General features: G+C 37.4%; 1 protein-coding gene across 1 annotated transcript; it reads right to left on the bottom strand.

The window, feature by feature from the left end:
- Positions 1 to 42,712: 42,712 nt before the first annotated feature.
- Positions 42,713 to 109,596, bottom strand: LOC129053245 (deleted in azoospermia protein 1-like). Its single transcript, XM_054545365.1, has 29 exons — positions 109,529 to 109,596; positions 105,351 to 106,006; positions 103,218 to 103,336; positions 99,217 to 99,363; positions 98,851 to 98,942; positions 98,241 to 98,292; positions 97,742 to 97,805; positions 97,513 to 97,652; positions 81,438 to 81,584; positions 81,074 to 81,165; positions 80,463 to 80,514; positions 79,969 to 80,032; positions 79,740 to 79,879; positions 70,834 to 70,980; positions 70,468 to 70,559; positions 69,856 to 69,907; positions 69,357 to 69,420; positions 69,128 to 69,267; positions 67,646 to 67,735; positions 65,229 to 65,300; positions 62,780 to 62,869; positions 60,386 to 60,457; positions 57,968 to 58,039; positions 55,556 to 55,627; positions 53,104 to 53,193; positions 50,705 to 50,776; positions 48,278 to 48,349; positions 47,488 to 47,522; positions 42,713 to 42,776 (listed from the first exon to the last, which is right to left on the bottom strand). The coding sequence occupies exons 1-29, from the start codon at positions 109,594 to 109,596 to the stop codon at positions 42,713 to 42,715; spliced, it is 3,129 nt and encodes a 1,042-aa protein (XP_054401340.1).
- Positions 109,597 to 144,179: the final 34,583 nt, after the last annotated feature.

Raw genomic sequence — 144,179 nt, 5'->3', positions numbered from 1 at the left:
CTCAGAATCAAACACAGAAGAAATACAAAATGGCCTAAGGACACGGAAGAAGACATGAAATGAAGGGAAACCTCACACATGTGAATGAGAAGTCTCAGGCCTGACAAGATATCAATTATTTCCCAGTCACCCTGTGAATTTAGTCAATCTTTGATTTTTTAACTTAGAAACTGATTTTTAAATTCTACTCAAAGAATACATTTGTAAAAGTAACTAAATTAATTTTTTTAAAGGAGTCAGGTGTGGTGGTGTGAGCCTATAGTCCCAGCTACTCTGGAGCCTGAGCTGAGATAGAAGGGTTGCTTGAGCCCAGAAGTTTAAGACCAGCCTGGACAACAGAGTGAGACCCCATTTAAAACATTAAAGGCGATAGCTCTTACTAGATAGTAAGACATATTTTTAAATTACTCTAATTTAGGAATTTGATACCAACATAGGAATGAGAAAATTGATTACTGAACCATAAATCAGAATTTATCATATACTGATTGGTATTTGCAATCGGCAGGAAAAGGAAAGATTAATTAAATAGTCTGGGAACAACTGCCTTGAAACTAATATACTAAAAGAAACTCCATGTGGATTAAATACAAAAATAAAACCACAATAGAACTCAAAGAAAATATAAGAAAATATTTTCCCGTTTACCAGAACTCATCCACATGGTTCAATTCAACTGCAGGGGAGGTTTGAAAACGTGTGTGGTTTTTTGGGAGGCACTCACTGTTATTGTCATAGATACATAACCTATTTCTAGGGATGAGGGAAAGGACAAAACAAAGGATTGAAACTGAAGGGCTGTCTGCCTATCCTTATGTTTATCAAAAAATTCCAATACCCAAAATACACCATCCCACAGTTATAATTGGTTGCATAGGCAAAGCTTCTCTTTCTTGTTTGATGATCCTAATATATCTCTATAAGGACCACATCTTAGCTGATACTCCAGCTGCATATTGGAATTTCATCTGTTCTCATTCTCATATTCATAATGAAGCTTGATTAATAAATTGCAAGGGCTAACTCTGGAGCTATTGGTTCAAAATTCCTTGCTAGTGAGGAAAACAAAAGAACAAATGTATTTTAAGAATAGATCCACCATAATAACATGCTGATGGTCAAAACTGATCAGGTGGTCTGGATGAAGCCTCACACCTTCCTACACTTTGCAAAAGAAGTAGCAGGTTAGGAAGGACTAGCCTGAGCTCCTGTTCAGCCCTGGGGAGGAAGCAGGTATGGTGGAGCTGGCAATGTGGTCATTCCTGCTGTGCTCAGCCATTTTGCTTGAACTTGAAACAGAAGTGCTAAACTCATGGTGTGCAAGTTCATCCATCCTCTGCTTTTGTCCTCCTTGGAGGCTTTCAGTGGCACACATTGGGGGAAAAGAAAGGCGCTTGTTCTCTTCTCAGTTGTACAGGGCAGCTGATCAGTGTCTGCAAGACTTCTTGAACAAAGAATATATTTCAGACCTTCTTATTGCTTGCTTACTTAATTTAACAGATGTCAGTTGTGACACACACATACGACTTTCCCCCTAGGCAATGGATTATGGCAAATTTCATTTTATGCCTGGCATGAAAGCCATGCAATATTGGGTATTGAAAGGGCTTTTTTTTGAGAGAGAGACAGAAAGAGGGGAAAAACCGTTCTGCCTTAAAATCCCTAATAACGCAAGAAAACCAATTTCCACAAAAGCATTGTCCTGGAAAGCTTTGTTGGTTTATGTTGCTACCTAATGGGAATGTGTCAGAGTACACAAGGGCTGTTGTGTCAGGTCACACACCCTGTCACAATGAACACACTGGTGGTGTGTGGGTGGGTGGGAATGCAATTTATGGGGATGCCTGTGCTGGATGAGATGTTATCTTCACATTCTGTGTCTACTTCTAGTTATTTAACCTTGGGCAAGTCTCTCAACACCTCTTAATTCAAGGATCCTCACCTAAAGGAGGGTTCTGGATGCCAGCTTTGTGAGATTGTTGACAGAACTAGGAAAAGGTGTAATTAACTGGGCTAGGTGGCTCATGCCTGCAATCCCAATGCTTTAGGAGGCTGAAGCAGGAGGATCACTTGGGGCCAGGAGTTAGAGACCAGCCTGGGCAAGATGGCAATATCTCATTTCTTCAAAATAAAAATTAAAAAATTAGCTGGGTGTGGTGGTGTGAGCATGTATTATATGCCATACCTGGATAACAGAGGGACTCTGTCAGGAAAGAAAAGAAAAGAAAAAAGAGAAGAGAGGAGGAGGAAGGAAGGAGAGAAAGGAAGGAAGGAAGGAAGGGAGGGAGGGAGGGAGGGAAGGGAAGGGAAGGGAAGAAGGAAGGAAAGAAGAAAGGAAGGAAGGAATATATTTTAAACTGAGGCATAGCCCAGGGCTTGTCAACTCAGGGTCCTGTGAGTCGATGTAATAAAATCATGAAGCTCTACATATTTTGTTTTTCTTCTTTTGGTATAAGCTTCGGTTTCAGAGGTATGTTTTTTGACACAAGTAAAACTTCCAGCATGGAAATAAACTGCAGTCAATGGCTCCCCGGAAAGTCGGAGAGGTGATAGGAAACTGCATTGAACTGGACTGCATTGAACTGGTTTGACTGGCTGCATTGATAGGCTGCATTGAACTGGACAACACTTATCTGATCTCAGGTGGATGACTGCTGTCAGCCCAGAATGGCCAGGATGTGTGGCAAGATTTTTCTGTTTATCAAAATCGACCAACCACTTGGGATATACTGCTTGTAAATGGTTTTTATCCTGCTTGTAAATTTTTTAAACAGTACAGGGGCTAAACAAATCATCCCTGGGGACCAAGTTCAGCTTGTGGATCTCAGCTTGCACTCTGCTGTTCATTGCTATAGTCTTGCAAGTAGGTGGGTGCTAGGTGTGGAGCCTACTCTATCTGGGGTACTCTATATGTGCGGAAGGGGGGCTCAATGATCCATGTCTGTGGGGAGGTTAGTGGGAATCTAGAGACAGAATCAGGATTGGGGACCTGAATTACTATGTTACTGGCCTGATGCCAGAGGCTCAGCCTGGTAGAGGTCTATGTAAGGCCTTCCCTGGTCATCAATCCTCCTTCCTCGCCACCATGTCTTTCTCTCCTCTTCCTTGGGACAGCTCTCCCTGAAGCCTCCAGGTGTCCCTTGTGAGATCCCCCCAAGAGCTAAACAGTTCCTGGAGACCACTGAGAAGACTGCCAGAATGAGAGTCAGACTTGTGGATACACACTTGCTGTTTGGCCTTGAGCAGGAACCTCCATCCCTCTGAGTCTTTGTTTCCTCATTTGTAAAGTGAGGAGGAAGAGAAAAGCCTTTCCCAGCTTCGTCAGGATGGCACCTGGGTAGAGATCATAGAGATGATGCATGAGGCATGCTTTGTGAACTTGAAAGTGCTGAGCAGTACTTGGTCATTTTAAAACAATGACGTCTTTGAATAATTCTTAAATCCTGGTACAGAATTAAGAAAGGATCATCTATTCAATTAGTCAACTATTTGTTCCAGAAATATGTACTGAGCCTTCATTATGTGCCAGGTACTTCTAAGCAATGACTAAGACAGACATGGATTGCCTGTCGTGAAATGTCAATTCTAGAGTAGGAGGCAGAGAATACGGAAGAAAGGAGGGAAGGAGGAAGAAAGGAAAGGGGGATGTGAGAAGGAAAGGAAGAAAAGGAGGGAAGGACAGAAGAAATGAGGGAGGGTGAAGGAAATGCAGGAAGGAGGGCAGAAGGGGAGGAGGGAGGGATGGAGTGAAGGAAAGAAGGCAGCATAAAATTGGCCATGATGAGTATTTATACTACTAACATTGAAAAACCCAGTTTCTTCAGGGCTGATGATAGGTTGTGTCATTCAACCCATTCTGCACTGACCACCATTTGACTTTGCTACTAATAAATAAGCAAAATATATTTCCCCACCCCTTGATGTGGGGTTTGGCCATATCAGTTGCTTTGGCTGAAAGACTGAGATGAATGGGAGTGACAGGGAACTCGTTATGAGATTTCTGTTTTAAGGGCTTTCCACATTTGCCATTGTCATCTGCCATTGTTTGCCACCAGAGGAGAATGAGAGACACACACTCCAGAGCCAGCCTAGCTAAGCCCTGCCTAGGTCAGCCAAAAAGCAGCTGACCTGCAGACATGTGAGCAATTATAAATGATCATTGCTTTATCCTGCGGAGTCTTGAGGAGGTGTTTGCACAGCAACAGCTGAATGATGCAGGGCCTTACTGTGTGTCCCACAGTGTAGTTTGGCTTTTCCTCATTTGGTGTAAGTAGGGACTTCAATTACTTCTAAATGCTTTCCAAATGGTTGATTACTATTTATTTTGGTAGTACTGAAAGTGCCTTTGCAAAAATTGTATCCGTGAGAAAAATTATAACAGTAAGCTGAGCTAACTAGTTACACGTAGTTAGAGAGGCATGACTGGGGCAAGAGAGAGATCTTCCCCCTCCTACTAGGAATGTTAGGTGATGGTTTGAGAGCTATCACACTGTTTCTGAAAAAAAGATACTTTGGGGGTCTAGGCACGGTGGTTCACACCTATAATCCCAACACTTTGGGAGGTGGAGACCAACAGAGAGCTTGACCCCAGGAATTCAAGGCCAGCCTAAGCAACAAGGCAAATCCTGTCTCTACAAAAAATACAGAAATTAGCCAGGTGTGGCAGCACACACCTGTAGTCCTGGCTACTCAGGAGGCTAAGGTGGGAGGATCAATTGAGCCCTGGAGGTTGAGGTTGCAGTGAACCATGATTGCCCCACTGCACGACATCTGGGGTGACTGAGTAAGACCTTGACTCAAAAGAAAAAAAAAAAAAAAAGCTTTTGTTACCATAGGTAGTTAGGCAGACATGAGCAGGGAAGGAGATGGCCCTCTTCAGCAGGAATGTCAGGCGACCATAAGGTGATAGTGAGGTGATTGTTAAACTGTCTCTAAAATAATAATTAGTTGCAGCTGGCACCAGGGAAAGTCAGTCTCCCAATAGATAGAAAACACCTGAAACTGATGATCAGCAGCTTCCTGATTAGAGCTCAGGAGTTGGGTGAGTGAACTCAAGCACGCACACTAAGAGGCAAAATGGTGGAATGAACTGGTATATGACCTTCCTTAGGGAATACTCAACCGGTAAGGGAAAAATGTTTCAAGGCAGCCTGCATACAACTTTAGTAAACACACTGCACATGTGGCCCCTACTAAGTGCTGGCAGGCCACTCAAAGGGAAGTATCAGGGGAGAAGGGCACAATCACCCCAGAAGCATAAAAACCCAAGTCAAAGGTCAAACCTTGCACTCGATCTCTCAAGTCACCCGCTTGCCCCTCTTCCAAGTCTACTTCACTTCCTTTCATTCTTGCTCTAAAACTTCTTAATAAACTTTCACTCCTTCCCTTAAACTTGCCTCAGTTTCTCCCTATGCCTTATTCCCTTTGGTTGAATTATTTCTTCTGAAGGAGGTAAGAATTGAGGTTGCTGCAGTCTTGTATGGATTCACCACTGCTAACAGTTAAAATGGTAAATTTTATGTTGTGTATATTTTATCACAATAAAAATTACCAAATAAGAGATAATTGGCTATTTAAACATAAATAATAACCATGTATTATTGTGGTTATGACTTATATAAATTGGAAAACAAACACAATAACATAAAGGCTGGTGGGGGAGAAATAGAAGTATACTCATCTAAGGATGTCATACCACATATGAAGAGGTATAATATCACTCAAAAGTATATTGTGATAAGAAAAGATGTATGCTACCACTAAAATAACAAAACAAAGAGTTATAGCTAATAAGTCTATAAAGGAGATAAAATAGATCATAAAAATACTCAACTAATTCAAATCAATCTAGTTAATCTAAATTAATCCAATTAATCTAAAATAAGACAGAGAGGGAGGAAAAAAGGAACAAAGAACAGGTGGAACAAATAAGAAACAAATGCCAATGTGATCGAGTGAAAGTTAGCCATTACAGATGAAAAGTTTAAATAAAAATAGTCCAAATAGCCCCATTAAAAGGCAGACTGTCAGACTGGATAAAAATGCAAGACAACTTTGTGCTGCCTGCAAGAGATGCACTTTAAAATATAAAGACACAAATGGGTTAAAAGTGAAAAAAAACATTTTTTTTCTTGAGGCCAGTCTGTTCTCAAACTCCTGCACTCAGGATCCACCTGACTCAGCCTCCCAAAGTACTGGGATTACAGGCATGAGCCACGGGACCTGGCCAAATAGTCTTATGTTTTGACAAGGGTATGCTATTGCTGACACTGGTCAAGAGGAAGCTGGAGTGGCTGAGCAGTTTTCTGAGAGACAAAACCCAACGCTGTGTGTGAGTTTTCAGCCATTACAAAGGCCTTATCACAGGGTTTGTTCCATGGGTGCTGCCCACCCAGCCTCAGTGCACAGAGCACACAGTATCCTAAGGGAGTTGTATCCAAGACTCAGTTCCCCCCGCACTTATGTTCTTACACATACCTGCATTCCCAGCCCAGATACTTCCTTGCAGAGGTCCCTGGATCAGGGGGGTCCTGGCAGAGGTCTTTCTTGGCTGCCTCTACTGGAGACCAACTTTTTGAGGGTAACCTGAACAACATACTTTTCTCTGTTCTTCTTGTTGTTGTTGTTCTTCTTGTTGTTGTTGTTCTTCTTCTTCTTCGTCTTCCTCTTCTCTTCTTCCCTCCCCCATGCCTCCCCCTCCCCCACCCCCCACTCCCCTCCCCTCCCCCTCCCATTCTTCCTCTTCCTCTTCTTCTTCTGGAGACTGAGTCTCATGCTGTCGCTTAGGATGGAGTGAAGTGGCGCGATCTCGGCTCACTGCAACAACCTCCACCTCCGTGGTTCTCAGTGTTAATTATCTTCCACTGCTAGCCGTCCCCAAACTCCCACCCTTCACCACAGGGTGCATAAATTCCCAGCAAGAACAAAATAGCAGGAGGCTCATGTTTGGCAGCCCCTCTCCCTAAGCCAGGAGATGATCACCCCCATACCCCAAACTCCCCTCCTCTGAGCTGCTCCATGGGGGAAAACATGGAACATTCTGGGAGCTGCCACTTATTCCTTTTTTGCTTCTTGCTTATACTACTGCACAAGTGAATAAAGTCTTGATGGTCTCTTTTTTTTTTTCTTTTTATTTTAAGTTTGGCCGTTTTCTTAACTGACCACGTTAAAACCTGGCAGCTCAGCTCTCTCTCCAGCTTAGCCCTTGACAGAGGCTATATTAATATAGTAAAAGAAGTAAATCTTAGAGTGAAAAATGTTACTGTAGTCATTTCATCATGACAAATTGGTCAGTTAATGAAAATGTGACAATTCTAAGTGTTTATGTACTTCATAACAATGCTTCAAAATTCATGAGGCAAAAACTAATAGACTGCAAGGAGAAATAAACACATCCATAATTGTAGTTGGGAATTTCAATAATCCTTTCTCGATAATTAATAGAACAAGTAGACAGAAAATCAGCAAGGGTATAATAGATTTGAACAATACTATCAAACAAATCCTAATTGACATTTTTACAACACTCCATCCAATGGAGGCAGAATACATATTATTTTCAAGTACACATGGGCCATTTACAAAGACCAACTACATTCTGAGCCATAAAACCATTCTCAATATACGTAAAAAGATTCAAGTCATACAAATATGTTCTTTGACTACAGTGAAATTAAATTAGAAATCAATAGAAGAGGGATAACTGAAAAATACCCAAATATCTGGAAACTAAATAACATGCTTCTAAATAACTCATAGTTCAAAGAAGAAATCAAAAGGGAAATTACACAATATTCTGAAGTGAATGAAAATGACAATACAGTATATCAGAATTCATAGGATGCCACTAATATTTGGCACCTAATACTAATACTAATACTAATGGAACTGTATAACACCAAATACCTATTTTACCAAAAAAAAAAAAAAATGATTCCAGACAATGACCTCAGGATCCATATCAAGAAATAAATAATAAAAACAAGAGTTCACATTAAACTCAAAGGAAGCAGACAGTAGGAAATAATAAAGATCAAAAGAGAAATCAATAAAATAGAAGACAAAAATAGAGAAAATCAACAAAAACAAAGTTGGTTTCTTGACAAGAAAAATAAAATGGAGCTGGGCACAGTGGCTCATGCCTGAAATCCCAACGCTTTGGAAGGCCAGGGCAGGTGGATCACCTGAGGTCAGGAGATCTAGATGAGCCTTACCAATATGGTGAAACACCATCTCTACTGAAAAATGCAAAAATTAGCTGGGCTTGGTGGTGCACACCTGTAATCCCAGCTACTCAGGATGTTGACGCAGGAGAATCGCCTGAACCCAGGAGGCAGAGGTTGCCCCATTGAGCCGAGATCGACCCATTGTACTGCAGCCTGGGCAACAAGACTGAATCTCCATCTCAGAAAGGAAAAACAAAAACAAAGCAAAAGAAAATGGATAAGTCTCAAGACAGACTGATTAGGGAAAAGGAGAGATCAAAATTTTTCATATTAGGAATGAGAGAATAGGTATCACTAGTTTCTAAGATATTAAAAAGTATAAAAAGGGAATATCACTTTTAAAATTTTATGCCCATAAATTTTACAATGGAAATGAAATTAACAAATTTCCTAAAACACATAAAATATCAAAGCTCAGTCACAAAGAAACAGATAATAGCCTTATATTAAAAAAAAATCAATATAGGGTGTGCACAGTGGCTCATGCCTGTAATCCCAACACACTGGGAGGCTGAGACAGGCGGATCATCTGAGGTCAGAAGTTCGAGACCAGCCTGAGTAACATGGCAAAACCCTGTCTCTACTAAAAATTCAAAAACAATTAGCTGGGCATGGTGGCACACACCTATAATCCCAGCTGCAAGGGAGACTGAGGCAGGATAATTGCTTGAACCCAGGAGACAGAGGTTGCAGTGAGCTGAGATCGCACCACTGGGCTCCAGCCTAGGTGACAGAGAGAGATTACACCTCAGAAAATAAATAAATGTATAAATAAAAATAAATTTAAAAATTTTCAATTTGTAGTTAGAAATCTTCCCACAAAGGAAATTCGAGACCCAGATAGCTTTGCCAGCGAATTCTCCCAAATATTTAACGAAGAAATAATATCAATTCTATACAAACTATCTCAGAGAATTTATGAGATGGGGAATACTTGTAAGAGACCAGAATTACCATGACACAAAAACCTTACTAAGATGTAACAAAAAAGCAAACTATAGGCCAAGATCCTTCATGAATATAGAAGAAAAAAATTAAAATTTTAGCAACCTGAATTCAAAATATGTAAAAAGGATACAATATCATGATAAATTGGGATTTTACTTCCCAGGAATTCAGAATGATTTTACACTGAAAATAAATCAATACAATTCTCCATGTTAGCAAAGAGATAAATCACATGATCATCTCAAAAGACACAGAAAAAGCAGGTGACGAAAATCTAACATGTATTATTAAATAAAAACTTTCAGCCAACTAAGCATAGAAAAGCACTTCCTCAAACTGATAAAGGGCATCTGTGATGGTTAATACTGAGTGTTAACTTGACTAGCTTGAAGGATGCAAAGTATTGTTCCTGGGTGTGTCTGTGAGAGTGTTGCCAAAGGAGGTTAACATTGGAGTCAGTAGACTGGGAGAGGCAGACCCACCCTCATTCTGGGTGGGCACAATCTAATCAGCGGCCAGCACAGCTAGTATAAAGCAGGCAGAAGAACATGGAAGAACTAGACTTGCTGAGCCTTCCGGCTTTCATCTTTCTCCTGTGCTGGATGCTTCCTGCCCTCAAGCATCGGAGTGCATGTTTTTCAGCTTTGGGGGTCTCAGGCTTAATGCCAGTGGTTTGCTAAGGGCTCTGAGGCCTTCGGCCACAGACTGAAGGTGGCACTGTTGGCTTCCCTACTTTTGAGGTTTTGGGGCTTGAACTGGCTTTCTTGCTCGTCAGCTTGTAGACGGCCTATCATGGGACTTCACCTTGTGATCAGGTGAGTCAGTACTCCTTAATAAACTCCCTTTCATACACACATCTCTCCTATTAGTTCTGCCCCTCTGGAGACTCTTGAATAATACAGCATCTATGAAAAATCTATAGCTAAAAACATACTTCATGATAAAAGACTGAATGCATTTCGTCTGTGATCAGGACTAAGACATGGATGTCTGCTCTCACCACTTGTATTCAACCTTGTGCTGGAGATACTGGAACATATAATCAGACATGAAAAAAATGCATCCAGAATGGAAGAAATAAAACTGTCTTTATATATAGCCAACATGACCATCTATGTAGAAAATCTAACAGAAACACAAAAAAAAGTTAGAAGTAACAATTGGTTTTAGCTAAGGTTTTAGGATAAAATATCAATAAAAAATCAATTGTATTTCTACAGACTAGCAAAGAACAATCACTTAAAAATACTTTGAATAACATAAAAATATGAAATACAGAGGGATAAATCTGACATAAAATGTGAAAGACCTGTACACTATAAATTATAATACATTGCCAAGAGAAATTAAAGACCTATATAAATGGATAGATAGACCATGTTTATGTATTAAAAGACTCATTATTATGAATATGCCAATTATCTCCAAATTATGGTTTCGATGGACTCACAATCAAAACCCTAGCAGACATTTTATAGAAATTGACAAGCTGACTCTATGATTTATGTGGAAACGAAAAGGACCTATACTAGACAAAAGAATAAACAATTTGGGAAAAGAAGAACTAAGCAGATTAACACTATCTCACTTCAAGACTTATTACTAAGCTATGGTAACCAAAATAGTGGGTATTGACATCACAATAGACAAGGGATATCATTAAAAAATATAGAGAGCCCAGAAAGAGACCTACATATATATGGAGTGTGTGTGTGTCTGTGTGTGCATGTGTGTGTGTGTGTTTACAAAGTGCAAATGTAATTAAGTGGAGAAAGGACAGTCTTTTCAACAAATGGTGCTAGAATAATTGGTTACCATATGCAAAGTCCATACTTCACACTATACCTAGAAATGAACTGAAAAATGGGTCACAGGCCTAAGTTAGAAACCAAAAACGATAACATTTCTAAAAGAAAATCTTTGTGACTTTGCATTGGGCAAAGATTTCTTAGCTATAACACCAAAAGCATGATCCATAAAAGAAGAAACTGATAAATTGGATTTCATCAAAATTTAAAACTTCTGTTCTTCAGATGATGCTATTAAGAGAACGAGAAAACAAGCCAAACTGGGAGAAAATATTTGCACAGACTATGTCTGATAACAGCCTTCATCCAGAATGTTTAAGTACTCTCAAAACTGAGTTAGAAAAACAGTAAAACAATGGGCAAAATACTTGAACAGACACTTCCACAAAGAAGATACAGGGATGCGAAATAAGCATATGAAAAGATGTTCAAAATCATTAGTAGTTAGGAAAATACAAATTAAAAGCACTATGTGCCTACTAGAATAGCTAAATTTAAAAAGATTGACAATACCAAATGTTGTCAAGGAGGTGGAGGAATTGGAACTGATATACTGTTGGAAACAAAAAATGGAAAACTGTTTGGCAGTTTCTTAAAAAGTCAGACGTATTCCTGCTACATGATCCAGCACTTGTACATCCAAGAGAACTAAAAGCGTATCATAAAATGACTCATATATAAATGTTTATAGCAGCTTTATTTGTAAAAGTCCCACACTGAAAACAACCCAAATGTCCATAACAGGTAACTAAGTAAAGAAACGTTGGTGTATTCATACAAACGTTGGTGTATTCATACAAAAAAAAGAAGGGTCTATGGATACATATAACAACATGAATGAATGTTAAAGTAATTATGCTGAATAAAAGAAGCCACACCAAAACAAACTACTTACTGTATTATTACATTTCCATATGCCTCTAGAAAATTAAAACCAATCTGTGTGACAGAAAGGAGATCAGTGGTTGCCTGAGAAGAGGGTACATAGAGAGAGACAGGAAGGAGAGATTACAAAGGAGCACAAAGATACCTTTTGGGGTGATGTTTATGTTCACTGTATTGATCGGCTTCATGGGTATATACATACGTCAAAATTTATCCAATTGTACACTAGATATATATGCTGCTTATTTTATGTCACTTATACTTCAAAATGCTGTTAAAACCGTCACCAAATTAGGTATGGAAGGAATGTTCCTCAACAGAAAAAACAGAATATTTGACAAGCCCACAGCCAACATCATACCCAATGGTAAAAAGCAGAAAGCTTTCCTTCTGTGATCAGGAACAAGGGTGCCCACACTCACCACTTCTATTGTGCATAGTACTACAAGTGCTACCTAGAGCAGTTAGGCAAGAAAAAGAAATAAAAAATGTCCAAATCAGAAAGGAAGAAGCAAAATTGTCTCTGTAGATGACATGACCTTGTATATAGAAACTCCACCAAAAAACTGTTAGACCTAAAAAAATAATTCAGTAAAGTTTCAGAATACCAAAATCAACATTAAAAATGAATTGCACTTCTTTTATTATTATTATTATTATTATTATTATTATTATTATTATTATACTTGAAGTTTTAGGGTACATGTGCACAACGTGCAGGTTTGTTACATATGTATGCATGTGCCATGTTGGTGTGCTGCACCCATTAACTCCAACAATGATAGACTGGATTAAGAAAATGTGGCACATATACACCATGGAATAGTATGCAGCCATAAAAAATGATGAGTTCATGTCCTTTGTAGAGACATGGATGAAGCTGGAAACCATCATTCTCAGCAAACTATCGCAAGGACAAAAACCCAAACACCACATCTGAAAAAGAAAGAAAGAAAACAATCCTACTTACAATAGCATCAAGCACAATAAAAATACTTAGGAATACATTTAATCAAGAAGTTTAAATATCAGTATATAAAACACTGAGAAAATAAAGTGAAGATGACACAAATAAAAAGAAAGATATCACATGTTCATGTATCAGAATTAATATTTTAAAATGTCCATACTACCCAAGGTGATCTATAGGTTCACTGCAAACACTATCAAAATTCCAATGGCAGCATTCTTTGCAGATAGAGAAAAAATAATTCTAAGATTCATACGGAACCACAAAAAAACCTGAACACAGCAATCTTGACAAAGAAGAGCAAAGCTGGAGGCATCATATTTCCTGATTTCAAACTACGTCACAAAGCTATATTAATCTAAAGATTATGGTACTGGCATAAAAACAAACACATAGACTATTAGAACATCATGTGTTTGAATGGTATAGGTCTACTTTATGTGAATTTTCTTCTGTTTCTGCCACATCTGAGACAGCAAGGCCAATCCTCCTCTTCCTTTTCTTCCTCAGTTCTGCCCAATAGGAAGACAAGGATCATGAAGACCTCTCTGCTTTGACTTAAGGAATAGTAAATATATTTTCTTTTCCTTATGATTTTCTTAATAAAACTGTCTTTTCTATAGTTTACTTTAGCATAAGAATACAGTATATAATACATATACAACATACATGTTAATCAACTGTTTATGTTATTGGTAAGGCTACCGGTCAATAGTAGACTATTAGTAGTTAAGTTTTTGGAGAATCAAGTTTTATGCAAGAACTGGTCAAAGTGGAACACGCCTGTAGTCCTAGCTACTCAGGAGCCTCAGGCAGAAGGATCCCTAAAACCCAGTAATTCAAGGCCAATCTGGGCAACATAGTGAGACCCCATGTCTTAAGAAAAAGTTACATGCTGATTTGTGACTATGCAGGGGTTAGTGCTCAAACTCCATGCTGTTCAAGGGTCAACAGTATATTATATGCAGAATATATGAGAGTTGAACTCATCAAAACATACAGTGCAATGGCAGTTGCCAGGGAATGGGGGTGGGGGAAATGGGTAGATTTTGACCAAAGGGCACAAACTTTCAGTTATAAGATGGGCAATTTCTGAGAATCTGATGTATAGCATGGGTGATAATGTATGTATTAATTAATTTGATTGTAGTAATTATACAATGTATTAGGTTGGTGCAACCTAATTGCATGTGCACAACTAATTGCACCAACCTAATTTAGGTATATCAAATAATTACACTGTACACCTTGAGTATATACAATCTTCATCCATTAAATAAATAAAAATAAAAATGGTCAGATGAGTTTAATAATTAAGGATCTGAAAGAGGAAAAAGTCAGTTAAAATTTTGCTTGTAGTTACAGAATAGAGCCAAATATGTGAAATTTCCTTGTTCAATTAAAAATCACTGAAAAACTAACACTAATATGAATGTATGCTAATTGTGCAATAGTTTTGTACAGTATGGTAATCTGCAAGTTCAAATGCTACACAAGTATTCAAAAAATTATTGTGAAAATGTTTATAGTCTAATGCTAAGTGAGTAAAGGAGACTGAAAAATTATGCCTGAACCTATGGGTGACAACTTTCCTTCTCACTATTAAAACTTGTTTCCAGCAATAATTTGTAATAAAATAGGAATGGAAACATTTTAAGGCTGTTAATTTTTAATCAATGACTTAAAGACAGTCACTTTTTTTTTCTAAATGATTCAAAACCTAAACAGGTGGTATGGAGGAAAGCCCTGCACTTTTTGAGGAGTTTGAATAATCAGGCAATTGACCACATCAAACAAATTAATCTCTAGGGAGAGGTTGAAAATCCCTTCTCCAAAATGCTTGAAACCAGAAGTGTTTTGGATTTGGCGGGTTTTTTTTGTTTGTTTGTTTTTGATTTTGATTTTGGTTTTGGAATATTTGCATATATATATAATGAGATATCTGGGAGTGAGACCCAAATCTAAACATGGAATTCATTTATGTTTCATATATACATTAGGCACACAGTCTGAAAGTAATTTTATACAGCACTTTAAATAATTTTGTGTATGAAACAATGTTTTTGTACACTGAACCATCTGAAAGCAAAGGTTTCACTATCTCATGTTAGCACTGAAAAACTTTCAGATTCAGGGGCATTTTTGGATTTGGGATTTTTGTATTAGGATGCATATCATGTACTGATTTTAAAAGAAGGCTTTCCTGGGAATGATGCAGCCCAATAGAAAAGGCAACTGCCATTAAAATCAAAAAGCTAGATTGAAATATTATCAGAATAAGTTGCCACATCACTGATTATTCACTAAAACACTTCTATTCAAAAGGCCCAATTTTTGTAGATTCCTGAAGTAGGACTTGACACCAGGTATCACAAATTTACAAACTTACCACTTCAGCGTTTTAAAACTTTCTTACCAGGATCCCTGGTCTTCCGGGTGCCATGGCAACTCCAACTAGAAAAAAAAAAAAAAAAAAAAAAAGAAATTCCCCTCAGCTGGAAACTCTGTTCATGTCATTCCTGAGCCCCCCTAGGTGTCTAATGTAGATTATATAAGCTACAGTTGACAAATGCACTTTGCATTTGTTCCACAAACCCTGCTGAACACCTGTTTTGTAGGAGGTTCCACATGCTGGGCAAAGAAGAATGAATATAACACAGTCTCTGCCCTGGAAGAATTTACAAAGAAATAGTGGTACTACAGGTGCTGTGGAACAGCAAAGAGTATGTAAGTGTTAGCTTAATGGTATCTTTCTAACATCAAACTTTTTTATGTCTTCTGTTTTCACACTCTCATTGCAAAAAACTCAAATAATTCAGAAAAGAATAAAGAAGAAAATTTAAGACTCTTTGAAATCCTACCATCAAGTAATAAACATTGCTAACATTTGATGAGTATCTTTCTTAAGCAGTCATGTATTAAAAAAATGAGAATTATACTCTAAATGCTATTTTTATAAACTCAGTGCTATTTTTCAACATTCCTTTTCCTAATCAGGAGCATGCAGTAGATCTCATGAGATGTTGCATCTTTTTTTTAACGTGATGTCAGCTATTATCATTTATATGCATTGGCCTGACATAAAATTCTGCAGAATCTAACTCAGGCCACCTATGTTCATTCACCTCTACCTTATCTTGTAGGTGCTGCCTCTTGTCCCAGTGTGGAAGGAACCGTGACCTTGCAATTGAAAGGCCTTTCTTCTGGTGCTGACCATGTTCTGACCCTCGGCCATCCCTTAAACCTCCCTAAGTTCCAATGTTCTCTTCCGTAAAATGAAGGTTGTAAATATTTGCCCTGCCTGCCTTCTTCCTACCGGCTATTCCCTCTACCAAAAACTGGGCTACTTGACCTCCAGGAATCTACAGGCCAGTGGGGGATACAGGTAAGAAAAAACAAAATTGCAAAACACTGTCAAGGGCTACCTCTACCCTAATACCCTAACAGTTTGTTCTCAACTCAGTATCTAGAGTGACTCCTTAAATACATAAATCAAATCTTGCCACTTGTATTAGTGTGTTCTCATGCTGCTAATAAAGACTGGATGATTTATAAAGAAACAGAGGTTTAATGGACTCACAGTTCCACCTGGCTGGGGAGGCCTCACAATCATGGTGGAAGGCAAAGGAGGAGCAAAGGCATTTCTTACATGGTGGCAGGCAAGACATTGTGTGCCGGGGAACTTCCCTTTATAAAACCATCATATCCCATGAGACTCATTCACTATCACGAGAACAGCATGGCAACCACCACCCAGCCCCGCCATGATTCAATTACCTCCCACCAGATCCCTCTCATGACATGTGGGGATTACAGAAGCTACATTTCAAGATGAGATTTAGGTGGAGACACAGCCAAACAATATCAATACTGCTCTATTCAAAAATATTTCAGTGGCTAAGAACTCATTCGGAGTTAAAAACAATGTCCTCACTATGTTCTCTGAGGGCCTTTGTGATCTGGCCACCCATTACCAATCTGTCCTCACTCCTGCCACTGTGTTCTTCCCTCACTCCACTTCAGCTACACCAAAAAATCAACAGACTTGCTGTTCCTTAAGATCACTAGGCATGCTTTTCCCTCAGACCCTATGCACTAGCTGTCCCCACTGTCTGCAATGCTCTTCCCCAAGATATCAGTATGATTTCCTACTTGACCTCTTTCAAGTATTTGCTCATTTGTAACTTTCTGAGTAAGGCCTGCTGCCACCATTCTATTTAAAATGGAAATCTCACTCTGCTGAAGCCATGTGGATCTCCCTTGCCACCTTGCTCTATTACTACTTGTTAACCTTGCATATGTGTCACTGCTTATTCTCCTTATCATCTTTCTCCTTCACTAGAACATACGCGCTACAAGGGCAAACATTTTTATATGCTTTGTTTCCTGATATTTCTGTCTAGAACAATGTCTAGTGTAGTAGATGCCAAACAAACGCTTGTTGAATTAACTGGATAGAGCTGAACAGAGAATGGGAGGTGGGAAGACTGCCTCATCACACAACTCTTGGGGCATCCTTCACATTGTAGTCCATGTGATGGCATCTCCTTGAATTGTGCAACTACACAGGCTTCACAGCTGTGCGGCAACCCCAACAACAACCATGGAAGTACTTTGTCAAAGAGTATGAATTATTAAATAAAAATATTTTTTCTAGTAATGAAAAAATGTGAAAACAAAAAAAGGAAAAAAAATCATCTCAAATTCTTCAACCTAGTGATAATATCTTCATTAATATTTGCTGAACATCCTTTTGACACTTCTGTACTGATATATATACGTACCAATCTTCATTTTGGCATAAGTGACATCGTACCATAAATGCTATACTGATATCTGCTTTTGTTTTTACCCAATAGTATGTTACAATCAGCTCTCTTTGTCAGTAAATACAAATCCATATCATATCATCTCTATAAACCAGGGGTCTGCAAATTAAGGCTCACAAGCCAATTCCACCTGTTTGTTTTTTTTTTCGTAAATAAACAAAGTTTTATCAGAACATGAATGTGCTGATTCCTTTATGTACTATCTATGGCCATTTCTGCTACAATAGCAGAATTGATTATTTCTGACAGAAACCACATGGCCCACAAATCTACAATACTTACTATCTATTCTTTTCCAGAAAAGTTTGCCAGCCCTGCTTCGTAGCTGAGTATTAAATGGTATGAAAATACTCTATTTGAATTATTCCTCTATTAGAACATATTTAGCTTCTTCCAATTTTTGTTGATGAATACGTCGTATACACATCTTTCAACTCATGTCTGGTATATCACCTTAAGATAACTTCCCAGAAGTGGATTGGCTGGGCCAGACATGAACTCTATAAAGGTTCTTGATACACATGATTAAAATGTCCATGGCATGGAACCCTCATCTATTTCTGTGCTTTTGTATTTTCTGTGCGTATTTCAGTTTTGTTTAGTTGGCTCAACTAAAATTAGTTCCTTTTGGAAACGTTCAGCTTGTATGAACTCAACTAAGGGTACCAGGAATTTCCATCCACAACCCAACCAGGAGTTTGCCAGAGGCCAGGAGAGCTCCTGTCCAGGCAGCTCCAAAGAGGCCCGGGGTCCAGTGAGGAATGGAGAAGAGCAAGACTGAAAACTTAGAAGACAGCAGCCAGGGACTGATGCCAGATCCTTTGACCCTGTCAAAAGATCTGAACTCTGGCCCACATTTGTCCTTTTGACCCCATCAAGTTAACCAAGAGTTTAGCCATCCATGCTCCACACAACTGTAGCTTTTCTTCTTCTTCTGAGCACCTATAACTCTGTCTCATTAGATTGCTCTGAATTTTGTTACTGATTATCTAGGAAATAAATACAAACAACTTTTTGCCTATTTCCCAATTGTTGCAGCTGGTAGAAATAATCAGCATAAAATAAAACTGACAACAGGTGATACCATACATGGCAACAGTGCTATTGATTAAAAATGGAAAGAAGGCTCGCATCCTTTTAATAAAATTCATTCAAATTTTATTTTTTGTTTTGTTTTTACTTTTTATTTTGATAGCTTTAGGGGTACACGTGGTTTTTTGTTACATGGATGAATTGTGTAGTGGCGAAATGTGAAATTTTAGTGCACCCATCACCTGAGTAGTGTATATCGTACCCAAAATGTAGTTTTTAGCCCTCATGCCTCACCACCTTCTCCCCCTTTTTGAGTCTCTGATGTCCATTGTAGAACTCTGAATGTCTTTGTGTCTTTATAGCTTAGCTCTCACTTGTAACTGAGAACACATGGTTTCTGGATCTCCATTGTTAAGTTACTTCATTTAGAATAATGGCCTCCAGTTACATCCAAGTTGCTGCAAAAGACATTTTCTTTACATTTAGACTTGCAACATTTGATGTCAGGGAGATTTGGATTTGGAAAACAAAAGCAAAAATTGCAGTGGTTGAAACTAAATAAGGAAAAATTAATGTGATACAGAAAACTGATCAATGAATCTAATTTGTGTAAAAACAATGGAAATAAGGAAAGAATTGCAGTGAAAAGAAAGTTCAACGAAATAAAAATAAACACAGCAAACATGGAAACTGGCTTTGCTGCACGGTACAGAATACAATCAAGGGATTAAATTGGCTTGAGATTGTGCTGGAAAATATTTTCTTGATGAAAAGCCACCTATGTTGGGGATGAAATTTCTTTAAACCAACAGCTAGACAAATAACTTTCTACTCATTATTGGACTTCTTTAGTCAATTTTTCACAAGAATGTTGGGGTCTCTGAAATCACTAAAGCCCCAGTAAAAAGGAAAATGGAATCTCCTATCAGTTGCTGTATGTAGAACCTCTTTTGTAAGCAAGTGGCAGCCAATGTTAACACTTCTCACACTGACCTTAACAGTTCTTAGAATATTAAAAAAATTCTGCACAGAAATTAAGTATTACGTACTTATTTCTAATAATTTCAAGGAGGTAAACATTATTGTACAATTTCAAAGTCTTTTTATAGTGCACATTTAATAGCAAATAAGAGAATATTTTACAGTTTGATTACATAATTTTACATGTGAGTTTTGTAGGGTTTATAGGCCATATTACTTCTTACCCATCTACTATACTTATTTAATAGGCTTCTGGAGAGGATTTTATAATGTTACACTAATTTGTCTTATTTTTATTAGAATACGCTTTTTATTGAAGATTTCCTATATCAAAGAAACAAAAGAGAAAAATAAAATACAAAAATTAGAAATCAGCCATAGCCTCTATGGAGTGCAGTCACCAATATGCCAATTCCAGAGGCAAAGTATTTTTGTTTTATTTATATTGTTATGGCTCATGTGGTGACTTCATTTAAAGACACTGTTCCCAAAGCTGAATTATGTATGAAAGCAAATACGGGAGACAGGAAGCAGGGAAGGGAAAGAGTAAAATCAAGAAAGCAACATCTCAAATACCATGAATGATCCCGTTACTTTTTCCCCCTCATCAGGACTGACTCAAGGCCAGGGCTGCAAAATACTGAGAAAGACCAATTAAAAACTAAACTGTCTGAAATGACTGTGGTCACACAGGTGAAATTTTTTCTTAAGAGAAAAGAGAAATTTGTCAGCTTCTTGAGGGCAGAAATATTGTTGTAGATCTCTATGTTGCCGACACTTAGTAAAGAGCTAGTATAGTTCTTTTTGAATAAATGAATGGGTAAGAAAAAAATGATGCACAAATGAAAATATGTCATTATTTAAATACCTGGGACTTGTCTGTCTAGTCTTGCTCAGTGGTTCTCGGTGGTTCTCAACATTGACTGCACATTACAATCGTTTAGAGAGTTACTTTTTCTTCACTTTTTACTATGTATTATATACAGAGAAGTACACATTTCTAGGGGAGCTTTTAGAAACCGCTAATGACCCCTATAATGGTTTAAATTTAAAATACTGACAATATTGATGTTGTGGCAAAAATGTAGGACAACTGAACACTCACACATCACTGGTGGATGTGCGAAACAGTACAACTACTTTGAAAAATGGTTTGGAGGTTAGGCACAGTGGCTCGTGGCTGTAATCCCAGCACTGTGGTAGGCCGGAGAGGGTAGATTATGAGGTTAGGAGTTGGAGACCAGCCTGGCCAACATGGTGAAACCAACGCCTCTACTAAAAACACAAACATTACCCGGGCATGGTGGCATGTGCCTGTAATCCCAGCTATTCAGAAGACTGAGGCAGGAGAATTGCTTGAACCTGGGAGGCCGAGGTTGCAGTGAACCGAGATCACGCCATTGCACTCTAGTCTGGGAGACAGAGCAAGACTCTGTCTTGGAAAAAAAGAAAAATGATTTGTAAGTTTCTTATAAAGTTAAACAGACACTTACCATAAGACCCAGCAATTCTACTCCTACACATTTACCCAAGAGAAATGAAAACATATCTCCACACAAAGACTTACATGAACGTACACAGCAGCTCTATTCATGACAGTCAACACGTGGAAACAGCCCAGATATCCATCAACGGGTGAATGGATAAACAAAATGTGGTACCTCCATACAATGAAATACAAATCAGTAGTGAAAAAGAATAAACTATGGACATATGTAACTATGTGATGACTCTGAGCCAGACTGTTAGATTCTGTGTATACAAAATTCTCAAATAATCACCATTAATCTATAGTAACAAGCCAGATCAGGGGTTGCCTGAGGTGAAATGTGGGGTATTTGAAGATGATGGAAATATTGTATACTTGATTAGAGTGGTGTTTATACGGAGGATATATACTTGTCAAAACTCATTGAACTGTACACTTAAATGCATTTTGTTGTATGTAAATCACTACCTTTGAAAGACTGATTTAAAAAAAAAAAAAAAAAACTATTGACACCCAGACTCCACCTCAGACCAATTAAATTAGAATCTCTAATGGAATCCAGACATTAGACCTTATTTAAAAGAGCTTCCTGAGTAGTCTGATGTGTAGGAAGAGTTGAGAACTAGTGGCCTTAACTTTAAGAGAATACTGGAGAGAAAATAAAACAACAAAATAATTTTTTAAAGAGTGACATGAAGGATCATGGATGATTTTTATTTTCTTCTTTAAGCTACTCTTTATTTTTGGATTTGTTTCCATCATGAATTACGTGCATAATTTTCAAAGACAGTGTTATTTTATTTATTTACCTATTCTACTCCTTTCATCCTCTCCAATTTTGCCCTCTCATTCATTTTGGTTCAGATAAGCCATTATCTGACATTCGTTCATCCAAAGCTGATTAGCCATCCTTTTATGCAAAGGACTGTTTTAGGAATTGAAGGTGCAAAAAAGAACAAATAAATCTACTCCAGGCAATCAAACGCATGGGCGACAAAGATGTACACATTTATTTTTAAAAGAACCTCCAAATATTACAGTAGCACAAAGATGACAAGAGATAAGATTATGTTAATTTATTCTTGTGTGTTTCCAGAAAACAGTGTGGAAATTTCTTTAAAAACTTAAAATGCACCTAACATAGAACCTTGCTGTTCAATTCCTGGGTGTTTGCCCAGAAGAAATAAAAGCATACCTCTACACAAAGACTTACACACTAATGTTAGCAGCAACTTTATTTGCAATAGCCCCAAACTTGAAATAGCCCAAATGCCCATCAGCATAAGAATGGAAGCACAAGTTGTGTAAAATCCTTATTATGAAATACTACTCAGCAATACAAATGAAGAAACTATTGATACATGCAACAACACAGACAAATCTAAAAATCATTATGAGAAATGAAAGAAGTCACAGATCAAAGGGTATATACTGTATGATTCCATTTATATAAACCTCTAGAAAGCTTGAAGTAATTCACAGTGACAGAAAACAGATTATTAGTTGAGGGTGGGTTGGAGAATGAATTACAATGAGATGATGGGAATGTTTCTTATCTTCACTGTTGTGATGGTTTCACAGTTGTATACATATGTCAAAACTCAGCAACGTGTACAATTTTAATATGTGCAGTTTATGTACTGCACATATTAAATAACAGCAATGAAGCTGTTAAAATTAAAAGGAGGAAGGAAGAAAAAGTGAAACCAACAAGGCTGTGAATGGGCCTGAATGAGACCCATGGCATCCAATTTGTATCCTTGCTAACAACAAAGAACCATTTCGTGGGTCTGGACTAGGGAGAAGAATCTGGTGACTTCCTAAACTTTAGAGTCTGTTACTAATAGGAGAAGCAGCCAGTGGAGAGGAGGACACTTGGGATGGGCCTTCTTTGAACCTTGAGAAGAACCTGCATGGATGACAGACATATCAAGAAAACATGCGGCAGAGTCCCAGCCCTTCCTTGTCTCATTGATTCTTTGGATTAAGCTAAAGTGATTTCAATCACTATTCAACAAACAAAAAGGTACCAAGACCTTTTAGTGGGGGAAAGAATTGTTTTTAATGATGCTGGGACCACTGAATATCCAAATGCAAAAGAAGAAAGACAAGACCCTACTTCATACTATATAAAACGTTAACTCAAGATGAATCAATAACCTAAATATAAAAGCTAAAACTATACCCCTTAGAAGAAACCATAGGTGTAAATCTTCTTGAAAGTGGATTTAGCAATAGATTATTACATATGACACCAAAAGCATGAAAAACAAAAAAAGATAAATTATATTTTGTCAAAATTTTAAAATTTTATGCATCAAAGCAAGGACATTACCAAGAAAGTAAAAATCCAGCCTACAAAATGGGTGAAAATAATTGCGAATCACATTTTTGATAAAGATCTGGTACTGAGAACATACATATAAACAACTTTTAACAACTCAACTACAAAAATACCTAACAATCCAATTTAAAAATGAGCAAAGGACTGAATAGGTATTTCTATAAAGAATATATACAAATGGCAAACAAACATGATTTACAAATGTTGAATATCATTAGTCATTAGGGAAATGCAAATAAAAGCCACAACAAAGTATCATTTCACAGCCTCTAGGATAGCCATACGTTTTTTAAACAGAAAATTAACAAGTGCTGGTGAGAAATTAGAACTTGTACATTGCTGGTTATAATGCAATATGGTTCGGCTGCTGTGGAAAACAGTTTGGCAATCTCTCAAAGGATTAAACACAGAATTACCATGTGACCCCCAAGTTCATTTCTGTGTATACCCCCAGGAGAATTAAAAATCGGAACTCAACAAAAAATAATAGATGCTAGTGAGGTTGCAGAGAAAAGGGAACCCTTATACACCATTGGTGGAGCGTAAATTCATTCAACCCTTATGAAAAGCGGTATGGCAATTCCTCAAACAGCTAAAAGCAGAACTACCATTCCACCCAACAATCCTATTACTGGGTATATACCCAGAGGAATACAAATCATTCTGCCTTAAAGACAAATGCACACAAATGTTCATTGCAGCACTATTCACAATAGCAAAAACAAAGAATCCACCTAAATGCCCATCAATGACAAATTGGATAAAGCAAATGTGGTACACATACACTATCAAATACTATGTAGCCATACAAAAAGAACAAGATCATGTCTTTTGCAGGAACGTGGATGGAGCTGGAAGCCATTATGCTCAGCAAACTAGTGCAGGAACAGAAAACCAAATACTGCATGTTCTCACTTATAAGTGGGAGCTAAATGATGAGGACTTATGAATACAGAGAAGGAAACAACAGGCACTGAGGGGCACTTGAGGCAGGAGGGTGGGAGGAGAGAGAGGAGCAGAAAAGGTAACTGTTGGGTACTGGGTTTAACTCCTGGGTGACGAAATAATCTGTACAACAAACACTCCCATGACACGAGTTTATCTATGTAACACACCTTCACATGTGCCCCCAAGCCTAAAATAAAAGTATTAAAAAAGAAGAAAATAGGGACTCATAAATAAGTACATGTGCACACATGTCTATAGCAGCACTATTTACAATAATCAAAAAGTAGAAACAGCCCAAAAGTCCAGCAGGGGGAATGGATAAACATAATGTGGTATATTCATGGAACGGAATATTATTCAACCATGAAAAGGAATGAAGTATTTGATACCTGCTACAATGTATGCTAAGTGAACAAAACATACTAAGTGAAAGCAGATAAAAGGTCACATACTGCATGATTCAATTTATACAACATATCCAGAAAAGGTAAGAGTGCACATTGGTGGTTTCCAATGATTGCAGTTGTAGTGGGATGGGGAAAAATTGCTTAAAGGTATTTTTACTTTGGCATGATGAAAACATTTTAGAACTAAGATAGAGGTGCTGTTTGTATGACATTATGAATCTACTTAGTGCTACTTTAAAATGGTTAATTTCATTATTTTAATTTCACCTCAACAAATTAATTTTTAAAAAGATTCTCCATATTCTAAACAAATCAGATCTGTTCTATGTAAACCACTGCCTTCTAAGAAAAGGGCATGGAGTGAGAAAGGATTGAAGTTTAAGTGACAGAGGAATTTAGGGTGGTAAACTGGGGGGCTCTGCAGTCAGACCCCTGACTCTGTAGCTAACTAACTCTGTGACATCAGCTAAGATATTTTATAGTATAAGTATTTGTGTTCTCACATACAAAAAATAAGAATAATATCTAACTTCACTAGGGTGTTGTAAGGATTAAATGAGGGGAGTTACTGAACGCAATTTTGTACAGAGCCTGCTGACACATGGTAAATTTTAGCTCAACCTATTCCAAGTAAATTTTTTTCTCCCTCAAATTTTAAGTTGTCCATTTCACATTATAGTCCTGGTTATAGCTTTTATAAAGCCCAGTCAAAAATATTTCTGTCTCTTGGATTAATTAAGAGCAAGGCTGACTAGAAGCCCCTAGAGCTTGTCTCCATCACAGATGCCAGAAAGACTAAAAAAGACGACATTTTAATGAGAGTAACTGAAGGAGAGTTCCAGAGAAACTCAGAGGAATAGCAGGAACCCTGATGAGCACAGAAACAGAACAGCTACAAAGAGAATGGAAGGAAATGCCAGGCCTTCACCACTCCATCCCCAAATTGAGGTAAGCTAGGAACAAAGAGGAACTTCTTCATACAGTGAGGAGGTAAGCAAGAGAACACCAGCAACCCCGATCAACATCTTGGACATCCACAGACCTCACCATGGCAGAGGTGCCCTACGGTCCTCACAGGCACTACCTAAGCCCACCTGAAGGAGCTGTCTAGAGTTCACAAAGCTGTGCTCCCTTCAGAGAAGTAGCTAAAACTATGTTCTCCTCTGTGGCCCACATGTCTACTGTGCTATATACCATCTTGCAGCTAGACCTACGGCTGGAGTGTGTTGTGCTCAGGGTTCAAGTAGGCACAGGGCCCCTTCACCCCTGAGGCTAAACTGCCACCACAACACCCCCAGCCTAGTGACTGAACATCCCCAAGGTGAGCTATAAGCAGCTGTTACACACTTCTCCTGGGGCCAAGTGGAGGTGGAGCTGATCCACCTACTCTTCCCCTGACTCCTCAGGCCAGATCTGAAACAGTACCCTGTCTCCAAGAAAACAATACCTTAGTCACTTTGAGCAGTCATGTCTCCCTGTGCCTAAGTTTTAGCAGTGCCCTGTGTCCCAGAAAATGGTGTCTGGGCCACCTGGGGAATCAGTGCCCTGGCCAAGCTGAACTAAACTGCTGCAGTACCTTGCATCCCAGAGAAGCAAAACCGTGGCTGAACTGAGACAGTCAGCCCTACAGGCCAGACAACTCTAGTATCCTAACTCCCTGGAGAGCTGGACTAGCCACCTAGAGCTGGAGCTGCTGAGACACCCCTCTCCCTGGAAAGTAAAATCATCACGGTGCTGTTTCCTGCCTAACACGGCCCAAAGGACAGCTGTTCTCCACTTGCTACTTGCCACTGCTACATCTGGCCTCAGGGTACTTGCTACTGCTACACCTGGCCTCAGAGAATCTGGAATACTGCTGACTCCACCATCACAATGTCTAGAGTCACTACTACTGCCACTACAACAACTACTACTACTACTACAACTACAACAACTACAACTACAACTACTACTACAACTACTTCTACGACAGCTACAACTACTACCACTACTACTACTACTACTACTACTACAATGGGACCCACATTGCCACTGATACCTATTGGCTTAGGTTCCCGAATTGCAGCACTACCCTGCCATCCCTAGGTCCAAACATCCAGAGCACCCCTTCTTCACCAGAGTTCGTCCAGTGCTGCTCCCTGGCCACTAGGGATAGAATCACAGCTGCAACCCAAATCCCTGTAAACAAGCTGCTAGGGGGTACCTCAGAGTCACACATCTTTGGGCAACCTGCATTCAACCTCACCACAGAGAATAAACAAGCACCCCAAGATCCAAGTGCCACAAACAGTTCATGAGACCTTGAGCCTAGGAACCTAGCACCATAGCCATTTGGAACACCTAAACCTGGAACCCAGCACTGCTATAGCTACTTATAGGCCATGTCAGACTTGAATCCAGAAAGGATACTCTAGTCTAAATCTACCCAGTGTGTGGAAAATGAGAATGAAGAAAACCCCCAAAGCCTTTGATACGGAGGATATTAACAACTTATGCCACCATGACTACCACAAATTTTTATGGTCTAGGCAACTGAGGTACCCACAGCTACTGCTGATATTGAATGAAGCCAAAGAAGCTGCATGAGGCCATACCATTTCACCTATCTTGAAAAAGAGTCACTACACCCTTCTCAACTGGCACACTAAAACTCAGATGCACATCAAAGTCTTTCTCTACAAAGGCAAGAGAAAAGCATCAAGTCACATTTAAGGGAATCTCCATTAGACTAGCAGTGGATTTCTCTGCAGAAATCTTACAGGCCAGGAGAAAATGAGATGATATAATTCAAAGTGCTAAAAAAAAAAAAAAATCAGTCAAGAATGCTATTCCCAGCAAAGCAATCCTTCATAAATGAGGGAGAAATAAAGTCTGCCTAAGGCAAGCAAAAACTGAGGGAGTCCATCACTGCTAGATTGGCCTTACAAGAAATGGTTAAGGAAGTCCTACATCTGGAAGTAAAAAGATGTGTCACTATTTTTTTTTCTGTTTTTTTTTTGTTTGTTTTGTTTATTATTATTATTATTATTATTATTATTATAGAGACATAGACAAGTGTAAAGATCATTGGTAAAGCAGATATACAAAAAAAGGAATAATCATCAAATCTTATCACTATGGAAATGACCAAACTGCAATGATAAACAATGAGACAGAAATAAATGAACAAAGGATATACAAAACAACCAGAAAATAATTAACAAAATGACAGGAGTAAGTCCTCACCTGTCAGTAATACCTTGAATGTAAGCAGATTAAATTCCTCACATAAAAGACTTAGGCTAGCAGAATGGACTGAGAAAAAAAAAAAATGACCCAACCGGATGCTGCCTACAAGTAACTGACTTCATCTGTAAAGACACTTGTGTGATTACATAGACTGAAAGTGAAGGAACAGAAAAAGATATTCCATGTGAACAAAAACCAAAAGTGAATTAGAGTAGCTATGCATATCAGATGAAACAGACTTAAAGTCAAAAACTGTAAAAAGAGACCAAAAAGGTCATTATGTAATGATAAAGGGTCCAATTGAACCAGAAGATATAACAATTGTGAATATATATTCACCCAACATCAGAGCACCCAGATATATAAAAACCAAATATTATTAAATCTAAAGGGTGAGACAGACTTCAATATAGTAATTGTTGGGGACTTCAACACTCACTCTCTGCATTAGACAGATATATATATATATATATACAGAAACCAACAAAGAAACGTTGAACAGGAAATGAATCTCAGACCAGACAGACCTAACAGACATTTCTAGAACATTTCATCCTATAGTTGCAGAATACACATTCTTTTCATCAGTAAATTCTGAACATGGAATGTTCTTGAGGAAAGACCACATGTTCATCCACAAAATGAAGTTTCAACAAATTTAAATAAACTGAAAACATGGTAAGTATCTTCTCTTACCACAATGGAATAAAACTAGAAATCGATAACAAGAGTAACTTTTGAAATTATACAAATACATGGAAATTAAACAGCATGCTCCTGAATGAGAAGTAAGTCAATGAAAAAATTAAAAAGATAATTTAAAAATTTCTGGAAACAGATGAAAATAGCAACATCTGAAAACCTATGCAATACAACAAAGCCATTTTAGGAGGGAAACTTACAGCAATAAATACCTATATCTGAAAAGTGGAAATAAAATTAAAAACCTAACAATGTATATCAAGGAACTGGAAAAGTAAGAGCAAACCATGACCAAAATTAGTAGAAGAAAAAAATAATGAAGATCAGAGCAGAAATAAAATGGGAGCTACAAAAATACAAAAGATCAACAAAAGAAAAAGTTGGTTTTGTGAAAAGATAAAATCTGCAAATGGTTAGCTACACAAACCAAGAATAAAAGAGACAAAGACCCAAATAAATAAAATCAGAAATGAAATAGGAGACTACCAGAGAAATATAAAGGATCATTAGAGACTATTCTGAACAACTATACACCAAAAAATTAGAAAACCTAGCAGAAAGAAATAGACAAATTCCTGGACACATAAAACCTACCAAGATTGAACCAGTAAGAAATAGAAAACCTGGGCCGGGCGCGGTGGCTCATGGCTGTAATCCCAGCACTTTGAGAGGCCGAGGTGGGCGGATAATGAGGTCACGAAATCGAGACCATCCTGGCTAACATGGTGAAACCGCATCTCTACTAAAAATACATAAAATTAGCTGGGCATCGTGACAGGTGCCTGTAGTCCCAGCTGCTCAGGAGGCTGAGGCAGGAGAATGGCATGAACCTGGGAGGAGGAGTTTGCAGTGAGCCAAGATCGCACCACTGCACTCCAGCCTGGGTGACAGAGAGAGACTCCGTCTCAAAGAAAGAAATAGAAAACCTGAACAGACCAATTATGAGTAACAAGATTGAATCTGTAATAAACAGCCTCTCATCAAATAACTGAGGAGCTGAGGGCTTCAATGCTGAATTACACCACAAATTTAAATAAATAATAGCAATCCTTCTCAAACCCTTCCAGAAAGTTGAAGAGGAGAGAATTCTTCAAAGTTCATTATTTCAGGTCAGCATTACTCTAATACCAAATCCAGAGAAGGACACAACAAAAAAAAACAAAACTATAGACCAGTATCTCTGATTAACATAAACGCAAAAAACCTCAACCAAATACTAAGAAACTGAAACCAAATACTAAGCACATTAAAAAGATCATTCCCCATGACCTCAAGTGGGATTTATCCCAGAGATGCAAGGGATTCATCCCAATAGAGCAGATATACAAGGGAGAAAGGAAAAAGAATCAAACTTTGTCACCACAGGAAAATACTAAACTGCAATGATAAACAATAAGAAAGAAATCAACAAACGTTATACAAAACAACCAGAAAATAATTAACAAAATGACAGGATATTTCAACATATGCAAGCCACCTTAAATATGATACATCACATTGACAGAGTGAAGAACAAAAACCATTTGATCATCTCAATAGATGCAGAAAATGCATTTGATAAAATTCAACAGGACTTCATGATAAAAACTCTCCACAGGTCAGAGGTAAAAGGAATATATCTGAACACAATAAAGGCCATATATAACAAACCCACAACCAACATCACACTGAACAGGGAAAAATTCAAAGGTTTTCCTCTAACATATGGAACAGACAAAAATATCCACTTTCACAACTTTTATTCAGCATAGTACCAGAAGTTCTAGCCACAGCAATTAGGCAAGGGAAAAAAAAAAAAAAAGAGCATCCAAATTGGAAAGGAAGAAGTCAAATTGTCCCTGTTTGCAGATGACATTATCTTATACACACAAAACCCTTAAAACTCTACCAAAAAACTTTCAGAGGTGATAAATGAATTCTGTAAATTTGCAGTACACAAAATTAATATACAAAACCAGTAGAATTTCTGTGTACCAACAACAAGCCAGCAGGAAAAAATAATCAAGGAAGCGATCCCATTTACAATAGGTACAAAAAATAAAATAAAGTATCTGGGAATAAATTTAACCAATGAGATAAAAACCTCTACAAGGAAAACTATTTAAAAAACTTATGAAATAAATTAAAGATTACACAAAAAAGTAGAAAGACACCCCAACCTCATGTTCACAGGTTGGAAGAATTAATATTGTTAAAATAACCAATTCTGCCAAAAGTGATCTACAGATTTCATGCAATCCCCGTGAAAATACCAAATACTTCTTCATAGAAATTAGAACAAAAAAAAACTCATAAAATTCTATGGAACCACAAAAGACTCCAAGCAGTGAAAGCGATCCTGAGTCAAAAGAATAAAGCTGAAGGCATCACACTAGCAAATTTCAAAATGTACTGCAAAACTGTAGGAGTAACCAAAACAGCATGGCGTGTTGAAGGGATCTCTGCACTCTCACGTTCATTGCAGTACTATTCACAATATCCAAGATTTGGAACCAACCTAAGTATCCATCAACAGATGAATGGATAAAGAAAATGTGGTACATCTACACAATGGAGTACTACTGAGCCATTAAAAAGGATGAGATCCTGTCATTTGCAGCAACATGGATGGAACCGAGGACATTATTTTAAGAGAAATAAACCAGGCACAGAAAGACAAATGTCGTTATTCTCACACATATGTGGGAGCCAAAATAATTGATCTCATGGAGGTAAAGTGTAGAACAGTAGTTAACAGAGCCTATAGAGAGGGAGTGTTGGGGTTGGGGGAGGGGAATTAAGAGAGGTTGTTTACTGGATACAAAAATACAGTTAGAAGGAATAAGTTCTAGTGTTTGACAGCACAGGAGGGTGACTATAGTTAACAATAATTTATTGTGTAGTTCCAAATAGGTAGAAAATGCTCCCCACACAAAGAAATGATAAATGTTTGAGGTGATGGATATCCCAATTACCCTGTTTTGATCACCACACATTGTATGGAAGTATGAAATTGTCAGAGATATCCCATAAATGTGTATAATTATTATGTATTAGTGAAAATATTTCTGTATTTTGATTTGGAGAGTCTGCTATCTATGAGATAGTATAAAAAGCAATGGCCCAGATGTAAAGTCTCAGTTTCTTATTTATCTGAATCCCAGGGTGTGTAAATTTAAGAAAATCACACCTAAAACCTAGACATGTCAAGCACTTCAAAGGAGTTGACGAAGACTGAACAAAATCATATATACGAAGCAGCTCTGAAAACCCTAAAATCCTATACAAATATCAGGGAGTATGCATGTGATAAGAAGAATGGGATATGAAATCCTGCCTGCCACCTCCAGCATTCCATGAAGGAAAAACAGAAATTGTGCTTAGGGAATGCTGGCCTATGTACCATTATTTCACTCATTTGTTAGTGTTCTACTCATTCAAGGCCCTCTCAGAAAAAGGGAACTATTCTAGAAAATATCCTGAAGAGCCTAGCATAATGAGCTCCTTCCTACCACCAAAGAAGATACACAAAAGACTACATTTCAGGACACAGTCATTCACCAAACCATGGCTGCTCTGTACATAGACCACTTGTGAAGTTCTAGTTACTGAAATGTAAAGGCTACAGAAAACTTAGGTGGGTTTGAGTGGGAGGCAGGTGGGTAGATTTGTGGATGGCAAGCTAACCACATTGATGCGTTGCCCAATATAATCTCATCGTAACACTATGAAGTAGATATTAGTATCGTTGTTTTAAAAAGGAGGAAACCAAGACTCAGTGAGAAGCTCATCCAAGCTTACTCAGGAAGTATTTGGGGCTGGGATTTAAAGTTCACTCTTTATTGTGACATTCAAGTACCTAAGTGATCAGAGGCATTTAACAATGTTCGTAGGAGCATAGTTTGTAACAGCAATCAACGAATCAACACAATTTACATTTAAAATTTTAAAATGAAGAATAAAATTCAATTGTCCCCCAGCAAGGGAAATAATAAGCCATAAAATATTCAACTGATACAACTAAAAAGCAGTGAAAATAAATACAACCTCCAAGTCAACACGGATGAGTCTAACAATGTGCCAAAAAAAAAAAAAAAAATTCAGTATATGTTCTCTTAAATTTCAAAATCTTGTGAAAAGAAACATTTTATTCAGTTGATGATTAAACCAAAATTCAATTTAGTGGTTTCTTCTTCTTGGGGAGGAAGAGGGTGTGATCAGGGAGGGCACTTTTTTTAATTAATGAAATTTTCTATTTCTCAAGCCAACTTGGGTATTTATTATTCTTTAAATAAATATTTTTATACTTTTGAGTGAATTAAATGTGAAATTTTAAAACACAAAGACACATACAAAAAGAATATGGGTATCAAATGCCTAAGGCTGTCTCTGGAACTTGATCTCAACATATTTTTTGATATTGATTTGTTATTATCATTCTTGCTTAAAGATGTAAAAGGTAGTAGTTAATTCCACAGCAGGAAAAGGAGCAATGTCAGGCCATACTTTTCTAAGAACCATGGGTAATACTATTTGTAAAGTTTGTCAAGTGAGTCAAAGGCATAGTTCTTCACTCCAGGAGGCAAACACAGTGTTTCTGTCCTCACGATATCCACTCTGCCCCCTCCCACTGGAGCCTAGTCCCTCACCCTTGGCTTGCCTGCTCTTGGCCTTGGAACCCAGCTTTGCCTCTGTAGTCACTCCCTCCTGTCACTGATTTCTGGCCACAAGTCTTGATTTTCAAACTTTTTGTTCCATCTATTTCAGCCCACTCATGAATTACTCTTGCCTGTGGACAGACGGCATTCCCAGGCACGGGCTTGGCAGGGAAAGATGAATTCGGTGAATTAAGCCAACGGAATCCTTTCTGAAAGTCATAATTGACCTGACAGGGCCGTTTCTATCCTAAATCCAGGGGTAGCTTGAGATGATATAATGAGAGCTCCACAACTGAGGCCATATTTCTCAAAGTATGTTACACTGGTCAGAATCACCTGGGGCACATGTTAAAAATGCAGATTACTGGGCCCATCCAGAGCATTAGCACAGGAGCATCTGAGAATGGGGCCCAGGACTTGGCCTCTGAAAAACACCCCTTATGATAGCTCTGATGCTCTTTGACTTCCCTGTAAAATTGGTATCTTGAGGAAACCTGCCCTATCAAATATTGAACTGATCTAAACATGGACACAACTTTGGATGGTGAGCATATGGGTTTGTGAAAAACACATCACCAACCAAAATGATGAGCAACAACCAAGTCATGTTCAGGGAAAAAAAAAATAAAAAGTGCAGGTCACACTTTTCTCAATATAGCCATTTTACTGCTTAAACACTGTTCAGATTTTACTCACAATGAAGCTGCTCCAACACTAGGTAGAGGATCAGCATAGGTAAAAACGAAGAGAAAATGTCTTCTGCCTTTTAAATTACCTCTCTCCATTCTTATTGGCCTAGTCAGATTTATGGAGGGTGTGAAGGAGGCGGGAAGAGTCATATCAAAATTTTTAAACAAATGTAGAAGGGCAGAGGGGACATGTCCACTTAAACAGCTGGCCTGGTTGTATCATTATCAACTGCCTTTCTTCTGAAGTTTCATCTAAGATTGAGCCAGAACGGAGTGTGTCTCTATCCATTTTATTTTGGGCAAAGATAATAGATGTGATTAGAACCTTAGTGTATTTTTGCTAGATTTTTCTATAAAAAGATCTGATTGAGGATTATGAAACCTCCAGTTTTCCAAAGTGCTTAAAATGTTATACTATTGCTTCAAATTTATAAGGAGTGTTCATGACCTGAATATCCCAGTCATGCAAGTATTTCTTCTATTGTTAAAGACCTAGTGAACTGGTTGGTATCTTGAAGTTTCATGTGGAAAAAGGCACATTCCTGGCATGCAGCATTAATGAAGGTGCACATAAGATACAAAGCCTTGTCTTGGGAAAACGAACTAGAGACTTTAACTAGAAAACTGTTTCAGATCAGTTAAAAATGTAAAATATAGCGACCATAGAGTTTAATTGTACAGTGGTAGTTTCAACTTCTGTACCAAGAGACAATTTTTTTTTTTGCATTTTCTTGGGATTGGCCCACAGCTACAGCCATATTGGACAGATGTTTTTAACTCTAAATGCAATGTTGAATTACCTATTATTTATTTGCTATGCAGACTGAATATTTTGCATGAGCATTCAAAAACATCTGTTCATAGTTTGAACTTATGTCTATTGTTTTCTACTACAAAATGTACTGTCTAAAGATGGAAAGTCCTGTCTTTGATGAGTGGTAAGGAATTGCTCACAACCACCAGTTACATACACAGACATACTACCCATGTTGGGAAGGGATAGATTACAGTTATCAAAATATGTACAGGAGCAATCCTTACCTAGGGACTCCAAATGATCATACTCAATAGCTGGCCCATTCGCAAGACGTGGTCAAGGGAAAATAATGCTACTTTTCTCTCCCTTATGTTTCCCCACTTTCTCTATTGGCATCTTTGTGAAAGCAAGGTGGCATGCTGCCTTATCGTTGCTGCTCCTTATTACCCTCAACTGACAGCAAGGGAAGTAGGCAAGGCGATTAAGCAATGTGGCAGCCCATGTTTATCAGTTTACCTTTTAAAAAAGCCAAGAAAAATTTCGTGAAGAAGGGCTAGAGGTGCTTTATAACGAGGGAAGTGCTGTGGAGTATTTATTTTTAAGAGTCAATGACTTCCCTGCAAGACAGGTACTATCAATTTTGAAGTTATTTTCCATTAAAGGTAATCTGATTTTACATGAAGAAAAAACCAACATGCAGAATACACTCTTGGAGGTGACCAACCTTTTTAGAGCTGATTTCGCCATAACTTGAACTTTTTACAAAAAAGTGCTCAACTGTTGTTTTTCAATTCCAAAGATTTTTGTGTTAATAATTTAATATGAAACTAGAAACAAGCTGGTGTAAAGCAACTATCTTAACGCATATGTAATCTAGTTTTGGGGTTTGAAAATACTGAAAACTTACTAGCTTCATCAGCTAGAACCAAATATTCTGGATAATCGGTAGTATGTATGTAACCACAGATACATGCAATCATAGATACATGCATATATAGACACATGTATACATATATACACATATGCACATAAAAGAATTACCAATTTTTAGCCTATTATTGGACACTAAACATCACAATTTAATCTTTGGTGACACACAAAGCACTGTTTGCTATCCTGCAGATCCTTGGAGTCAACTTTATGGTTATGAATCAGCAAGCTTACTAAGTAATGAAATACAAGAGTGTCTGAGGAGAGTTTCCTCTCCATTGGACTCAGCTTATAGAACTGAGTACCAACACTAGAGCTAGAAGAAGTGGTACTGATTTTTTTGATTGTATCCACATGAAGTACATGCAATATAAAAAATTTAAGCTCCATTAGGCAACTGCAATACCCCAAAATAAATGATCTAGAGACTAGGCCCAAAGTGTACAGTACACAAAATGCTTCATAGCATCCAAAATGTGAGGGACCTTAGCCGTGAGATAGCAGAGTTGGATGCGTTCATCAGCATTCCTATTCCGCACTGCTGTGGATGCACCTCTTAAATTTATCTTTGTACCTACATTTGATTTTATGGGCTAACTCAGACAGATTAGTAAATTGAACTTTATACTTCTGCATTTTGAGAATCTAAAGCTTGTTATACGAATTTACACCTTGTTACACAGTTCCCACACAACTCCCCACCATTTTAGATTATTACATCAGAAAGCCAGAAACACTTTTGAAGAAAAAAAGTTTATTTTTATTCATTTATGCAAAGACAGTATCAGCAACAGGTAGCAGAAACATTTTTCTAAGTTCAGAATTAATTTTCCATTTTGAAAGGTTTAGGACTTAATATCTCTTTTACCTTACGCTTTTAAATACTTCACTCCAACAAAGACAAAAATTTATTCCCTTACTTTTCCTTAAGGTCATATCGGAATAATCCGAATTAGCTCTTTAGAATATAGGTATCATTTATAGAAATCTGGAGATTTAATCACAGAATGATGTACATCAGAATGTTAAAGCACTAAAAAAACTATGGGTGATTTTTAATGGACAAATTCATGGTGCTTTTGATTTCTGAGGTGTAATAAAGCCCTCTTGAGAATTCTAAAGTTAAAATACTCTCTCCTTCAGATTCAGAATGAAAATGTTGAGAAATCATAGACCCCAGTGGGCATTACTAATATGGCCCATAGTAACTACATTAACTTAAGAGTCTCCATGTTTTAGGGAAGAAGCCATTGAAAGAAGGGCCAGAAAGCCACTTTAAACTCATGTCCATGGCAGATCAAATGATACTGATACAAATGTTTCCCTCAGAAAGGTATTATATCCCATTGCTACCATTCCACGGCTTGGCCCTTGAACTGCTCATACAGCTACTTCCATTCTTTACATCACCAGTCCTAAGAGCAAACCTCCTGAAAGACTAGTAAAAGAGGCTGGGAAAAAAAGACTGTGAGTATAGCAAAAGGGCTCCGGTGCTCTAGCTGTGTGGTCACAATATAAAATGAGGACACTACCTAATCTAGAAACAACGTTAACTTTAACTCTAGCAGATTCTTAAGATATACTTACTAAACAACTTTCGTGATTTAGAAATATCAAAACTACCTATTTTGTCTCCTCTGGACATATTTTATTTTACAAAATGAAATATAACAGGCTAAACAACAAAAATAAAAATCTATTTATAGCAAGTAACTAATACTTCAATGTTTTTATAAAAGCAATTCCTGATTAATCTTTGAGTGACATAAAAAAGTTGCAGCGTTCTTTAATACCAGTTATTTTGCAAATTTCACATACAGCCATTAAGTTTAGCATTTCAAGGAACAATTTTTTTTTAATAAAAACGAAGAATGGTAACTCATTGAGAAGGTTATATACCTAGTAAAGTTTAGTTTGCCTTGGATTCTTTAAAAAATTAGGCCCAGAATTTTAGTTACCTAATTACTATCCCAATCGAATTGGATATATATATATATATATATATATATATATATGTGTGGATTCTAGATAAAAGATAACATACTTTGAACAAACATTATGATTCACTGACTGGACTGTTTGCTTAGAATCTGTTTTACTGGGTTTGGATAAGAAGACTTCAATAAAGCTAATTATACATTGAGTTCCACTGATTACAAATGCAGTTTTAAAAATTCTGCTTTTCAGGTAAATTTCTAGATAAATCATAAATGCAAAGCTCAATACTGAAATACTGTACTGTTCACAGGTACTTCTTGGAGAAGTGAAATGCTTGTGTTCGGACTATCAAAATTCTTAGCTTTCAAATCAGGTTTTAAAAACTTGTTTTTGAAAATCAGTATTTGCTTTTAAACACTTAAAATGCAAATTTCATTTTTTTAAAAATCCTTGCAGATAAATCTTAACATTCTTTCAGTCTCAATTATTTTTTACTTTAAACTATATATTAAACACAGAACCAGGTTCTAAATAAACATCTAAGGAAGAACAGTTTCAATGTAAGATAAAACTAGAGAGTCTAATAATACAACTTATACAGAAAGTTTCAGTGTGATTTACCAAAATTCAGAATTTCTGGAACAGTGGAAAACTTTTAGCTTAATATTCAAAACCACCAACTTCCCACAGAACTAGACAGCTGAGAGGATCAAACAGATTTAAATACTGTCAAACTTCTTCTGAAGCGATGCACTCTTTTATCCTGGAAAAGACAGAAATAGTCCTTTTATTTTACCGAAAATTTCTGATGACTACTATGGGTCTGAAAGTCGTCAAAACTTAAACCGTTTGTTTTGAGTTTAAACATTACAAATAATAAGAAAAAAAGATGATTCTTTTCAGGAAGCATATTTGAACACTGGGATGATAAATGTACCAAGATGGCTAGTTTTATTAAACAGTTAAAAAAGAAATCAATAATTAAAGAAAACAAATTCCAGTAAACTCAGAAATAACAGGACTTAAACTCAGTATCATTTTATGTACTTCTTAGTTAATAATTTTGCAGTGATGTCCCAAAGACAGCTGGTAGAAAATGTAATTGTAAAAAATACTTTTTTTCACTAATTGAACTGCATTTAATAGCAACTACAGCTTGCGAACAGCTCTCCAATCTAAAAGTTCATGTTTTTAGATTAAAATATGTAAGTTTTGGCATTTAAAGACGTATCATTAACCTGTGAAGACATGCCATTCTTTAGAAAGGAAGATAAAACTTTAAAATACATGCAAAACTTTATTTTCACTCTATGTTGCCTACAGACATGCAAAGAGAAGTGAGAGGCCTTACAAGGAGGAATGGGAATGAGTAAATGAGTAATAACATTTCCTTTTCTACAAAGCTGTGCCCTTTTTTTAAGACTTCAGTTTCATTTTCAGCCTTCATTTTTAAGGCTTCAGTTTCATTTCAAGCCATAAAAGTGGCTTCTGGAAGTTACCTCATCTGTCAAAAGAGTGATAATCTATTTAGGTTAAAATCTAGAAAACTGGACACCAACATGTATCTTCAGAGGTCATGTAGGAAGCAAGATTGTGAAAGGGCTGGATAATTAAGACAATGAAGAGTGAAATCAGCTATGGAAATTGTAAATACATTCAAAAATATCTCAGGCATTCTAATTCAATATAACAACATGCAGTCAATCAAAATAGGTCTAGATGTTAGACAACTGCAGGATGCCAACTTCTGATTCCTCTCCCAAATAAGCAGAAAACTCTGCAAGTTTCAAAGGGAGTCTTTTGTCTAACACCAGACTTGAGTTCTCAAGTTTTAAACTTGAGAACTCAAGTTTAAAAAAATATTTTCTGGGCCGGACATGGTGGCACACGCCTGTAATCCCAGCACTTCGGGAGGCTGAGGCAGGAGGATCACTTGAGCCCAGGAGTTGGGCACGGTGGCTCACGCCTGTAATCCCAGCACTTTGGGAGGCCAAGGCAGGCATGTCACAAGGTCAGAAGATCGAGACCATCCTGGCTAACAGGATGGAACCCCATCTTTACTAAAAACACAAAAAATTAGTTGGGCGTGGTGGCAGGTCCTTGTAGTCCCAGCTACTCACGAGGCTGAGGCAGGAGAACGGCGTGAACCTGGGAGGGAGCAGAGCTTGCAGTGAGCGAAGATCGCACCACTGCACTCCAGCCTGGGTGACAGAGTGGGACTCTATCTCAAAAACAAAAACAAACAAACAAAAAAAACTTTTTAACTAGCTAAGTGTGGTGGTGCATGTCTGTAGTCCTAACTATTCGGGACGCTGAGGCAGAAGGATCCCTTGAGTGCAGGAGTTTGAGGTTGTAGTAAGCTGTGATTGCGACACTGCACTCCAGCCTGGATGACCAAATGAGGTCACCTCAAAAAAAAAAAAAAAAAAAAGAAAACAATCTTTTTAACCAGCTAAGTGTGGTGGTGCAAGTCTGCAGTCCTAACTATTTGGGACGCTGAGGCAGAAGGATCCCTTGAGTGCAGGAGTTTGAGGTTGTAGTAAGCTGTGATTGCGACACTGCACTCCAGCCTGGATGACCAAATGAGGTCAACTCAAAAAACAAAACAAAAAAAAACACACGAAAGACTGTCTTCTGCTTTGAACATCATTTAAGTACTACTGCAGACACCAATGTAATCAGAACTTTGGGCAAGGTAAGCTGATGTACAATTCCAGTTCTTTCTTTTCTAAATTATACTATCTATGTAGAATGAAGCAACAAGAGAACAAATGTCAAATTTAAATATGTTTACTCCCTGTTGCAAAGATGTTAAGAACTTAATTCTGCTATGTGCCTCTACTCTTCTACATTATACAGATGATCCATAATACAACCTTTTAAAAAGTCTTAAGCTTCATCCCATATCCATTCACAGATGAAAAAAAGCTGGTTGTGTTTTAAGACACAAAGCGATGGTTAAACATTTTCTTTCTAATGTAAAGTGTGTAGCCAGTTTTGACAAATCTGGCAGTTCCACTAAAGGTTGAATATGACTTAGCAATTCCATTCCCAAGTATATACGCAAGAGAAGCAAGCACGTATGTCCACACAATAACTTGTACGTGAATGTTCACAGCATTATTTATAACAGCTAAAAAATGGAAATAATCCAAATGTCTTTAACAGATGAACGCATAAACAGAATAAAGTAATATCTACAAATGAAAAGAAATGATGAAGTTCTGATAAGTGCTAGAATACTGACGAACCTTACAAACATTAAGCTGAGTGAAAACATCCAGTCACAAAATGCCACATCATTATGTGTGATTCCATATACAAGAAATGTCCGCCACAGGAAAATCCTTAGAGGAAGAAAGTAAATTAGTGGTTGCCTGGGGATACACAAGTTCTGGGAAAATAGCAGGTGACTGCTAAGGTAGTGGGGTGATTTTTGGGGTGATTTAAATATTCTAAAATTGATTGTGGACATGGTTGCACAACCTTGAATATACGAAAAAACAGTGAAGTGCACACTTTAAATACATAAATTGTATTACTGCTATTATTTCAATAAAATTGTTACTTAAAAAACACCTTCCCTTTATTAACCATAGTATTTTTCTCCCACTGGGCTGACCAGGTTAGTTCTTTTTCATATTTATAGACTTAAAACCACAAGAACCCAGAAACCTTTAGTCCTGTACCTTCTCATTCTAGACTTGTAAAAACTAGAACCTTAATAAAAGATTTATCTATCCAACATGGATAGAAAGTGGGAGCAGAAATCAGATCTTTCTGGAATTCAACTAGCCACATTCTCTTCCACTTCACCAACTCTGAATCAACCTTTCTTTCTTTCTACTGAACTTTTTACTGCTTCATTTTACCCCTTTTCTCCCTTCACACTGTTCAGGTGTATCATCTGAATAAACCATTTCTTTTCTTCTCTTTAGTCCAATACGCACGTGTTAAGTTCTACTTTTCTTTTCTTTTTTTTATTTTTTTTGAGAGAAAGGTCTCTCACTCTGTTGCCCAGGCTGGACTACAATGGCACGATCACGGCTCGGTGCAGCCTCAACTTTCCAGGCTCAAGCAATCCTCCTGCCTCAGACTCCTCCGGAGTAGTTGGGACTACAGGCATGTACTATCACAACTGGATGATTTTTGTATTTTTTTGTAGAGATGGTGTTTTGCCATGTTACCCAGGGTGGTCTCAAACTCCTGAGCTCAAGCAATCCACCCACCTCAGCCCCCAAGTGTTGGGATTACAGGCGTGAGCCACTGTACCCGGCCAAGATCTGCTTTCTGTATCTAAAATTTTCTTTTACTATTTGGTCATGGTAGTCAACTAACTCTCTTCTCTAGTAAACCCTTTCAATTACAGATTTCTGCCGCAGGGTTCTTCCCTAAATTCGACTACATATATATATCAAGGTTTGGCAGCAGAAAATATACTGCCAAGTAAAACCCACACTGGTTTACTGGGTTACAGTCAAATGCCAACAGTTCAATTAAATGCTCTAGGCCGAGCGCGGTGGCTCACGCCTGTAATCCCAGCACTTTGGGAGGCTGAGGCGGGCAGATCACGAGGTCAGGAGATAGAGAACATCCTGGCTAACACGGTGAAACCCCGTCTCTACTAAAAATAGAAAAAAATTAGCTGGGCGTGGTGGTGGGCGCCTGTAGCCCCAGCTACTTGGAAGGCTGAGGCAGGAGAATGGCATTAAGTAAACCCAGGAGGTTGAGCTTGCAGCTTGCAGTGAGCCTAGATGGTGCCACCGCACTCCAGCCTGGGTGACAGAACGAGACTCCGTCTCAAAAAAAAAAAAAAAAAAAAAAAAAAAATTCCTCTAAGAAATCTCAAAATACATGTACCACAAGGAAAACAGCTAACTTGAGAGGGAACAAGTGGGCTTTTTAATTATGCATACCATTCCTTTCATACCTTGAAGTAGTCATCTTGAGTAACAACAGAATTTATCAGTCTGCTCTCTGGATTAAACAGACAAGATACCACCATCTGTATGCTTCGGTCCACAGATTTCTGAAACACACAAGTTTTCAGTAATGTAAAGACAACTCGTTCTTTCACTCGCTCTTAATAAGGGTGTGTGTTTCTTTTATTTTGATGGTTTACTGAACATATTAGTTTATTTCTAAAGAAACGCAAAAAATGCTAAAAGAGGCTGGCAACAGTGGCTCACACCTGTAATGCCAGCATTTTGGGAGGCCGAGGCAGACAGATCACCTGACGTCAGGAGTTCAAGACCATCCTGGCCAACACGGCGAAACCCCTTCTCCACTACAAAATACAAAAATTAGCTGGGTGGCGGGCGCCTGTAATTCCACCTATTCAGGAGGCTGAGGTAGGGAGAATTACTGGAACCTAGGAGACGGAAGTTGCAGTGAGCCGAGATCACACCACTGCACTCCCAGCCTGGGTGACACCGGAAGACCCTGTCTCAAAAAAAAAAAAAAAAAAAAAAAAATTTCATAAAAATGTGACTTGTAATTCCTACCACATATCCTCAGTATGTAAGTTTTCTGACAAATCAAAGAATTATTTTAGAACCTTAGCGATACAATACTGGTTTAAAAAGCTCAGTTTGTTAAATCCCTAAGTGAACTCCAATGTTTCAAGAAAAAAAAAAAAACTCAGGACAAAACCTGCCAATTACACTGTAAGAGTATGTTTTAATATTTATTCACTATTTAAAATCCAATATCAAATCAAGGAATTTACACTCCAATGGGATTTCTTGGGTATTATACCTATTACCAGTACATCAACTACTTCCACACTCCCACCTATTTAACAGAACATATGTGATGCAAGAGTGACAGTATTGTTATTACAGAAATTTGCAGTAATGATAAAAAACAGAAACAACGCTGTCTACTTCAGTATTTGAATAATTACTCCTGACTTCACCACTGTTGGAAACTTCTGCCACATATAATGTTATGGATAGAATGCTTATTTAAATAATATTTTTCACTGCTTAAGATCAAAACTGTGGTAAAAGAAAAGGGACATGTAATTCATACGAATTCTTCTTTTGAGTAGAATTCTAGAGGAAACCCTCCCATAGCATTCTTCCAAATCATATTAATACAGTATTTATTAAAGAATGGCTTTTTAAAATTAGTGGAACTGAAATACAGGAAACGACTGCTGAATCAGAAACTTTATGTACATACTGAATATTTGGGGTATCTGAAATTTCAACAACCTTCACATTAACTTCTGAGTATCGGTCCATTATTTAAGCTCCGTGATTTATGGCTAACATCTTAAAATTTGGGCAAAACTGTTTGCTTCTCAAAAAAAGTTATTAAAACTAGAAAAAAACACAAAATACATATTTTAAAAAAATTCAAAGTTAGATGTTTGCCTTCCTTCTGTGGGCCATTTCCAGAGGGTGTGGTAGCTTCATGAATTGAGCATTCATTTGGCACAACATCACCTCCTGTTATCAACTTCTCCACAGTGATAGTTAAGAGCTGAATAAGGCCTATATTTAAAATAATGAAAGTGTAATTAAACAGATACACAGATACGTTTAAAAGCTACTTATTTATTCCTCAAAAAGGTGAGCTGGTATCAAAAGTTTCAACGTAGGTTGTGTTGAAATTCAATTGTGCTACTTCAGAAACCTTGTTTTAAACGAAAAGTCGAAATACATTAAGGCAGCCTTTGGTTTTAAAATCTCTTCCAGGCATCAACATAATCAGAGGTAGAAGGATTCTAAGAAACAAAGGTAGTACGGGAGTGTTTGAGAATTTTAACACTTATTATATCCTTCAAATATCCAGTCGTGATGTAAGACAGCAGCTCTGGTGTATTCGAGGTAATACTCTAATTCCTCTTTAAGAGGAATTAATAGCAAAACGTTTTATTCCGATTCCTCTTTAAGAGAAATTAATAGCAAAACATTTCGGTTTCTCTTCAACAAATTTTTTATGGCTAGTAAAGCCAGAGGCATATTCTAGGCAGATACATGCTAATTCTAAAGCCAAGTTAATACTACCATTCCTGGATTATATGGTCTATCAACAAGTAACTGAACACTTATCATTATGTGGACCAGCTACTGTTTCAGCACACAAAAACCTGAGAGACAAAAAGGCACTGTTGCTCCCATGGGAGTTTACAATTGGGTTAAAGTAACAAAACATAAAACATTAATATAAAGAACCATTTAAAAATATCTATAGGCATATATGGCATAGAAAAAAAAGTCAAGAAAGATGAGGAAGTCTATGTTTCATTAATTTCACTTTACTCCATAACCCCTTTAGCTCCCCAACAGGCCACTATGGTGGCATCTTTAAAAAAAAAAAAAAAAAAAAAAAAGGAAGGAAACCAAAACTATTAAAATATTCTTACACATTTTAAAACACTCATGAGATACACAATATTGAAGCACTTATCATGCTGGCTCCTTTGTTACTAAAATGAAAGAAACAGAGTAGAAAAAAGAAGTACTTATGTTTCTAACCCCTGACGTTCTTGTTACTTTTATATGTAAAACCTCGCCATTCTCCCAATTTTCTGGAGTTGGCATTGTGGAAATCTCAAGGATACGAGTTCTTTCAATTTATTACTTATCACCATAGATATGATTATGGGTCACAGATATAGTCACATCTATGAAAAGAGGCCCAGAGAACTACTATTATGAAGCAGCAAACTAAAATAGAAATATAATTGGAATTCTGTGCTCTAAGAATGGGATGATAATTTTATTTCACTCTATCTCCCTAAACAATTGATGAAAGTCAGTCTGGATGTTTCAGCTATTTGACAGTGAAGATGAAAAACTACATGCTGAAATACAGATGGGGACAATGAATCTCAGAAAACTGTTTTACAGAGAATCTCAGAAAACTGTTTTACAGAAAAGTTATCGCTAACTATATTCCTGTCACAATGTTAATCCATTACTTCTAAATAATACAGAGGGCTTCATTCTAGACCAATTGCAAGTGTTTTCCTAAATTTTAGGTACACTTCACTAGTTTAAAATGACACACTATTCAGGAAATTTGTATAAACAACTTAAAGGGCTCAACAGTATCTGAAAATAAATCATTTTACTCCCTCTTCAGTTACCTGATAATTATATACAGGCAACTGATACCCAGTGGTGACCTGACCTGGTGAATCTGGGTAAGATATGTCTGAAAGTAAGTTTACAGAAAGAATGAATACGGTAAAACATCTTTTTAAATTAGAAAGAAATATTATTCCCAAAATTTAAAAAAAAAAATGAAAAACTTTAAAATATTTGTTACTTTTCTAAATACAACAATGCGGAATTCTAAATGAATGAATCACTTTAGGAAGAAAGAAATATTCTCTATCAAGTGCTAAGCCCCTTTGGGTGGGGCAGGGGAACACACAAATGACAAAAGTAGTGACTATTTCACCAAGCAAAGTTTACCTAACTTACACTGTCTACTTACGCCCACCCAGAAGTTATTTCTTACACTGCTGATAAGGCTCCATTAAGACAGATGTCAATGTAAGTTAAGTTAATACATTTGCTATTTCTTTGTCAATATACTTCCAGATAGTTTTGTGTTTGACAATACTACACGGTAATATGTAGTTCTCCTACAGATGTTATGTTTTTTTCTGTACTTCATTTCGAAAAACTAAGGGCAGTATACAATCCAAAACTGGAGAAGGACAGTACAATGTCTTATATGTTTCAATAAATACTTATTGTTTGAAAACATATAGGAAGCAGCATACATGAATACACCCAGATTCAGTAACGGCTCACTGTAAATGTTAGAAACAAGTAGGGCTTTTTCTCTAGCCATTGTTCAGAGAAGAAAAAAGAAGAAGAGGTATAATCCTACACATTTCAAGTACATGCAGAATGTCAATAAATGAGAGACACTGAAGAACTATTTCACTACTATTTTGTTACTTTATTTTCCATCAAAGAAAATGTCTTTTCAACTAACACATAAAGAGAATGGACTAAGAAGAAAATAAACGTTATTTATCACCAATAAGTGATAGAGTATGTCAAATCCTACTTTAAATATCAAAGTAATCAGGATCAGAGAAATTACATGCCAGAAATTCACAGGATTTATAGGTATAGTAAATGACATCAGAAATCTATACATTCCAGAACCAGAATATACCCAGAAGTCAGCAGTTTATATGAGGTGGCATCTGGAAATCATTGCAAGTAAATAAGAGCTAGATTAATCGCTATCCTTAAAGAATAAACTAGGCAGAAACATCAGAACAGCTGCTTTCTAATATTTTCGGAACTAGGTATAAGGGGGGAAAGAAGCTCAGGTGTTTTAGAGGTAATACTCTTTTTTATTCCTACTCTTATTTAAGAGTAATTAACAGCAAAACATTTCTGTTTCTCTTCAACAAGTTTTTTGTGGCTGGTAAAGCCAGAGGCAGACCCTAGGCAGATACATGCTAATTCTAAAGTAACATTAATACTATCTTTCTTAGATTACACAGTCTATCAACAAGTAACTGAACACTTATTATGTGGACCAGCCACTGCTTAAGCACACAAAAACCTGAGACAGAAAAAGGCACTGTTGTGCCCATGGGAGACTGCAACTGGGTTAAAAAGAAAGTAACAAAATGTAACACATTAATATAAAGAACCATTTAAAAATACTTATAGGCATATATGATATGGAAAATAATCCAGAAAGAACAGGAAGTGCATGGTAGGCTAATTCACTTTACCCGAGGTACAACCTACCTCCTTTGCTCCGCAACAGGCCACTGCAGTGGCATCTTAAAAAAAAAAAAAAAAAAAAAAAAACAGGAAATCAAAATTACTCAAATATTCCTAAACATTTTCAAAAACACATGATATATATAATATTGAAGTACTTATACTGGCTCCTTTGTTATTATAATAAAAGAAACGGAATGGAAAAAAAGAAGTGCTTTATGGTTCTAATCCCTGATATTCTTGTTACTTCCACATATAAATATAAAACCTCACCTTTCCCCCAATTTTTTGGATTTGGCATTGTGGAAATCTCAAAGATGTTACTACTTTCAATTTATTATGACAGATATGATTATTGGACATAGATAGAGTCCTATCTACTATGAAAAGAGAACCAGACAACAACTGTGGTGAAGCAGCCTGCTAAAATGAAACTATAATTTGAATTACGTGCTCTAAGAATTGGGTAATAATTTTATTCACTCTATATCCCTAAAAAATTCATGAAAGTCATTCTGGATGTTCCATTCAGCTATTTGACAGCAAAGATGAAAACTATATCCTGAAATATAGAAGGGCCAAATCTCAGAAAACTCTTCTACAGAAAAGTTATTGCCAAGTATAGTCCTGTCAAAATATTATTCCATTACTTCTAAGTAATACATAGGTCTTCATTCTAGACTTATTCTAAGTGTTTTCTTAAATTTTACCTATACTTCACTAGTTTAAAATGACAAACTATTCAGGAAATTTGTATCAACAACTTTAAGGCCTCGATAATATCTGAAAGCAAACATTTTACTCCTTACATTACCTGATAATTATATACAGGCAACTGATATCCAGTGGTGACCTGAATTGGTGAATTTGGATAAGCAGGAAATGCCTGAAAATAAAGGTTACAGAAAAAAATGAATACGGTAAACCGTGTTTTAAAATTAGAAAGAAATACAATTACCAATATAACAAAAATATGAACAACTTTGAAACAGTAATTGTTTTTCTACGTACAGCAATGCAGATTTCTAAATGACTGACTTTATAAAGAAATAAAAATTCTCTTGTCAAGTGCTACCCTTTGGGTGGGGAGGGGGAAGAGACAAATGACAAAAGAAGTGACTATTTCACCAGCCGAAGTTTACCTTATATATATCGGGTACTTATGTTCACCCAGAAGTTATTTCTTACACTGGTGATAAGGCTCCATTAAGACAGATTGCAATGTAAGTTAAATTAACACATTTGCTATCTCCCTGTAAAAATATTTCTAGACTGTTTTGTATTAGACAATATTATAGGGTAACATGTAGTTCTATAGATGTTATGGCTTTTTCTGTACTTCATTCCGAAAAACTAAGTGCAGTCTATAATCCAATAGTGCAGAAGAGAAAGTATGTCTTGTATGTTTCAATAAATTCTTATTGTTTGAAAACATACAGGCAGCAGCATACATGAATACACCCAGATTCAGTAATGGCTCACAGTCAATGACACAAACAAGTAGGGCTTTTTTTCTAGCCACTGTTCAGAGAAGGAAAAAGAAGAGGTATACCATACATGTTTCAAGCACGTGGAAAATGTCAACAAATTAGAGACACTGCACAACTGGTTCACTATTATTTTGTTACTTTATTTTCCATCAAAGAATATGTCTTTTAAACTAACACATAAATAAAATAGACTAAGAAGAATACAAACGTTATTTATCAACAGTAAGTGATAGAGTATGTCAAATCCTACTTTAAATATCAATGTAAGCAGGATCAGAGAAATCAGATGCCAGAAGCTCACGCGATTTACATATATATATATCAAACCACATCGGAAATCTACCCATTCCAGAACCAGAATATATCCAGAAGTCAGCAATTTACATGAGGAGGCATCTGGAAATCATTTCAAATGAAGAGTAGCTAGATGAACTGCTAAACTTACAGAAGAATAAAGTGGGCAGACACGTAAGGAGAGCTGCTTTCATGCACTTTAGGAACTGGCGATAAGGGGGGAAAGCAGCTCAGGTGGTTTAGAGGTAATACTCTTGTTTATTCCTATTCTTATTTAAGAGTAATTAACAGCAAAGCATTTCTGTTTCTCTTCTACAAATGTTCTATTGCTGGTAATGCCAGAGGCAGATGCTACACAGATACATACTAATTCTAAAGCCATGTGAATACTACCTTTGATTATATAGTCTATCATTATGTGGACCTGCCATTGCTTAAGCACATAAAAACCTGAGAGCAAAAAAGGCACTGTTGCACCCATTGGAGTTTATAATCGGGTTAACAAGAAAGTAAAAAAACAAATAAATAAAACATTAATATAAAGAATCATTTAAACATATTTATAGGCACATATGACATGGAAAAAAATCAAGAATGAACAGGAAGTGTACGTTTGGCTAATTCACTTAACGTCAAGTACAACACAATCCCTTTGCTCTCCAACAGGCCACTATGGTGGCATCTTTAAAAAAACAAACAAACAAACAAAAAAAAACAAAAAAAAAACGGACACCAAAACTATTAAAATATTCCTACACATTTTCAAAAACACATGAGAAACACAATATTGAAGTACTTATCCTGCTGTCTCCTTTTTCACTATAATAAAAGTAACAGAATGGAAAACTTAAGTACTTTATGTTTTTAGTCCATGACATTCTTGTTACTTTTATATATGAAACTTCACCTTTCTCCAAATTTTCTGGAGTTGGCAATGTGGAAACCTCAAAGATAGTAGCTCTTTCAGTTTGTCACCATAGATACAATTATGGGTCACAGACATAGTCCTATCTATGAAAAGAGATCCAGAGAATTACTACCGTGAAACAGCCAGCTAAAATGAAAATATAATTGGAATTCTGTGCTCTAAAAAGTGGATCATAATTTTACTTCACTCTATCTCCCTAACAAAATTCAGCAAAGTCAACTTTGGATGTTTCATTCAGTTATTTGACAGCAAAGATGAAAACTACAATCCAGAAATGAAGAAGGGGACACCAAATCTCAGAAATCTGTTCTACAGAAAAGTTACTGCCAAGTATATTCCTGTCAAAATATTACTTCATTACTTCTTAATAAGACAGAGGTCTTCATTCTACACTAATTCTAAGTGTTGCCTTAAATTTTAGGTACACTTCACTAGTTTAAAATGACAAACTATTCAGGAAATTTGTATAAACAAGTTAAAGGCCTCTATAATATCGGAAAGCAAATCATTTTACTTCCTCTTACATTACCTGATAATTATATACAGGCGACTGATATCTAGTGATGACCTGAACTGGTGCATTTGGATAAGTACGATATGCCTGAAAATAAATTATACAGAAAGAATGAATTAATAAGGTAAAACTTTTTTTTTAATTAGAAAGAAATATTCCCAGTAGAACAAAAATATGAAAAACATTGAAATACTAATTATTTTTCTATACACAACAATGCAGAATTGTAAATGACTGACTGATTTATGAAGAATGTATTATTCTCGGTCAAGTCCTACGGTTGGGCGTGGAGGGGGAACAGACAAATGACAAAATAATTGGCTATTTCACCAGGCAAAGTTAACCTTACTTATATTGTGTACTTATGCCCACCCAGAAGTTATTTCTTTCACTGGTGATAAGGCTGCATGAAGACAGAGTTCAATGTAAGTTAAATTAATACATTTGCCATTTCGCTGTAAAAATGCTTCCGGACTGATTTGTGTTTGACAATACTATAAGGTAATATGTAGTTCTACAGAATTTACGGCGTTTTCTGTACTTTAAGTTGAAAAACTAAGTGCAGTATATAATCCAATACTGGAAAAGAGAAAGTATAAAGTCTCATATGTTTCAATAAATACTAATTGTTTGAACACATATAGGTACGCAGCAGGCATGAATACACCCAGATTCGGTAATGGCTCACAGTAAATGTTAGAAGTAGGGCTTTTATTCTACCCATTGATGAGGTATACCGTACGTGTTTCAAGCACAGGGAAAACGTCAACAAATGAGAAACACTGAATAACTATTTCACTACGATTCTGTTACTTTATTTTCCATCAAAGAAAATGTCTTTTCAACTAAGATATAAATAAAATGAACTAAGAAGGAAATAAGCGTTATTTATCACCAATAAGTGACAGAATATGTCAAATCTACTTTAAATAGCAAAGTAACAAGGATCAGAGACACTACATGCTAGAAACTGATGGGATTTACAGATATCTAAAACTATCAGAACTCTACCCATTCCAGAATCAGAATATATCCAGAAGTCAGCAATTTATATGCAGAGGCATCTGGAAATCATTTCAAATAAAGAATAGCTGGATTAATTGCTAAACTTAGAGAAGAATAAAGTAGGCAGACACATGAGAAGAACTGCTTTCAAATATTTTAGTTACATGGGGGAAAGCAGCTCAGGTGTTATAGAGGTAATGCTCTTTTTAATCCTACTCTTCTTTAAGAGTAATTAACAGAAAAACATTTCTGTTTCTCTTTATCAAATTTTTTATGCTTGGTAAATCCAGACGCAGATTCTAATCAGATACATGCTCTTCTAAAGCCAAATTAATACTACCGTTCTTAGGTAAAGCCACATTAGGACTACCTTTCTTACATTAAATAATCTACCAACAAGTAACTGAACACTTGTCATTACGTGGATAAGCCATTGCTTAAGTATACAAAACCTGAGAGAGAAAAAGGCACTGTTGCTGCCATGGGAGGTTAAAAAGAAAGTAACAAAACGTAACACATTAATATAAAGGATGATTTAAAATATTTATAGGCACATACGACACACAAAAAATCAAGAAAGAAGAGGAAGTATATGTTTCACTAATTCGCTTTACCAGAGGAACAACATAACTCCTTTGCGCCCCAACAGGCCAGTGCAGTGGAATCTTTTTAAAAAAAAAAAAAAAAAGTAACCAAAATTATGTAAATACTCCTACACATTTTCAAAAACCCGTGAGTTACATAATATTGAAGTATTTATCATGATGGCTCCTTTGTTATAATGAAAGAAACAGAATAGAAAAAAAGAAGTACTTTAGGTTTCTAATCCCTGAAGTTCTTGTTGTTACTTCTACATGGAAAACCTCAATCTTCCCAATTTTCTGGAAATAGAATTGTAGCATCCTCAAAGATATTAATTCTTTGAATTTGTTACCAGACATATGATTACGGGTCATAGATAAGACTTGTTATCGTTGAAAACAGACCCAGAGAACTACTACCATGAAGCAGCAAGCTAAAATAAAAATACAATTGGAATTCTGTGCTCTAAGAATTGGGTAAAGCTTTTATTTCACTTTATATCTCTGCAAGATTCATGGAAGTCAGCCTGGATGTTTCAGCTCTTTGACAGCAAAGATAACAAAATACATGCTGAAACAAAGACGGAAACACAAATCTCAGAAATTGTTCTACACAAAAGTTATTGCTGAGTACACTCCTGTCAAAATCTGATTTCATCACTTCTAAGTAACACAGAGGTCCTCATTACACGAATTCTAAGTGATTTCTTAAATTTTAGGTACATTTCACTACTTTAAAATGACAAACTATTCAAGCAATTTGTATAAACAAGTTGGAAGGCCTCAATAGTAGCTGAAAGTAAACCATTTTACTCCCTCTTCAATTACCTGATAATTATATACAGGCAACTGATATCCAGGGATGACGGAATTTATAGATGTAAATTGACCTGGTGAATCTGGATAAGTAGAATAAGCCTGAAAATAAAGTTGACAGAAAGAATGAATTAATACGGTAAAACGTTTTTTTAAATAGAAAGAAATACAATTCCCAATATAACAAAAATATGAAAAACCTTGAAACAGTAATTGTTTTTCTACGTACAGCAATGCAGATTTCTAAATGACTGACTTTATGAAGAAATAAAAATTCTCTTGTCAAGTGCTACCCTTTGGGTGGGGAGGGGGAAGAGACAAATGACAAAAGAAGTGACTATTTCACCAGCCAAAGCTTACCTTATATATACCGGGTACTTATGCCCACCCAGAAGTTATTTCTTACACTGGTGATAAGGCTCCACTTAGACAGATTGCAATGTAAGTTAAATTAACACATTTGCTATCTCCCTGTAAAAATATTTCTAGACTGTTTTGTATTAGACAATATTATAGGGTAACATGTAGTTCTATAGATGTTATGGCTTTTTCTGTACTTCATTCCGAAAAACTAAGTGCAGTCTATAATCCAATAGTGCAGAAGAGAAAGTATGTCTTGTATGTTTCTATAAATTCTTATTGTTTGAAAACATACAGGCAGCAGCATACATGAATACACCCAGATTCAGTAATGGCTCACAGTCAATGACACAAACAAGTAGGGCTTTTTTTCTAGCCACTGTTCAGAGAAGGAAAAAGAAGAGGTATACCATACATGTTTCAAGCACGTGGAAAATGTCAACAAATTAGAGACACTGCACAACTGGTTCACTATTATTTTGTTACTTTATTTTCCATCAAAGAATATGTCTTTTAAACTAACACATAAATAAAATAGACTAAGAAGAATACAAACGTTATTTATCAACAGTAAGTGATAGAGTATGTCAAATCCTACTTTAAATATCAATGTAAGCAGGATCAGAGAAATCAGATGCCAGAAGCTCACGCGATTTATATATATATATATATCAAACCACATCGGAAATCTACCCATTCCAGAACCAGAATATATCCAGAAGTCAGCAATTTACATGAGGAGGCATCTGGAAATCATTTCAAATGAAGAGTAGCTAGATGAACTGCTAAACTTACAGAAGAATAAAGTGGGCAGACACGTAAGGAGAGCTGCTTTCATGCACTTTAGGAACTGGCGATAAGGGGGGAAAGCAGCTCAGGTGGTTTAGAGGTAATACTCTTGTTTATTCCTATTCTTATTTAAGAGTAATTAACAGCAAAGCATTTCTGTTTCTCTTCTACAAATGTTCTATTGCTGGTAATGCCAGAGGCAGATGCTACGCAGATACATACTAATTCTAAAGCCATGTGAATACTACCTTTGATTATATAGTCCATCATTATGTGGACCTGCCATTGCTTAAGCACATAAAAACCTGAGAGCAAAAAAGGCACTGTTGCTCCCATTGGAGTTTATAATCGGGTTAACAAGAAAGTAAAAAAACAAATAAATAAAACATTAATATAAAGAATCATTTAAACATATTTATAGGCACATATGACATGGAAAAAAATCAAGAATGAACAGGAAGTGTACGTTTGGCTAATTCACTTAATGTCAAGTACAACACAATCCCTTTGCTCTCCAACAGGCCACTATGGTGGCATCTTTAAAAAAAAAAAAAAAAAACAAACAAAAAAAAACAAAAAAAAAACGGACACCAAAACTATTAAAATATTCCTACACATTTTCAAAAACACATGAGAAACACAATATTGAAGTACTTATCCTGCTGTCTCCTTTTTCATTATAATAAAAGTAACAGAATGGAAAACTTAAGTACTTTATGTTTTTAGTCCATGACATTCTTGTTACTTTTATATATGAAACTTCACCTTTCTCCAAATTTTCTGGAGTTGGCAATGTGGAAACCTCAAAGATAGTAGCTCTTTCAGTTTATCACCATAGATACAATTATGGGTCACAGACATAGTCCTATCTATGAAAAGAGATCCAGAGAATTACTACCGTGAAACAGCCAGCTAAAATGAAAATATAATTGGAATTCTGTGCTCTAAAAAGTGGATCATAATTTTACTTCACTCTATCTCCCTAACAAAATTCAGCAAAGTCAACTTTGGATGTTTCATTCAGTTATTTGACAGCAAAGATGAAAACTACAATCCAGAAATGAAGAAGGGGACACCAAATCTCAGAAATCTGTTCTACAGAAAAGTTACTGCCAAGTATATTCCTGTCAAAATATTACTTCATTACTTCTTAATAAGACAGAGGTCTTCATTCTACACTAATTCTAAGTGTTGCCTTAAATTTTAGGTACACTTCACTAGTTTAAAATGACAAACTATTCAGGAAATTTGTATAAACAAGTTAAAGGCCTCTATAATATCGGAAAGCAAATCATTTTACTTCCTCTTACATTACCTGATAATTATATACAGGCGACTGATATCTAGTGATGACCTGAACTGGTGCATTTGGATAAGTACGATATGCCTGAAAATAAATTATACAGAAAGAATGAATTAATAAGGTAAAACTTTTTTTTTAATTAGAAAGAAATATTCCCAGTAGAACAAAAATATGAAAAACATTGAAATACTAATTATTTTTCTATATACAACAATGCAGAATTGTGTATGACTGACTGATTTATGAAGAATGTATTATTCTCGGTCAAGTCCTACGGTTGGGCGTGGAGGGGGAACAGACAAATGACAAAAAAACTGGCTATTTCACCAGGCAAACTTAACCTTACTTATTTGTGTACTTATGCCCACCCAGAAGTTATTTCTTACACTGGTGATAAGGCTACATTAAGACAGAGTTCAATGTAAGTTAAATTAATACATTTGCTATTTCGCTGTAAAAATGCTTCCGGACTGATTTGTGTTTGACAATATTATAATGTAATATGTAGTTCTACAGAATTATGGCGTTTTCTGTACTTTATGTTGAAAAACTAAGTGCAGTATATAATCCAATACTGGAACAGAGACAGTATAAAGTCTCATATGTTTCAATAAATACTAATTGTTTGAATACATATAGGTACGCAGCAGGCATGAATACACCCAGACTCGGTAATGGCTCACAGTAAATGTTAAAAGTAGGGCTTTTATTCTAGCCATTGGTCAGAGAAGGAAAAAGAAGATGAGGTATACCGTACGTGTTTCAAGCACAGGGAAAACGTCAACAAATGAGAAACACTGAATAACTATTTCACTACGATTCTGTTACTTTATTTTCCATCAAAGAAAATGTCTTTTCAACTAAGATATAAATAAAATGAACTAAGAAGGAAATAAGCGTTATTTATCACCAATAAGTGACAGAATATGTCAAATCTACTTTAAATAGCAAAGTAACAAGGATCAGAGACACTACATGCTAGAAACTGATGGGATTTACAGATATCTAAAACTATCAGAACTCTACCCATTCCAGAATCAGAATATATCCAGAAGTCAGCAATTTATATGCAGAGGCATCTGGAAATCATTTCAAATAAAGAATAGCTGGATTAACTGCTAAACTTAGAGAAGAATAAAGTAGGCAGACACATGAGAAGAACTGCTTTCAAATATTTTAGTTACATGGGGGAAAGCAGCTCAGGTGTTATAGAGGTAATGCTCTTTTTAATCCTACTCTTCTTTAAGAGTAATTAACAGAAAAACATTTCTGTTTCTCTTTATCAAATTTTTTATGCTTGGTAAATCCAGACGCAGATTCTAATCAGATACATGCTCTTCTAAAGCCAAATTAATACTACCGTTCTTAGGTAAAGCCACATTAGGACTACCTTTCTTACATTAAATAATCTACCAACAAGTAACTGAACACTTGTCATTACGTGGATAAGCCATTGCTTAAGTATACAAAACCTGAGAGAGAAAAAGGCACTGTTGCTGCCATGGGAGGTTAAAAAGAAAGTAACAAAACGTAACACATTAATATAAAGGATGATTTAAAATATTTATAGGCACATACGACACACAAAAAATCAAGAAAGAGGAAGTATATGTTTCACTAATTCGCTTTACCAGAGGAACAACATAACTCCTTTGCGCCCCAACAGGCCAGTGCAGTGGAATCTTTTTTAAAAAAAAAAAAAAGTAACCAAAATTATGTAAATACTCCTACACATTTTCAAAAACCCGTGAGTTACATAATATTGAAGTATTTATCATGATGGCTCCTTTGTTATAATGAAAGAAACAGAATAGAAAAAAAGAAGTACTTTAGGTTTCTAATCCCTGAAGTTCTTGTTGTTACTTCTACATGGAAAACCTCAATCTTCCCAATTTTCTGGAAATAGAATTGTAGCATCCTCAAAGATATTAATTCTTTGAATTTGTTACCACACATATGATTACGGGTCATAGATAAGAGTTGTTATCGTTGAAAACAGACCCAGAGAACTACTACCATGAAGCAGCAAGCTAAAATAAAAATACAATTGGAATTCTGTGCTCTAAGAATTGGGTAAAGCTTTTATTTCACTTTATATCTCTGCAAGATTCATGAAAGTCAGCCTGGATGTTTCAGCTCTTTGACAGCAAAGATAACAAAATACATGCTGAAACAAAGACGGAAACACAAATCTCAGAAATTGTTCTACACAAAAGTTATTGCTGAGTACACTCCTGTCAAAATCTGATTTCATCACTTCTAAGTAACACAGAGGTCCTCATTACACGAATTCTAAGTGATTTCTTAAATTTTAGGTACATTTCACTACTTTACAATGACAAACTATTCAAGCAATTTGTATAAACAACTTGGAAGGCCTCAATAGTAGCTGAAAGTAAACCATTTTACTCCCTCTTCAATTACCTGATAATTATATACAGGCAACTGATATCCAGTGGTGACCTGAACTGGTGAATTTGGATAAGCAGGAAATGCCTGAAAATAAAGGTTACAGAAAAAAATGAATACGGTAAACCGTTTTTTAAAATTAGAAAGAAATACAATTCCCAATATAACAAAAATATGAAAAACTTTGAAACAGTAATTGTTTTTCTACGTACAGCAATGCAGATTTCTAAATGACTGACTTTATGAAGAAATAAAAATTCTCTTGTCAAGTGCTACCCTTTGGGTGGGGAGGGGGAAGAGACAAATGACAAAAGAAGTGATTATTTCACCAGCCTAAGTTTACCTTATATATATCGGGTACTTAAGCTCACCCAGAAGTTATTTCTTACACTGGTGATAAGGCTCCATTAAGACAGATTGCAGTGTAAGTTACATTAACACATTTGCTATCTCCCTGTAAAAATATTTCTAGACTGTTTTGTATTAGACAATATTATAGGGTAACATGTAGTTCTATAGATGTTATGGCTTTTTCTGCACTTCATTCCGAAAAACTAAGTGCAGTCTATAATCCAATAGTGGAGAAGAGAAAGTATGTCTTGTATGTTTCCATAAATTCTTATTGTTTGAAAACATACAGGCAGCAGCATACATGAATACACCCAGATTCAGTAATGGCTCACAGTCAATGACACAAACAAGTAGGGCTTTTTTTCTAGCCACTGTTCAGAGAAGGAAAAAGAAGAGGTATACCATACATGTTTCAAGCACGTGGAAAATGTCAACAAATTAGAGACACTGCACAACTGGTTCACTATTATTTTGTTACTTTATTTTCCATCAAAGAATATGTCTTTTAAACTGACACATAAATAAAATAGACTAAGAAGAATACAAACGTTATTTATCAACAGTAAGTGATAGAGTATGTCAAATCCTACTTTAAATATCAATGTAAGCAGGATCAGAGAAATCAGATGCCAGAAGCTCACGCGATTTATATATATATATCAAACCACATCGGAAATCTACCCATTCCAGAACCAGAATATATCCAGAAGTCAGCAATTTACATGAGGAGGCATCTGGAAATCATTTCAAATAAAGAGTAGCTAGATGAACTGCTAAACTTACAGAAGAATAAAGTGGGCAGACACGTAAGGAGAGCTGCTTTCATGCACTTTAGGAACTGGTTATAAGGGGGGAAAGCAGCTCAGGTGGTTTAGAGGCAATACTCTTGTTTATTCCTATTCTTATTTAAGAGTAATTAACAGCAAAACATTTCTGTTTCTCTTCTACAAATGTTCTATTGCTGGTAAAGCCAGAGGCAGATTCTACGCAGATACATACTACTTCTAAAGCCACGTGCATACTCCCTTTCTTTGATTATATAGTCTATCACTATGTGGACCTGCCATTGCTTAAGCACATAAAAACCTGAGAGCAAAAAAGGCACTGTTGCTCCCATTGGAGTTTATAATCGGGTTAACAAGAAAGTAAAAAAACAAATAAATAAAACATTAATATAAAGAATCATTTAAACATATTTATAGGCACATATGACATGGAAAAAAATCAAGAATGAACAGGAAGTGTACGTTTGGCTAATTCACTTAACGTCAAGTACAACATAATCCCTTTGCTCTCCAACAGGCCACTATGGTGGCATCTTTAAAAAAAAAAAAAAAAAAAAAAAAAAAACCGGACACCAAAACTATTAAAATACTCCTACACATTTTCAAAAACACATGAGAAACACAATATTGAAGTACTTATCCTGCTGTCTCCTTTTTCACTATAATAAAAGTAACAGAATGGAAAACTTAAGTACTTTATGTTTTTAGTCCATGACATTCTTGTTACTTTTATATATGAAACTTCACCTTTCTCCAAATTTTCTGGAGTTGGCAATGTGGAAACCTCAAAGATAGTAGCTCTTTCAGTTTATCACCATAGATATAATTATGGGTCACAGACATAGTCCTATCTATGAAAAGAGATCCAGAGAATTACTACCGTGAAACAGCCAGCTAAAATGAAAATATAATTGGAATTCTGTGCTCTAAAAAGTGGATCATAATTTTACTTCACTCTATCTCCCTAACAAAATTCAGCAAAGTCAACTTTGGATGTTTCATTCAGTTATTTGACAGCAAAGATGAAAACTACAATCCAGAAATGAAGAAGGGGACACCAAATCTCAGAAATCTGTTCTACAGAAAAGTTACTGCCAAGTATATTCCTGTCAAAATATTACTTCATTACTTCTTAATAAGACAGAGGTCTTCATTCTACACTAATTCTAAGTGTTGCCTTAAATTTTAGGTACACTTCACTAGTTTAAAATGACAAACTATTCAGGAAATTTGTATAAACAAGTTAAAGGCCTCTATAATATCGGAAAGCAAATCATTTTACTTCCTCTTACATTACCTGATAATTATATACAGGCGACTGATATCTAGTGATGACCTGAACTGGTGCATTTGGATAAGTACGATATGCCTGAAAATAAATTATACAGAAAGAATGAATTAATAAGGTAAAACTTTTTTTTAATTAGAGAGAAATATTCCCAGTAGAACAAAAATATGAAAAACATTGAAATACTAATTATTTTTCTATATACAACAATGCAGAATTGTAAATGACTGACTGATTTATGAAGAACGTATTATTCTCGGTCAAGTCCTACGGTTGGGCGTGGAGGGGGAACAGACAAATGACAAAATAATTGGCTATTTCACCAGGCAAAGTTAACCTTACTTATATTGTGTACTTATGCCCACCCAGAAGTTATTTCTTTCACTGGTGATAAGGCTGCATGAAGACAGAGTTCAATGTAAGTTAAATTAATACATTTGCCATTTCCCTGTAAAAATGCTTCCGGACTGATTTGTGTTTGACAATACTATACGGTAATATGTAGTTCTACAGAATTTACGGTGTGTTCCGTACTTTACGTTGAAAAACTAAGTGCAGTATATAATCCAATACTGGAAAAGAGACAGTATAAAGTCTCATATGTTTCAATAAATACTAATTGTTTGAACACATATAGGTACGCAGCAGGCATGAATACACCCAGATTTGGTAATGGCTCACAGTAAATGTTAGAAGTAGGGCTTTTATTCTAGCCACTGATGAGGTATACCGTACATGTTTCAAGCACAGGGAAAACGACAACAAATGAGAAACACTGAATAACTATTTCACTACTATTCTGTTACTTTATTTTCCATCAAAGAAAATGTCTTTTCAACTAAGATATAAATAAAATGAACTAAGAAGGAAATAAACGTTATTTATCACCAATAAGTGACAGAATATGTCAAATCTACTTTAAATAGCAAAGTAACAAGGATCAGAGACACTACACGCTAGAAACTGATGGGATTTACAGATATCTAAAACTATCAGAACTCTACCCATTCCAGAATCAGAATATATCCAGAAGTCAGCAATTTATATGCAGAGGCATCTGGAAATCATTTCAAATAAAGAATAGCTGGATTAATTGCTAAACTTAGAGAAGAATAAAGCAGGCAGACACATGAGAAGAACTGCTTTCAAATATTTTAGTTACATGGGGGAAAGCAGCTCAGGTGTTATAGAGGTAATGCTCTTTTTAATCCTATTCTTCTTTAAGAGTAATTAACAGAAAAACATTTCTGTTTCTCTTTATCAAATTTTTTATGCTTGGTAAATCCAGACGCAGATTCTAATCAGATACATGCTCTTCTAAAGCCAAATTAATACTACCGTTCTTAGGTAAAGCCACATTAGGACTACCTTTCTTACATTAAATAATCTACCAACAAGTAACTGAACACTTGTCATTACGTGGATAAGCCATTGCTTAAGCATACAAAACCTGAGAGAGAAAAAGGCACTGTTGCTGCCATGGGAGGTTAAAAAGAAAGTAACAAAACGTAACACATTAATATAAAGGATGATTTAAAATATTTATAGGCACATATGACACACAAAAAATCAAGAAAGAAGAGGAAGTATATGTTTCACTAATTCGCTTTACCAGAGGAACAACATAACTCCTTTGCGCCCCAACAGGCCAGTGCAGTGGAATCTTTTAAAAAAAAAAAAAAAAAGTAACCAAAATTATGTAAATACTCCTACACATTTTCAAAAACCCGTGAGTTACATAATATTGAAGTATTTATCATGATGGCTCCTTTGTTATAATGAAAGAAACAGAATAGAAAAAAAGAAGTACTTTAGGTTTCTAATCCCTGAAGTTCTTGTTGTTACTTCTACATGGAAAACCTCAATCTTCCCAATTTTCTGGAAATAGAATTGTAGCATCCTCAAAGATATTAATTCTTTGAATTTGTTACCAGACATATGATTACGGGTCATAGATAAGAGTTGTATCGTTGAAAACAGACCCAGAGAACTACTACCATGAAGCAGCAAGCTAAAATAAAAATACAATTGGAATTCTGTGCTCTAAGAATTGCGTAAAGCTTTTATTTCACTTTATATCTCTGCAAGATTCATGAAAGTCAGCCTGGATGTTTCAGCTCTTTGACAGCAAAGATAACAAAATACATGCTGAAACAAAGACGGAAACACAAATCTCAGAAATTGTTCTACACAAAATTATTGCTGAGTACACTCCTGTCAAAATCTGATTTCATCACTTCTAAGTAACACAGAGGTCCTCATTACACGAATTCTAAGTGATTTCTTAAATTTTAGGTACATTTCCCTACTTTAAAATGACAAACTATTCAAGCAATTTGTATAAACAAGTTGAAGGCCTCAATAGTAGCTGAAAGTAAACCATTTTACTCCCTCTTCAATTACCTGATAATTATATACAGGCAACTGATATCCAGGGATGACGGAATTTATAGATGTAAATTGACCTGATGAATCTGGATAAGTAGAATAAGCCTGAAAATAAAGTTGACAGAAAGAATGAATTAATACGGTAAAACGTTTTTTTAAATAGAAAGAAATACAATTCCCAATATAACAAAAATATGAAAAACCTTGAAACAGTAATTGTTTTTCTACGTACAGCAATGCAGATTTCTAAATGACTGACTTTATGAAGAAATAAAAATTCTCTTGTCAAGTGCTACCCTTTGGGTGGGGAGGGGGAAGAGACAAATGACAAAAGAAGTGACTATTTCACCAGCCAAAGCTTACCTTATATATACCGGGTACTTATGCCCACCCAGAAGTTATTTCTTACACTGGTGATAAGGCTCCACTTAGACAGATTGCAATGTAAGTTAAATTAACACATTTGCTATCTCTCTGTAAAAATATTTCTAGACTGTTTTGTATTAGACAATATTATAGGGTAACATGTAGTTCTATAGATGTTATGGCTTTTTCTGTACTTCATTCCGAAAAACTAAGTGCAGTCTATAATCCAATAGTGCAGAAGAGAAAGTATGTCTTGTATGTTTCAATAAATTCTTATTGTTTGAAAACATACAGGCAGCAGCATACATGAATACACCCAGATTCAGTAATGGCTCACAGTCAATGACACAAACAAGTAGGGCTTTTTTTCTAGCCACTGTTCAGAGAAGGAAAAAGAAGAGGTATACCATACATGTTTCAAGCACGTGGAAAATGTCAACAAATTAGAGACACTGCACAACTGGTTCACTATTATTTTGTTACTTTATTTTCCATCAAAGAATATGTCTTTTAAACTGACACATAAATAAAATAGACTAAGAAGAATACAAACGTTATTTATCAACAGTAAGTGATAGAGTATGTCAAATCCTACTTTAAATATCAATGTAAGCAGGATCAGAGAAATCAGATGCCAGAAGCTCACGCGATTTATATATATATATCAAACCACATCGGAAATCTACCCATTCCAGAACCAGAATATATCCAGAAGTCAGCAATTTACATGAGGAGGCATCTGGAAATCATTTCAAATAAAGAGTAGCTAGATGAACTGCTAAACTTACAGAAGAATAAAGTGGGCAGACACGTAAGGAGAGCTGCTTTCATGCACTTTAGGAACTGGTTATAAGGGGGGAAAGCAGCTCAGGTGGTTTAGAGGTAATACTCTTGTTTATTCCTATTCTTATTTAAGAGTAATTAACAGCAAAGCATTTCTGTTTCTCTTCTACAAATGTTCTATTGCTGGTAAAGCCAGAGGCAGATTCTACGCAGATACATACTAATTCTAAAGCCACGTGAATACTACCTTTCTTTGATTATATAGTCTATCAGTATGTGGACCTGCCATTGCTTAAGCACATAAAAACCTGAGAGCAAAAAAGGCACTGTTGCTCCCATTGGAGTTTATAATCGGGTTAACAAGAAAGTAAAAAAACAAATAAATAAAACATTAATATAAAGAATCATTTAAACATATTTATAGGCACATATGACATGGAAAAAAATCAAGAATGAACAGGAAGTGTACGTTTGGCTAATTCACTTAACGTCAAGTACAACACAATCCCTTTGCTCTCCAACAGGCCACTATGGTGGCATCTTTAAAAAAACAAACAAACAAACAAAAAAAACCAAAAAAAAAACGGACACCAAAACTATTAAAATATTCCTACACATTTTCAAAAACACATGAGAAACACAATATTGAAGTACTTATCCTGCTGTCTCCTTTTTCATTATAATAAAAGTAACAGAATGGAAAACTTAAGTACTTTATGTTTTTAGTCCATGACATTCTTGTTACTTTTATATATGAAACTTCACCTTTCTCCAAATTTTCTGGAGTTGGCAATGTGGAAACCTCAAAGATAGTAGCTCTTTCAGTTTATCACCACAGATATAATTATGGGTCACAGACATAGTCCTATCTATGAAAAGAGATCCAGAGAATTACTACCGTGAAACAGCCAGCTAAAATGAAAATATAATTGGAATTCTGTGCTCTAAAAAGTGGATCATAATTTTACTTCACTCTATCTCCCTAACAAAATTCAGCAAAGTCAACTTTGGATGTTTCATTCAGTTATTTGACAGCAAAGATGAAAACTACAATCCAGAAATGAAGAAGGGGACACCAAATCTCAGAAATCTGTTCTACAGAAAAGTTACTGCCAAGTATATTCCTGTCAAAATATTACTTCATTACTTCTTAATAAGACAGAGGTCTTCATTCTACACTAATTCTAAGTGTTGCCTTAAATTTTAGGTACACTTCACTAGTTTAAAATGACAAACTATTCAGGAAATTTGTATAAACAAGTTAAAGGCCTCTATAATATCGGAAAGCAAATCATTTTACTTCCTCTTACATTACCTGATAATTATATACAGGCGACTGATATCTAGTGATGACCTGAACTGGTGCATTTGGATAAGTACGATATGCCTGAAAATAAATTATACAGAAAGAATGAATTAATAAGGTAAAACTTTTTTTTTAATTAGAAAGAAATATTCCCAGTAGAACAAAAATATGAAAAACATTGAAATACTAATTATTTTTCTATATACAACAATGCAGAATTGTGTATGACTGACTGATTTATGAAGAATGTATTATTCTCGGTCAAGTCCTACGGTTGGGCGTGGAGGGGGAACAGACAAATGACAAAAGAACTGGCTATTTCACCAGGCAAACTTAACCTTACTTATATTGTGTACTTATGCCCACCCAGAAGTTATTTCTTACACTGGTGATAAGGCTACATGAAGACAGAGTTCAATGTAAGTTAAATTAATACATTTGCTATTTCGCTGTAAAAATGCTTCCGGACTGATTTGTGTTTGACAATATTATAAGGTAATATGTAGTTCTACAGAATTTATGGCGTTTTCTGTACTTTATGTTGAAAAACGAAGTGCAGTATATAATCCAATACTGGAAAAGAGACAGTATAAAGTCTCATATGTTTCAATAAATACTAATTGTTTGAATACATATAGGTACGCAGCAGGCATGAATACGCCCAGGTTCGGTAATGGCTCACAGTAAATGTTAAAAGTAGGGCTTTTATTCTAGCCATTGGTCAGAGAAGGAAAAAGAAGATGAGGTATACCGTATGTGTTTCAAGCACAGGGAAAACGTCAACAAATGAGAAACACTGAATAACTATTTCACTACTATTCTGTTACTTTATTTTCCATCAAAGAAAATGTCTTTTCAACTAAGATATAAATAAATTGAACTAAGAAGGAAATAAGCGTTATTTATCACCAATAAGTGACAGAGTATGTCAAATCTACTTTAAATAGCAAAGTAACAAGGATCAGAGACACTACATGCTAAAAACTGATGGGATTTACAGATATCTAAAACTATCAGAACTCTACCCATTCCAGAATCAGAATATATCCAGAAGTCAGCAATTTATATGCAGAGGCATCTGGAAATCATTTCAAATAAAGAATAGCTGGATTAATTGCTAAACTTAGAGAAGAATAAAGTAGGCAGACACATGAGAAGAACTGCTTTCAAATATTTTAGTTACATGGGGGAAAGCAGCTCAGGTGTTATAGAGGTAATGCTCTTTTTAATCCTACTCTTCTTTAAGAGTAATTAACAGAAAAACATTTCTGTTTCTCCTTATCAAATTTTTTATGCTTGGTAAATCCAGACGCAGATTCTAATCAGATACATGCTCTTCTAAAGCCAAATTAATACTACCGTTCTTAGGTAAAGCCACATTAGGACTACCTTTCTTACATTAAATAATCTACCAACAAGTAACTGAACACTTGTCATTACGTGGATAAGCCATTGCTTAAGTATACAAAACCTGAGAGAGAAAAAGGCACTGTTGCTGCCATGGGAGGTTAAAAAGAAAGTAACAAAACGTAACACATTAATATAAAGGATGATTTAAAATATTTATAGGCACATACGACACACAAAAAATCAAGAAAGAAGAGGAAGTATATGTTTCACTAATTCGCTTTACCAGAGGAACAACATAACTCCTTTGCGCCCCAACAGGCCAGTGCAGTGGAATCTTTTTTAAAAAAAAAAAAAAAAGTAACCAAAATTATGTAAATACTCCTACACATTTTCAAAAACCCGTGAGTTACATAATATTGAAGTATTTATCATGATGGCTCCTTTGTTATAATGAAAGAAACAGAATAGAAAAAAAGAAGTACTTTAGGTTTCTAATCCCTGAAGTTCTTGTTGTTACTTCTACATGGAAAACCTCAATCTTCCCAATTTTCTGGAAATAGAATTGTAGCATCCTCAAAGATATTAATTCTTTGAATTTGTTACCACACATATGATTACGGGTCATAGATAAGAGTTGTATCGTTGAAAACAGACCCAGAGAACTACTACCATGAAGCAGCAAGCTAAAATAAAAATACAATTGGAATTCTGTGCTCTAAGAATTGGGTAAAGCTTTTATTTCACTTTATATCTCTGCAAGATTCATGAAAGTCAGCCTGGATGTTTCAGCTCTTTGACAGCAAAGATAACAAAATACATGCTGAAACAAAGACGGAAACACAAATCTCAGAAATTGTTCTACACAAAAGTTATTGCTGAGTACACTCCTGTCAAAATCTGATTTCATCACTTCTAAGTAACACAGAGGTCCTCATTACACGAATTCTAAGTGATTTCTTAAATTTTAGGTACATTTCACTACTTTAAAATGACAAACTATTCAAGCAATTTGTATAAACAAGTTGAAGGCCTCAATAGTAGCTGAAGGTAAACCATTTTACTCCCTCTTCAATTACCTGATAATTATATACAGGCAACTGATATCCAGGGATGACGGAATTTATAGATATAAATTGATCTGGTGAATCTGGATAAGTAGAATAAGCCTGAAAATAAAGTTGACAGAAAGAATGGATTAATACGGTAAAACATTTTTTTTAAATAGAAAGAAATATCATACCCAATATAACAAAAATATGAAAAACTTTGAAACAGTAATTGTTTTTCTACGTACAGCAATCCAGATTTCTAAATGACTGACTTTATGAAGAAATAAAAATTGTCTGTCAAGTGCTACCCTTTGGGTGGGGAGGGGGAAGAGACAAATGACAAAAGAAGTGACTATTTCACCAGCCAAAGTTTACCTCATATATACCGGGTACTTATGCCCACCCAGAAGTTATTTCTTACACTGGTGATAAGGCTCCATTAGGATAGATTTCAACGTAAATTAAATTCATACATTTGCTATTTCTTTGGCAAAATACTTCTAGATTGTTTGGTATTTGACAACATTATAGGGTAATACTGTAGTTCTTCGACAGATGTTACGGCTTTCTCTATACTTCATTTCCACAAATTAAGGGCAGTATATAGCCATAACTGGAAAAGAGACAGTATAACGTCTTCTACGTTTCAATAAATTCTTACTGATTAAAAACATACAGGTAGCAGCATTCATGAATATACCCAGATTCAGTAATGGCTCACCGTAAATGCTAGAAACACGTAGGGCTTTTCTTCTAGTCATTGCTCAGAGAAGGAAAAAAGAAGAAGAGGTGTACCCTACACGTTTCAAGTACACGGAAAATGTCAACATATGAGAGACACTGAAGAACTATTTCACTACTATTTTGTTACTTTATTTTCCATCAAAGAAAAGGTGTTTTAAACACACACTGAAATAAGAGGAACGAAGAACAAAATAAATGTTATTTATCACCAGTAAGTGACAAACGATGTCAAATCTCACTTTAAACATCAAAGCAACCAGCATCAGAGAAATGACATGCCAGAAACTCACGGGATTTACATAGAGTAAAAGAGATCAGAAATCTACCCATCCCAGAACCAGAATATATCCAGAAGTCAGCAATTTATATGACGAGGCATCTGGAAAGCACTGCAAGTAAAGAATAGCTAGGTTAACCGCTAACCTTGGAGAACAATAAACTAGGCAGACACATAAGGAGAGCTGCTTCCAAATACTTTAGCAACTAGTTACATAGGGTGAAAAAGGAAGAGACAGGAAGAGATTTGTTCATGTGTCTAAAGAGGTCATTTCTGAGAGAAAGCCTTGCAAAGTACATAGAAGATTTTTAGCTCAAATAACCAACACTAAGAGTAAGAAATTTCTAACAAAAGTAACAAATTTCCCATTACTCACACTGTTTAAACAGGGATTCCATTGCCACTTACTACGGAAAGTGTAGATACAATTCCACAGACGCAAGGATGACTACAATAAACAAGAGAACAGGACCATAAGCACTTCTTACCTGAACGTACTGAGTTATAGGATTCAGCGTGATTAGGGGCTGCAGGCAAGTTTCAGTGTTTGCATTCCTCCAGATGTTCTGAAACTGTGGTGGAGGAGGAGGATTTAATACCAAAGGACGTGGCTGCACAAGACGAGCGCCTTTTTGAAAAGCAAGAAGAAAAAAGCCTATTTTTAGTTATTTGAAAAGCTACCCGGGTCAAAAAAGAACAATTTCTTTTCCTACTCACAGAACTTTTGTTTCCTGATTGCAGGGCCCAGCTTCAGCTTTTTACCCTGGAGATGTATCTGTGACTGAAAAGAGAACAGTAACAAAACTAGAATCCATTTTCAAGTCTTAGCTTCCAAGACTTGGGTAAACATCTAAAGCTTTCTAAGGTTCCTATCATCATAGACGATCAGTGACAACTACGCACCAAATTAAATGTTGTCATCATGAAGCCACCTTATTTACCCTTGCCACTCTAATCAGTGTCAAGAGGCATCAAGTGAAAGTTGATCAAAAACTTTTCATCACCCTGTCTCCAACCTTTCCTGTCTGTAGTTCATGAACCTAGGTGTCCACTCAAAAATAAACATGATCTATCAAGTTATGGGAGGTTACTCTGAGTTTGGATTTTGAACAGGAAGTCTAACTTTCTCCAAATTTTACACAAGTCTGAGTATATCACTAACACTAAACGTCGTATCAGTAAGATAAATAAGGGACTTTTCCATTGAATTACTTACCTCTACTATCTTCTGGACATCCACGTCATCAACAAATGAAACAAATCCATAGCTATGAAGGCAGACAAATGAAGCATAAAATCACCATCATACAGTACATGGTTCAGAACTTCTACTATTCTATATACAGAAGTGATCATGACCAAAGATGAATAATATACCATGATAAGTATTTGCTAACATGCACATGACAGATCCTCTACAAATACTACTTTTTCTTAAGTAGAACTATGTCAAAATGTGCTAGGATTAGGGTACTGTGAAAACTTCATTGATTAACAAAGAATTCACATCTGTGAACCTGAATTTAACTTACTATCTAAGACAAGGTGGTTAAAATTAAAGATGCTGTGCAGTGTATGAAGAAAACAACAATTTGAGAAAACTGATTAACTCACCTGTATGAAATAAAAATTGCAGACATTTCAAAACAAACATTAGAAAAATGATTAAATAAAAGAACTGGTAATAACCTTTTATCCCCTACGTGAAAGAAATTAACACCGCAAACAGTTTCATTTACACAAGGGTCAGAATATCAGTTTTGAAGTCTTGTCTCATACCTATAGAACAGGGGACTAGAGTTCAGATATTTTTGATAAAATTACTCACCCTTTGGACACACCACTTCGATTTGTGATTATCTTCACTTCTTTCACTGAACCGTATCTACCTAAGCAGCTTCTGATCTCAGTTTCATCCGTCTATGGAACAGAATGGAACGTCAGAGTAAAAATTCAGCATTCAAAAATTTCAACTTTACTACAATTTTACTACCATGAGGGGGAAATTTCTTCCCCATTTATCCCCAAAATGACCAGTAGCTCTTTGTCAAAGATATTTTTAGTACCTATGGGTCAAACCTGAAAGCAATTCTAAACCTCCATGAAGTACAAAAACACATTAAGTTTGTAACAGGGCCCAAATCCCACTGTTCATGATGTACTTTAAGGTAACAATGAGGTATGAATACAATACCCTATCATCAATTCCACCAACGAAAACAGTGTTTGGCATGATTTTGCCTTCTGGTAAAACCCAGCCTTGGCTAGCCGCAGCTGATGAAGACTGGGTGCTGGCCTCTCTGCAGATGGTTGAGTTGGGAGTCTCAGGATTTGCAGCAGACTGTAATTTGGAAAGTAGACATCATAATTACGTATGCAGGCAAAACCCATACACAATGTGAAATATCATTTTTGTATTTTAAGTATAATATATTTTACATAAGTTATTTTCATTGTAAATTAGTCACCAGTGCAGCTCAGTGCAGGCTCAGGATTTAAACTAATCAGAGGACATCAGCATGGAATTTTAACCAAAGGATATACTACTTTCTTAAACCTAGTGTCGCTCATCACCGTGTCTTGTATAATGCTGTGGAAGAATACTCATTCAGTATTTGTGAAAATACTCTGTGAAGTAGTTAAAAAAGACACCCAAAACTAGAAAGTTTAGATTTGTAAAAATTAAAGTTTTAAAATCATCCTGTTCTACATTCGTGAGCAACTTTTCACTTTACTGAGTAGACTAAAGATAAACCTTAAAAAAAAAAAAAAGAAGCCGCACCAAAAACAAAATAAACCTCAATGTTTTAAACCAATTTCTTATAATCTTCTTCCCTAACGCTAGGGTGTTCAAAGCATCTTCTGAAATAACATTTTTCTTCCTGAGTAACACAAAATCAGTCCAAGTGATAATTCTAATTTTCACAGTGGCCTGATAGATATAAATGAGTGAATTCATTTTGTACGTATAAAGTGGTAAAAGTGGAAAAGTGGTATGCCAATGTAAGTTAGTGTCCTGTTATTTGAATTTATTTTCAGCAGATTTGTTTTCGAGTTTCTTTTTTGGCTCCACTATTTAGCTGACTTATTTTGAAAAAAGTTTAATTAAGAACTAATCGAAACATCAGGAAACTACGACACATCATTAATTTAAAAATCACTGGTGAAGTGCTGTTGACTCTGAAAGCACAAAAAGCTGCCTAAGAGAAAGCTATTACACATACAGCTGTCTGAAAGAAAACAAAAGACGAAAGAAACTGTGTATCTTTTTGAACAACACAATAATGTTATAGTAGTAAGAAAGGAGTTCCTACTTTGTTAATTAGATGCTAGAAGTTACTGATTCTACACAGCTTTACTATACATGAAATCTAAATTGTGAAATCAACTGAAGCCGAGGTTACTGCACTTCTCTTTTCTTTCCTGCCTGTACTTGCTATTTTGGGTTTGTAACTAATGCCTAATGCTTTCCTTTAACAGCTTTATTTCATGACAGTGTTGTGGAAGAAAAATTTAAAACACTATTTTTAAGTTTTTCCTTTCTAAAAATGTCTTCCATTATTGTTTTTTCCAAATGACATTAAGCTGCATTATCTTGAACTATTAGGAACCTGATTAGATTTCCCTTCCCTATACACAATTCACCAATTCCTTCTCAGTTCATTCAGAAATCCCAAACAGAATAAAACAAAAGAAATTCTGAAATTCTTGTAGTTCTTCTCTTTTTCAATTCCCCCTTGATTTGTGGATGAACTTTGGCTATGTTTTTCTTTGATAAACAAGCTACATTACAGTATTGTCTCTGCACCATAGTGTTTGGATGTATTTTAATTTAGAAATCTAACATCTGGCAGAAACCTGTATCAGATTATGAGAGGTTATGGAAATGCACTGATTCTCAACTGGGCAAGATTTTTGAGCCCCAGGGGCATTTAGCGACGTTTAGAGATTGGCTGTCACAGCTAAGATGTATTCCTGCAATCTGATGGGCTGAAGCCCAGCCATGCTACTGCACATCCTACAATGCAAAGACAGCCTCCTACAATAAAGAATTATTTGGTGCCAAATTTGCAAAGGGTCTGGTTAAGAAACCTTGTGACAGTGCCACAAGAATTGAAGAGGAAAATTCTTGTTTGGGAAGAACCTGATTTCCATTGCTCACGAAAGTGAATCTTTTCATGACCTCAGTTTCAGTTTCCTTGCTTCAAAACAAATGGCTGGAAAAGATCTCTGGTGCCTCTTCTGATTCTCATACTCATTTGGATACCCGAAACAACCGTAGTTTGGTAAAGAAGAAAAAAAAGGCATTTGGTTTTATAAGAAGTTTGACTTTAGCTTGGATCTTATAAACTGGCTGCCTGCTCAACTGGAATCGTACATATAAAATTCACCGAATCTCTTTAATAGAGTCATCATATTTTAAATTAAGGAAGTAATGATCATGTCCTAGTCCTCGGCCAGCAGGTGGCGATCAAAGCAAACAAAGTAAGCAACGTACTTCATTTTTTGCAATGTACTTCATTTTTGCCATGGCTCGATTAGCAGGGATTGTTCAATTCCCACGTGTGTGTATTTATACATAATTATATAATGTATATATAAAAATCCACAATCAACAGACAACCTTTGGTTACTTCTAAACTATGGCCAAAAATATAAATCAATGCTTAGGATAAGAAAAGTTTAAGTTTAAAGAAAGTACCAACGTAACCGTCAATGGCATCCTGAAAACAAACTGCATTAAAGAAGTAATTTTCTTAATCATATCTTCAAGTGAGTTGTTGAATTTTGAAATGAGAAATGTTGGAATAGTAAACAGGAGTGAGCTTCAAGACCATCATATACACAACTCTCATTGCCACATAGAGCAAATACATTCCTTGTTACATGTGGACAACCAAGTGACGACGACAGCTAAAAGCTGCAAAAAAATTATCGTTATTTAAACTCCTGGGAGGTCAGCTCCTTTGCCAGTATTATCTAATTCAATTACTGTGTCAACATGTAAGCAAATTGGTATTTATATAAACTGACCAGGAAAAAGCCTATCATTTGTAGTCAGCAAAGTTACATTGGCAGCAAAAGAGGAGGAGCAAATAAAGAGAGTGATAAAATTTAGAAAATACGACGTGAAAATCAGAATGAAAACTTTAGTAAATCAAAGCGCAGATTCTCGGGGAGTGGTGCGTGGGGAGGATGAAATTCAAGCAATAAACAATCCTGGCAAAACAAAGCAAGAAAACACAAGAAAACAAAAGTATATATGAGACCTGAAAAATGGGTTGTGGCCACAGATAATAAAAGAATGCTATGCCGAAACTCTGTTTTCAAAGAGGAAGAAAGTATTTCTCAACGCATTTTACAAAGCTAAAAGCATATAAGCAACAAAGCCTCACCCAGATGATCCATCCCTGCCCTCAACACAAATGGGAAATTCCAGCAGTATATAAAGAGTCTAAGTTTATATTGGGAATGCAAGAATACTCAATTTGCAGGACACATTACTTTAATTCATCACTGAAAATCATTTGACAAAATACAGCACTCATTTTTAAATTTTTTTAAAACCCAAGTAAAATAGAGATAGAGGAATCTTCTTTTCGATCAATCTCATTCTACCCTATCATCAAGCTTACAAGTGAACTAGTTGAGTCAACTGAACTGAAAATAGGAATAAGGTAAGGGCACCAGGGCACCTCCTTATTACTCCTATATATTTTTTCCACTATGTATGACAAAAGTGAATACCAATACAAAGTCTTCTATGAATCAGTAAGAAAAATAAAATTAAAAACCTAATTTAAAAAGCTAAAGATCAATGATCAACTTCAATGATGATTTTAAAAAGTGGGCATCAACACAATGTAATATTTTCCAGCTATTAGGCTGACAATTTAAAAAATACTAGTAACTTTCACTGGAATGGGTGTGGAAAAGAGAGCGCTCTACACACCGTCAATGAGAAAATACCAATACGTGATTTACCAAGAGTACTGTGGAAAAGGTGCATCATGATTTGATAAGCGGGGATACTCACCAGTATACTAAAAAGGAGAAGTAGTTATAAAATTGTTATAAAAGGGGCAAAGTGCTTTCACCTAGCTATTTCACTGATAGCAATTCATCTCAAGAAATTAATAGCAGAAGCGTGCCAAGATATTTACACAAAGATATTCATGGCATCGCTTTTTTTCAGACTGAGTCTCTCTTTGCTGCCTAGGCTGGAGTGCAGTGGCACAATCTCAGCTCACAGCAACCTGCGTCCCAGGATCAAGTGATTCTGCTGCCTCAGCCTCCCGAGTAGTTGGGATTACAAGTGTGCGCCACCACGCCTGGCTAATTTTTTTGTGTTTTTAGTAGAGACAGGAAACAAAAATCATTCAAATATTCCTTCACATTTTCAAAAATACATGAGATAACACAATATTGAAGTACATACGCTGGCTCCTTTAATTTGTTATTATAATAAAAGAAACGGAACAGAAAAAAGAATTACTTTAGGTTTCTAATCTCTGACGTTCTTGTTGTTAACTCTATTATGTAAAACCTCAACTTTTTCCCAATTTTCTGGGGTTGGTATTGTGGAAATCTCAAGGATATTAGTTCTTGGAATTTATTACCACAGATATGATTATGGGTCACATACACAGTCATATCTATGAAAAGAGACGCAGAGGACTATTATTGTGAAGCAGCCAGCTAAAATACAAATATAATTCAAATTCTGTGCTCTAAAAGGTGGGTAGTAATTTTATTTCACTCTGTCTTTCTAAAAAATTGATAAAAGTCAGTCTGGATGTTTCAGCTATTTGACGGCAAAGATGAAAAAAAACCATGCTACAATATAGAAGGGGACACCAAGTCTCAAAAAACTGTTCTACAGTGAAGTTTTTGCTAAGTACATTCCTGTCAAAATATTATGCAATTACTTCTAAATAATACGGAGGCCTTCATTCTAGACTAATTCTAAGTGTTGTCTTAAATTTTAGGTACATTTCACTACTTTAAAATGGCAAACTATTCAAGCAATTTGTATAACAAAGGGCTCAATAATATCTGAAAGTAAATCATTTTAGTCCCTCTTAAATTACCTGACAATTATATACAAGCAAATGACATCCAGTGATGACGTGAACTGCTGAATTTGGATAAGTAGGATATGCCTATAAATAAAGTTTACAGCAAGAATGTATGAATACGGTAAAACATTTTGTTAATTAGAAATACTATTCCCAATATAAAAAACTATGAAAAAGTTTTAAAACATTACTTTTCTATATACAGCACCGCAGATTCTAAATGAGTGACTGATTTTATGAAGAAAGAAAGATTCTGTCAAGTGAGGCCCTTTGGCTGGGGAGGAGGAACAGACTAATGAAAAAAGAAGTGACTATTTCACCAGACAAGTTGACCTTATTTATACTGTGTACTTATGCCCACCCAGAAGTTATTTCTTATTCTGGTGATAAGGCTCTATTAAGACAGACTTCAATGTAAGTTAAATTAATGCATTTGCTTTCTTTCTTTCTTAAAATACTTCCAAAGGGTTTTGTATTTGACAAGACCACAGGGTAATATGAAGTTCTCCTATAAATGTTACGGCTTTTTCTGTACTTCATTTCAAAAAACTAAGGGCGGTATATAATCCGCAACTGGAAAAGAGACAGTATAATGTCTTCTACGATTCAATAAATACTTAGTGATTGAAAACATATACATAGCATCACACATGAATACACCCAGATTACGTAATGGCTCACAGTAAATGTGAGGAACAGGGCTTTTTTTCTAGCCATCGTTCACAGGACGAAAAAGAAGCAGAGGTATACCCTACCCGTTTCAAGTACATGGAAAATGTCAACAAACGAGAGACACTGAAGAACTATTTCACCACTATTTTCTTACTTTATTTTCCATCAAAGAAAATGTCTTTTAAACTAAGACATAAATAAAACAAACTAAAAAGAAAATAAACGTTAGTTATCACCAGTAAGTGACAGAGTATGTCAAATCCTACTTTAAATATCAAGGTAACCAGGATCAGAGAAATTACATGCCAGACACTCACGGGATTTATAAATATAGTAAAACACATCAGAAATCTCCCCATTCCAGAACCAGAATATACCCAGAAGTCAGCAATCTATATGAGGAGGCATCTGGAAAACACTGCAAGTAAAGAATAGCTGGATGAATTGCTAACCTTAGAGAAGAATAAACTAGGCAGACACACGAAGACAGCTGCTTTCAAATATTTTTGGAACTAGTTATTTGGCGGGAAAGCAGTTCGGGTGTTTTAGAGGTAGTATTCTTTTTTCTTCCTATTCTTATTTAAGAGTAATTAATAGCAAAACATTTCTGTTTCTCTTGAACACTTTTTTTTTTTTTTTTTTTTTTTTTTTTTTTTTTTTTTACGAAGGGAAAGGCCAGAGGCAGATTCCAGGCAGATACACGCTCATTCTAAGGCCACATTAATATTACCTTTCATGGACTGTATAGTCAATCTAAAAGTAACTGAATTCTTATCATTATGTGGACCAGCCATTGCTTAAGCATGCAAAAACCTGGGAGAGAAAAAGGCACTGTTGCTCCCATAAGAGTTTAAAATTGGGTTAAAAAGAAAGTAACAAAATGTGCCACATTAATACAAAGAACGATTTAAAAAAACTACAGGCACGTATGAAATAGAAAAAAATCAAGAAAGAACAGGGAGTGTACGTTTGGCACATTCACTTTACCTGAGGTACAGCATAACTCCTTTGCTCCCCAACAGGCCGCTGTGGTGGCATCTTGGGGGAAAAAAAAAAAAAAAAGGAAACCAAAATTATTCAAATATTACTACACATTTTCAAAAACACGTGAGACAGACAACATCGAAGTACTTCTCATGCTGGCTCCTTGGTTAATAGAATAAAAGAAACAGAATAGAAAAAATAAGTACTTTAGGTTTCTAATCCCTCAACTTCTTGTTCTTCCTTCTACATAGAAAATCTCACCTTTTTCCCAATTTTCTGCAAATCGCATTGTGAAACTCTCAAAGATACTAATTCTTTGAATTTGGTACCACACATATGATTATCGGTCATAGATATAGTTGTATCATTGAAAAGAGACCCAGAGAACTACTATCATGAAGCAGCAAGCTAAAATAAGAACACAATTGGAATTCTGTGCTCTAAGAATTGGGTAAAGCTTTTACTTCACTCTGTATCTCTAAATTCATGAAAGACAGTCTGCATGTTTCAGCTCTTTGACGGCAAACATAACAAAATACATGCTAAAACAAAGATGGGAACACCAAATCTCAGAAATTGTTCTACAGAAAAGTTATTGCCAAGTACCCTCCTGTCAAAATATTATTTCATCACTTCTAAATACTACAGAGGCCTTCATTACGCTAATTCTAAGCGTTTTCTAAAATTTCAGGTACACTTCACTAGTTTAAAATGACAACCTATTCAGGCAATTTGTATAAACAAGCAGAAGGCCTCAATGGTAGCTGAAAGTAAATCATTTTACTCCCTGTTCAATTAACTGATTATTATATAAAGGCAACTGATATCGAGTGATGACCTGACCTGGTGAATTTGGGTAAGTAGAATAAGCCTGAAAATAAAGTTTACAGAAAGAATGGATTAATACGGTAAAACACTGTTATTTTAATTAGAAGGAAGTATCATTCCCAACGTGACAAAAATAGGAAGAACATTGAAATAGTAATTGTTTCTCTACCTACAGCAATGCAGATTTCTAAATGAATGACAGACATTATGAAGAAACAAATATTCCCTGTCAAGTGCTACCCTTTGGGTGGGGAAGGGGAAGAGACAAATGACAAAAGAAGTGCCTATTGCACCAGCCAAAGTTTACCTTATTTACACTGTCTACCTATGCCCACCCAGAAGTAATTTCTGACACTGGTGATAAGGCTCTATTAAGACAGATTTCAACGTAAGTTAAATTAATATATTTGCTATTTCTTTGGCAAAATACTTCCAGACTGTTTTGTATTTGACAATATTATAGGGTAATACTGTAGTTCTTCGACAGATGTTACGGCTTTCTCGGTACTTCATTTCCACAAATTAAGGGCAGTATATAAGCCACAAATGGAAAAGAGACAGTATAATGTCTTCGACGTTTCAATGAATACTTACTAATTAAAAACATACAGGTAGCAGCATTCATGAATACACCCATATTCAGTAATGGCTCACCGTAAATGCCAGAAACAAGCAGGGCTTTTATTCTAGCCATTGCTCAGAGAAGGAAAAAGAAGAGGAGGTGTACCCTACACATTTCAAGGACATGGAAAATGTCAACATATGAGAGACACTGAAGAACTATTTCACTACTATTTTGTTACTTTATATTCCATCAAAGAAAAGGTCTTTTAAACACACACAGAAATGAAAGGAACGAAGAACAAAATAAACGTTATTTATCACCAGTAAGTGACAGAGGATGTCAAATCCTACTTTAAATATCAAAGCAACCAGCATCAGAGAAATGACATGCCAGAAACTCACGGGATTTATAGACAGAGTAAAAGAGATCAGAAATCTACCCATCTCAGAACCAGAATATATCCAGAAGTCAGCAATTTATATGAGGAGGCATCTGGAAAGCATTGCAAGTAAAGAGGAGCTACAGAAATCTACCCATCCAAGAACCAGAATATATCCAGAAGTCAGCAATTTATACGAGGAGGCATCTGGAAATCATTGCAAGCAAAGAATAGCTAGGTTAACTGCTAACCTTAGAGAACAATAAGCTAGGCAGACACATAAGGAGAGCGGCTTCCAAATGCTTTAGGAACTAGTTATATGGGGTGAAAAAGGAAGAGATAGGAAGAGATTTGTTCGTATGTCTACAGAGATCATTTCTCAGAGAAAGTCTCACAAAGTATATAGAAGATTTTTAGCTCAAATAACCAACACTAAGAGTAAGAAATTTCTAACAAAAGTAACAAATTTCCCATTACTCACACTGTTCAAACAGGGATTCCATTGCCACTTACTATGGAAAGTGTAGATACAATTCCACAGACGCAAGGATGACTACAATAAACAAGAGAACAGGAACATAAGCAGTTCTTACCTGAACGTACTGAGTTACAGGATTCAGCGTGATTAGGGGCTGCAGGCAAGTTTCAGTGTTTGGATTCCTCCAGACGTTCTGAAACTGTGGTGGAGGAGGAGGATTAAATACCAAAGGACATGGCTGCACATGACGAGCACCTTTTTGAAAAGCAAGAAGAAAAAAGCCTACTTTTAGTTATTTGAAAAGCTACCCGGGTCAAAAAAGAACAATTTCTTTTCCTACTCACAGAACTTTTGTTTCCTGATTGCAGGGCCCAGCTTCAGCTTTTTACCCTGGAGATGTATCTGTGACTGAAAAGAGAACAGTAACAAAACTAAAATCCATTTTCAAGTCTTAGCTTCCAAGACTTGGGTAAACACCTAAAGTCTTCTAAAGTGCCTATCATCATAGACGATCAGTGACAACTACGCACCAAATTAAAATTTGTCATCATGAAGCTACCTTACTTACCCTTGCCACTCTAATCAGTGTCAAGAGGCATCAAGTGAAAGTTGATCAAAAGCTTTTCATCACCCTGTCTCCAACCTTTCCTGTCTGTAGTTCGTGAACCTAGGTGTCCACTCAGAAATAAACAGGATCTATCAAGTTATGGGAGGTGACTCTGAGTTTGGATTTTGAACAGGAAGTCTAGCTTCCTCCAAATTTTACACAAGTCTGAGTATATCTCTAACACTAAACGTCGTAGCAGTAAGATAAGAAAGAGATTTTTCTATTACTTACCTCTACTATCTTCTGGACATCCACATCATCAACAAATGAAACAAATCCATAGCTATAAAGGCAGACAAATGAAGCATAAAATCACCATCATACAGTACATGGTTCAGAACTTCTACTATTCTATATACAGAAGTGATCATGACCAAAGATGAATAATATACCATGATAAGTATTTGCTAACATGCACATGACAGATCCTCTACAAATACTACTTTTTCTTAAGCAGAACTATGTCAAAATGTGCTAGGATTAGGGCAGTGTGAAAACTTCATTGATTAACAAAGAATTCGCATCTGTGAACCTGAATTTAACTTACTATCTAAGACAAGGTGGTTAAAATTTAAGATGCGGTGCAGTGTATGAAGAAAACAATTATTTGAGAAAACTGATTAACTCATCTGTATGAAATAAAAATTGCAGACATTTCAAAGCAAACATTAGAAAAATGATTAAATAAAAGAACTGGTAATAACCTTTTATCCCCTACGTGAAAGAAATTAACACCGCAACAATTTCATTTATACAAGGGTCAGAATATCAGTTTTGAAGTCTTGTCTCATACCTATAGAACAGGGGACTAGAGTTCAGATATTTTTGATAAAATTACTCACCCTTTGGACACACCACTTCGATTCGTGATTATCTTCACTTCTTTCACTGAACCGTATCTACCAAAGCAGCTTCTGATCTCAGTTTCATCCGGCTATGGAACAGAATGGAACGTCAGAGTAAAAATTCAGCATTCAAAAATTTCAACTTTACTACAATTTTACTACCATGAGGGGGAAATTTTTTCCCCATTTATCCCCAAATGACCAGTAGCTCTTCGTCAAAGATATTTTTAGTACCTATGGGTCAAACCAGAAGCAATTCTAAACCTCCATGAAGTACAAAAACACATTAAGTTTGTAACAGGGCCCAAATCCCATTGTTCATAATGTATTTTAAGGTAACAATGAGGTATGAATACAATACCCTATCATCAATTCCACCAACAAAAACAGTGTTTGGCATGATTTTGCCTTCTGGTAAGACCCAGCCTTGGCTAGCCGCAGCTGATGAAGACTGGGTGCTGGCCTCTCTGCAGGTGGTTGAGTTGGGAGTCTCAGGATTTGCAGCAGACTGTAATTTGGAAAGTAGACATCATAATTACGTATGCAGGCAAAACCCATACACAATGTGAAATATCATTTTGTATTTTACGTATATTTTATATAAATTACTTTCACTGTAAATTAGTCACCAGTGCAGCTCAGTTCAGGCTCAGGATTTAAACTAATCAGAGGACATCGGCATGGAATTTTAACCAAAGGATATAGTACTTTCTTAAACCTACTGCCGCTCATCACCGAGTCTTGTATAATGCTGTGGAAGAATACTCATTTAGTATTTGTGAAAATACTCTGTGAAGTAGTTAAAAAAGACACCCAAAACTAGAAAGTTTAGACTGGTAAAAATTAAAGTTATTAAAATCATCCTGAGTTGAAAATTTAGGGGAGGAGCCAAGATGGCCGAATAGGAACAGCTCCGGTCTACAGCTCCCAGCGTGAGCGATGCAGAAGACGGGTGATTTCTGCATTTCCACCTGAGGTACTGGGTTCATCTCACTAGGGAGTGCCAGACAGTGGGCGCAGGTCAGTGGGTGCGCGCGCTGTGCGCGAGCTGAAGAAGGGCGAGGCACTGCCTCACTCGGGAAGTGCAACGGGTCATGGAGTTCCCTTTCGTAGTCAAAGAAAGGGGTGACAGACGGCACCTGGAAAATTGGGTCACTCCCACCCGAATACTGCGCTTTTCCGGCGGGCTTAAAAAACGGCGCACCAGGAGATTATATCCCGCACCTGGCTCAGAGGGTCCTACGCCCACGGAGTCTCGCTGATTGCTAGCACAGCAGTCTGAGATCAAACTGCAAGGCGGCAGCGAGGCTGGGGGAGGGGCGCCCACCATTGCCCAGGCTTGCTTAGGTAAACACAGCAGCTGGGAAGCTCGAACTGGGTGGAGCCCACCACAGCTCAAGGAGGCCTGCCTGCCTCTGTAGGCTCCACCTCTGGGGGCAGGGCACAGACAAACAAAAAGACAGCAGTAACTTCTGCAGACCTAAATGTCCCTGTCTGACAGCTTTGAAGAGAGCAGTGGTTCTCCCAGCATGCAGCTGGAGATCTGAGAACGGGCAGACTGCCTCCTCAAGTGGGTCCCTGACCCTGACCCCCGGTCAGCCTAACTGGGAGGCACCCCCCAGCAGGGGCAGACTGACACCTCACACGGCCGGGTACTCCAACAGACCTGCAGCTGAGGGTCCTGTCTGTTAGAAGGAAAACTAACAAACAGAAAGGACATCCACACCAAAAACCCATCTGTACATCACCATCATCAAAGAGCAAAAGTAGACAAAACCATACAGATGGGGAAAAAACAGAGCAGAAAAACTGGAAACTCTAAAAAGCAGAGGGCCTCTCCTGCTCCTCCAAAGGAACGCAGTTGCTCACCAGCAACGCAACAAAGCTGGACGGAGAATGACTTTGACGAGCTGAGAGAAGGCGGCTTCAGACGATCAAATTACTCTTGAGCTACGGGAGGATATTCAAACCAAAGGCAAAGAAGTTGAAGCCTTTGAAAAAAATTTAGAAGAATGTATAACTAGAATAACCAATACAGAGAAGTGCTTAAAGGAGCTGATGGAGCTGAAAACCAAGGCTCGAGAACTACGTGAAGAATGCAGAAGCCTCAGGAGCCGATGCGATCAAATGGAAGAAAGGGTATCAGCGATGGAAGATGAAATGAATGAGATGAAGCGAGAAGGGAAGTTTAGAGAAAAAAGAATAAACAGAAACGAGCAAAGCCTCCGAGAAATATGGGACTATGTGAAAAGACCAAATCTACGTCTGATTGGTGTACCTGAAAGTGACGGGGAGAATGGAACCAAGTTGGAAAACACTCTGCAGGATATTATCCAGGAGAACTTCCCCAATCTAGCAAGGCAGGCCAACATTCAGATTCAGGAAATACAGAGAACGCCACAAAGATACTCCTCGAGAAGAGCAACTAACTCCAAGACACATAATTGTCAGATTCACCAAAGTTGAAATGAAGGAAAAAATGTTAAGGGCAGCCAGAGAGAAAGGTTGGGTTACTCTCAAAGGGAGGCCCATGAGACTAACAGCGGATCTCTCGGCAGAAACTCTACAAGCCAGAAGAGAGTGGGGGCCAATATTCAACATTCTTAAAGAAAAGAATTTTCAGCCCCGAATTTCATATCCAGCCAAACTAAGCTTCCTAAGTGAAGGAGAAATAAAATACTTTACAGACAAGCAACTGCTGAGAGATTTTGTCACCACCAGGCCTGCCCTAAAAGAGCTCCTGAAGGAAGTGCGAAACGTGGAAAGAACAACCGGTACCAGCCGCTGCAAAATCATGCCAAAATGTAAAGACCATCGAGACTAAGAAGAGACTGCATCAACTAACGAGCAAAATAAACCAGCTAACATCATAATGACAGGATCAAATTCACACATAACAATATTAACTTTAAATGTAAATGGACGAAATGCTCCAATTAAAAGACACAAGACTGGCAAACTGGATAAAGGGTCAAGACCCATCAGTGTGCTGTATTCAGGAAACCCATCTCACGTGCAGAGACACACATAGGCTCAAAATAAAAGGATGGAGGAAGATCTACCAAGCAAATGGAAAACAAAAAAAGGCAGGGGTTGCAATCCTAGTCTCTGATAAAACAGACTTTAAACCGACAAAGATCAAAAGAGACAACGAAGGCTATTACATAATGGTAAAGGGATCAATTCAACAAGAAGAGCTAACTATCCTAAATATACATGCACCCAATACAGGAGCACCCAGATTCATAAAGCAAGTCCTGAGTGACCTACAAAGAGACTTAGACTCCCACACATTAATAATGGGAGACTTTAACACCCCACTGTCAACATTAGACACATCAACGAGACAGAAAGTCAACAAGGATACCCAGGAATTGAACTCAGCTCTGCACCAAGCGGACCTAATAGACATCTACAGAACTCTCCACCCCAAATCAACAGAATATACCTTTTTTTCAGCACCACACCACACCTATTCCAAAACTGACCACATACTTGGAAGTAAAGCTCTCCTCAGTAAATGTAAAAGAACAGAAATTATAACAAACTATCTCTCAGATCACAGTGCAATCAAGCTAGAACTCAGGATTAAGAATCTCACTCAAAACCGCTCAACTACATGGAAACTGAACAACCTGCTCCTGAATGACTACTGGGTACATAACGAAATGAAGGCAGAAATAAAGATGTTCTTTGAAACCAACGAGAACCAAGACACAACATACCAGAATCTCTGGGATGCATTCAAAGCAGTGTGTAGAGGCAAATTTATAGCACTAAATGCCCCCAAAACAAAGCAGGAAAGATCCAAAATTGACACCCTAACATCACAATTAAAAGAACTAGAAAAGCAAGAGCAAACACATTCAAAAGCTAGCAGAAGGCAAGAAATAACTAAAATCAGAGCAGAACTGAAGGAAATAGAGACACAAAAAAACCCTTCAAAAAATTAATGAATCCAGGAGCTGGTTTTTTGAAAGGATCAACAAAATTGACAGAGAAGAATCAGATAGATGCAATAAAAAAATGATAAAGGGGATATCACCACCGATCCCACAGAAATACAAAAGGAATTTGTATTTCAATTCCTAGAAATTTCAAAAGAAATTTGAAAGGATCAACAAAATCGACAGAGAAGAATCAAATAGATGCAATAAAAAATGATAAAGGGGGTATCACCACCGATCCCACAGAAATACAAACTACCATCAGAGAATACTACAAACAGCTCTACACAAATAAACTAGAAAATCTAGAAGAAATGGATAAATTCCTCGACACATACACTGTCCCAAGACTAAACCAGGAAGAAGTTGAATCTCTGAATAGACCAATAACAGGATCTGAAATTGTGGCAATAATCAATACCTTACCAACCAAAAAGAGTCCAGGACCAGATGGATTCACAGCCAAATTCTACCGGAGGTACAAGGAGGAACTGGTACCATTCCTTCTGAAACTATTCCAACCAATAGAAAAAGAGGGAATCCTCCCTAACTCATTTTATGAGGCCAGCATCATCCTGATACCAAAGCCGGGCAGAGACACAACCAAAAAAGAGAATTTTAGAACAATATCCTTGATGAACACTGATGCAAAAATCCTCAATAAAATACTGGCACACCGAATCCAGCAGCACATCAAAAAGCTTATCCACCATGATCAAGTGGGCTTCACCCCTGGGATGCAAGGCTGGTTCAATATACGCAAATCAATAAATGTAATCCAGCATATAAACAGAACCAAAGCCAAAAACCACATGATTATCTCAATAGATGCAGAAAAGGCCTTTGACAAAATTCAACAACCCTTCATGCTAAAAACTCTCAATAAATTAGGTATTGATGGGACGTATCTCAAAATCATAAGAGCTATCTATGACAATATTGACCCACAGCCAATATCATACTGAATGGGCAAAAACTGGAAGCATTCCCTTTGAAAACTGGCACAAGACAGGGATGCCCTCTCTCACCACTCCTATTCAACATAGTGTTGGAAGTTCTGGCCAGGGCAATGAGGCAGGAGAAGGAAATAAAGGATATTCAATTAGGAAAAGAGGAAGTCAAATTGTCCCTGTTTGCAGACGACATGATTGTATATCTAGAAAACCCCACTGTCTCAGCCCAAAATCTCCTTAAGCTGATAAGCAACCTCAGCAAAGTCTCAGGATACAAAATCAATGTACAAAAATCACAAGCATTCTTATACACCAACAACAGACAAACAGAGAACCAAATCATGAGGGAACTCCCATTCACAATTGCTTCAAAGAGAATAAAATACCTAGGAATCCAACTTACAAGGGACGTGAAGGACCTCTTCAAGGAGAACTACAAACCACTGCTCAAGGAAATAAAAGAGGATACAAACAAATGGAAGAACATTCCATGCTCATGGGTAGGAAGAATCAATATCATGAAAATGGCCATACTGCCCAAGGTAATTTACAGATTCAATGCCATCCCCATCAAGCTACCAATGACTTTCCTCACAGAACTGGAAAAAACTACTTTAAAGTTCATATGGAACCAGAAAAGAGCCCGCATCACCAAGTCAAAAGAACAAAGCTGGAGGCATCACACTACCTGACTTCAAACTATACTACAAGGCTACAGTAACCAAAACAGCATGGTACTGGTACCAAAACAGAGATATAGATCAATGGAATAGAACAGAGCCCTCAGAAATAACGCTGCATATCTACAACTATCTGATCTTTGACAAACCTGAGAAAAACAAGCAATGGGGAAAGGATTCCCTATTTAATAAATGGTGCTGGGAAAACTGGCTAGCCATATGTAGAAAGCTGAAACTGGATCCCTTCCTTACACCTTACACAAAAATCAATTCAAGATGGATTAAAGACTTAAACATTAGACCTAAAACCATCAAAACCCTAGAAGAAAACCTAGGCATTACCATTCAGGACATAGGCATGGGCAAGGACTTCATGTCTAAAACACCAAAAGCAATGGCAACAAAAGCCAAAATTGACAAACGGGATCTAATTAAACTAAAGAGCTTCTGCACAGCAAGAGAAACTACCATCAGAGTGAACAGACAACCTACAAAATGGGAGAAAATTTTCGCAACCTACTCATCTGACAAAGGGCTAATATCCAGAATCTACAATGAACCCAAACAAATTTACAAGAAAAAAACAAACAACCCCATCAAAAAGCGCGCGAAGGACATGAACAGACACTTCTCAAAAGAAGACATATATGCAGCCAAAAAACACATGAAACAATGCTCACCATCACTGGCCATCAGAGAAATGCAAATCAAAACCACAATGAGATACCATCTCACACCAGTTAGAATGGCAATCATTAAGAAGTCAGGAAACAACAGGAGCTGGAGACGATGTGGAGAAATAGGAAAACTTTTCCACTGTTGGTGGGACTGTAAACTAGTTCAACCCTTGTGGAAGTCAGTGTGGCGATTCCTCAGGGATCTAGAACTAGAAATTCCATTTGACCCAGCCATCCCATTACTGGGTATACACCCAAAGGACTATAAATCATGCTGCTATAAAGACACAAGCACGTGTCTGTTTATGGTGGCATTATTCACAATAGCAAAGACTTGGAACCAACCCAAATGTCCAACAAGGATAGACTGGATTAAGAAAATGTGGCACACATACACCATGGAATACTATGCAGCCATAAAAAATGATGAGTTCATGTCCTTTGTAGGGACATGGACGAAATTGGAAATCATCATTCTCAGTAAACTATCGCCAAGAACAAAAAACCAAAATCCGCATATTCTCACTCATAGGTGGGAATTGAACAATGAGAACACATGGAAACAGGAAGGGGAACATCAGACTCTGGGGACTGTTGTGGGGTGGGGGGAGGGGAGAGGCATAGCATTGGGAGATATACCTAATGCTAGATGACGAGTTAGTGGGTGCAGCGCACCAGCATGGCACAAGTATACATATGTAACTAACCTGCACATTGCGCACATGTACCCTAAAACCTAAAGTATAATAATAATAAATAAATGAATGAACAAATTTTTTAAAAAATCATCCTGTTCTACATTCATAAACAACTTTTCACTTTACTGAGTATACTGAAGATAAACCTTAAAAAAAAAAAAAAGACCCCGCACCAAAAAGAAAATAAGCCTCAATGTGTTAAATCAATTTCTTATAATCCTCTTCGCTAACGCTAGGGTGTTCAAAGCATCTTTTGAAATAACACTTTTCTTCCTGAGTAACACGAAATCAGTCCGACTGATAATTCTAGTTTTCAAAGTGGGCTGATAGATATAAATCATACCATCTTTATTTTCAGATTAAAAAAACACATACATATAACTCATTCATTTTCTAGATTCTGATCAGAACTGTCTTTATTCTTTCCACTGTTGACTCTAAGGTTAATGTAAAATTTTCTGAAGTAGTATTCATAACTAATATATATGTTGGACAAACAATATAGCACAGTGAAACAAAAATTAATTTAGTCAGGAGATCTAGGTTTATGTCCCTTACAGGTAAGTGGTTATAAGCCACCTACTTACTTACCAGCTATGTATCTGTGGGCAAACTGCTTTGAGAATGAAATGAGATAACCTCTGTGAATTCATTTTGTATGTATAAAGTGGTAACAGTGGTAATGCCAATGTAAGTTAGTGTCCTGTTATTTGAATTTATTTTCAGCCGATTTGTTTTCAAGTTTCTTTTTTGGCTTCACTATTTAGCTGACTTATTTTGAAACAAATTTTAATTAAGAACTAATTGAAACAACATCAGGAAACTATGACACATCATTAACTTAAAAATCATTGATGAAGTGCTGTTGACTTTAAAAGGTAAGTACAAAAAGCTGCAAAAGACAAAACTATTACACATACACCAGTCTGAAAGAAAACAAAAGACGAAAGAAACTGTGTATCTTTTTGAACAACACAATAATGTTATCAAAGTTAATAAGAAAAGTGGGTTCCTGCTTTGGTAATTAGATGCTAGAAGTTACTGAGTCTAATTAGATGCTAGAAGTTACTGATTCTACGCAGCTTTACTACACACGAAATCTAAATTGTCACATCAACTAAAGCCGAGGTTACTGCATTTCTCTATTCTTTCGTGCTTGTACCTGCTATTTTGGGTTTGCAACTCATTCCTAATTCTTTCCTTTAACAGCGTTATTTCATGACAGTGATGTGGAAGAAAAATTTACAACACTATTTTTAAAGTTTTTCCTTTCTAAAAATGTCTTCCATTATTGTTTTTTCCAAATGACATTAAGCTGCATTATCTTGAACTACTGGGAACCTGCTTAGATTGCCCTTCCCCATAGACAATTTACCGATTCCTTCTCACTTCATTCAGAAATCCCAAACAGAATAAAATAAAACAAAACAAAAGAAATTCTGAAACTCTTGTAGTTTCTCTCCTTTTCAACTCCCCCTTGATTTGTGGATGAACTTTGGATATGTTTTTCTTTGATAAGCAAGCTATATTACGGTATTGTCTCTGCACCACAGTGTTTGGATGTATTTTAATTTAGAAATGTAACATCTGGCAGAAACCTGCGTCAGATCATGACAGGTTATGGAAATGCACTGATTCTCAACTGGGCAAGATTTTTGATCCCCAGGGGCATTCAGCGACGTTTAGAGATTGGCTGTCACAACTGAGATGTATTCCTGGAATCTGATGGGCTGAAGGCCAGGCATACTACTGCACATCCTACAATGCAAAGACAGCCTCCTACAATAAAGAATTATTTGGTGCCAAATTTGCAAAGGGTCTGGTTAAGAAACCTTGTGACAGTGACACAAGAACTGAAGAGGAAAATTCTTGTTTGGGAAGAACCTGATTTCCATTGCTCACGAAAGTGAATCTTTTCATGACCTCAGTTTCAGTTTCCTTGCTTGAAAGCGAAATGGCCGGAAAAGGCCTCGGGTGTCTCTTCTGATTCTCATACTCTATTCACAAATAGTAAAATGGATACTTAGTTTGGTAAAGAGGAAAAAAGGCATTTGGTTTTATAAGAAGTTTGACTTTAGCTTGGATCTTACAAACTGGCTGCCTGCTTAACTGGAATCGTACATATAAAATTCACTGAATCTCTTTAACAGCGTGCTAACATTTTAAATTAAGCAAGTCACCATCACGTCCTAGTCCTCAGCGAGCAGGTGGCGCTCAAAGCTAACAAAGTAAGCCACGTACTTCATTTTTTGCAATGTACCTCATTTTTACCATGGCTTGACTAGCAGGGATTGTTCAATTCCGACTCTGTGTGTATTTATACATAATTATGTAAGGTATATATATCTATATAAATATTATATATCTATACAAATATTATGTGTATATAAATATTATATATATCTATAATTATATATATTATATAAATGTTATATATATAGATATTATATAAATGTTATATATATTTTACATAAATGTTATATATAAATATTTTCTACATCTATTTTTATATATAATATATTTATTTATATATAAATATTTTATATGTGTATATATATGTATATATATAAATCCACAATCAATAGATAGCCTTTGGTTTTTTCTAAACTATGGCCAAAAATATAAAGGAATGCTTAGGATAAGCTAAAGTTTAATTTTAAAGAAAGTACCATCGTAACTGTCAATAGCATCCCGCAAACCAACTGCATTAAAGAAGTAATTTTCTTAATCATACCTTCAAGTGAGTTGGTGAATTCTGAAGTGAGAAATGTTGGAATAGTAAACGGGTGAGCTTCAAAACCATCATATACACAACTCTCACTGTGATTTCTAGCAAGCGTATTCCTTGTTATATGCAGACAATCAAGTGACAAAGACAGCTAAAAGCTGGAGAAAATTATCATTAAACTCCAGCGATGTCAGCTCCTTTGCCAGTATTATCTAATGCAATTACTAAGTGAACATGTAAGCAAATTGATATTTACATAAACTGGCCAGGAAAAAGGCTAGAATTTGTAGTCATCAAAGTTACATTCACAGCAACAGGAAGAGGAGCAAATAAAGACAATGCTAAAATTAAGAAAATATGACGGGAAAATCAGAAGTTAATGCAGCAGCAGATTCTTGGGGAGTGCTGCGTGGGAAGGATGAAATTCAAGCAATACGCAATCCTTGCAAAACTATGCAAGAAAAAGCAAAAATATATACGAGACCTGAAAAATGAGTCGTGGCCAGCGGTTACAAAAGAATGCTACGTGCAATCTCTATAGGAATAAATTTATATTATATATATTATTTTTCTATAGGAATAAATATTTACATAAACTGATCAGGAAAAAGCCTATCATCTGTAGTCAGCAAAGTTACATTCACAGCAATAGGAAGAGGAGCAAATAAAGAGAGTGATAAAATTAAGAAAATATGACGTGAAAATCAGAATGAAAACCTTAAGTAAATCCAAGAGCAGATTCTCGGGGAGTGGTGCGTGGGGAGGATGAAATTCGAGCAACAAACAATCCTGGCAAAACAAAGCAAGAAAACACAAGAAAGCAAAAGTATATATGAGACCTGAAAAATGGGTTGTGGCCACAGATAATAAAAGAGTGCTATGCAGAAACTGTTTTCAAAGAGGAAGAAAGTATTTCTCAACGCATTTTACAAAGCTAAAAGCATATAAGTAACAAAGCCTCATCCAGATGATCCATCCCTGCCCTCAACACAAATGGGAAATTCCAGCCGTATATAAAGAGTCTAAGTTTATATTGGGAATGCAAGAATACTCCATTTGCAGGATACATTACTTTAATTCACCACTGAAAATCAATTGATAAAATACAGCACTCATTTTTAAATTTTTTAAAACCCCAAGTCAAATTTCAGAGAAAGAGGAATCTTCTTTTCGATCAATCTCATTCTACCCTATCATCAAGCTTACAAGTGAACTAGTTGAGTCAACTCAATTGAAATTAGGGATAAGGTAAGGGCACCAGGTCACCTCCTTATCACTCCTATATGTTTTTTCCACTATGTATAACTAATAGTGAATACTATTAGTATTAGAATAGTGAATACTAACAAAAAGCTTTTTATGAATCAGTAAGAAAAATAAAATTAAGAAGGTAATTTAAAAAGCTAAACATCAATGATCAACTTCAACGATGATTTTAAAAAGTGCCCATCAACATAATGTAGTATTTTCCGGCTATTAGGCTGACAATTTAAAAAATACTAATAACTTTCACTGGAATGGGTGTGGAAAAGACAGCATTCTACACACCATCAGTGAGAAAACACTAATACGTGATTTACCAAGAGTACTATGGAAAAGGTGTATCATAATTTGATAAGCGGGGATACTCACCAGTATACTAAAAAGGAGAATTAGTTATAAAATTGTTATAAAAGGGGCAAAGTGCTTTCACCTAGCAATTCCACTGATAGCAATTCATCTCAAGAAACTAATAGTACAAGCGTGCCAAGATATTTACACAAAGATATTCATAGCAATTCATCTCAAGAAATTAATAGTACAAGCGTGCCAAGATATTTACACAAAGATATTCATAGCATCTTTTTTTTTTTTTGAGACTGAGTCTCTCTTTGCAGCCTAGGCTGGAGTGCAGTGGCACAATCCCACCTCACAGCAATCTGCATCCCAAGATCAAGTGATTCTGCTGCCTCAGCCTCCCGAGTAGCTGGGATTACAAGTGTGCGCCACCACGCGTGGCAAAATTTTTTGTACTTTTAGTAGAGGCAGGAAACAAAAATCATTCAAATATTCCTTCACATTTTCAAAAACACTTAAGATACACAATATTGAAGAACATATGCTGGCTCCTTTAATTTGTTCTTCTAATAAAAGAAACAGAACGGAAAAAAGAATTACTTTAGGTTTCTAATCCCTGACGTTTTTGATGTTACCTCTGTATGTAAAACCTCAACTTTTTCCCAATTTTCTGGGGTTGGTATTGTGGAAATCTCAAGGATATTAGTTCTTGGAATTGATTACCATAGATATGATTATGGGTCATATATACAGTCACGGCTATGAAAAGAGACCCAGAGGACGACTAATGTGAAGCAGCCAGCTAAAATACAAATATAATTCAAATTCTGTGCTCTAAAAGGTGGGTAGTAATTTTATTTCACTCTGTCTTTCTAAAAAATTGATAAAAGTCAGTCTGGATGTTTCAGCTATTTGACAGCAAGATGAAAATAAACATGCTACAATATAGAAAGGGACACCACATCTCAAAAACCTGTTCTACAGTAAAGTTTTTGCTAAGTACATTCGTGTCAAAATGTAACGCAATTACTTCTAAATAATACAGAGGCCTTCATTCTAGACTAATTCTAAGTGTTGTCGTAAATTTTAGGTACGTTTCACTACTTTAAAATGGCAAACTATTCAAGCAATTTGTACAAAAAAAGGGCTCAATAGTATCTGAAAGTAAATCATTTTACTCCCTCTTAAATTACCTGATAATTATACACAGGCAAATGATATCCAGTGATGACGTGAACTGCTGAATTTGGGTAAGTAGGATGTGCCTAAAAATAAAGTTTACAGTAAGAATGAACGAATATGATAAAACATTTTGTTAATTAGAAATACTATTCCCAATATAAAAAACTATGAAATAGTTTTAAAACATTATTTTTCTACATACAGCGTTGCAGAATTCTAAATGAGTGACTGATTTTATGAAGAAAGAAAGAGTCTGTCAAGTGCTGCCCTTTGGGTGGGGAGGGGGAACAGACAAATGACAAAAGAAGTGACTATTTCGCCAGACAGGTTTACCTTATTTATACTGTGTACTTATGCCCACCCAGAAGTTATTTTTTACGCTGGTGATAAGGCTCTATTAAGACAGACTTCAATGTAAGTTAAATTAATGCATTTGCTGTTTCTTTGTTAAAATACTTCTAAAGGGTTTCGTATCTGACAATATTATAGGGAATTATGAAGTTCTCCTACAAACGTTATGGCTTTTTCTGTACTTCATTTCAAAAAACTAAGGGCAGTATATAATCCGCAACTGGAAAAGAGACAGTATAATGTCTTCTACGTTTCAATAAATACTTACTGACTGAAAACACATACGCAGCATGACACATGAATACACCCAGATTACAGAATGGCTCACAGTAAATGTGAGAAACAGGGCTTTTTTTCTAGCCATCGCTCAGAGGACGAAAAAGAGGCAGAGGTATACCCTACCTGTTTCAAGTACATGGAAAATGTCAACAAACGAGAGACACTGAAGAACTATTTCACCACTATTTTCTTACTTTATTTTCCATCAAAGAAAATGTCTTTTAAACTAAGACATGAATAAAACAAACTAAAAAGAAAATAAACGTTACTTATCGCCAGTAAGTGACAGAGTATGTCAAATCCTACTTTACATATCAAGGTAACCAGGATCAGAGAAATTACATGCCAGACACTCACGGGATTTATAAATATAGTAAAACACATTAGAAATCTACCCATTCCAGAACCAGAATATATCCAGAAGTCAGCAATCTCCATGAGGAGGCATCTGGATATCATTGCAAGTAAAGAATAGCTGGATGAACTGCTAACCTTAGAGAAGAATAAACTAGGCAGACACATGAAGACAGCTGCTTTCAAATATTTTCGGAACTAGTTATATGGGGGGAAAGCAGTTCGGCTGATTTAGAGGTAATACTCTTTTTTCTTCCTATTCTTATTTAAGAGTAATTAATAGCAAAACATTTCTGTTTCTCTTTAACAGATTTTTCTTACGGAGGGTAAAGCCAGAGGCAGATTCCAGGCAGATACATGCTCATTCTAAAGCCACATTAATACTACCTTTCATGGATTGTATAGTCTATCAAAAAGTAACTGAATTCTTATCATTATGTGGACCAGCCACTGCTTAAGCATGCAAAAACCTGGGAGAGAAAAAGGCACTGTTGCTCCCATAGGAGTTTATAATTGGGTTAAAAGAAAGTAACAAAACGTGCCACTTTAATACAAAGAATGATTTAAAAAATTTACAGGCATATATGACATAGAAAAAAATCAAGGAAGAACAGGGAGTATACGTTTGGCGCATTCACTTCACCTGATGTACAGCATAACTCCTTTGCTCCCCAAAAGGCCACTGTGGTGGCATCTTGGGGAAAAAAAAAAAAAAAAAAAAAAGCAAGCAAAAAAAAAGGAAACCAAAATTATTCAAATATTCCTGTACATTTTCAAAAACACATGAGATACACAATATTGAAGTACTTCTCATGCTGGCTCCTTGGATAATAGAACAAAAGAAACAGAATACAAAAAAGAAGTACTTTAGGTTTCTAATCCCTGAAGTTTCTTGTGGTTACTTCTACATACAAAACCTCACCTTTTCCCCAATTTTCTGGAAATGGCATTGTGGAACTCTCAAAGATATTAATTCTTTGAATTTGTTACCACACATATGATTATGGGTCACAGATATAGTCGTATCGTTGAAACGACACCCAGAGAACTACTAACATGAAGCAGCAAGCTAAAATAAAAATACAACTGGAATTCCGTGCTCTAAGAATTGGGTAAAGCTTTTATTTCACTCTGTATCTCTATAAAATTCAGCAAAGTCAGTCTGTATGTTTCAGCTCTTAGACAGCAAACAGAACAAAATACATGCTGAAACAAAGACGGAAACACAAATCTCAGAAATTGTTCTACAGAAAAGTTATCGCTAGGTACCCTCAACAGCAAACATAACAAAATACATGCTGAAACAAAGACGGAAACACAAATCTCAGAAATTGTTCTACAGAAAAGTTATTGCTAAGTACCCTCCTGTCACAATACTCTCTCATCACTTCTAAACGATACAGAGGGCTTCATTACGCTAATTCTAAGTGTTTTCTTAAATTTTAGGTACATTTCACTAGTTTAAAATGACAAACTATTCAGGCAATTTGTATAAACAAGTGGGAGGCCTCAATAGTAGCTGAAAGTAAATCGTTTTACTCCCTCTTCAATTACCTGATAATTATATACAAGCAACTGATATCCAGTGATGACCTGACCTGCTGAATTTGGGTAAGCAGGATAAGCCTGAAAATAAAGTTTACAGAAAGAACGGATTAATACGGTAAAACATTTTTTTTTTAATTAGAAAGAATTACCATTCCCAATATAACAAAAATACGAAAAACTTTGAAATAGTAATTACTTTTCTATACACAGCAATGTAGAATTCTAAAAGAATGACTGACTTCATGAAGAAACAAACATTCTCTGTCAAGCGCTACCCTTTGGGTGGGGAGGAGGAAGAGACAAATGACAAAAGAAGTGACTATTGCACCAGCCAAAGTTTACTTTATTTATACTGCGTACTTATGCCCACCCAGAAGTTATTTCTTACACTGGTGATAAGGCTCTATTAAGACAGATTTCAACCTAAGTTAAGTTAATACATTCGCTCCTTCTTTGGCAAAATACTTCCAGACTGTTTTGTATTTGACAATACTATAGGGTAATACTGTAGTTCTTCGACAGATGTTACGGCTTTCTCTGTACTTCATTTCCTAAAAGTAAGGGCAGTATATACACCACAAATGGAAAAGAGACAGTATAATGTCCTCGACGTTTCAATAAATACTTACTAATTAAAAACACACAGGTAGCAGCATTCATGAATACACCCACATTCAGTAATGGCTCACCGTAAATGCTAGAAACAAGTAGGGCTTTTCTTCTAGCCACTGCTCCGAGAAGGAAAAAGAAGACGACGTGTACCCTACACGTTTCAAGTACACGGAAAATATCAACAAATGAGAGACACTGAAGAACTATTTCACTACTATTTTGTTACTTTATTTTCCGTCAAAGAAAAGGTCTTTTAAACACACACAGAAATGAAAGGAACGAAGAACAAAATAAACCTTATTTATCACCACTAAGTGACAGAGGATGTCAAATCCCACTTTAAATATCAAAGCAACCAGCATCAGAGAAATGACATGCCAGAAACTCACGGGATTTATAAATAGAGTAAAAGAGATCAGAAATCTACCCATCCCAGAACCAGAATATATCCAGAAGTCAGCAATTTATATGACGAGGCATCTGGAAAGCATTGCAAGCAAAGAATAGCTGGGTTAACTCCTAACCTTAGAGAACAATAAATTAGGCAGACACATAAGGAGAGCGGCTTCCAAATACTTTAGGAACTAGTTATATGGGGTGAAAAAGGAAGAGATAGGAAGAGATTTGTTCATGTGTCTAAAGAGGTCATTTCTGAGAGAAAGCCTTGCCAATATATACTTGGCAAGATTTTTAGCTCAAATAACCAACACTAAGAATAAGAAATTTCTAACAAAAGTAACAAATTTCCCATTACTCACACTGTTCAAACAGGGATTCCATTGCCACTTACTATGGAAAGTGTAGATACAATTCCACAGACGCAAGGATGACTACAATAAACAAGAGAACAGGAACATAAGCAGTTCTTACCTGAACGTACTGAGTTACAGGATTCAGCGTGATTAGGGGCTGCAGGCAAGTTTCAGTGTTTGGATTCCTCCAGACGTTCTGAAACTGTGGTGGAGGAGGAGGATTAAATACCAAAGGACATGGCTGCACATGACGAGCACCTTTTTGAAAAGCAAGAAGAAAAAAGCCTACTTTTAGTTATTTGAAAAGCTACCCGGGTCAAAAAAGAACAATTTCTTTTCCTACTCACAGAACTTTTGTTTCCTGATTGCAGGGCCCAGCTTCAGCTTTTTACCCTGGAGATGTATCTGTGACTGAAAAGAGAACAGTAACAAAACTAGAATCCATTTTCAAGTCTTAGCTTCCAAGACTTGGGTAAACACCTAACGTCTTCTAAAGTGCCTATCATCATAGACGATCAGTGACAACTACGCACCAAATTAAATTTTGTCATCATGAAGCTACCTTACTTACCCTTGCCACTCTAATCAGTGTCAAGAGGCATCAAGTGAAAGTTGATCAAAAACTTTTCATCACCCTGACTCCAACCCTTCCTGTCTGTAGTTCGTGAACCTAGGTGTCCAGTCAAAAATAAACAGCATCTATCAAGTTATGGGAGGTTACTCTGAGTTTGGATTTTGAACAGGAAGTCTAGCTTTCTCCAAATTTTACACAAGTCTGAGTATATCACTAACACTCAACGTCGTATCAGTAAGATAAATAAGAGATTTTTCTATTAGACTACTTACTTCTACTATCTTCTGGACATCCACGTCATCAACAAATGAAACAAATCCATAGCTATAAAGGCAGATAAATGAAGCATAAAATCACCATCATACAGTACATGGTTCAGAACGTCTACTATTCTATATACAGAAGTGATCATGACCAAAGTTGAATAATATACCATGATAAGTATTTGCTAACATGCACATGACAGATCCTCTACAAATACTACTTTTTCTTAAGCAGAACTATGTCAAAATGTGCTAGATTAGGGCAGTGTGAAAACTTCATTGATTGACAAAGAGTTCACATCTGTGAACCTGAATTTAACTTACTATCTAAGACAAGGTGGTTAAAATTTAAGATGCGGTGCAGCGTATGAAAAAAACAATTATGTGAGAAAACTGATTAACTCATCTGTATGAAATAAAAATTGCAGACATCTCAAATCAAACATTAGAAAAATGATTAAATAAAAGAACTGGTAATAACCTTTTATCCCCTACGTGAAAGAAATTAACACCGCAACAATTTCATTTATACAAGGGTCAGAATATCAGTTTTGAAGTCTTGTCTCATACCTATAGAACAGGGGACTAGAGTTCAGATATTTTTGATAAAATTACTCACCCTTTGGACACACCACTTCGATTCGTGATCATCTTCACTTCTTTCACTGAACCGTGTCTACCAAAGCAGCTTCTGATCTCAGCTTCATCCGTCTATGGAACAGAATTGAACGTCAGAGTAAAAATTCAGCATTCAAAAATTTCAACTTTACTACAATTTTACTACCATGAGGGGGAAATTTCTTCCCCATTTATCCCCAAAATGACCAGTAGCTCTTTGTCAAAGATATTTTTAGTACCTATGGGTCAAACCTAAAAGCAATTCTAAACCTCCATGAAGTACAAAAACACATTAAGTTTGTAACAGGGCCCAAATCCCATTGTTCATAATGTATTTTAAGGTAAAAATGAGGTATGAATACAATACCCTATCATCAATTCCACCAACAAAAACAGTGTTTGGCATGATTTTGCCTTCTGGTAAGACCCAGCCTTGGCTAGCGGCAGCTGATGAAGACTGGGTGCTGGCCTCTCTGCAGATGGTTGAGTTGGGAGTCTCAGGATTTGCAGCAGACTGTAATTTGGAAAGTAGACATCATAATTACATATGCAGGCAAAACCCATACACAATGTGAAATATCATTTTTGTATTTTAAGTATATTTTATATAAATTACTTTCATTGTCAATTAGTCACCAGTGCAGCTCAGTGCAGGCTCAGGATTTAAACTAATCAGAGGACATCAGCATGGAATTTTAACCAAAGGATATAGTACTTTCTTAAACCTACTGCCACTCATCACCGAGTCTTGTATAATGCTGTGGAAGAATACTCAGTCAGTATTTGTGAAAATACTCTGTGAAGTAGTTAAAAAAGACACCCCAAACTAGAAAGTTTAGATTTGTAAAAGTTAAAGTTATTAAAATCATCCTGTTCTATATTCATGAACAACTTTTCACTTTACTGAGTAGACTAAAGATAAACCTTACAAAAACAAAACAAACAAACAAACAAAAAAGCCGCACCAGAAAGAAAATAAGCCTCAATGTTTTAAACCAATTTCTTATAATCCTCTTCCCTAACGCTAGGGTGTTCAAAGCGTCTTTTGAAATAACATTTTTCTTCCTGAGTAACACGAAATCAGTCCATCTGATAATTCTAATTTTCACAGTGGGCTGATAGATATAAATCATGCCATCTTTATTTTCAGATAAAAAAACACATACATATAACTCATTAATTTTCTAGATTCTGATCAGAACTGTCTTTATTCTTTCCACTGTTGACTCTAAGGTTAAGGTAAAATTTTCTGAAGTAGTATTCGTAACTAATATATATGTTGGACAAACAATATAGCACAGTGAAACAAAAATTAATTTAGTCAGGAGATCTAGGTTTATGTCACTTACAGGTAAGTGGTTAAAAGCCACCTACTTGCCAACTGCGTATGTGTGGGCAAACTGCTTTGAGAATGAAATGAGATAACATCTGTGAATTCATTTTGTACGTATAAAGTGGTAAAAGTGGTAATGCCAATGTAAGTTAGTGTCCTGTTATTTGAATTTCTTTTCAGCCGATTTGTTTTCAAGTTTCTTTTTTGGCTTCACTATTTAGCTGACTTATTTTGAAAAAAATTTTAATTAAGAACTAATTGAAACATCAGGAAACTATGACACATCAATAACTTAAAAATCATTGATGAAGTGCTGTTGACTTTAAAAGGTAAGTACAAACAGCTGCAAAAGACAAAACTATTACACATACACCTGTCTGAAAGAAAACAAAAGACGAAAGAAACTGTACATCTTTTTGAACAACACAGTAATGTTACAGAAGTTAAGAAGAAAGGTGGGTTCCTGCTTCGCTAATTAGATGCTAGAAGTTACTGAGTCTACACAGCTTTACTACACATGAAATCTAAATTGTCACATCAACTAAAGCCGAGGTTACTGCATTTCTCTATTCTTTCGTGCTTGTACCTGCTATTTTGGGTTTGCAACTCATTCCTAATTCTTTCCTTTAACAGCGTTATTTCATGACAATGATGTGGAAGAAAAATTTACAACACTATTTTTAAAGTTTTTCCTTTCTAAAAATGTCTTCCATTATTGTTTTTTCCAAATGACATTAAGCTGCATTATCTTGAACTACTGGGAACCTGCTTAGATTGCCCTTCCTTGTAGACAATTTACCGATTCCTTCTCACTTCATTCAGAAATCCCAAACAGAATAAAACAAAACAAAACAAAAGAAATTCTGAAACTCTTGTAGTTTCTTTCTCTCCTTTTCAACTCCCCCTTGATTTGTGGATGAACTTTGGATATGTTTTTCTTTGATAAGCAAGCTATATTACGGTATTGTCTCTGCACCACAGTGTTTGGATGTATTTTAATTTAGAAATGTAACATCTGGCAGAAACCTGCGTCAGATCATGACAGGTTATGGAAATGCACTGATTCTCAACTGGGCAAGATTTTTGAGCCCCAGGGGCATTCAGCGACGTTTAGAGATTGGCTGTCACAACTGAGAGGTATTCCTGGAATCTGATGGGCTGAAGGCCAGGCATACTACTGCACATCCTACAATGCAAAGACAGCCTCCTACAATAAAGAATTATTTGGTGCCAAATTTGCAAAGGGTCTGGTTAAGAAACCTTGTGACAGTGACACAAGAATTGAAGAGGAAAATTCTTGTTTGGGAAGAACCTGATTTCCATTGCTCACGAAAGTGAATCTTTTCATGACCTCAGTTTCAGTTTCCTTGCTTGAAAACAAAATGGCCGGAAAAGGCCTCGGGTGTCTCTTCTGATTCTCATACTCTATACATAATTAGTAAAATGGATACTCAGTTTGGGAAAGAGGAAAAAAGGCATTTGACTTTATAAGAAGTTTGACTTTAGCTTGGATCTTACAAACTGGCTGCCTGCTTAACTGGAATCGTACATATAAAATTCACTGAATCTCTTTAACAGCGTGGCAACATTTTAAATTAAGCAAGTCACCATCACGTCCTAGTCCTCAGCGAGCAGGTGGCGCTCAAAGCTAACAAAGTAAGCCATGTACTTCATTTTTGGCAATGTACCTCATTTTTACCACGGCTTGACTAGCAGGGATTGTTCAATTCCGACTCTGTGTGTATTTATACATAATTATATAATGTACATATATATATATAAAAAAAAAAACACAATCAATAGATAGCCTTTGCTTATTTCTAAACTATGGTCAAAAATATAAAGGAATGCTTAGGATAAGCTGAAGTTTAATTTTAAAGAAAGTACCATCATAACCGTCAATAGCATCCTGCCAACAAACTGCTTTAAAGAAGTAATTTTCTTAATCATACCTTCAAGTGAGTTGGTGAATTTTGAAATGAGAAATGTTGGAATAGTAAACAGGGGTAAGCTTCAAGACCATCATATACACAACTCTCATTGCAAATTTCTAGCAAGCACATTTCTTGTTATATGCGGACGGACAATCAAGTGACAAAGACAGCTAAAAGCTGGAAAAAATTATCATTAAACTCCTGCGACGTCAGCTCCTTTGCCAGTATTATCTAATGCAATTACTATGTGAACATGTAAGCAAACTGATATTTACATAAACCGGCCAGGAAAAAGCCCATCATTTGCAGTCATCAAAGTTACATTCACAACAATAGGAAGAGGAACAAATAAAGAGAATGCTAAAATTAAGAAAATACGACGTGAAAATCAGAAGTTAATCCAAGAGCAGATTCTCAGGGAGTGCTGGGCGGGAAGGATGAAATTCAAGCAATAAACAATCCTTGCAAAACTAAGCAAGAAAAAGCAAAAATATATATTGAGACCTGAAAAATGGGTTGTGGCCCGTGGTCACAAAAGAATGTTATGCACAAACTCTATAGGGATAAATTTTGAAATCAACGACATGGTCAACTTGTACAGAAATTTTAATTTTTCCCAAACAATCTTGAAAAAGAACACCCAATGGTATTTGGCTTAGTTTCCCTGGGAGTTTTTTCAACTTGTGAAGAAACAGGCAACTTGGGTGTATGTGGTGTTTCAGAGAGAGGTGCACACAGATACCAGAAACCTGAAGTAAAGATAGAAGACACAGAAGAAGAGATTAAGAAATTTAAACTCTTTTCTTCAATTTTCAAAGAGGAAAAAAGTACTTCTCAATGCATTTTACAAAGGTCAACAGCATATAAGCAACAAAGCCTCATCAAGATGGTCCAACCCTCTCCTCAACACAAATGCAAAACTCCAGTAGTAAAGAATATAGTTTATATTGGCAATGCAAGAATACTCCATTCGCAGGATACGCTACTTTAATTCATCATTGAAAAAGTATTTAATAAAATACAGCATTCATTTTTCAATCTTTTAAAAACCTAAGTAAAATAGAAATAGAGGATTCTTATTTTCTATCAATCTAATTCTACCCTATCGTTAAGCTTACAGTGAAATACTACAGCCATCTCCACTGAAAACAGGAATAAGGTAAGGGCACCACGGCTCCTCATCGTTACTACTATATGTATTTTCCCACTATGTATGACAACTGCGAGTATTAATACAGAGTTTTTATGAGTCAATAAGGGAAATAAAATTAAAAAGGAAATTTAAAAAGCTAATGATCAATGATCAACTTCATTGATGATTTAAAAAAGTGCACATCAACATAGTGTAATATTATCCAGCTATTAGGTTGACAATGTAAAAAATCCTAATACCGTTCATTAGAAAGGGTGTGGAACAGAGATCACTCTACCCACCATCAGTGGGAAAATACTGACACATGCTTTACCAAGAGTACCTTGGAAAAGGTCTATCATAATTTGATAGGGGGATACTCACCACTATACTAATGAGGAGCATAATTTAAAATTGTTATGAAGTGGCAAAGCACTTCCACCCAGCAATGCCACTTACAGCAATTCATCTCAAGGAATTAATAGTACAAGTGTGCCAAGATTAATTTACACAACGACATTCACAGCATTTTTTTTTTCTTTTTTTGAGACTGAGTCTCCCTTTCTTGCCTAGGCTGGAATGCAGTGGCACCATCTCAGCTCACTGCAACCTGCTTCCCAGGTTCAAATGATTCTCCTGCCTCAGCCTCCCGAGTAGCTGGGATTACAAGTGCACGCCACCATGCCTGGCTAATTTTTCGTATTTTTAGTACCGATGGGGTTTCACCATGTTAATCAGGCTGTTCTCGAAATCCTGACCTCCAGTGATCTGCCCACCTCAGTCTCCCAAAGTGTTGGGAATACAGGCGTGAACCACGGCGCCCAGCCCATGATAGTTTCAATACTGAAAAAGTATTCATCATAAGGGAATTCAGTAAAACAACAGCATAATTTTTAACATGATATACTGAAAGTTATCTTCAGAATAATACCCACATTAACTGAAAGCTGCAAGTTGTAAAATAGTATTAAGCAGTACTATGTGACTTTTGTAAAAGTTGGCCTATCTATATGCAATCGCAATACACGCACAAAAATAAGCTGGAAGGGCATTCATGCATCAAAATTTAACTGTGGTTTTATGTGTTGGTATTAAGATGGACTGCTATTTTCTTACTGTGATTGTTTTCAAATGAGTAAATATACTACTTTTATAATCAGGAAAAAAACCTAATGAAACTGTAAGCATTTCTTCCCTTTACCTCTAAAAATGAAAAGTATTATTGTAAATAATTGTAACTTATAAATCAAGGTGACTTTTTATTAGCATGGATAACATGTTGCACACTTATGACACATAATAGTTGCTTATATATATTTAATGTTTATACATGGTAATATAAACCGTGTGTAAAACTCCTTTTATCTCTAAAAATGAAAAGACAGAATTATCAATGCAGACACACACACACACAGAGCATGTAACACGTGTGTTTGACTCAGTGTTTGGTCAGCGTATTCAGAGCCACATCTGTGACGGCGCTCAACGAACGCTGGGCATTTACCAAACTCGCAGGAATGCACACCCAACATTATCTACCAATTGGACATTTTGTCAAAGATTCCTGGTTTATCTAGAAGGGAAAAATTGTGCCTGGAGTTTAAAAATTCTAAAATTCTCAACGGTAACTACTGAAGCCAACCTCTTGCCACAAAGATAGCGTCGAGTGAGCTTTTGTGCCTGTCGCCGCCGCAGGAGGGAGCCGCCATCAGCAAGTCCCCAGCAGCCGCTAGCCGCGAAAGGACCAGAGGCACTTCCCACCCAGCCCCCTCAGCTAGTGGGCCATGCCTTCAGGCCCCCACAAACCCCACCAACCCACCCCACCCAGTACAAGCACACTCAGGCCCCCACAAACCCCACCAACCCACCCCACCCAGTACAAGCACCAGGAGGGAACCACTTCCTGAAGAAGTTCCGGCCCTCCCAATTGAAGGGAGCCAAGTCCCTCAGCAGGCCCGCGGCCATCTTGCAGAGCCACCGGGAGAGCGTCAGAAATGAAGTTGGCGGGGTGGGGGCGCATGGGAGTGGGGGAGGGGGAAAGGGCGCCTAGGAGTGGAGGTGGGGACGCGTGGGGGTGGGGAACCCACACCCCAAATCGCTACCAGGAGAGAACCTGGGGCAGGAAATGGGTTCTGCACGAAGGCTGTGGCCCTTGCAAGCGAACTGTGAGGCAGCGCGTCCTGGGGACCCACGCCATGCTCGCTGTCCCGCCACTTCTGTGCCTGCCTCTCTCTGTGTGTGGGCCGCACTGCTGCCAGGCCGCCTCGCCCCACCCTGCGGGTCACGGCTCCTAATGCGTCCAGGCGGGTGGCCCCGAAACAGGAAAACCGAGGATAAGGCGCAACCTGGTTTCACCCACCGGTGAAAACCCCACAGGCCTCGCCCCTCAGGTCTTTCCTTCAACTCACCATGATGGCGGCAGGCAGCAGCTCCCCACAGGCTCAAGGAGGAACAGAGGCTGTGTTTCACCCACCACTTCTGGGTCCGCTGGTGAAGTCCGCTGGAACCCGCTGTGGGGCTTCGAGTGGTCAAAGGAGCCAAAGGCGAAGGTGTAAGGAAAACCAAGGGCGGGTGAACCCTCGGAGGTAGAACCGCCAGGCTGAGGCGCGCAGGCCGACTGAGGCGTGGACCGGGGGCCTCTGGGAGGTGGCTCCTGTGCCGGGTATCGGGGCGCGTGGTATCGGCCTCAGCCAATGGGTGGCAGCGCTCACGCCCCCTGGAGGGTGGAGGCCTGCGGGGGATGACGGCGTCCCCCACGCTGTGGGTGGGTAGAGGACGCAGGGTACGCAGTGCGTGTGTGCTGGTCCCAGGCAGGCACCGCCCTCACGTAGACCGACAGGCACACGCATCGCCTCCAAAACACCCTTGAAATAAGTATGCATACTGAAATATATGGTGTAGTTTTAAAAAACGAGAATGTGTCTGGGCTGTAGTTTCAAAATGGCTTCTGGAATGCACAGGTTTAGCACAATCACTGTTAGCGTCACACCCACCCCAAAATCTTTTAAAGTACCTACAGAAATAAATAGTAGCAAGTCTGTGGAAAAGGGAGGGAGACATCAACAGGCCAGAAACTTGGACTCCTTTCTGTCAAGTTTGAGATACAAGGGATTGGATGGGAGGAAATGCCAGTTTTGACATTCAGGGTGTTCGTTCTTTCAAGAAGTAGTTACTGAGTGCTTGTGATTACCAGCTACTGCAGATGCAGGAGTGAACAGAATAAAATAGTATCTCTTTGCTCAGGGATTTTACATTTTAATGGGAGAATTCACCTTCTAGGACTTACAGGAAGACGCTAGGCCTGCCTAGAGACTTATAGAACATTCTCAAGATCAGAGCAAGGGCCTAGAGCGGGAGCAAGCTGTGGGGCAGGTGGTGGAGCCAATCACATAACTTTGGGGACCACTCCAGCACCCTGTTATACACACAGGGCTAAGTGGCTATGACCTTTATCCTCAAACTTCACTTCTGTACTGACGGAAAGAATTAAAATGTGACGTTTTGAACTGGCAAAATGCTGGACTTCTATAACGTGGGAAGTGTCTCACTACTGACATCTAGTAATGCGGGATAAAAAACAAAAAATAATAACGTTTTGTTTCCAATAGGCAGATAAACCCATAAAAAAAAAAGGAGGGAAATTCCAAGTACCAAAAATAAACTGAAAACCAGAGCAATGAATTGTTCAACTGATTCTTCTCTTGCCCTGGATATGGGGGCTGGGTTGTACGGCAGCCAGTCATACTGGTTTGCCCAGGACTTACTGGTTTTAGCACTGAGAAATTCCTGTGTCCCTAAGGAAACCAGAAGGATTGGTCCTCCTAGGTGTGGGCAAAATGTTACTCTCTCTAACTTGAGTTCTGGATGTTTAGGGGCAGGAGGTTAAGGGCTGAAGGTGGGAGCTGGAGCTGAGTACTCTGCGAAAAGCCGTTGTCCCTAAAATCCTTAGGAAAAGGATAGAGTGGGGAAAATGTAAATCATCACCCATGAACGAGCAGATGAGGAAGCCTGCCCCATCTCTGGATGAAGAAAATACGTATTTAACTCTCATTAAATTTTGAAACCCTAGACCTGCATTTCATCAAAGTTTGGGGTTTAAATCTATAACGTGTTATTGGAATCTGCAAGCCAAGAAATGGGTCCTCCTACACCATCACCCTCTCTCCTGCCTAAAGAGGTCCTAGACATGGGGCATCTAGAATGCCTGGCAGAAGCAAACGTAAAGCCGACTTGGATGAATCCTTCTACAACCTAGGCTGAAAGAAAGTGATCCTTTAAGGACACGCTCACAGTAAAAATTTGTAGAACACTACTTACCTTGAATAAGAATGGCATACAAACAAGAAAGTTAAAACTTACAGAAGAAGCTTCTCAGTAGCAATAGAAACTAGAAGATAACAGTAATATGCTCACGTGTGTACGCGTTTTTTTGGTGTGTTTTTTTTGTTTTCTTTTTCTCACGTTGTTTTTTTCCTCAACTTATTTGGAGTAATGCAGTCTATATTTTTAAGTGACTGTTGTACTATTTTAAAATGTAAACTTAAAATATAAAGCTAATACATAGCTTTACTCTCCTCTTGAATAATACAAAGGCTTTCAGGATGTTTTAGCTCTAGAAACCCTCCCCTCTCTCAGTTTATATGTTATTCACTATTTTAGCTCTATCCTGGTTTCGTCATATAAATTAGACATCGTTTTTTAGACGCATCCACATATGTAATAACATTTTGCTTACCATTCCTTTGCATATGTCAGATCTGCCTTCTGAATCATTTTCCTTATGCCTGTAGCAAATTCCTTATAATTTCCTTGTGTGACAGTGTGATGTGGTAAACCCTTGGGTTTTTTTCTACCTAAAATATTTTGATTTTTCCCTGTTGTTTCATAATTCTACTGAATACATAATTCTAGGTCTAAAAGTATTTTCCCTCTCAGAATATTGAGCATATTACTCTGTTATCTTCTAGTTTCTATTGCAGCTGAGAAATCTGCTGCCAGTCTTTTTGCTGTGTAAGATCAGTTTTTCTTTGGTGTTCTGAACTTTCACAGTGATGTAAGTAGGTGTGGAGTTTTAAAAAATTTCTCCTGCTTAGGAGTTTTAACGTTTTCTGGATTTGTGTGTTAGTTCTTAACAGTTCTGAACAGTTTCACCCATTTTCTTGTTAAAGGTTAGCTGGTCAAGGGATCAAACATTATTTGTATTTTATATTTCATAAGTGATTCTTAGAATTTACTTTTCTTTAGATCATGAATTTTTCAAAGGCTGGTGCTGTTTTCTTGAAATCTTATGAAATCTCTTAAAAAACTTTTAGGATCAAAACTGATTGTATCCATTTCAATGTGTTAAGTAAGATTAGTGGCGTAATTTGTATCAGCTCAGAAATAAATCTCTATATTTCTTTCTTATACGTTGGGGGAGAAGATGTATACATGCTGGTGTCTTTGAACACCTCTGCCAGTTCTTCTGTGCTCCTAAAGCACAGTTGGGAAACACTGGATTGGCAGAACTCTATAGAGCTTTAGGTATGCAAAGTTAGGCCCAAGGGACTAAAGAGTAGAGTTTCAAATTGTTCTGCCTAATAAATGAGAATAATCAAATTACAAGGGGAGAAACCAAGCAAGGGGGTGGGGGGGAGAAGTGGAAGTCCTGGAAGCTGGAGAAAAGAAGTAACCTTGCAGGTGGGCTTATTTGCTCACACCTGTAATTCTCACACTTTGGGAGGCTGAGCCCGATGGATTGCCTAAGTTCAGGAGTTTGAGACCAGTCTGGGGAACATGGGAAAACCCTGTCTCTACCAAAAATACCAAAAATTAGCTGGGTGTGGCAGTGTGCACCTGTGGTCCCTGCTCCTCAGGAGGCTGAGGTGGGAGGATCATTTGAGTCTGGGAGGTGGCGGTTGCAGTGAGCCAAGATTGCCCCCACTGCATTCCAGCCTGGGTGACACAGTGAGACTCCTTCTCAGAAAAATGAAATTAAAATAACCTTGCAAAGAGACAAGAAGTTGGATCCTGCAGTGAAAGCTATCTGAGTATATTAGAAACTTAAAAAATTTGTGTGTCCATGCCTCACCCCAAACCAATTAAATCAGCTGAGGGCAGGGCTCAGAAGTCAATATTTTTTTTTTAAGGAAATGTTTCTCTTGTTACTCCAATATGGAGCCAAATTTGAAAATTGGTGCTATTGGTGCTATGGAGGCTTGCTACTCAGTGTATGATCCTCAGGTCAGCAACTTCACATCACGTGGGTGCTGTAGAATCTCAGGTCCCATGCCAAACCTACCGAATCAGAATCTGCGTTTTAACAAGATCTCCAAATGGCCCATGGGCACACTGACGGTCGAGAAACATTGCCATAGAGAGCGCTTGTCATAAACAAGTTGCACCCCTCTGGATTTGAGAATGCTTCACCTTATGAATAAATAGTCTTATTTTCTCAGCCTGTCTTGCAGCTACATCTTGGGCAGGTAACCTACAAACATCAGTGAGATGCACCCATCCCAAATTTTTAACAGGGGACTACTGATGCTGTAAAGAAGGGAATGCAGAGAATACTTTCCGGAGAAGAGTATCAACAGCAGCAGCAGCAGCCGTGGTATCGGTTAGAGCGGCAATGGCCACTACTGTCAGTTGTGCAAGCCATGATGTAACTCAGTGCCCAGTGGTGACAGCTGAGGTGTCTTCACTGGACAAGTTCTGCGGCATGGTTTTGTGTGTCATTCCTGGAGACAGCCTGGCTCTTTGGTTCATTTTGAGATTCTGTGAGCTAGTTATCCAATACATTTTAATAAGTTGTTTTCCTGTTTAAACCAGCCAAAACTTCTGTGACTATTGCTTGCAACAAGGCATCTTGACTACATTAGGTGATGAGTGAGGTTAGCCAAACTGCTTTTAAAAAGAAGGTTAACAGCTTTGAGATTTATGACTCTTTACTGTGATTATGTAGCATACTGTCCTGCCATTGTGTCCAACCTTTACCAAGCTTCCAGTACACACACAAATGCCTTATGTCAGTGGTATTTTGTGAGGAGTGTCGAGGACACTGTCCATTGCAACATGGGTCAGGGACGGCATGCTGATTCACAGCAAGATGATACGTAGATGAAATAATTCGGCAGAAACAGTAGCTTACAGCCAAAAGTGACCTGGAAAAGCAAAAATCGTAAGCTCAGTATGCCCAGCAAGATAGAAAGAACTATGTGCTATTCCCATTGCATGTTAGCAGATGTTTAAACCAATTCCATTTAAATCTCAGGGTATGGTGCCTCATCTTCTATTGGGCCTGTATTCATGGGGTCCAGCATGGCAACACACATCTCATGTACACTTGTGCATACTTACAGATATGTCTATCAACTGAGCAACATTGGCTTAAGCCCTGCTTATTCACCTTTAACCCTACTACCTGCAATAATAGTTTATTCAGTCAAAACTTAAATCTCCTAAGCAGATTGTCTGCATTTTGGGATTGGTCTGAAGCAAACTTACATAATCTTCGTGATGGCCTCTTGATACTAAATATTAAATATTTAACTGAAAAATTATTGATTTGTTAAAAGTAATAATATTGACACAAGGCACTGATACTGATATGGTACATACTATGTACCAGGCATTATTGTAATCATTTTACTTCTAGTTCATCTAATCCTCATAACAATACTAGGTGCTATTATTATCTCAATTTTACGGAGAAGGACGTAGAGGTACACAGAGGTTGGATAACTTGCCTGAGATCATAGTTGGTAGGCATCAGAGCTGTGATTTAAACCCAGTCAGACATTAAAATCTGAGTTCTCAACCATTATGCTATATTAGCAAACTGCATGGAGGAAGAAAGCGGTAATATAGTGGGACAAATTTATGTATTAAATCTCTTGTTCCCATGAGAGTAGCTAAACAAAGAAGCAGAACCACAAATCTAAGCCCTAAACAACACTATGGTGTGAATGTTTGCCCCCACTCAACCCTTCACTTGTACATACGTTGAAACTCTAGTCCCTGAGGTGATGGTATTAGGAAGTGGAGCCTTTGGGAGATGAATTAGGTCATAAGGGCAGAGCTTTCGTGAATGAGCGATGGTATTAGGAAGTGAAGCCTTTGGGAGATGAATTAGGTCATGAGGGCAGAGCTTTGGTGAATGGGATTGATGCCCTTATAAAAGAGGACTCAGGGAGCTTAGTTACTCCTTCTACCATGACAGAATACAGCAAGAAGTTGGCAGTCTGCACCCCAGAAAAGTGTCCTCACCAGAACCTCACCATGCTGACACCCTGGTCTTGGACTTGCCAGTCTCCGAAACTGTGAGATACAAATTTCTGTTGTTTATTAGCCACCCAGGTTCAGATATTTTTATTGTAACAGCCTGAATAGATTAAGAAAGGTAGTACTGGGAGAGGGGTGCTGCTATAATAAATGCCTAAAACTATGGAATCAGTTTTGGAAATGGGTAAAGGGTAGAGGCTGGAAGAGTTTTGACACGTATCCTGGAAAAATCCTACACTGCTGTGAACAGACCAGGCCATAAAGGGCGATTCTGATGAGGGCTCAGAAGGAGAAAAGGAGAGCTGTAGAGAAAGCTTGACTCTTCTTAGCGAGTACCTAAGTAGTTGTGAACAGACTTCGTAGAAATACAGACAGTAAAGACCATTCTGACATGAGGAACATGTTACTGGAAACTAGAGGAAAGACAATCCTTGTTACAAAGTAGCAACAAACTTGGATAAATCATGTTCACGTACTATTGTTTTGTGGAGTATTGCTTTTATTATAGCAGCCTGAACAGATAATACATCTATCTACACTAATGAATTGCTCCAAAACAATTGGCCCTTGAGGAGACTATCTGCTTAACAAAAGTGAAATTTCCACATTTCCTTCTGAATTTTGCCTGTTAACAAATCTTTCAGTACTTTTTTCAAATGTTGGAATCAATCTTATCTCTACAGGACTGACTCCCTACTCACACACATACTTCTCCCAGTTGCTTTGAAACTGCTTTTTCTGCATCAGGAGGCATCACCACTGAGCAAACTCTTGAAGATCACAAGTTGAACACTTGTGGAGGAAGCGGAGAGAAAAAGCTGGTATAACTCACTCTTCTTCCTTTCCTCGTCCCTAATCATGCTAACCTTCATTTCCATAGTTTTATTCTTTCTATGTTAATCTTTTGTTTCTTATCCATTTTTGACAATACGAGTAATAGACAATATATGTCCCTTTCTTTAAAATACTAAAAACATTAAGGTAGGCTTAAGTTACCTTTTGACCACCAGCTCTACATCCCAGATCCATTCCCAGAGATTGGTAGTTTGGTGTAAATCCTTTCAGATATTTTTCTATATGTTTCCTTTTATACACTTATACACAACATTTGATATTTGAACGTACAGAACATATTTACTAACATAAAATATGTGGTATTTTTATTATACTTGTAATAGAGAAATTATATTCATATAATAAGTAATATGTATATATATATACACATAGTGTAGAAAATATATGCTTACACTATATATTTATACTTAAAGGGTATATAGAGGGAATATATATTATTTTGGGGTATATGTTCTCGAACAAAAATGCTATTAAAATGTATGTAACTTGATTTTTTTTCCTCCAGGAACATGACTCAGAAATATCTACATTAATAGGTAGATTTTTTTTCTTTTTTAGAAATGGGGTCTTGCTATGTTGCCCAGGCTGGCCTGGAACTCCTGGGTTCAAGTGATCCTCCCACCTCAGCCTATGAGTAGCTGGGACTAGGGGGGCACACCATCACACCCAGTTACTCAGAAATTTGTAATGTCAGCATATATATCTACTTAATTCCTTTTAACTTTGGCATAATTTTACATAATATGGATATGCCACCGTTATTAGCCATTCCCTGGTCAATGGACATTTAGGTCATTTGTACTTTGTCATGGTTATTAATAATATACAATGAACCTCTCTCATTGGAGCCAAATGAGTATTTGTTTTTTCTGGGGTGAACACCAAGAGATATATCTGTCGGTTCATGGATATGCACATTTCAGATTTTAATAGATATCAGAAAATTGCCCTTTAAAGTGCTGTGCCAGTATGTACGAATTTACACTCCCACCATTTGTTAGTTAGAGTCTTCATTTGTCTATTCGCTTTCCAATATTGATATCACTACTCTTTAATTTGCCAACCTGATGGTCAAGAAGTGGCATCTCATTTTCATTTTACTTTGGTTTTCCCTGATTGCTCATGGAGTTAAACTTTTTTCTACTGTTTGTTGACTGTTTGGATTCCTCATCGTTGAAAGACCTGTTCATAGCCTCTGGTCATTTTTCATTTGAGTTGCTTGTCTTTATCATATTGTTTTGTGGTAATCTGGCTTCCTTCGTTTTTTTTGTTTTTTTGTTTTGTTTTGTTTTTCTTTATTCAGACAGAGTCTGGCTCTGTTGCCCAGACTGGAGTGCAGTGGCGTGATCTTGGCTCACTGCAACCTCTGCCTCCCAGGTTAAACCAATTCTCCTGCCTCAGCGTCCAGCATAGCTGGGACTATAGGCACACAACACATGCCTGGCTAATTTTTTTAATTTTAGTGGCGATGAGGTTTCACCATATTGGTCAGGCTGGTCTCGAACTCCTGACCTCAGGTGATCCACCCTCCTCAGCCTCCCAAAGTGCTGGGATTACCGGCATGAGCCACCACACCCAGCCACCTTCCTTCTTTATCTTCCTTCTCAGTCCTTCAGGCAAAGGTGCAGTGGTATTGGTGCCTCTTTGAAGTTCCACTTCAGTGTAATGAACTACAGTTACATTTATTTCCAAGAATTTCTTTTCCTAAACTGGAGAAATTTAAGCCATGAATCAGAGAGAAAGGGAAATCTCTGGTGTAAACATTAACCACTAACCTTTCAATGTCTTTGAACCCGTCAACTCTGCTGGACCTCTTTCTAAAAAACAGATGAGAGTTGTTACTCGAGTCAGTTAGCCCTTTAGTACTTTCAAACTTTTTTTTCAGGAGCTCAAGGAATTGCCAAAGAGAAGGAGAACTGTTAGCTGTGATTTCTAAAGTGCTTTCCTAAATATTGATTGCATTTTTTAGGCAATGCGACAATCTCAAAGCACTTTGCTAAGGGCAACATTGTGTTGTGGTCTAACAACTGTTAAATTTCTCATCTTGCCCCGATTCCCTTAATTTACAATGAGACTATCTGTAGAGAAATGAGGTGAGACATCAGGTGAGTAAATACACATTAACAGGGGCAGCATTCACAGATTCTCAGGAACGGTTCTGACAACAACTTGATTAATGCAAAACTAAATTAATCTCTGATCACCATAAAAAACGAGAAGCTGAAATGTTTCTTTTTTTCTCATGAAGGATTTATTTTTTTCTGTGACTTATGTGGAATTGACTGAAAAAAAAAAAACTCCACAATTTCAAAACCTTTTGGCAAAAACTCTGTGTACCTATAGCTAGCATTTCAGCCAGCATGAGCAAGTACGAGGAACTGAAAAGACTCGTACTTGAGAATATAGTCAAAGGAAAACCATGGAATAAAGAAAAACCAGACACAGAGATAATATACATACTTTTTATAAAAAGGAAGGAAGTTGAGGGAAACCTTTTCTGTTATTTCCAATACCTAGTCAGTCAACAAGTTTTATTTTGTTTTGTTTTGTTTTTAAGAGACAGATCTTGTTCTGTCACCTAGGCTGGAGTACAGTGGTGTTGTCATAGCTCACTGCAGTCTCAAATTCCTGGGCTCAAGGGATCCTCCCACCTCAGCCTCCCAAGTACTATGTACTTGGGAGTACTAGTACTATGGGTACTAGTAGCTAGTACTATGGGTGCATGCCACCGTGTCCAGTTAATTTTGTTTTCATTTTTGTATTTTTTGTAGAGATGGGGTCTGATATGGTAAGGCTCTGTGTCCTCACCCAAATCTCATCTTGAATCGTAATCCCCATAATCCCCACATGTCAAGGGAGAGACCAGGTGGCGGTAATTGAATCACAGGGGACAGTTTCCCCCATACTGTTCTAATGATAATGAGTTATCATGAGATCTGATGGTTTTATAAGGGTTTCTTCCCCCTTCCCTTGGCACTTTTTCCTGCTACCTTGTGAATAAGGTGCCTTGCCTCCCCTTCACCTTCCACCATGATTGTAAGTTTCCTGAGGCCTCTCCGGGCATGCTGAACTGTGAGTCAATTAGAGCATTTTTCCTTTATGAGTTACACAGTCTTGGGCAGTTATTTATAGCCGTATGAAAATGGCCTAATACAGTAAGTTGGTACGACCGAGAGTGAGGTGCTGCTATAAAGATATCCAAAAATGTGGAAGCAACTTTGGAACTGGGTAACAGGTGGATGTTGGAACAGTTTGGAGGGCTCAGAAGAAGACAAGAAAATGAGGGAAAGTTTGGAACTTCCTAGAGACTTCTTGAATGTCTTTCACCAAAATGCTGATAGTGATATAGGCAATGAAGTCCAGGCTGATGTGGTCTCAGATGGAGATGAGGAACTTGTTGGGAAGCAGAGTAAAGGTGACTATTGCTATAATTTAGCAAAGAGACTGGGAGCATTTTGCACCTACCCTAGAGATCTGTGGAACTTTGAACTTGAAGGAGAAGATTTAGGGTATCTGGTGGAAGAAATTTCTCCGCAGCAATGTGTTCAAGAATTGACTTGGATGCTCCTAAAAGCATTCAGTTTTATGCATTCATAAAGAGATGGTTTGGAATTGGAACTTAGGTTTAAAAGTGAAATGGAGTGTAAAAGTTTGGAAAATTTGTAACCTCATGATGTGATAGAAAAGAAAGAAAAACCCATTTTCTGTTGAGAAATTTGAGCTGGCTTCAGAAAGTTGCATAAGTAACGAGGAGCCAAATGATAGTCACCAAGACAGTGGGGAAGATGTCTCCAGGGCATGTCAGAGAACTTCATAGCAGCCCCTCTTGTTACAGGCCTGGAGGCCTAGCAGGAAAACATGGTTTCATGGGCCGGGCACAGGGCCTTGCTGCTTTGTGCAGTCTTGGGACTTGGTGCCCTGCATCCCAGCCATGGGTAAAAGGGGATAACATAGAGCTCAGGCTATTGCTTCAGAGGCTGCAAACCCCAGGCCTTGGCATCTTCCACGTGCTGTTGAGCCTGTGGGTGCACAGAAGCCAAGAAGTTAGGTTTAGGAACCTCTGCCTAGATTTCAGAGGATGCATGAAAATGCCTGCATGTCCAGGAAGAAGTTTGCTTCAGGGGTGGAGCCCTCATGGAGAACCTCTGCCAGGGCAGTGCAGAAGAGAAATGTGGGGTTGAAGCCCCTCCATGGTCCCCATTGGGGCACTGCCTAGTAGAGGTGTGAGAAGAGAGCCGCTATCCTTCAGACCCCAGAATGGCAGATCCACTGACATCTTGCACTGTGCTCCTGGAAAATACAAAATACACTCAATGCCAGCCTGTGAAAGCAGCCAGGAAGGGGGTTGTACCCTGCAAAGCCACAGGGGTGGAGCTGCCTACGGCCATGGGAACCCATCTCTTGTATCAGCATGATCTAGATATGAGACAGGGAGTCAAAGGAGATCGCTTCAGAGCTTAAGATTTGACTGCCCTGAAGATTTCAGACTTTGCATGGGGTCTGCTGCACCTTCATTTTGGCCAATTTCTCCCATTTGGAATGGGTGTATTTACTCTGTGCCTGTACCCCCATTGTATCTAGGAAGTGACTAACTTGCTTTCGATTTTACAGGCTCATAGGCGAGACTTGCCTTGTCTCAGGTGAGACTTTGAACTTGGACTTTTGGGTTAAATGTTGGAATGAATTAAGACTTTGGGAGACTGTTGGGAAGGCATGATTGGTTTTGAAATGTGAAAAGGACATGTGATTTCGGAGGAGCCAGGGACAGAGTGACATGGTTAGGCTTTGGGTCTCCACCCAAATCTCATCTTGAATTGTAATCCCCATAATCCCCACGTGTTGAGGTAGAGACCAGGTGGAGGTGATTGAAACATGGGGGTCACTTTCCCCCATGCTGTTCTCATAATAGTGAGTGGGTTCTCATGAGATCTGATAGTTTTCTAAGGAACTCTTCCCTCTTCACTTGGCGCTTCTCCTGACTGCTGCCTTGTGAAGGAGGGGCCTTGCTTCCCCTTTGCCTTCTGCCATGGTTGTAAGTTTCCTGAGGCCTCTCCAGCCATGCTGATCCATGGGTAAATTAGACATCCTTCTTTATGAATTACCCAGTCTTGGGCAGTTCCTTATATCGGTATGAAAATTGACTAGCATGGGATCTCAGGTTGGTCTTGAACTCCTGGTCTCAAGCAGTCCTCAACCTTTGCATATCAAAGTGTTAGAACTGTATCCCATCATATCAGGCCAACAAGTTTCTTTAAGTGGATTATCTAACAAATCTTCCTTTCCACTTCACCAATGTCTTATGGTCACCAATGTCTTATGGTCTTATGGTCCAAAAGGAAGTGGTGAAGTGGAAAGGGAGATTTGTTAGATAATCCACTTAAAGAAACTTGTTGGCCTGATATGATGGGATACAGTTCTAACACTTTGATATGCAAAGGTTGAGGACTGCTTGAGACCAGGAGTTCAAGACCAACCTGAGATCCCATGCTAGTCAATTTTCATACCGATATAAGGAACTGCCCAAGACTGGGTAATTCATAAAGAAGGATGTCTAATTTACCCATGGATCAGCATGGCTGGAGAGGCCTCAGGAAACTTACAACCATGGCAGAAGGCAAAGGGGAAGCAAGGCCCCTCCTTCACAAGGCAGCAGTCAGGAGAAGCGCCAAGTGAAGAGGGAAGAGTTCCTTAGAAAACTATCAGATCTCATGAGAACCCACTCACTATTATGAGAACAGCATGGGGGAAAGTGACCCCCATGTTTCAATCACCTCCACCTGGTCTCTACCTCAACACGTGGGGATTATGGGGATTACAATTCAAGATGAGATTTGGGTGGAGACCCAAAGCCTAACCATGTCACTCTGTCCCTGGCTCCTCCGAAATCACATGTCCTTTTCACATTTCAAAACCAATCATGCCTTCCCAACAGTCTCCCAAAGTCTTAATTCATTCCAACATTTAACCCAAAAGTCCAAGTTCAAAGTCTCACCTGAGACAAGGCAAGTCTCGCCTATGAGCCTGTAAAATCGAAAGCAAGTTAGTCACTTCCTAGATACAATGGGGGTACAGGCACAGAGTAAATACACCCATTCCAAATGGGAGAAATTGGCCAAAATGAAGGTGCAGCAGACCCCATGCAAAGTCTGAAATCTTCAGGGCAGTCAAATCTTAAGCTCTGAAGCGATCTCCTTTGACTCCCTGTCTCATATCTAGATCATGCTGATACAAGAGATGGGTTCCCATGGCCGTAGGCAGCTCCACCCCTGTGGCTTTGCAGGGTACAACCCCCTTCCTGGCTGCTTTCACAGGCTGGCATTGAGTGTATTTTGTATTTTCCAGGAGCACAGTGCAAGATGTCAGTGGATCTGCCATTCTGGGGTCTGAAGGATAGCGGCTCTCTTCTCACACCTCTACTAGGCAGTGCCCCAATGGGGACCATGGAGGGGCTTCAACCCCACATTTCTCTTCTGCACTGCCCTGGCAGAGGTTCTCCATGAGGGCTCCACCCCTGAAGCAAACTTCTTCCTGGACATGCAGGCATTTTCATGCATCCTCTGAAATCTAGGCAGAGGTTCCTAAACCTAACTTCTTGGCTTCTGTGCACCCACAGGCTCAACAGCACGTGGAAGATGCCAAGGCCTGGGGTTTGCAGCCTCTGAAGCAATAGCCTGAGCTCTATGTTATCCCCTTTTACCCATGGCTGGGATGCAGGGCACCAAGTCCCAAGACTGCACAAAGCAGCAAGGCCCTGTGCCCGGCCCATGAAACCATGTTTTCCTGCTAGGCCTCCAGGCCTGTAACAAGAGGGGCTGCTATGAAGTTCTCTGACATGCCCTGGAGACATCTTCCCCACTGTCTTGGTGACTATCATTTGGCTCCTCGTTACTTATGCAACTTTCTGAAGCCAGCTCAAATTTCTCAACAGAAAATGGGTTTTTCTTTCTTTTCTATCACATCATGAGGTTACAAATTTTCCAAACTTTTACACTCCATTTCACTTTTAAACCTAAGTTCCAATTCCAAACCATCTCTTTATGAATGCATAAAACTGAATGCTTTTAGGAGCATCCAAGTCAATTCTTGAACACATTGCTGCGGAGAAATTTCTTCCACCAGATACCCTAAATCTTCTCCTTCAAGTTCAAAGTTCCACAGATCTCTAGGGTAGGTGCAAAATGCTCCCAGTCTCTTTGCTAAATTATAGCAATAGTCACCTTTACTCTGCTTCCCAACAAGTTCCTCATCTCCATCTGAGACCACATCAGCCTGGACTTCATTGCCTATATCACTATCAGCATTTTGGTGAAAGACATTCAAGAAGTCTCTAGGAAGTTCCAAACTTTCCCTCATTTTCTTGTCTTCTTCTGAGCCCTCCAAACTGTTCCAACATCCACCTGTTACCCAGTTCCAAAGTTGCTTCCACATTTTTGGATATCTTTATAGCAGCACCTCACTCTCGGTCGTACCAACTTACTGTATTAGGCCATTTTCATACGGCTATAAATAACTGCCCAAGACTGTGTAACTCATAAAGGAAAAATGCTCTAATTGACTCACAGTTCAGCATGCCCGGAGAGGCCTCAGGAAACTTACAATCATGGTGGAAGGTGAAGGGGAGGCAAGGCACCTTATTCACAAGGTAGCAGGAAAAAGTGCCAAGGGAAGGGGGAAGAAACCCTTATAAAACCATCAGATCTCATGATAACTCATTATCATTAGAACAGTATGGGGGAAACTGTCCCCTGTGATTCAATTACCGCCACCTGGTCTCTCCCTTGACATGTGGGGATTATGGGGATTACGATTCAAGATGAGATTTGGGTGAGGACACAGAGCCTTACCATATCAGACCCCATCTCTACAAAAAATACAAAAATGAAAACAAAATTAACTGGACACGGTGGCATGCACCCATAGTACTAGCTACTAGTACCCATAGTACTAGTACTCCCAAGTACATAGTACTTGGGAGGCTGAGGTGGGAGGATCCCTTGAGCCCAGGAATTTGAGACTGCAGTGAGCTATGACAACACCACTGTACTCCAGCCTAGGTGACAGAACAAGATCTGTCTCTTAAAAACAAAACAAAACAAAATAAAACTTGTTGACTGACTAGGTATTGGAAATAACAGAAAAGGTTTCCCTCAACTTCCTTCCTTTTTATAAAAAGTATGTATATTATCTCTGTGTCTGGTTTTTCTTTATTCCATGGTTTTCCTTTGACTATATTCTCAAGTACGAGTCTTTTCAGTTCCTCGTACTTGCTCATGCTGGCTGAAATGCTAGCTATAGGTACACAGAGTTTTTGCCAAAAGGTTTTGAAATTGTGGAGTTTTTTTTTTTTCAGTCAATTCCACATAAGTCACAGAAAAAAATAAATCCTTCATGAGAAAAAAAGAAACATTTCAGCTTCTCGTTTTTTATGGTGATCAGAGATTAATTTAGTTTTGCATTAATCAAGTTGTTGTCAGAACCGTTCCTGAGAATCTGTGAATGCTGCCCCTGTTAATGTGTATTTACTCACCTGATGTCTCACCTCATTTCTCTACAGATAGTCTCATTGTAAATTAAGGGAATCGGGGCAAGATGAGAAATTTAACAGTTGTTAGACCACAACACAATGTTGCCCTTAGCAAAGTGCTTTGAGATTGTCGCATTGCCTAAAAAATGCAATCAATATTTAGGAAAGCACTTTAGAAATCACAGCTAACAGTTCTCCTTCTCTTTGGCAATTCCTTGAGCTCCTGAAAAAAAAGTTTGAAAGTACTAAAGGGCTAACTGACTCGAGTAACAACTCTCATCTGTTTTTTAGAAAGAGGTCCAGCAGAGTTGACGGGTTCAAAGACATTGAAAGGTTAGTGGTTAATGTTTACACCAGAGATTTCCCTTTCTCTCTGATTCATGGCTTAAATTTCTCCAGTTTAGGAAAAGAAATTCTTGGAAATAAATGTAACTGTAGTTCATTACACTGAAGTGGAACTTCAAAGAGGCACCAATACCACTGCACCTTTGCCTGAAGGACTGAGAAGGAAGATAAAGAAGGAAGGTGGCTGGGTGTGGTGGCTCATGCCGGTAATCCCAGCACTTTGGGAGGCTGAGGAGGGTGGATCACCTGAGGTCAGGAGTTCGAGACCAGCCTGACCAATATGGTGAAACCTCATCGCCACTAAAATTAAAAAAATTAGCCAGGCATGTGTTGTGTGCCTATAGTCCCAGCTATGCTGGACGCTGAGGCAGGAGAATTGGTTTAACCTGGGAGGCAGAGGTTGCAGTGAGCCAAGATCACGCCACTGCACTCCAGTCTGGGCAACAGAGCCAGACTCTGTCTGAATAAAGAAAAACAAAACAAAACAAAAAAACAAAAAAAACGAAGGAAGCCAGATTACCACAAAACAATATGATAAAGACAAGCAACTCAAATGAAAAATGACCAGAGGCTATGAACAGGTCTTTCAACGATGAGGAATCCAAACAGTCAACAAACAGTAGAAAAAAGTTTAACTCCATGAGCAATCAGGGAAAACCAAAGTAAAATGAAAATGAGATGCCACTTCTTGACCATCAGGTTGGCAAATTAAAGAGTAGTGATATCAATATTGGAAAGCGAATAGACAAATGAAGACTCTAACTAACAAATGGTGGGAGTGTAAATTCGTACATACTGGCACAGCACTTTAAAGGGCAATTTTCTGATATCTATTAAAATCTGAAATGTGCATATCCATGAACCGACAGATATATCTCTTGGTGTTCACCCCAGAAAAAACAAATACTCATTTGGCTCCAATGAGAGAGGTTCATTGTATATTATTAATAACCATGACAAAGTACAAATGACCTAAATGTCCATTGACCAGGGAATGGCTAATAACGGTGGCATATCCATATTATGTAAAATTATGCCAAAGTTAAAAGGAATTAAGTAGATATATATGCTGACATTACAAATTTCTGAGTAACTGGGTGTGATGGTGTGCCCCCCTAGTCCCAGCTACTCATAGGCTGAGGTGGGAGGATCACTTGAACCCAGGAGTTCCAGGCCAGCCTGGGCAACATAGCAAGACCCCATTTCTAAAAAAGAAAAAAAATCTACCTATTAATGTAGATATTTCTGAGTCATGTTCCTGGAGGAAAAAAAATCAAGTTACATACATTTTAATAGCATTTTTGTTCGAGAACATATACCCCAAAATAATATATATTCCCTCTATATACCCTTTAAGTATAAATATATAGTGTAAGCATATATTTTCTACACTATGTGTATATATATATACATATTACTTATTATATGAATATAATTTCTCTATTACAAGTATAATAAAAATACCACATATTTTATGTTAGTAAATATGTTCTGTACGTTCAAATATCAAATGTTGTGTATAAGTGTATAAAAGGAAACATATAGAAAAATATCTGAAAGGATTTACACCAAACTACCAATCTCTGGGAATGGATCTGGGATGTAGAGCTGGTGGTCAAAAGGTAACTTAAGCCTACCTTAATGTTTTTAGTATTTTAAAGAAAGGGACATATATTGTCTATTACTCGTATTGTCAAAAATGGATAAGAAACAAAAGATTAACATAGAAAGAATAAAACTATGGAAATGAAGGTTAGCATGATTAGGGACGAGGAAAGGAAGAAGAGTGAGTTATACCAGCTTTTTCTCTCCGCTTCCTCCACAAGTGTTCAACTTGTGATCTTCAAGAGTTTGCTCAGTGGTGATGCCTCCTGATGCAGAAAAAGCAGTTTCAAAGCAACTGGGAGAAGTATGTGTGTGAGTAGGGAGTCAGTCCTGTAGAGATAAGATTGATTCCAACATTTGAAAAAAGTACTGAAAGATTTGTTAACAGGCAAAATTCAGAAGGAAATGTGGAAATTTCACTTTTGTTAAGCAGATAGTCTCCTCAAGGGCCAATTGTTTTGGAGCAATTCATTAGTGTAGATAGATGTATTATCTGTTCAGGCTGCTATAATAAAAGCAATACTCCACAAAACAATAGTACGTGAACATGATTTATCCAAGTTTGTTGCTACTTTGTAACAAGGATTGTCTTTCCTCTAGTTTCCAGTAACATGTTCCTCATGTCAGAATGGTCTTTACTGTCTGTATTTCTACGAAGTCTGTTCACAACTACTTAGGTACTCGCTAAGAAGAGTCAAGCTTTCTCTACAGCTCTCCTTTTCTCCTTCTGAGCCCTCATCAGAATCGCCCTTTATGGCCTGGTCTGTTCACAGCAGTGTAGGATTTTTCCAGGATACGTGTCAAAACTCTTCCAGCCTCTACCCTTTACCCATTTCCAAAACTGATTCCATAGTTTTAGGCATTTATTATAGCAGCACCCCTCTCCCAGTACTACCTTTCTTAATCTATTCAGGCTGTTACAATAAAAATATCTGAACCTGGGTGGCTAATAAACAACAGAAATTTGTATCTCACAGTTTCGGAGACTGGCAAGTCCAAGACCAGGGTGTCAGCATGGTGAGGTTCTGGTGAGGACACTTTTCTGGGGTGCAGACTGCCAACTTCTTGCTGTATTCTGTCATGGTAGAAGGAGTAACTAAGCTCCCTGAGTCCTCTTTTATAAGGGCATCAATCCCATTCACCAAAGCTCTGCCCTCATGACCTAATTCATCTCCCAAAGGCTTCACTTCCTAATACCATCGCTCATTCACGAAAGCTCTGCCCTTATGACCTAATTCATCTCCCAAAGGCTCCACTTCCTAATACCATCACCTCAGGGACTAGAGTTTCAACGTATGTACAAGTGAAGGGTTGAGTGGGGGCAAACATTCACACCATAGTGTTGTTTAGGGCTTAGATTTGTGGTTCTGCTTCTTTGTTTAGCTACTCTCACGGGAACAAGAGATTTAATACATAAATTTGTCCCACTATATTACCGCTTTCTTCCTCCATGCAGTTTGCTAATATAGCATAATGGTTGAGAACTCAGATTTTAATGTCTGACTGGGTTTAAATCACAGCTCTGATGCCTACCAACTATGATCTCAGGCAAGTTATCCAACCTCTGTGTACCTCTACGTCCTTCTCCGTAAAATTGAGATAATAATAGCACCTAGTATTGTTATGAGGATTAGATGAACTAGAAGTAAAATGATTACAATAATGCCTGGTACATAGTATGTACCATATCAGTATCAGTGCCTTGTGTCAATATTATTACTTTTAACAAATCAATAATTTTTCAGTTAAATATTTAATATTTAGTATCAAGAGGCCATCACGAAGATTATGTAAGTTTGCTTCAGACCAATCCCAAAATGCAGACAATCTGCTTAGGAGATTTAAGTTTTGACTGAATAAACTATTATTGCAGGTAGTAGGGTTAAAGGTGAATAAGCAGGGCTTAAGCCAATGTTGCTCAGTTGATAGACATATCTGTAAGTATGCACAAGTGTACATGAGATGTGTGTTGCCATGCTGGACCCCATGAATACAGGCCCAATAGAAGATGAGGCACCATACCCTGAGATTTAAATGGAATTGGTTTAAACATCTGCTAACATGCAATGGGAATAGCACATAGTTCTTTCTATCTTGCTGGGCATACTGAGCTTACGATTTTTGCTTTTCCAGGTCACTTTTGGCTGTAAGCTACTGTTTCTGCCGAATTATTTCATCTACGTATCATCTTGCTGTGAATCAGCATGCCGTCCCTGACCCATGTTGCAATGGACAGTGTCCTCGACACTCCTCACAAAATACCACTGACATAAGGCATTTGTGTGTGTACTGGAAGCTTGGTAAAGGTTGGACACAATGGCAGGACAGTATGCTACATAATCACAGTAAAGAGTCATAAATCTCAAAGCTGTTAACCTTCTTTTTAAAAGCAGTTTGGCTAACCTCACTCATCACCTAATGTAGTCAAGATGCCTTGTTGCAAGCAATAGTCACAGAAGTTTTGGCTGGTTTAAACAGGAAAACAACTTATTAAAATGTATTGGATAACTAGCTCACAGAATCTCAAAATGAACCAAAGAGCCAGGCTGTCTCCAGGAATGACACACAAAACCATGCCGCAGAACTTGTCCAGTAAAGACACCTCAGCTGTCACCACTGGGCACTGAGTTACATCATGGCTTGCACAACTGACAGTAGTGGCCATTGCCGCTCTAACCGATACCACGGCTGCTGCTGCTGCTGTTGATACTCTTCTCCAGAAAGTATTCTCTGCATTCCCTTCTTTACAGCATCAGTAGTCCCCTGTTAAAAATTTGGGATGGGTGCATCTCACTGATGTTTGTAGGTTACCTGCCCAAGATGTAGCTGCAAGACAGGCTGAGAAAATAAGACTATTTATTCATAAGGTGAAGCATTCTCAAATCCAGAGGGGTGCAACTTGTTTATGACAAGCGCTCTCTATGGCAATGTTTCTCGACCGTCAGTGTGCCCATGGGCCATTTGGAGATCTTGTTAAAACGCAGATTCTGATTCGGTAGGTTTGGCATGGGACCTGAGATTCTACAGCACCCACGTGATGTGAAGTTGCTGACCTGAGGATCATACACTGAGTAGCAAGCCTCCATAGCACCAATAGCACCAATTTTCAAATTTGGCTCCATATTGGAGTAACAAGAGAAACATTTCCTTAAAAAAAAAATATTGACTTCTGAGCCCTGCCCTCAGCTGATTTAATTGGTTTGGGGTGAGGCATGGACACACAAATTTTTTAAGTTTCTAATATACTCAGATAGCTTTCACTGCAGGATCCAACTTCTTGTCTCTTTGCAAGGTTATTTTAATTTCATTTTTCTGAGAAGGAGTCTCACTGTGTCACCCAGGCTGGAATGCAGTGGGGGCAATCTTGGCTCACTGCAACCGCCACCTCCCAGACTCAAATGATCCTCCCACCTCAGCCTCCTGAGGAGCAGGGACCACAGGTGCACACTGCCACACCCAGCTAATTTTTGGTATTTTTGGTAGAGACAGGGTTTTCCCATGTTCCCCAGACTGGTCTCAAACTCCTGAACTTAGGCAATCCATCGGGCTCAGCCTCCCAAAGTGTGAGAATTACAGGTGTGAGCAAATAAGCCCACCTGCAAGGTTACTTCTTTTCTCCAGCTTCCAGGACTTCCACTTCTCCCCCCCACCCCCTTGCTTGGTTTCTCCCCTTGTAATTTGATTATTCTCATTTATTAGGCAGAACAATTTGAAACTCTACTCTTTAGTCCCTTGGGCCTAACTTTGCATACCTAAAGCTCTATAGAGTTCTGCCAATCCAGTGTTTCCCAACTGTGCTTTAGGAGCACAGAAGAACTGGCAGAGGTGTTCAAAGACACCAGCATGTATACATCTTCTCCCCCAACGTATAAGAAAGAAATATAGAGATTTATTTCTGAGCTGATACAAATTACGCCACTAATCTTACTTAACACATTGAAATGGATACAATCAGTTTTGATCCTAAAAGTTTTTTAAGAGATTTCATAAGATTTCAAGAAAACAGCACCAGCCTTTGAAAAATTCATGATCTAAAGAAAAGTAAATTCTAAGAATCACTTATGAAATATAAAATACAAATAATGTTTGATCCCTTGACCAGCTAACCTTTAACAAGAAAATGGGTGAAACTGTTCAGAACTGTTAAGAACTAACACACAAATCCAGAAAACGTTAAAACTCCTAAGCAGGAGAAATTTTTTAAAACTCCACACCTACTTACATCACTGTGAAAGTTCAGAACACCAAAGAAAAACTGATCTTACACAGCAAAAAGACTGGCAGCAGATTTCTCAGCTGCAATAGAAACTAGAAGATAACAGAGTAATATGCTCAATATTCTGAGAGGGAAAATACTTTTAGACCTAGAATTATGTATTCAGTAGAATTATGAAACAACAGGGAAAAATCAAAATATTTTAGGTAGAAAAAAACCCAAGGGTTTACCACATCACACTGTCACACAAGGAAATTATAAGGAATTTGCTACAGGCATAAGGAAAATGATTCAGAAGGCAGATCTGACATATGCAAAGGAATGGTAAGCAAAATGTTATTACATATGTGGATGCGTCTAAAAAACGATGTCTAATTTATATGACGAAACCAGGATAGAGCTAAAATAGTGAATAACATATAAACTGAGAGAGGGGAGGGTTTCTAGAGCTAAAACATCCTGAAAGCCTTTGTATTATTCAAGAGGAGAGTAAAGCTATGTATTAGCTTTATATTTTAAGTTTACATTTTAAAATAGTACAACAGTCACTTAAAAATATAGACTGCATTACTCCAAATAAGTTGAGGAAAAAAACAACGTGAGAAAAAGAAAACAAAAAAAACACACCAAAAAAACGCGTACACACGTGAGCATATTACTGTTATCTTCTAGTTTCTATTGCTACTGAGAAGCTTCTTCTGTAAGTTTTAACTTTCTTGTTTGTATGCCATTCTTATTCAAGGTAAGTAGTGTTCTACAAATTTTTACTGTGAGCGTGTCCTTAAAGGATCACTTTCTTTCAGCCTAGGTTGTAGAAGGATTCATCCAAGTCGGCTTTACGTTTGCTTCTGCCAGGCATTCTAGATGCCCCATGTCTAGGACCTCTTTAGGCAGGAGAGAGGGTGATGGTGTAGGAGGACCCATTTCTTGGCTTGCAGATTCCAATAACACGTTATAGATTTAAACCCCAAACTTTGATGAAATGCAGGTCTAGGGTTTCAAAATTTAATGAGAGTTAAATACGTATTTTCTTCATCCAGAGATGGGGCAGGCTTCCTCATCTGCTCGTTCATGGGTGATGATTTACATTTTCCCCACTCTATCCTTTTCCTAAGGATTTTAGGGACAACGGCTTTTCGCAGAGTACTCAGCTCCAGCTCCCACCTTCAGCCCTTAACCTCCTGCCCCTAAACATCCAGAACTCAAGTTAGAGAGAGTAACATTTTGCCCACACCTAGGAGGACCAATCCTTCTGGTTTCCTTAGGGACACAGGAATTTCTCAGTGCTAAAACCAGTAAGTCCTGGGCAAACCAGTATGACTGGCTGCCGTACAACCCAGCCCCCATATCCAGGGCAAGAGAAGAATCAGTTGAACAATTCATTGCTCTGGTTTTCAGTTTATTTTTGGTACTTGGAATTTCCCTCCTTTTTTTTTTATGGGTTTATCTGCCTATTGGAAACAAAACGTTATTATTTTTTGTTTTTTATCCCGCATTACTAGATGTCAGTAGTGAGACACTTCCCACGTTATAGAAGTCCAGCATTTTGCCAGTTCAAAACGTCACATTTTAATTCTTTCCGTCAGTACAGAAGTGAAGTTTGAGGATAAAGGTCATAGCCACTTAGCCCTGTGTGTATAACAGGGTGCTGGAGTGGTCCCCAAAGTTATGTGATTGGCTCCACCACCTGCCCCACAGCTTGCTCCCGCTCTAGGCCCTTGCTCTGATCTTGAGAATGTTCTATAAGTCTCTAGGCAGGCCTAGCGTCTTCCTGTAAGTCCTAGAAGGTGAATTCTCCCATTAAAATGTAAAATCCCTGAGCAAAGAGATACTATTTTATTCTGTTCACTCCTGCATCTGCAGTAGCTGGTAATCACAAGCACTCAGTAACTACTTCTTGAAAGAACGAACACCCTGAATGTCAAAACTGGCATTTCCTCCCATCCAATCCCTTGTATCTCAAACTTGACAGAAAGGAGTCCAAGTTTCTGGCCTGTTGATGTCTCCCTCCCTTTTCCACAGACTTGCTACTATTTATTTCTGTAGGTACTTTAAAAGATTTTGGGGTGGGTGTGACGCTAACAGTGATTGTGCTAAACCTGTGCATTCCAGAAGCCATTTTGAAACTACAGCCCAGACACATTCTCGTTTTTTAAAACTACACCATATATTTCAGTATGCATACTTATTTCAAGGGTGTTTTGGAGGCGATGCGTGTGCCTGTCGGTCTACGTGAGGGCGGTGCCTGCCTGGGACCAGCACACACGCACTGCGTACCCTGCGTCCTCTACCCACCCACAGCGTGGGGGACGCCGTCATCCCCCGCAGGCCTCCACCCTCCAGGGGGCGTGAGCGCTGCCACCCATTGGCTGAGGCCGATACCACGCGCCCCGATACCCGGCACAGGAGCCACCTCCCAGAGGCCCCCGGTCCACGCCTCAGTCGGCCTGCGCGCCTCAGCCTGGCGGTTCTACCTCCGAGGGTTCACCCGCCCTTGGTTTTCCTTACACCTTCGCCTTTGGCTCCTTTGACCACTCGAAGCCCCACAGCGGGTTCCAGCGGACTTCACCAGCGGACCCAGAAGTGGTGGGTGAAACACAGCCTCTGTTCCTCCTTGAGCCTGTGGGGAGCTGCTGCCTGCCGCCATCATGGTGAGTTGAAGGAAAGACCTGAGGGGCGAGGCCTGTGGGGTTTTCACCGGTGGGTGAAACCAGGTTGCGCCTTATCCTCGGTTTTCCTGTTTCGGGGCCACCCGCCTGGACGCATTAGGAGCCGTGACCCGCAGGGTGGGGCGAGGCGGCCTGGCAGCAGTGCGGCCCACACACAGAGAGAGGCAGGCACAGAAGTGGCGGGACAGCGAGCATGGCGTGGGTCCCCAGGACGCGCTGCCTCACAGTTCGCTTGCAAGGGCCACAGCCTTCGTGCAGAACCCATTTCCTGCCCCAGGTTCTCTCCTGGTAGCGATTTGGGGTGTGGGTTCCCCACCCCCACGCGTCCCCACCTCCACTCCTAGGCGCCCTTTCCCCCTCCCCCACTCCCATGCGCCCCCACCCCGCCAACTTCATTTCTGACGCTCTCCCGGTGGCTCTGCAAGATGGCCGCGGGCCTGCTGAGGGACTTGGCTCCCTTCAATTGGGAGGGCCGGAACTTCTTCAGGAAGTGGTTCCCTCCTGGTGCTTGTACTGGGTGGGGTGGGTTGGTGGGGTTTGTGGGGGCCTGAGTGTGCTTGTACTGGGTGGGGTGGGTTGGTGGGGTTTGTGGGGGCCTGAAGGCATGGCCCACTAGCTGAGGGGGCTGGGTGGGAAGTGCCTCTGGTCCTTTCGCGGCTAGCGGCTGCTGGGGACTTGCTGATGGCGGCTCCCTCCTGCGGCGGCGACAGGCACAAAAGCTCACTCGACGCTATCTTTGTGGCAAGAGGTTGGCTTCAGTAGTTACCGTTGAGAATTTTAGAATTTTTAAACTCCAGGCACAATTTTTCCCTTCTAGATAAACCAGGAATCTTTGACAAAATGTCCAATTGGTAGATAATGTTGGGTGTGCATTCCTGCGAGTTTGGTAAATGCCCAGCGTTCGTTGAGCGCCGTCACAGATGTGGCTCTGAATACGCTGACCAAACACTGAGTCAAACACACGTGTTACATGCTCTGTGTGTGTGTGTGTCTGCATTGATAATTCTGTCTTTTCATTTTTAGAGATAAAAGGAGTTTTACACACGGTTTATATTACCATGTATAAACATTAAATATATATAAGCAACTATTATGTGTCATAAGTGTGCAACATGTTATCCATGCTAATAAAAAGTCACCTTGATTTATAAGTTACAATTATTTACAATAATACTTTTCATTTTTAGAGGTAAAGGGAAGAAATGCTTACAGTTTCATTAGGTTTTTTTCCTGATTATAAAAGTAGTATATTTACTCATTTGAAAACAATCACAGTAAGAAAATAGCAGTCCATCTTAATACCAACACATAAAACCACAGTTAAATTTTGATGCATGAATGCCCTTCCAGCTTATTTTTGTGCGTGTATTGCGATTGCATATAGATAGGCCAACTTTTACAAAAGTCACATAGTACTGCTTAATACTATTTTACAACTTGCAGCTTTCAGTTAATGTGGGTATTATTCTGAAGATAACTTTCAGTATATCATGTTAAAAATTATGCTGTTGTTTTACTGAATTCCCTTATGATGAATACTTTTTCAGTATTGAAACTATCATGGGCTGGGCGCCGTGGTTCACGCCTGTATTCCCAACACTTTGGGAGACTGAGGTGGGCAGATCACTGGAGGTCAGGATTTCGAGAACAGCCTGATTAACATGGTGAAACCCCATCGGTACTAAAAATACGAAAAATTAGCCAGGCATGGTGGCGTGCACTTGTAATCCCAGCTACTCGGGAGGCTGAGGCAGGAGAATCATTTGAACCTGGGAAGCAGGTTGCAGTGAGCTGAGATGGTGCCACTGCATTCCAGCCTAGGCAAGAAAGGGAGACTCAGTCTCAAAAAAAAAAAAAAAAGAAAAAAAAATGCTGTGAATGTCGTTGTGTAAATTAATCTTGGCACACTTGTACTATTAATTCCTTGAGATGAATTGCTGTAAGTGGCATTGCTGGGTGGAAGTGCTTTGCCACTTCATAACAATTTTAAATTATGCTCCTCATTAGTATAGTGGTGAGTATCCCCCTATCAAATTATGATAGACCTTTTCCAAGGTACTCTTGGTAAAGCATGTGTCAGTATTTTCCCACTGATGGTGGGTAGAGTGATCTCTGTTCCACACCCTTTCTAATGAACGGTATTAGGATTTTTTACATTGTCAACCTAATAGCTGGATAATATTACACTATGTTGATGTGCACTTTTTTAAATCATCAATGAAGTTGATCATTGATCATTAGCTTTTTAAATTTCCTTTTTAATTTTATTTCCCTTATTGACTCATAAAAACTCTGTATTAATACTCGCAGTTGTCATACATAGTGGGAAAATACATATAGTAGTAACGATGAGGAGCCGTGGTGCCCTTACCTTATTCCTGTTTTCAGTGGAGATGGCTGTAGTATTTCACTGTAAGCTTAACGATAGGGTAGAATTAGATTGATAGAAAATAAGAATCCTCTATTTCTATTTTACTTAGGTTTTTAAAAGATTGAAAAATGAATGCTGTATTTTATTAAATACTTTTTCAATGATGAATTAAAGTAGCGTATCCTGCGAATGGAGTATTCTTGCATTGCCAATATAAACTATATTCTTTACTACTGGAGTTTTGCATTTGTGTTGAGGAGAGGGTTGGACCATCTTGATGAGGCTTTGTTGCTTATATGCTGTTGACCTTTGTAAAATGCATTGAGAAGTACTTTTTTCCTCTTTGAAAATTGAAGAAAAGAGTTTAAATTTCTTAATCTCTTCTTCTGTGTCTTCTATCTTTACTTCAGGTTTCTGGTATCTGTGTGCACCTCTCTCTGAAACACCACATACACCCAAGTTGCCTGTTTCTTCACAAGTTGAAAAAACTCCCAGGGAAACTAAGCCAAATACCATTGGGTGTTCTTTTTCAAGATTGTTTGGGAAAAATTAAAATTTCTGTACAAGTTGACCATGTCGTTGATTTCAAAATTTATCCCTATAGAGTTTGTGCATAACATTCTTTTGTGACCACGGGCCACAACCCATTTTTCAGGTCTCAATATATATTTTTGCTTTTTCTTGCTTAGTTTTGCAAGGATTGTTTATTGCTTGAATTTCATCCTTCCCGCCCAGCACTCCCTGAGAATCTGCTCTTGGATTAACTTCTGATTTTCACGTCGTATTTTCTTAATTTTAGCATTCTCTTTATTTGTTCCTCTTCCTATTGTTGTGAATGTAACTTTGATGACTGCAAATGATGGGCTTTTTCCTGGCCGGTTTATGTAAATATCAGTTTGCTTACATGTTCACATAGTAATTGCATTAGATAATACTGGCAAAGGAGCTGACGTCGCAGGAGTTTAATGATAATTTTTTCCAGCTTTTAGCTGTCTTTGTCACTTGATTGTCCGTCCGCATATAACAAGAAATGTGCTTGCTAGAAATTTGCAATGAGAGTTGTGTATATGATGGTCTTGAAGCTTACCCCTGTTTACTATTCCAACATTTCTCATTTCAAAATTCACCAACTCACTTGAAGGTATGATTAAGAAAATTACTTCTTTAAAGCAGTTTGTTGGCAGGATGCTATTGACGGTTATGATGGTACTTTCTTTAAAATTAAACTTCAGCTTATCCTAAGCATTCCTTTATATTTTTGACCATAGTTTAGAAATAAGCAAAGGCTATCTATTGATTGTGTTTTTTTTTTTATATATATATATGTACATTATATAATTATGTATAAATACACACAGAGTCGGAATTGAACAATCCCTGCTAGTCAAGCCGTGGTAAAAATGAGGTACATTGCCAAAAATGAAGTACATGGCTTACTTTGTTAGCTTTGAGCGCCACCTGCTCGCTGAGGACTAGGACGTGATGGTGACTTGCTTAATTTAAAATGTTGCCACGCTGTTAAAGAGATTCAGTGAATTTTATATGTACGATTCCAGTTAAGCAGGCAGCCAGTTTGTAAGATCCAAGCTAAAGTCAAACTTCTTATAAAGTCAAATGCCTTTTTTCCTCTTTCCCAAACTGAGTATCCATTTTACTAATTATGTATAGAGTATGAGAATCAGAAGAGACACCCGAGGCCTTTTCCGGCCATTTTGTTTTCAAGCAAGGAAACTGAAACTGAGGTCATGAAAAGATTCACTTTCGTGAGCAATGGAAATCAGGTTCTTCCCAAACAAGAATTTTCCTCTTCAATTCTTGTGTCACTGTCACAAGGTTTCTTAACCAGACCCTTTGCAAATTTGGCACCAAATAATTCTTTATTGTAGGAGGCTGTCTTTGCATTGTAGGATGTGCAGTAGTATGCCTGGCCTTCAGCCCATCAGATTCCAGGAATACCTCTCAGTTGTGACAGCCAATCTCTAAACGTCGCTGAATGCCCCTGGGGCTCAAAAATCTTGCCCAGTTGAGAATCAGTGCATTTCCATAACCTGTCATGATCTGACGCAGGTTTCTGCCAGATGTTACATTTCTAAATTAAAATACATCCAAACACTGTGGTGCAGAGACAATACCGTAATATAGCTTGCTTATCAAAGAAAAACATATCCAAAGTTCATCCACAAATCAAGGGGGAGTTGAAAAGGAGAGAAAGAAACTACAAGAGTTTCAGAATTTCTTTTGTTTTGTTTTGTTTTATTCTGTTTGGGATTTCTGAATGAAGTGAGAAGGAATCGGTAAATTGTCTACAAGGAAGGGCAATCTAAGCAGGTTCCCAGTAGTTCAAGATAATGCAGCTTAATGTCATTTGGAAAAAACAATAATGGAAGACATTTTTAGAAAGGAAAAACTTTAAAAATAGTGTTGTAAATTTTTCTTCCACATCATTGTCATGAAATAACGCTGTTAAAGGAAAGAATTAGGAATGAGTTGCAAACCCAAAATAGCAGGTACAAGCACGAAAGAATAGAGAAATGCAGTAACCTCGGCTTTAGTTGATGTGACAATTTAGATTTCATGTGTAGTAAAGCTGTGTAGACTCAGTAACTTCTAGCATCTAATTAGCGAAGCAGGAACCCACCTTTCTTCTTAACTTCTGTAACATTACTGTGTTGTTCAAAAAGATGTACAGTTTCTTTCGTCTTTTGTTTTCTTTCAGACAGGTGTATGTGTAATAGTTTTGTCTTTTGCAGCTGTTTGTACTTACCTTTTAAAGTCAACAGCACTTCATCAATGATTTTTAAGTTATTGATGTGTCATAGTTTCCTGATGTTTCAATTAGTTCTTAATTAAAATTTTTTTCAAAATAAGTCAGCTAAATAGTGAAGCCAAAAAAGAAACTTGAAAACAAATCGGCTGAAAAGAAATTCAAATAACAGGACACTAACTTACATTGGCATTACCACTTTTACCACTTTATACGTACAAAATGAATTCACAGATGTTATCTCATTTCATTCTCAAAGCAGTTTGCCCACACATACGCAGTTGGCAAATAGGTGGCTTTTAACCACTTACCTGTAAGTGACATAAACCTAGATCTCCTGACTAAATTAATTTTTGTTTCACTGTGCTATATTGTTTGTCCAACATATATATTAGTTACGAATACTACTTCAGAAAATTTTACCTTAACCTTAGAGTCAACAGTGGAAAGAATAAAGACAGTTCTGATCAGAATCTAGAAAATTAATGAGTTATATGTATGTGTTTTTTTATCTGAAAATAAAGATGGCATGATTTATATCTATCAGCCCACTGTGAAAATTAGAATTATCAGATGGACTGATTTCGTGTTACTCAGGAAGAAAAATGTTATTTCAAAAGACGCTTTGAACACCCTAGCGTTAGGGAAGAGGATTATAAGAAATTGGTTTAAAACATTGAGGCTTATTTTCTTTCTGGTGCGGCTTTTTTGTTTGTTTGTTTGTTTTGTTTTTGTAAGGTTTATCTTTAGTCTACTCAGTAAAGTGAAAAGTTGTTCATGAATATAGAACAGGATGATTTTAATAACTTTAACTTTTACAAATCTAAACTTTCTAGTTTGGGGTGTCTTTTTTAACTACTTCACAGAGTATTTTCACAAATACTGACTGAGTATTCTTCCACAGCATTATACAAGACTCGGTGATGAGTGGCAGTAGGTTTAAGAAAGTACTATATCCTTTGGTTAAAATTCCATGCTGATGTCCTCTGATTAGTTTAAATCCTGAGCCTGCACTGAGCTGCACTGGTGACTAATTGACAATGAAAGTAATTTATATAAAATATACTTAAAATACAAAAATGATATTTCACATTGTGTATGGGTTTTGCCTGCATATGTAATTATGATGTCTACTTTCCAAATTACAGTCTGCTGCAAATCCTGAGACTCCCAACTCAACCATCTGCAGAGAGGCCAGCACCCAGTCTTCATCAGCTGCCGCTAGCCAAGGCTGGGTCTTACCAGAAGGCAAAATCATGCCAAACACTGTTTTTGTTGGTGGAATTGATGATAGGGTATTGTATTCATACCTCATTTTTACCTTAAAATACATTATGAACAATGGGATTTGGGCCCTGTTACAAACTTAATGTGTTTTTGTACTTCATGGAGGTTTAGAATTGCTTTTAGGTTTGACCCATAGGTACTAAAAATATCTTTGACAAAGAGCTACTGGTCATTTTGGGGATAAATGGGGAAGAAATTTCCCCCTCATGGTAGTAAAATTGTAGTAAAGTTGAAATTTTTGAATGCTGAATTTTTACTCTGACGTTCAATTCTGTTCCATAGACGGATGAAGCTGAGATCAGAAGCTGCTTTGGTAGACACGGTTCAGTGAAAGAAGTGAAGATGATCACGAATCGAAGTGGTGTGTCCAAAGGGTGAGTAATTTTATCAAAAATATCTGAACTCTAGTCCCCTGTTCTATAGGTATGAGACAAGACTTCAAAACTGATATTCTGACCCTTGTATAAATGAAATTGTTGCGGTGTTAATTTCTTTCACGTAGGGGATAAAAGGTTATTACCAGTTCTTTTATTTAATCATTTTTCTAATGTTTGATTTGAGATGTCTGCAATTTTTATTTCATACAGATGAGTTAATCAGTTTTCTCACATAATTGTTTTTTTCATACGCTGCACCGCATCTTAAATTTTAACCACCTTGTCTTAGATAGTAAGTTAAATTCAGGTTCACAGATGTGAACTCTTTGTCAATCAATGAAGTTTTCACACTGCCCTAATCTAGCACATTTTGACATAGTTCTGCTTAAGAAAAAGTAGTATTTGTAGAGGATCTGTCATGTGCATGTTAGCAAATACTTATCATGGTATATTATTCAACTTTGGTCATGATCACTTCTGTATATAGAATAGTAGACGTTCTGAACCATGTACTGTATGATGGTGATTTTATGCTTCATTTATCTGCCTTTATAGCTATGGATTTGTTTCATTTGTTGATGACGTGGATGTCCAGAAGATAGTAGAAGTAAGTAGTCTAATAGAAAAATCTCTTATTTATCTTACTGATACGACGTTGAGTGTTAGTGATATACTCAGACTTGTGTAAAATTTGGAGAAAGCTAGACTTCCTGTTCAAAATCCAAACTCAGAGTAACCTCCCATAACTTGATAGATGCTGTTTATTTTTGACTGGACACCTAGGTTCACGAACTACAGACAGGAAGGGTTGGAGTCAGGGTGATGAAAAGTTTTTGATCAACTTTCACTTGATGCCTCTTGACACTGATTAGAGTGGCAAGGGTAAGTAAGGTAGCTTCATGATGACAAAATTTAATTTGGTGCGTAGTTGTCACTGATCGTCTATGATGATAGGCACTTTAGAAGACGTTAGGTGTTTACCCAAGTCTTGGAAGCTAAGACTTGAAAATGGATTCTAGTTTTGTTACTGTTCTCTTTTCAGTCACAGATACATCTCCAGGGTAAAAAGCTGAAGCTGGGCCCTGCAATCAGGAAACAAAAGTTCTGTGAGTAGGAAAAGAAATTGTTCTTTTTTGACCCGGGTAGCTTTTCAAATAACTAAAAGTAGGCTTTTTTCTTCTTGCTTTTCAAAAAGGTGCTCGTCATGTGCAGCCATGTCCTTTGGTATTTAATCCTCCTCCTCCACCACAGTTTCAGAACGTCTGGAGGAATCCAAACACTGAAACTTGCCTGCAGCCCCTAATCACGCTGAATCCTGTAACTCAGTACGTTCAGGTAAGAACTGCTTATGTTCCTGTTCTCTTGTTTATTGTAGTCATCCTTGCGTCTGTGGAATTGTATCTACACTTTCCATAGTAAGTGGCAATGGAATCCCTGTTTGAACAGTGTGAGTAATGGGAAATTTGTTACTTTTGTTAGAAATTTCTTATTCTTAGTGTTGGTTATTTGAGCTAAAAATCTTGCCAAGTATATATTGGCAAGGCTTTCTCTCAGAAATGACCTCTTTAGACACATGAACAAATCTCTTCCTATCTCTTCCTTTTTCACCCCATATAACTAGTTCCTAAAGTATTTGGAAGCCGCTCTCCTTATGTGTCTGCCTAATTTATTGTTCTCTAAGGTTAGGAGTTAACCCAGCTATTCTTTGCTTGCAATGCTTTCCAGATGCCTCGTCATATAAATTGCTGACTTCTGGATATATTCTGGTTCTGGGATGGGTAGATTTCTGATCTCTTTTACTCTATTTATAAATCCCGTGAGTTTCTGGCATGTCATTTCTCTGATGCTGGTTGCTTTGATATTTAAAGTGGGATTTGACATCCTCTGTCACTTAGTGGTGATAAATAAGGTTTATTTTGTTCTTCGTTCCTTTCATTTCTGTGTGTGTTTAAAAGACCTTTTCTTTGACGGAAAATAAAGTAACAAAATAGTAGTGAAATAGTTCTTCAGTGTCTCTCATTTGTTGATATTTTCCATGTACTTGAAACGTGTAGGGTACACGTCGTCTTCTTTTTCCTTCTCGGAGCAGTGGCTAGAAGAAAAGCCCTACTTGTTTCTAGCATTTACGGTGAGCCATTACTGAATGTGGGTGTATTCATGAATGCTGCTACCTGTGTGTTTTTAATTAGTAAGTATTTATTGAAACGTCGAGGACATTATACTGTCTCTTTTCCATTTGTGGTGTATATACTGCCCTTACTTTTAGGAAATGAAGTACAGAGAAAGCCGTAACATCTGTCGAAGAACTACAGTATTACCCTATAGTATTGTCAAATACAAAACAGTCTGGAAGTATTTTGCCAAAGAAGGAGCGAATGTATTAACTTAACTTAGGTTGAAATCTGTCTTAATAGAGCCTTATCACCAGTGTAAGAAATAACTTCTGGGTGGGCATAAGTACGCAGTATAAATAAAGTAAACTTTGGCTGGTGCAATAGTCACTTCTTTTGTCATTTGTCTCTTCCTCCTCCCCACCCAAAGGGTAGCGCTTGACAGAGAATGTTTGTTTCTTCATGAAGTCAGTCATTCTTTTAGAATTCTACATTGCTGTGTATAGAAAAGTAATTACTATTTCAAAGTTTTTCGTATTTTTGTTATATTGGGAATGGTAATTCTTTCTAATTAAAAAAAAAATGTTTTACCGTATTAATCCGTTCTTTCTGTAAACTTTATTTTCAGGCTTATCCTGCTTACCCAAATTCAGCAGGTCAGGTCATCACTGGATATCAGTTGCTTGTATATAATTATCAGGTAATTGAAGAGGGAGTAAAACGATTTACTTTCAGCTACTATTGAGGCCTCCCACTTGTTTATACAAATTGCCTGAATAGTTTGTCATTTTAAACTAGTGAAATGTACCTAAAATTTAAGAAAACACTTAGAATTAGCGTAATGAAGCCCTCTGTATCGTTTAGAAGTGATGAGAGAGTATTGTGACAGGAGGGTACTTAGCAATAACTTTTCTGTAGAACAATTTCTGAGATTTGTGTTTCCGTCTTTGTTTCAGCATGTATTTTGTTATGTTTGCTGTTGAGGGTACCTAGCGATAACTTTTCTGTAGAACAATTTCTGAGATTTGTGTTTCCGTCTTTGTTTCAGCATGTATTTTGTTCTGTTTGCTGTCTAAGAGCTGAAACATACAGACTGACTTTGCTGAATTTTATAGAGATACAGAGTGAAATAAAAGCTTTACCCAATTCTTAGAGCACGGAATTCCAGTTGTATTTTTATTTTAGCTTGCTGCTTCATGTTAGTAGTTCTCTGGGTGTCGTTTCAACGATACGACTATATCTGTGACCCATAATCATATGTGTGGTAACAAATTCAAAGAATTAATATCTTTGAGAGTTCCACAATGCCATTTCCAGAAAATTGGGGAAAAGGTGAGGTTTTGTATGTAGAAGTAACCACAAGAAACTTCAGGGATTAGAAACCTAAAGTACTTCTTTTTTGTATTCTGTTTCTTTTGTTCTATTATCCAAGGAGCCAGCATGAGAAGTACTTCAATATTGTGTATCTCATGTGTTTTTGAAAATGTACAGGAATATTTGAATAATTTTGGTTTCCTTTTTTTTTGCTTGCTTTTTTTTTTTTTTTTTTTTTTCCCCAAGATGCCACCACAGTGGCCTTTTGGGGAGCAAAGGAGTTATGCTGTACATCAGGTGAAGTGAATGCGCCAAACGTATACTCCCTGTTCTTCCTTGATTTTTTTCTATGTCATATATGCCTGTAAATTTTTTAAATCATTCTTTGTATTAAAGTGGCACGTTTTGTTACTTTCTTTTAACCCAATTATAAACTCCTATGGGAGCAACAGTGCCTTTTTCTCTCCCAGGTTTTTGCATGCTTAAGCAGTGGCTGGTCCACATAATGATAAGAATTCAGTTACTTTTTGATAGACTATACAATCCATGAAAGGTAGTATTAATGTGGCTTTAGAATGAGCATGTATCTGCCTGGAATCTGCCTCTGGCTTTACCCTCCGTAAGAAAAATCTGTTAAAGAGAAACAGAAATGTTTTGCTATTAATTACTCTTAAATAAGAATAGGAAGAAAAAAGAGTATTACCTCTAAATCAGCCGAACTGCTTTCCCCCCATATAACTAGTTCCGAAAATATTTGAAAGCAGCTGTCTTCATGTGTCTGCCTAGTTTATTCTTCTCTAAGGTTAGCAGTTCATCCAGCTATTCTTTACTTGCAATGATATCCAGATGCCTCCTCATGGAGATTGCTGACTTCTGGATATATTCTGGTTCTGGAATGGGTAGATTTCTAATGTGTTTTACTATATTTATAAATCCCGTGAGTGTCTGGCATGTAATTTCTCTGATCCTGGTTACCTTGATATGTAAAGTAGGATTTGACATACTCTGTCACTTACTGGCGATAAGTAACGTTTATTTTCTTTTTAGTTTGTTTTATTCATGTCTTAGTTTAAAAGACATTTTCTTTGATGGAAAATAAAGTAAGAAAATAGTGGTGAAATAGTTCTTCAGTGTCTCTCGTTTGTTGACATTTTCCATGTACTTGAAACAGGTAGGGTATACCTCTGCCTCTTTTTCGTCCTCTGAGCGATGGCTAGAAAAAAAGCCCTGTTTCTCACATTTACTGTGAGCCATTCTGTAATCTGGGTGTATTCATGTGTCATGCTGCGTATGTGTTTTCAGTCAGTAAGTATTTATTGAAACGTAGAAGACATTATACTGTCTCTTTTCCAGTTGCGGATTATATACTGCCCTTAGTTTTTTGAAATGAAGTACAGAAAAAGCCATAACGTTTGTAGGAGAACTTCATAATTCCCTATAATATTGTCAGATACGAAACCCTTTAGAAGTATTTTAACAAAGAAACAGCAAATGCATTAATTTAACTTACATTGAAGTCTGTCTTAATAGAGCCTTATCACCAGCGTAAAAAATAACTTCTGGGTGGGCATAAGTACACAGTATAAATAAGGTAAACCTGTCTGGCGAAATAGTCACTTCTTTTGTCATTTGTCTGTTCCCCCTCCCCACCCAAAGGGCAGCACTTGACAGACTCTTTCTTTCTTCATAAAATCAGTCACTCATTTAGAATTCTGCAACGCTGTATGTAGAAAAATAATGTTTTAAAACTATTTCATAGTTTTTTATATTGGGAATAGTATTTCTAATTAACAAAATGTTTTATCATATTCGTTCATTCTTACTGTAAACTTTATTTTTAGGCACATCCTACTTACCCAAATTCAGCAGTTCACGTCATCACTGGATATCATTTGCCTGTGTATAATTATCAGGTAATTTAAGAGGGAGTAAAATGATTTACTTTCAGATACTATTGAGCCCTTTTTTTGTACAAATTGCTTGAATAGTTTGCCATTTTAAAGTAGTGAAACGTACCTAAAATTTACGACAACACTTAGAATTAGTCTAGAATGAAGGCCTCTGTATTATTTAGAAGTAATTGCGTTACATTTTGACACGAATGTACTTAGCAAAAACTTTACTGTAGAACAGGTTTTTGAGATGTGGTGTCCCTTTCTATATTGTAGCATGTTTATTTTCATCTTGCTGTCAAATAGCTGAAACATCCAGACTGACTTTTATCAATTTTTTAGAAAGACAGAGTGAAATAAAATTACTACCCACCTTTTAGAGCACAGAATTTGAATTATATTTGTATTTTAGCTGGCTGCTTCACATTAGTCGTCCTCTGGGTCTCTTTTCATAGCCGTGACTGTATATATGACCCATAATCATATCTATGGTAATCAATTCCAAGAACTAATATCCTTGAGATTTCCACAATACCAACCCCAGAAAATTGGGAAAAAGTTGAGGTTTTACATACAGAGGTAACATCAAAAACGTCAGGGATTAGAAACCTAAAGTAATTCTTTTTTCCGTTCTGTTTCTTTTATTAGAAGAACAAATTAAAGGAGCCAGCATATGTTCTTCAATATTGTGTATCTTAAGTGTTTTTGAAAATGTGAAGGAATATTTGAATGATTTTTGTTTCCTGCCTCTACTAAAAGTACAAAAAATTTTGCCAGGCGTGGTGGCGCACACTTGTAATCCCAGCTACTCGGGAGGCTGAGGCAGCAGAATCACTTGATCTTGGGATGCAGATTGCTGTGAGGTGGGATTGTGCCACTGCACTCCAGCCTAGGCTGCAAAGAGAGACTCAGTCTCAAAAAAAAAAAAGATGCTATGAATATCTTTGTGTAAATATCTTGGCACGCTTGTACTATTAATTTCTTGAGATGAATTGCTATGAATATCTTTGTGTAAATATCTTGGCACGCTTGTACTATTAGTTTCTTGAGATGAATTGCTATCAGTGGAATTGCTAGGTGAAAGCACTTTGCCCCTTTTATAACAATTTTATAACTAATTCTCCTTTTTAGTATACTGGTGAGTATCCCCGCTTATCAAATTATGATACACCTTTTCCATAGTACTCTTGGTAAATCACGTATTAGTGTTTTCTCACTGATGGTGTGTAGAATGCTGTCTTTTCCACACCCATTCCAGTGAAAGTTATTAGTATTTTTTAAATTGTCAGCCTAATAGCCGGAAAATACTACATTATGTTGATGGGCACTTTTTAAAATCATCGTTGAAGTTGATCATTGATGTTTAGCTTTTTAAATTACCTTCTTAATTTTATTTTTCTTACTGATTCATAAAAAGCTTTTTGTTAGTATTCACTATTCTAATACTAATAGTATTCACTATTAGTTATACATAGTGGAAAAAACATATAGGAGTGATAAGGAGGTGACCTGGTGCCCTTACCTTATCCCTAATTTCAATTGAGTTGACTCAACTAGTTCACTTGTAAGCTTGATGATAGGGTAGAATGAGATTGATCGAAAAGAAGATTCCTCTTTCTCTGAAATTTGACTTGGGGTTTTAAAAAATTTAAAAATGAGTGCTGTATTTTATCAATTGATTTTCAGTGGTGAATTAAAGTAATGTATCCTGCAAATGGAGTATTCTTGCATTCCCAATATAAACTTAGACTCTTTATATACGGCTGGAATTTCCCATTTGTGTTGAGGGCAGGGATGGATCATCTGGATGAGGCTTTGTTACTTATATGCTTTTAGCTTTGTAAAATGCGTTGAGAAATACTTTCTTCCTCTTTGAAAACAGTTTCTGCATAGCACTCTTTTATTATCTGTGGCCACAACCCATTTTTCAGGTCTCATATATACTTTTGCTTTCTTGTGTTTTCTTGCTTTGTTTTGCCAGGATTGTTTGTTGCTCGAATTTCATCCTCCCCACGCACCACTCCCCGAGAATCTGCTCTTGGATTTACTTAAGGTTTTCATTCTGATTTTCACGTCATATTTTCTTAATTTTATCACTCTCTTTATTTGCTCCTCTTCCTATTGCTGTGAATGTAACTTTGCTGACTACAGATGATAGGCTTTTTCCTGATCAGTTTATGTAAATATTTATTCCTATAGAAAAATAATATATATAATATAAATTTATTCCTATAGAGATTGCACGTAGCATTCTTTTGTAACCGCTGGCCACGACTCATTTTTCAGGTCTCGTATATATTTTTGCTTTTTCTTGCATAGTTTTGCAAGGATTGCGTATT

This window comes from Pongo abelii, chromosome Y (assembly GCF_028885655.2).
Source record: "Pongo abelii isolate AG06213 chromosome Y, NHGRI_mPonAbe1-v2.0_pri, whole genome shotgun sequence".
NCBI lineage: Eukaryota > Metazoa > Chordata > Mammalia > Primates > Hominidae > Pongo > Pongo abelii.
The sequence above is the reverse complement of the archived record's forward strand: the minus strand, read 5'-3'. Positions and strand labels throughout refer to the sequence as shown.

Excerpts from the sequence above, each read along its gene's own strand:
- LOC129053245 (XM_054545365.1), bottom strand. The coding sequence starts at position 109,596 with ATGTTTCTCGACCGTCAGTGTGCCCATGGGCCATTTGGAGATCTTGTT. Across the intron at positions 70,981-79,739 it reads CTGTAACTCAGTACGTTCAG|TCTGCTGCAAATCCTGAGAC; the intron begins GTAAGAACTGCT and ends TCCAAATTACAG. Across the intron at positions 69,908-70,467 it reads CGAAGTGGTGTGTCCAAAGG|CTATGGATTTGTTTCATTTG; the intron begins GTGAGTAATTTT and ends CTGCCTTCATAG.